This window comes from Myotis nattereri, assembly GCF_964212035.1.
Source record: "Myotis nattereri genome assembly, chromosome: 15".
NCBI classification, from domain to species: domain Eukaryota; kingdom Metazoa; phylum Chordata; class Mammalia; order Chiroptera; family Vespertilionidae; genus Myotis; species Myotis nattereri.
The window spans coordinates 50,261,239-50,371,812 of NC_138090.1; the positions used below are offsets into that span (position 1 = coordinate 50,261,239).

The 110,574-nt window shown below is 59.5% G+C and overlaps 4 protein-coding genes and 1 long non-coding RNA gene across 8 annotated transcripts; 2 read left to right on the forward strand and 3 right to left on the reverse strand.

The window, feature by feature from the left end:
* Window positions 1-11,722: 11,722 nt before the first annotated feature.
* Window positions 11,723-25,289, reverse strand: SYT3 (synaptotagmin 3). Of its 3 annotated transcripts, XM_081108500.1 has the most exons (11): window positions 25,224-25,289; window positions 24,458-24,589; window positions 22,254-22,419; window positions 20,309-20,831; window positions 18,919-19,306; window positions 18,000-18,218; window positions 15,474-15,594; window positions 14,844-15,015; window positions 14,620-14,752; window positions 13,033-13,101; window positions 11,723-12,218 (listed from the first exon to the last, which is right to left on the reverse strand). In XM_081108500.1, the coding sequence occupies exons 3-10, from the start codon at window positions 22,402-22,404 to the stop codon at window positions 13,036-13,038; spliced, it is 1,773 nt and encodes a 590-aa protein (XP_080964626.1). In that variant the 5' UTR covers window positions 22,405-22,419; window positions 24,458-24,589; window positions 25,224-25,289; the 3' UTR covers window positions 11,723-12,218; window positions 13,033-13,035. The 3 variants fall into 3 exon arrangements, with proteins under 3 accessions (XP_080964626.1, XP_080964628.1, XP_080964627.1); XM_081108502.1 differs by lacking the exon at window positions 25,224-25,289 and having other exon boundaries at window positions 22,310-22,419; window positions 24,458-24,743; XM_081108501.1 differs by lacking the exon at window positions 25,224-25,289 and having other exon boundaries at window positions 24,458-24,720.
* A 2,133-nt stretch (window positions 25,290-27,422) lies between these two features.
* On the reverse strand, window positions 27,423-34,541 carry LOC308530234. The gene is made up of 3 exons (XR_013996833.1): window positions 34,364-34,541; window positions 28,373-28,567; window positions 27,423-27,458 (listed from the first exon to the last, which is right to left on the reverse strand). It is a non-coding gene; the product is annotated as an uncharacterized lncRNA (long non-coding RNA).
* Window positions 32,524-44,042, forward strand: LOC308530231 (uncharacterized protein C19orf81). Its single transcript, XM_081106758.1, has 5 exons — window positions 32,524-32,947; window positions 38,388-38,460; window positions 38,566-38,686; window positions 40,352-40,491; window positions 41,399-44,042. Exons 1-5 carry the CDS (start codon window positions 32,728-32,730, stop codon window positions 41,592-41,594), a joined length of 750 nt encoding a protein of 249 aa, XP_080962884.1. The 5' UTR covers window positions 32,524-32,727; the 3' UTR covers window positions 41,595-44,042.
* Window positions 44,043-44,120: 78 nt separating this feature from the next.
* Window positions 44,121-96,324, reverse strand: SHANK1 (SH3 and multiple ankyrin repeat domains 1). Its single transcript, XM_081106761.1, has 24 exons — window positions 96,014-96,324; window positions 93,296-93,593; window positions 92,919-93,122; window positions 92,127-92,198; window positions 89,504-89,612; window positions 89,271-89,422; window positions 86,282-86,449; window positions 85,801-85,917; window positions 79,846-79,923; window positions 79,541-79,607; window positions 78,926-79,256; window positions 77,966-78,156; window positions 73,991-74,104; window positions 73,737-73,812; window positions 65,151-65,233; window positions 64,821-64,945; window positions 64,227-64,362; window positions 63,883-63,963; window positions 63,327-63,350; window positions 63,066-63,134; window positions 62,611-62,729; window positions 52,401-52,497; window positions 47,194-50,278; window positions 44,121-45,056 (listed from the first exon to the last, which is right to left on the reverse strand). The coding sequence occupies exons 2-24, from the start codon at window positions 93,548-93,550 to the stop codon at window positions 44,345-44,347; spliced, it is 6,465 nt and encodes a 2,154-aa protein (XP_080962887.1). The 5' UTR covers window positions 93,551-93,593; window positions 96,014-96,324; the 3' UTR covers window positions 44,121-44,344.
* CLEC11A (C-type lectin domain containing 11A) lies at window positions 94,799-102,521 on the forward strand. 2 transcript variants are annotated; one of them, XM_081106760.1, is made up of 4 exons: window positions 94,799-94,919; window positions 100,711-100,906; window positions 101,227-101,418; window positions 101,843-102,521. In XM_081106760.1, the coding sequence occupies exons 1-4, from the start codon at window positions 94,821-94,823 to the stop codon at window positions 102,286-102,288; spliced, it is 933 nt and encodes a 310-aa protein (XP_080962886.1). In that variant the 5' UTR covers window positions 94,799-94,820; the 3' UTR covers window positions 102,289-102,521. The 2 variants fall into 2 exon arrangements, with proteins under 2 accessions (XP_080962886.1, XP_080962885.1); XM_081106759.1 differs by lacking the exon at window positions 94,799-94,919 and having other exon boundaries at window positions 100,570-100,906.
* The last annotated feature ends 8,053 nt before the right edge of the window (window positions 102,522-110,574 follow it).

The following is a 110,574-nucleotide window of genomic DNA, read 5'->3' on the forward strand; positions in this document are numbered from 1 at the left end:
TGTTTTTGTCTAATAAATTCCAAAAATCACAGGTACTTAGTGCATCTGTTGCTAGTGTCTCTTATTTCGGCTGGTTCTTGTTCCTGGCACTTGGTCTATGTGGTTATATCTGTGTGCTACTCGCTTTCCTTGAAAATATGTTTAAAGGAACGCTTCGAGGCCTTTAGTGAAGTGTCTTTTCACAGAGAACACCTTGTGTGCTGTCAAAAGCGTAAGAACACTGCCAGTCTGAGACTAAATCAAATCCACAACCTGAGGTCTTTGGACCACCCATGTGACGGTCGGAAATCCCCAAATGAGGGTCACGTTTCTTCTGGTTTCCCTTCCTCTTCAGGCATGGCCACTGCTTCCCATCTAGGGTGGGCCCTGCGCTCTTTTTATTACTTTTACCCGAGAAGCCATCAAATGTGCCAGGACTGTGAGATTTCTTCAGGGCTCAAGTCCTCTGATGACTCCTCTGGCCTCTCCATTTCCCTTCAGTTATGGCCTGATAAATCTTGTGAGACCTTGCATGCTGTTAAGACTTGACAATCATTAAAGAGGGAGGGCTGATCTAAATATCCGAGCCTGCCATCATCAACTTCAACTCCTCTGTCCTCGCAGCTTTGCTCACTTTCTCTTCTTAGTACTTGACACGAGTTGACATTACCTACTTGTCCGCCAGCTAGGTGGAAGGCTCCACGCGTGCCTATGCCTCGCCTGGCTCACTGCTGTGTCCCCAGCACCCAGGACAGTGGCTGTGGCACGTAGTGACTACTCAACGCTTGTTGCATGAATGAGTGAAAAAAGGAGCCATTTTGCAACCTCTTTGTGCTGGGGCGACAGTGGGCCAAAGCCAGACGACTGGGGGACGCAGACACTGTGTGAAGACAACTTAGCAAAGTGGCATCAAGAAGTGAAAGCCCTGGCCGGTCTGGCTCAGTGGATAGAGCGTCAGCCTGCGGACTGAGGGGTTCCGGGTTCGATTCCGGTCAAGGGCATGTACCTGGGTTGCGGGCACATCCCCAGTAGGGGATGTGCAAGAGGCAACTGAATGATGTTTCTCTCTCATCGATGTTTCTGACTCTCTATCTCTCTCCCTTCCTCTCTGTAAAAACTCAATAAAATATATTTAAAAAAAAAAAAAAAAAAGAAGTGAAAGCCCTGGCCGGTCTGGCTCAGTGGATGGAGTGTCAGCCTGTGGACCGAAGGGTCCTGGGTTCGATTCCAGTCAAGGGCACATGCCTGGGTGTGTGGGCTTGGTCCAACGTGCAGGAGGCAGCCAATCAATGATTCCCTCTCATCAATGATGTTTCTATCTCTCCCTTCCTCTCTGAAATCAATACAAATATATATTTTTTAAAAATCTGAACTTTAGCCCTAACCAGTTTGGCTCAGTGGATAGAGCATCGGCCTGCGGACTCAAGGGTCCCAGGTTCGATTCTGGTCAAGGGCATGTACCTTGGTTGAGGGCACATCCCCAGTAGGGGGTGTGCAGGAGGCAGCTGATCAATGTTTCTCTCTCATCAATGTTTCTAACTCTCTATCCCTCTCCTTTCCTCTCTGTAAAAAATCAATAAAATATATATATTTTTTAAAACCTGAATTTTAATAAAAAAGAAGAAGAAGGAGTGTGAGCCTCCCTGGTTCTCAGTGCTTCCCAGGATCAGGTGGTGGGCTGGGCTGTGGTCACAGTTGGTACCCGTGGGCTGGTGTGTCCCTTTCTCTCTCTCCGGGACTTGACTCCCTCACCCATCTTTGCTGTCGTCTGTCATCCTTATCTTTCATTGAGTCTCAGGTGATTGTGACCCTACCGTTTCCTTTCTCTCTTGTCTATTCATCGCGATGGCTTGGTCTCTGTTCTGTGTGTCCCTGTCTTTCTCTGTTGTGTCTAGGTCACTTTCTCCTCTTTTTCTTCCTCTGTGACATACAATTGCAGTGGTTCTGACTCTGTCCACATCCCATCTCCCTGGCTTTATCTCCAGGATGTCTGCCAAGCCAGCTTCCATCCTGGCCACCAATCTCTCTATCGCTGCCCTCCCTCCCCTTTCTTGTCTCTGTGCCTTTTCTATTTCTGCCCAATCACCGTGCCATTGTCCTTCTGTCACCAGCTCCTCTGCCTTTCCTTCTTCATCTGTCACTGTGTCACTGAATGTGAACAGCATCACTCCCACTCTGGTACTGTCGGCACCACTGCTGTCCACGCTGAGCTCGTGTTTGCTGCCACTCCCACGGAGTCTGTCTCTCCTCTGTGTCCGTCGCCCCCCTCAACGCTGAACCCTCCATCACGGTCCTCACCTCTGCTTCTGTTTCCTCTCTTTCTGCCACAGTCCCCTCCCCGCCCTTGACCCTTCTAGCTCTGTCTCCACCCCCTCTGCGTCCATCTCCTCTGCAGCTCTGCCTGCCACTTCCCATTGCCCCTCTGTCCCCTCTGTCAATCGGCCCATCCCTCACCTTATATTGTCTTACGCCTCTAACACTGTTACCTTTGCCCCTGCCCCCTCTGCCTGCAGTTGTCACTGTTGCTCCATCTTTGTCTCTGGAACTTTCTCCTTTATTTGTATCACTTCCCCCTATGTCACCTCTATGTTTTATTCCTTTCAGTTTCGTTGTAATGTTGGTGTGTTCCTGGGAGGAGATAGGTACAGCACCCACCTACTCTGCCCCCTTGCCGTCGGCACTTTCAACCTAACGGTGGGACTCGCGGTCTGTTTAGATGATAGGCTCCCAGTGGAATCTTTTTTAGGTGCTTTTAGGTAGAAATGTCTCCTACATCTGTGTTCTGTCACTTGTCACTGTCCTGTCTTTGTCACCTGAGCCTCTGCCTTCTGTCTCTAAGACTGTCACCTTCTCTATCTGCCACTGCTCTGCTTCTTTCCCCTTATCGCTGTCCCCTTGGTCTTTGTCCCTCTGTCACTGTCCTCTTCCTCGCCGTGACACTGTTCTGTTGCTGTCCTTTTGGTCTCTCTCCTTCCTTTCTCGGACCCTTGGACTCCGTCCAAGACGCCTGGGGCCTTTGTCTCAAGTCCGCCTCAGTCTCTGCTCCTTTCCCCGTTGCTTCTGACGCTCCTCTTCGTCAGGGTCGATTCCACGAAGACACGGGCCCCTCCGGTGTCTTCTCTAACCCTGCTGGCCTCGGTCCCCTCTGCCGTCCGTCCCCTCTGCCGTCCGTCCCCTCCATCGCTAAAGCAACCTCTTCGATGACGTAGACGAATAAATCTGAGATTATAGGTGAAATGGATAAATCCCCAGAAAACGATAACCTACCAAAAATAACGAGAAGAAATATAGCATTTGCTTAGTCATAAAACCATTCAAGCAAACTGAACCAGTCATTTAAATTAACCACCAAGAAAATTCTGGGTCCAGACATTGTCTCTGGCAAGTTCTGCTAAACACGAAGGAAGAAACAATTCCCATGCGATGCAAACTCTTCCAGAGACTCGAAGAGCCATGATCCGCTCAGTGTGAGAGGCGAGCCGAACTCTGAGGCTGAAACCTGACAAGGAGCCTAGAAAAGAAAAATCGAGGCCCATATTCACTTAAAATACGAAATAATAAAATGAATGTCAGGGAATCCATGCTGGTTTTTTGCCATAATGGCTTCTTGCAGTATTAAATCCCCCCACCCCCAATCATGGAGGGCCCGTCCTCAGTTGGTCCTTGAACATGTACTTGGTCCGCCTCTTGGCTTTTCCAACATTGGTTCTGGTGGTTCTCCATGGTCCGGTGGTTCTCTCCCTCGGTCTGGTCAGCTTTTCCTTCGCCGCGGGGGTCGCAAAACCGTCTTTCCTGGCCCTTTGGTGCTGTGTGTGCGTGTGCTGGGAGGCAGGGTGTCCTGGCCCTTTGGCGCTGTGTGCTTGTGCGTGTGTGTTCATGTGAGTGTGCGCGCGCATGTGTGTGTGTGTGTGTGTGTGTGTTGGGAGGCAGGGTGTCCCTGGCCCTCTGTGTATGTGTGTGTTCGTGTGTTCGTGTGTATGTGTGAGGCAGGGTGTCCCTGGCCCTCTGGCGCCCTGTGTATGCGAGTGTGTGTGTATGTGTGTGTGTGTGTGTGTGTGAGTGTGAGTGTGTGAGAGTGTGTATGCATGTGTGTGTGTGAGGCGGGGTGTCCCTGGCCTCTGGCGCCCTGTGTTTGTGAGTGTGTGTGTGTGTGTGTGTGTGAGTGTGTGTATGAGTGTGCGTGTGTGTGTGTGTCTATGAGTGTGTGTGCGTGAGGCAGGGTGTCCCTGGCCCTCTGGCGCCCTGTGTATGTGTATATGAGTGTGTGTGTGAGTGTATGTGAGTGTGTGTGTGTGTGTGTGTGAGTGTGTGTGTGTGTGAGTGTGTATGTGTGTGTGTGTATGTGTTTGTGTGTGTGAGAGTGTGTGTGAGTGTGTGTGTGTGTGTGTGAGTGTGTGTGTGTGTGAGTGTGTGTGTGAGTGTATGTGAGTGTGTGTGTGTGTGAGTGTGTGTGTGTGAGTGTGTGTGTGTGAGTGTATGTGAGTGTGTGTGTGTGTGAGTGTGTGTGTGTGTGAGTGTGTATGTGTGTGTGTGTATGTGTTTGTGAGTGTGTGTGTGAGAGTGTGTGTGAGTGTGTGTGTGAGTGTGTGTGTGAGTGTGTGTGTGTGAGTGTGTGTGTGTGTGTGTGTGTGTGAGTGTGTATGTGAGTGTGTGTGTGTGTGTGTGTGTGTGTGTGTGTGTGTGAGGCGGGGTGTCCCTGGCCTCTGGCGCTGTTCCTCCAGGCCGGGCTCTGCGTGTTTCTCTTCAGGGGCCGGTCCCTCGACAAGATCCTCCGGGGCCACAGCCGCTCCCAGGCCTCTTCTGGGAACGAGGAACCACCTCCATCCATCCGTCCGTCCGTCCGCCCGCCCGCCCGCCCGGCTGTCCCCGGGTGCCTCTCGCCTCCAGCTTCTCACCTCACGCCCTTTCCCGCCCCTCGTCGCTCGCTCCAGCGAAAAACGAGGCTTGGGCGCATGCGCACCAACCGCCGCTCGGCGAAACTGCGCGCGACCGGCGGGCGGGCTCGCGCGCTCCCCGGCCACTCGGCAACTGGTGACGTCACGGCGGCTGGATCCCGCCTCCCGGGCGGCCTCGCAGGCTCGCTGGCTGGAGCAGGTAGCCCAGCGTTGCCCAGCGCCAGGTGGCGCTCGGCTCCTGAGCGCACCGACCCTGCAAACCTTACGGAGACTCGTGTCGTCATGGCAACTCTACCCTAATCGAATTGGAGACCCGAGCTATTTGGTTGGACACGCTGAGTTCATTGGCTGCTTGGCGAGTCCGTGCGTATATCTGATTGGACGCCAGAGAATTTTGCTCTCCCCCTCTCGGCCTGTCTCTCCTCCGGCGGGGTGTCTCCCAGGGGCACTGGCAGTGGGAAGTGACCTGAGTGGCCAGGCGGCGTGAGGAGTGTTGAACAGGGCGACGGAATTCTGCCGGCGCCAGCTGACCACACCGGCTCTTTCAAGTCCAGCCGCGAGAGGGCGCTACTGTGTGCGGGGCCCCGGGAAGCCTTGGTGACTGGTGACGTCACTGGCGAGCCACTCGCGATTGGCCACATCTCTCTGCACTAGCAAAACCATCAGGAAGGCCTTAGAGAACTGTCACAGGAGGGACGGGAGAGGCGGTGTGGCCAGAATACTGTATGACCGTGGGCTCAGGTACCTACATTTGCAAAATATATTTTAAAAAACCAACCACCTCGCCGAACCGGTTTGGCTCAGTGGCTAGAGCGTCAGCCTGCGGACTGAAGGGTCCCAGGTTCGATTCTGGTCAAGGGCATGTACCTTGGTTGCGGGCACATCCCCAGTGGGGGTCCTGCAGGAGGCAGCTGACCGATCTCTCTCATCGATGTTTCTGGCTCTCTATCCCTCTCCCTTCTTCTCTGTAAAAAATCAATAAAACGTTGTTGTTTTTTTAAAAAAAGAGGGTTGTTTAAAAAACAAAAACAAAAACAACCCCAAAAAACCCAACCACCTGTATCGTCTCTCTTAGTCTCCATCATCACTCCCACACGTGCAAACTATTATTAGAGAGGCCACCTTCTGCAGCTATGGACCCGAGTAACGGACGCCTGCTGTTTGCCTGACTGACATCTGTTACCCAGGATTTAAAAAAAAACACTCAGACTTTTAGTTTTGGGTGAAGCATAGTAACCTCCCTCTTGTATAAAACTGCTGTTTGAATTCTCTGCCATTGTTAGATAGTCCCTTGTTCTGCAACTCTGTCATGTTTAGACAGTCTCTTATTCTATAAAATAACTGTTTTAGTTTGAATAATAGAAAAAGATAAAAACTTAGCTGCCTGACCTTGTAAACTAGCCATCTCATGTAATGGACTAACACTGATAATAATTCCCATATTCTTATGCCAAATGTTTGTTCTTTATGTATCCAAGATTACAAACTGTCTGTAACAATAACTCACACAGAGCTCTTTGTAAAACCTGCAGACAAAGAAGCTCGAAATGTATAAATACGGGAAACTTCCTGTATGTGTTGCTCAGAGATTTGGAAGAGACACCTCCCTCTGGGCCGCGCGCAGTAAACGACTCCTAATTAATTGGCTCATTAAGGCGTCTTGTATCTCATTCGCTGATTTACGACACAACATTGGGTTTACAGAAAAATCGAATGACCCAATGGGTATAATGGAACCCTGGAACCCGAATCCTTCCTATTATTAACACCTTGCATTCGTGTGGTACATTTGTTACAATTAAAGACAATACTATATGATTCCACTTAGATACCTAGAGCAGTCAAATTCATGGAGACAGAAAGGAGAATGGTGGTTGCCAGGGGCTGGGAGGAGGGGAAAATTGGAAGTTATTGTTTAATGGTGTAAAGTTTCCATTTTGCAAGATGAAAAGAGTTCAAGATTGGCTGCACAACAATGAATGTATTTACCACTACTGAACAGTGCACTTAAAAAGGGTTAAGATGGGCCCTAGCCGGTTTGGTTCAGTGGATAGAGCGTCGGCCTGCAAACTGAAAGGTCCCAGGTTCAATTCTAGCCAAGGGCACATGCCGGGTTGTGGGCTTGATCCCCAGTGTGGGGCCTGCAGGAAGCAGCTGATCCATGATTCTCTCATCATTGATGTTTCTATCTCTCTCTCCCTCTTTCTTCCTCTCTGAAATCAATAAAAATATATTTTAAAAAAACAACCACAAATGTAAAAAAAAAAAAAAAAAAAGGCTAAGACGGTAAATTTATGTTGTGTGTATTGTCCCACCATTCAAAGTTTTAATTGTATCAATCTGAAGTGTGCTTGTCAACGACTTTGGACAATTGTACACAGTGTGTGACCACCTCCACGACCAAGAGATAGAGCAGGCTCACGGTCCCAAAAGTTTCCTTCCTGCCTGTGTGTAATCCCCCCCGCGCCCCCCCCCCCCGCCCCCTGACTCCCTCAGCCCCAGGCAGCCCTCACCTGATTCTGTCCCTCCAGTCTACAATTTCACATACATGGAGTCATATCGTTTGTACTCTTCTGTGTCTGGCTTCTTTCATAAGATGCACTGTTTTTAAGATGTATCCTTGGTGCCACGTGGATCAGTAGGTAGTTCTTTTCGTTGCTGAGTAGTATTCCACCCCATGGACATACCATAATTTGTTTACCCAATCCTGTTGATGGGCATTTCCGGGGTTCCCAGGGTCCCACATTGGGGCTCTTATGAACACGGTTGCTGTAAATATTTGCGTAGACACACATTTTTCTTTCTCAAGGGTAAATCTTAGGAGTAGGATTGTTGACTCCCGTGGTAAATTTATGTTTCATTTTCAATTTACGTTAATACTAGAGGCCCAGTGCACGAAATTTGTGCACTTGGGGAGGTCCCTCAGCCAGGCCTGCACTCTCACAGTCCAGGAGCCTCAGGGGCCTAAGCCAGCAGTCAGATATCCTTAGCGCTGCCACAGAGGTGGGAGAGGCTCCTGCCACCGCCGCTGTGCTTGCCAGCCGTGAGCCCGACTTCTGGCTGAGCAGCACTCCCCTGTGGGAAAGGACTGACCATCAGGGGGCAGCTCCTGCATTGAGCGTCTGCCCCCTGGTGGTCAGTCTGCGTCATAGTGACCTGTCATTCCGCTGTTGGGTCAATTTGCATATTAGTCTTTTATTATATAGGATTAAACCGTTTTTCAAGGTGGATGCAGTTAAGGATCTCCAGATAAGATCAGACTGGATTTAGAATGGTCCCTAAGTCCAATGACTGGTGGCCTTATAAGAGAAAAGTAGAAAAAAATAAGACACGTAGGGATGACTGCAACCAGCATATGCCTCTTCAGAGCAAACTGGTGGTAGAAATATTGTCCTGTTACATTTCCCTGTGTGCAAACATCTTGCTCCCTTCTGGAACAGCTGATACTTATATATTAGGTCAGTCCATAGTAAAGTGATTACAGAGATTCCTAACGAGCAAACATACTCTAATAATAGGATAATCATTAGCAATTATAATCACCATTATTATCAATATTAACAGCTAATTAAAAAACATATGTTTTTCTTGATTTCAGAGAGAGGGAGGGAGAGGGGGAGAGAGAGAGAAACATCAATGATGAGAGAGAATCATGGATCAGCTGCCTCCTGCATGCCCCTTCCTGGGGATCAAGCCCGCAACCCGGACAGGTGCCCTGACCTGGAATCGAACCATGACCTCCTGGTTTTTGGGTCGATGCTCAATCACTGAGCCATACCGGCTGGGCTTAACAGCTAATTTCTGTTACTGTATGCCGAATACTGTGCTAAGCGTCTCATTACATTATTTTATGTCATCTTCACCACATTCTTATGAAGTAGGCATTTTTTCTATGTTACAGCTAAAGAAATTGGAGCATAGCAAGGTTGTAAATTTTGCCCAAAATCACAGCACTAATATATACAGAGGAGGAATTGGAATCTAGGCCTGACTTCAAAGCTCATTTGCATACCAGATAAACTCTTGCTGAGGATGGTGGCACCATCAAAGATTACAAAGAATAAACTAGCGCCCTATGGGTTTGGCTCAGTGGATAGAGCGATGGCCTGCGGACGGAAGGGTCCCTGCTTTGATCCTGGTCAAGGACACATGCCTGGGTTGCGGGCTCAATCCCCAGTTGGGAGCATGTAGGAGGCAACCGATCAATGATTCTCTCTCATCATTGATGTTTCTATCTCTCTCTCTCCTTCTCCGTTCCTCTTTGAAATCAATAAAAATATATTTTTTAAAAAAGTAAACTAGCAAACTGCCCAAGAAACCAGTAGAGTGTGACATTAGACGTTTTGTTGTTGATCGTCACCTGAGGATATTTTTTTCATTGATTTTTAGAGAGAGCGGCGGGAGGGAGAGAGGGAGGGGAGAGAGAGAGAGAGAGAGAGACATTGAGGTGAGAGACACACATCTATTGGTTGCCTTCTGCAAGTGCCCCAACAAGAGATGGGGATCAGACCTGCAACCCAGGCAGGTATCTGCCCTTGACCTGGAATTGAACCCAAGACCCTTCCGTGCAAAGACCGGTGCTCTAACCACTGAACACAACTGGCCAGGCAATATAAATTTTTTGTAATCTTCACCTGAGGATATGTTTAGAGAGAGGAAGTGTGTGTGTGTGTGTGTGTGTGTGTGTGTGTGTGAGAGAGAGAGAGAGAGAGAGAGAGAGAGAGAGAGAGAGAGAGAAACACTGACAGGTTGCCTCTGGTAGGGTGTGTGCCCTGACCAGGAATTGAACCTAAAACCTTTAGGTGAATGGGATGGGACAACACTCCAACCAACTGAACCACCTGGCCAGGGCGAGTATGACATGAATCCAAAGGGCAAGTGTCTTTGGCATGATGCAATGTCTTCTTATGTCTATTTTCAAGATTTTTATTGGGTTAAAATGAACCTGCAATTCTTGCGGATCCTAATCGGCTGCCCTGTTTACCCTTAAGCTACACTTGACAAATGATATTGTACCTTTATAACCTTGACATTTATTCGGGTTTGAAGAGTGCAGCTTGCTCCTTGAGAAAAGAGAGTGCATAGACGCCTAGAGTGCCATGAAAAATTTCGTGTTGCGTGTGCATCAACAGAGCAAGGCCGGGGGAGATGCGAGAGAGAGACACCCGGGAGGCCAGACAGACACAGAGGTTGGAGAGATGCATCCTCAAGCCAGGGCCGCCTGGGAGAGAGGCGGACGGAGTCCCGGAGCCTCGGAAGGAGCCAGCCCTGCTCAGGCCGTGACGGCAGACTCCGGCCTCCAGAGCTCCGAGAGAATCCATCTCTGTTGTCTTCAGCCAGCTGGCATGGCCATTTATTACAGCCGCCCTCGAGGACGAAGTCAGTGGTTGGACCATTTTTCATGGTAGGGCTTTTTGAGATGGTGTTTATTGGGCAAGTGCGTGTGGATTGATGCCAGGCGGCCCAGAGCGGCATGGACTGGGCATTTACCGCTTTGAAGGACTGTCCCTGTCTGCTGCCATCTGATTCTGTTGGGGCTGTCAATCAAGGGACCCTTATGTTCTCTACTAAAGACCATATGACTGCAGGAAATGAATTCCCAGCTGGGCCAGAAAGGGTGAGGTTTCGCTGGCTGGTGTGGCTCAGTGGATAGAGCGTCAGCCTGTGGACTGAAGGGTCCTGGGTTCAATTCCGGTCAAGGGCATATGCCCGGGTTGCGGGCTCGATCCTCAGCAGGGGGCCTGCAGGAGGCAGCCGATCAATGATTCTCTCTCATCATTGATGTTTCTGTCTCTCTCTCCCTCTCCCTTCCTCTCTGAAACCAATAAAAATATATTTAAAAAGAAAAAAGAAAGAGTGAGGTCCTGCAGGGGAGAGGGGGAGGGGGAGCCTGAGCCAATCCCTGGTGGGATGGTCAGGGGAGGAGAAGTCAGTCATGGCAGGGGGTTGGCCCAAGAGCAAGCTTGCTAGCTGGACACAGGATTGGCCAGAAGTGGTCGTCCAAGATCCAAGTGCAACCAATCAGAGGCCCTGACTTTGTTTCCTCTGAAGTTACCTGGCCTGAGGGCGATTACAGCAGGTGTTGTTAATTTCCTACCCAACCATCCTTCCCCTCTCTGTACTTAATCGCTGAAAGGCCCACACGCCCCGATAGAGACTGGAAAGGACAGATGCTCACTTCCCCAGACGGCTTTCCAACTGCGGGTGGCCGTCACACCCAGTTCCGGGGAGTGAGAAGTAGGGAGAACGCTTCTAGGGAGAAAAACAGACCGACACGGAGGGGAGACCCTGTCCACAGTTCCTGTTTTCGCTGCCTCCCTGTGAGAACAGAGTGTGAAGACTGCTTGTACTCAGGAGGGAAGGCAGATCGCATCTCAGAGAAGCCAACCCGGGGACACTGTGTCTTTGAAAGGTTTGTTATTTGGGCAAAAGCAGTCGCTATCATTTCAGCTCTTGCCATTGGAAACGCAGCTGAAGGCGTCATGACGGAGGCAGCAGGATAAGCCTGGGGCTCCAAACGGCCATCTTATTACCATCGCAAAGGCTTGCTTGGGAACAGAGCCAATAGCTAAGCAGAGTCCTTCAGCACCTGGATCCAGCCGTGCCTGAAATCCTCTGTACGCTCAGACTTGCCACAGACAGAGGTCTTCCAGTCCTGCTGGAGGTCATGGTGGTCTGGGTTGCATTTTGTGTCCTAGCTCTTAGCGAACCTGGCCAATGGGACATTTACAAACTAAGGCTCAGAGAGACCCATTCAGGTGCCAAGGGGATGGGACATTTGTCTGCACCCGGAGCCAGGATGTCCGGCCCAGCTGCCGGGTCCCAGAGAGGACAGGAGCCCGGGCGGAGTGAGACCCACGGTGTTTATTCTGGTGTTGATAGCAGCAGCAGTGGGTGGATCGGCCAGACGCGGGGGGTGGCGCACAGAGGGGTAGACCCAGGTGTGTGTGTGTCTGGGGGGACACGGAGGATTGGTCCGTTGACATTCACGGTGAGCACGAGGGTCAGGACACCAAGTCTTGAACAAACAGCAAAAGACAGAGAGACAGACGGAGGGTTTGGGGGGCTGGGGTCCCCCAGACATGCACGGCCCCTTGCCTGGAAGGGGAGCCCCAGGGAAGGACAGACAGACACAGTGGAGACTGAATGCCCCCGCCCTGAAACAGGGAGCTGGGCCCAGGGCCGCCCGCCCTCCCGCCTCCTGGAGGGAGAAGGATGGGCGGGCCCAGGGCCGCCCGCACCACGCAGCTCGGACATTATGGCTTCGAGGAGATGAGTTCATGGTCCGGGCAGGAAGGAATGGGGTCCTGAGGGGCCTGGTCCGATCCCGGGCTTAGGCCAGACCTGCAGGATGGGCAGGAAGATGTCAGTGATGGCAGAGAGCGGCCCTGACCTGCCCGTAGCTCCATCACACCCCAGGGACTAGGAATGCGGGCCCCCACCCCTCCTCCCTCAGACCCAGGAGCCCAGACCCCCAGCCCTCCTCCCTCAGACCCAGGAGCCCAGGCCCCCAGCCCTCCTCCCTCAGACCCAGGAGCCCAGACCCCCAGCCCTCCTCCCTCAGACCCAGGAGCCCAGGCCCCCAGCCCTCCTCCCTCAGACCCAGGAGTCCAGGCCCCCAGCCCTCCTCCCTCAGACCCAGGAGTCCAGGGCCCCACCCCTCCTCCCTCAGACCCAGGGGTCCAGGCCCCCACCCCTCCTCCCTCAGACCCAGGGATCCAGGCCCCCAGTCCCTTCTCCCTCAGACCCAGGAGTCCAGGCCCCCACCCCTCCTCCCTCAGACCCAGGAGTCCAGGCCCCAGCCCCTCCTCCCTCAGACCCAGGGGTCCAGGCCCCCAGCCCCTCCTCCCTCAGACCCAGGAGTCCAGGCCCCCAGCCCCTCCTCCCTCAGACCCAGGGGTCCAGGCCCCCACCCCCTCCTCCCTCAGACCCAGGAGTCCAGGCCCCCAGCCCTCCTCCCTCAGACCCAGGGGTCCAGGCCCCCACCCCTCCTCCCTCAGACCCAGGAGTCCAGGCCCCCAGCCCCTCCTCCCTCAGACCCAGGGGTCCAGGCCCCCAGCCCCTCCTCCCTCGGACCCAGGGGTCCAGGCCCCCACCCCTCCTCCCTCAGACTCAGAAGTGTGGACCCCAAGTCCCCCCTCTCATCTGGATCCCTTACCCCTCACTCTGAATTCTCTTTCTCTGACAATCCTTTGCCACCTTTTGTGAAGCTGGTCAGAGTCTTTTCCTGAAACAGAAAGTTCAGAAGGTTCGGGAGGGCGGGGCAGAGGCAAAGCCGTCACTAAGGATCAGCAGGAGACGGGCCCGCTGTCCTCAGTCAGGGCTCTGCACTCAGCTCGGAAGAGATGGGGCGAGTGGAATGACAGCCCTCTTTGACAGACGGGGAAACTGAGGCACAAAGATAAAGTCACTGGCCTGGCCGGCGTGGCTCAGTGGTTGGGTGCCGACCTATGAACCAGGAGGTCAAGGTTCAATTCCCAGTCAGGGCACAGCCCAGGTTGCGGGCTCAAACCCCAGTGGGGGGCGTGCAGGTGGCGGCCGATAAACGATTCTCTCTCATCCTTGACGTTTCGCTTTCTCCCTCTCTCCCTTCCTCTCTCTGAAATCTATAAAAATATATTTTAAGAAAGAAAAGATAAGGCCCCTGGGAATGTGAGGAGCGATGAGGCCACGGGAGCTTCCGGAGAAGCCAGTGGAATGAATGAGTGAGTGCGTGAGACCAGAGGGTGCCAGCAGGAGGGCGTCGCTGCCATCTGTCGGCCTAAGTAGAGCCCAGTCTTTTGAAAACTCCAATCTGAGCTGCAGGCTCAGCCGCTTACACCCCTCCTCTCCCCGGAAAACAGGCCGGGGGGGCAGGGGGTGGGCTGGGCGGAAGCCGCAGTGAGGGTTCACCCGGAGCCTGAGGGTTCACCCGGCGCCAGTTTAAGGTCCAGGCCTGCAGGGCGCCCTGTGTGAGGGCAGAGAGCGGGCGTGACCTGCCTTCGCCCGTCACCCCAGGGACCAGGAATGCTGTCCCTGCCCCTCCTCCCGCCTCTGGCCTGGTCTCTGCTCCGCCTCTTAGGGTGCCAGGTGCCCGCTCCCTGCAACCTTCTCCTTCAAACCTCCAGGCCCCTCTCACCAACGCCACCCCCTCCTGGGAGCCCTCCCAGACGCCCTAAGGGGCAGCCCCGTTCCCCAGCCGTTCCTTCTACTTTCCAGACGGCCGAACTTTTTGGATCACAGCCCAGAGGACCGGAGACAAGTTCACACCGCGATCCTCACAGCGGGGACTGCCTGCGCCCTTCTGTCCTGTTCCTCGTTGACTTTCTTTTCTTCTTCATTAAAGGAAGTGTCGGTCCCCATCCCGTGGACCTCCATCCACAGATGTTCACACCCGGCTTTGCAAAAACCCCAGGCCTGCCCCGGCCGGTGTGGCTCAGTGGATGGAGCGTCAGCCTGCGGACTGGAGGGTCCGGGTTCGATTCCGGCGGAGGGCACCTGCCGGGGTTGCGGGCTCGGTCCCCAGGGGGGCGTGCGGGAGGCAGCCGATAGGTGGTTCTCTCTCACCATTGACGTTTCTCTCTCTCCCCCGCTCCCTTCCGCTCTGAAATCAATAAAAATATAGTAAAAACTGACGGTGTGCGAACCTCCTGAGAGGCAGGCGGTAGATCCCAGCGGAGGCGGCGGCGCAGAGAGGCTGGGCCCGGCTGGGAGTCACACAGCGAGGGTGCCGGGGAGGCGGGGGGGGGGGGGGGCGCCCACTCACCTCCACCAGCTGGTGCCAGTGCTCCACGGGCTTGCGGGGGTTGGCCAGCATCTCCGCCCAGTGCTCGCGGCCGTGCGGGTCGGCAGCGTCGGGGCCCACGCGGCACACGCCGATGACCTCGTTGTGGCCGATGCTGGGGTTGGGGGGGCGGGGGGGGGCGTGAGCATCGGGGAGGGGGGAGGGAGGGCGAGCCCGCCCCCGCGCCCCGCGCCCCGCGCCCTTACCAATCGTAGTCCACCACTGCGATGCTGAGCCCCACGTTCTCCACGCTCTCGGGGGCCACGTCGAACACCAGCGCCTCGTTGTAGGTGGGGTTCAGCGTGTTCTTCTTGATGGAGGTTTTCCGCTTCTTGAGGCGCCGCCCCTCGCTGATCAGAGAGGCCTTCACGTAGGGGTCTGGGGGTGGGCGTGGAGAGCGCTGAACCCCCACTTCCTCTCTGAGACCCCTCCCTCCCAAGGGTCGGGTCCTCAGCCTTTCCTCCCCCAGCCCTCCTCCCTCAGACCCAGGGGTCCAGGCCCCCGGCCCCTCCTCCCTCAGACCCAGGAGTCCAGGCCCCCGGCCCCTCCTCCCTCAGACCCAGGGGTCCAGGCCCCCGGCCCCTCCTCCCTCAGACCCAGGGGTCCAGGCCCCCGGCCCCTCCTCCCTCAGACCCAGGGGTCCAGGCCCCCAGCCCCTCCTCCCTCAGACCCAGGAGTCCAGGCCCCCGGCCCCTCCTCCCTCAGACCCAGGGGTCCAGGCCCCCGGCCCCTCCTCCCTCAGACCCAGGAGTCCAGGCCCCCGGCCCCTCCTCCCTCAGACCCAGGGGTCCAGGCCCCCGGCCCCTCCTCCCTCAGACCCAGGCCCCAGAACCCACCCGAGAAGCCGGTGAGGTCCATGGCTTTGAGGTTAGAGGCTTTGATGATGGTCACGGTGAGGCGCCCGGCCGTGGGGAGGTAGCAGAGTGAGAAGTTGAGCTCCCCAAGATCCGCCTTTTCCTGCCGTGGGAAACGGGGTCAGCGACCCCCTACCTCAGTCTCCCCAACGCCTGGCCCACCCCAGCCCCCAGGGCTTCCTCCCTGGTGTCCAGCCAGGACTCGGGTTTCCCGTCCGTCCACTGAGTCTGACGCTGGGCCACACCTGGCGACTCCGCACAGCTGCCCGCCACGGCCACGGCCACGGCCACGGTCACGGCCGGTTTGCGGGGCAGATGGGAGGAGGCGGGAGTGGGCAGAGCTCGGGAGGGACACGGAGAGGGAGGCCAGGGAGGAAGAGACCGAGGCAGACGGAGCCCTGAGAGCTGCAGCTAGAAAGACAGACCCATAGCGACCCAGGCAGATGGAGACCCAGCGAGAGGGACAGGGACCCGGACAGCGAGAGAGGCCGAGAAGACACAGGCGGAGAAGCCAGTGGGCACTCCCAAGCCCAGAGGGAGGCTCCAAGGGGACACACCCTCCCACGCGGACACGCAGACACAGGGCAGCGGCCGGAGCTGGCCGGGCCCACGCCCCGCCTGCCTGCGGCTCTTCTGGGCGCCTGGCCTCCCAGCCACACTGACCTGGGCCTCGGCCCCTGGACTCCCCACTCGCCCCCCCCTCCAGGCCCTGCCCTAGGCCCATGGTCAGCAAACCATGGCTCGCAAGCCACATGCGGCTCTTTGGCCCCTTGAGTGTGGCTCTTCCACAAAATACCACGTGCGGGCGCGCACGTACAGTGCAATTGAAACTTCGTGGCCCATGCACAGAAGTCGGTATTTTGTGGAAGAGCCACACTCAAGGGGCCAAAGAGCCGCATGTGGCTCGCGAGCCGCGGTTTGCCGACCACTGCCCTAGGCTGTTCGCTCCTCTCAATTCTCACGCTCAGCTGTCACCGCCTCCCTCGAGCTCCCAGAGCCCAGGCCGCCCTGAGCAGACCCTCCTCCTGTCCCTCGCGCGGGCCCGACAGCGGACTCGGGTGCCCGGCGCCTGGTCCTGCAGGAGGAGCCCAGTTGTTGGCGGAATGAATGAACACATGAATGAGGGCAGACCCTGAGTGACAGAGGGAGCGAGACAACGAGAATGACAGACACAGGAGACAAAGATGGATGCAGGGAGGCCTCCGGGTGGGGTTAGGATGCGGGGGGGCGGGTATGGGCGGGGAGGGACAGATGGGGGCCTTGGGGACAGGGACCCTGGAATTAGGCACTTGGTTCTCAGCGGCTGGGCTTGGGCTGAGCGAACAGACCATGGAGAGCCCCGTGAGGGGGCTGCAGGCAGAGCCACGGGCACCCATTCAACTGTGTCATTGTACATACGGGGAAACTGAGCCCAGAGGAAGCAAGGGCCCCGAGCACGGCCATCGTGTGGGCAGCAGCCCTCCCCTGGTGTGAGGACAAGGCTCACCCCCCCCCCCAATACACACAGCTTCCCGGGTTGGCAGAGTGGAATGTGGGGGTCCCCAGATTGGGGTAGAGAGGGCCGAGGCTGGGAGGAGGAAGGGATCGGGACACCCAAGGACCTAGGAGGGGGCTGGGGAGGGGCGGGCATACCGGAGGATGAGGCTCCAGAAGCTGAGGCTCATGGGAAATGAGGAAGGGGCGGGGGGGGGGGGGCGGTGGGTCCTACAATCTGAATGCTGGGGACCTGGGGGGTGGGTGTCAGGGCGTTAGGATCCCGGCCGTCTAAGGCCTGGGGGATGGGCTATCAGGACTCGGATTAGGTTAAATGAGAGAGTTCGGAGGTCAGGGGCTGCGGGTGTAAAGTGTTCAGAGGTCCGAAGGGCTGGGGGCTCAGGAAGGCTGGGGATGGGAAGGGGAAGGAGGCTGGAAGAACAGAAGCCGGCCGGTGGCGTGGCTCCGTGGCTGAGCATCCACCCAGGAACCAGGGGCTCAGGGTTCGAGTGCCGGTCAGGCCGTGAGCCTGGGTTGTGGCTCGATCCCCGTAGGCGGCATGCAAGAAGCAGCCGATCCGTGATCCTCTCTCACCATGGATGTTTCTCTCTCCCTCTCCCTTCCTCTCTCGCTGAAACCAATAAAAACTTTTTTTTTTTAAGGAAAGGAAAAGGAAAGCCAGAACTCTGGCTTCAGGAAGTTGGCGGGTCAGGAATCTGAGGTCAGAGGGCAGAAGTCATGAGGTCATGGGCTGAAGTTGGGACGAAGCTGCCTGGGGGGTGCCTGGGCATCTGTGACCATTTTCTCAGCTGTTACCATCAGAGGTCAAGCGGGGTCAGAATTTGGGAAACCTGGGCCCAGGCAAGACGTTCCTACTTGACTACGTGTGGCGGGCAGGGGGCCATTCTCTACTCTTTCTCGTGCGCTTGCGACATTTTGCAATAAAATAACATTTAAGAGAAAACTCCGGGGTCCGGAGTTAAAAGGTGATGAAGTCGAGGGCCAGGAGGGGGCAGAGGGGCTGAGGCCACTCACCGAGCCGCCCTCCACGATGTCCCGCCACAGCGGGCGGTCCGGGGGCTGCTCCGCCAGCTCCAGGAGGTTGTCCAGCACCACCTGGCCGATGAGGTCGTGCCGCGAGAAGCGGTCGAAGTCATAGACGCTGAAGTGCAGCTTGCGCTGGGCCAGCTCAGCCAGGGGCACCGCGAACTGAAACGTCTCATTGAACACGGGGTTCAGGGTCTTCCTGTGCACCTGGGGGTGGGGGGGCGGACAGACACCATGCCTACCAGCCTCTCCTCCCTCAGACCCAGTCCAGGCCCCAGCACCTCCTCCCTCAGACCCAGGAGTCCAGGCCCCCGTCCCTCCTCCCTCAGACCCAGGAGTCCAGGCCCCAGCCGCTCCTCCCTCAGACCCAGGGGTCCAGGCCCCAGCCCCTCCTCCCTCAGACCCAGGGGTCCAGGCCCCCGTCCCTCCTCCATCAGACCCAGGAGTCCAGGCCCCCAGCCCCTCCTCCCTCAGACCCAGGAGTCCAGGCCCCCGGTCCCTCCTCCCTCAGACCCAGGGGTCCAGGCCCCCGGTCCCTCCTCCCTCAGACCCAGGAGTCCAGACTCCCAGCCCCTCCTCCCTCAGACCCAGGAGTCCAGGCCCCCGGTCCCTCCTCCATCAGACCCAGGGGTCCAGGCCCCCGTCCCTCCTCCCTCAGACCCAGGAGTCCAGGCCCCCAGCCCCTCCTCCCTCAGACCCAGGGGTCCAGGCCCCCAGCCCCTCCTCCCTCAGACCCAGGCGTCCAGACTCCCAGCCCCTCCTCCCTCAGACCCAGGGGTCCAGGCCCCCAGCCCCTCCTCCCTCAGACCCAGGGGTCCAGGCCCCCAGCCCCTCCTCCCTCAGACCCAGGCGTCCAGACTCCCAGCCCCTCCTCAGGGGGACCCAGTGCCCAGCCCGCCGCCCGGACCTTGGTCTGAAACTTTTTCTTGCGGTCAGGCAGCAGGTAGATCTTGACGTAGGGGTCTGAGAAGCCGTTGGAGTCCTTGGCCGGGAGGTCCAAGGCCTGCAGGATCCGCACCACCAGCTGGTCGGAGCCGTAGAGGTACCGCAGGGCAAAGCTGATCCGGCCGCAGGGTGCGCCCGCGCCGGCCTCCCCAGAGCCCAGGGCCCCGCCGCTGCGCCAGCTGCCGGGGCCAGTCCCCTGGTACAGCTCCGGCTTGATCTGCCCGATGAGCTTGGCCTTTTCTTCACCGCCCGGCAAGGGTAAGGGCAGGGCGGGTGGCCGCTCCTCACTGCCCGGGTCCGGCTGGGTGGTCAGGGTCTGCTGGGTGAGGGGCCGAGGCAGGGCTGGGTACCTGCAGGGGGGTGGGTAGACCACGGGGTGGTGGGTGGCTCTGAATCTTGCATCTGAAGATATGGGACACTCCTCCCTGCCTCCTCCCCGAACCCCAGAGCCAGGGGGGGTCACAAACCCCCACCTTTGCTCACTTGCACTCTCTGGGCCTCAGTTTCCCCATCCGTGCTGGGGACGGGGTTACCCCTTCTCGAAGCTGGCTCCAGCCCAGACCTGCTTGGGCAGCAGCCTCCAGGAGCCTCCTCTGAACCTCCAGCTGGTGACTCAGAATAACTTTCCCATGGACCCCTGGGGCTGCACAGGGCCCAGACCCCTCAACCCTGACCTGCCCTTCTCCCTAACCTGTCTTTCCTTTTTGTCAAAGGAAGACAATTACAGGTCAATATCCTTGATGTTCATAGATGCAAAAGTTAGCAAACCAGATTCAACCTGCATTAATCCCACCACGACCAGGTGGGATTCACCCCCGGAATGCAAGGATGGTTCAACATCCACAATTCAATCAAGGAGCTATATCACAGCCGCAGTTCCCCGAGCTGCCTCACTGCAGCGCTGGCCTGGCTGGCCAGACCGGACCGAGAGCCCACGGGGCCACTTCCCCTGGATTGTGAATGACATGAGGGCAGGGCTTGTCCCACCTCTGTGTTTCCGGCACTCAGGCCTTGCGGACTGCCTTTTGCCTCAGGGTCTTGCGGGGGGCGGGGGGGTCCTAACCCTCATTCTTTCCACCTCCCTGGTGTCCTGCCCCCAGCCTCCTTCTTCCTCTGGCTCCAGGAGCGCAGACCTCCAGCCCCCTTCTCCCTTAGGCCCAAGGACTCCAGGCTCCTCCCCCTCCTCTCCCAGACCCAGGAGTCTGGGCCCCCCGCCTCCTTTATCCCCAGGATCCAGGAGTCCACACCCCAAACCCCCTACTCCCCCAGGGTCAGGAGAGCCAGGATGGGAAACAGACACAGAGGAGGAGCAGGCGTTCAGAGTGCACCCCCAGCCCATCAACCCGTCTCACCTGGTGGTGGGCGCCAGGCTGGTGACCTGCTGATGTGACTGGGCACTGGGCAAACCGCCACCACTAGGGGGCAGCAGGAGCAGCCCAGAGCCTGCCCCTCCCTCTGAGGGCAGCTCAGGAGACGTCTGGCTCGGTTTGACCCCAGCAGCCACTGCAGCGGCGGCGGCCTCTGGGTAGGAGTCCATGTCCAAGTAGGAGGGGTCAGGGGCGTCCGAGGCCCCCAGGCTGCCTGGCTCCAGCAGCTCTGCGAAGGGCGGGTGGTGGGCGGCGTGGGCATGGTGGTGTGGGCCCCCCAGCAGAGGGTGGCCACCCAGGCCAGCCCCCAGGTGGTGCCCACTGCCGCCTACCAGGCCTGCCAGCCCGACCCCAGGGCCTAGCTCTTTGCGCAGGGGGCCACCGCCCACGGCCGAGCCCTTGTCCCGCCAGGGCACCCAGCACAGCTTCCAGGACACGAAGAGGGAGACGCCCAGGAGGACGATGCCACAGAACGTCACGATGACTGACAGCAGGCTCACCGAGATGTCTAGAGAGAGCGGGCACAGAGGTCAGGGGTCAGGGTGCGGGGGTCACAATTTATCTCCCCGAAGATCTAAGCTTCAAAAAATAATTAAAAAGTAATTTTTTTTGTATTTGCCATGCATTGTCCTAAGCAACTTACATATATTATTTATTTTAAACTCCATGACCCTACAAGGTGGGTATTTTATATACCCATTTTAAAGATGAGGAAATGGAGGCACAGAGAGGCTGAGTGACTTGTAGAAGGCTGCACAGGAAGTAAACGACAGGTCTGCGATTTGAACTCAGCAGCCTGTCTCCAGACTTTGTTCTCTTGATTACTAGCACACAGTGCCTCTCTGTAAGAGGGTACACCCCCAGAAACAGGACCAAGGTCCCCCCAAATGCTCAGAGGCAATCAAAGCAAAAAAGAGTGCATGGCACAGGCAGGCAGGTCAGGGGTCACCCCCGCTTGCTGTGTGACCTTGAGAAGCTGCCTTAACCACTCTGAGCCTTGCATCCCCCATTTGCCGGAGAGGAGAGAATCGGTCCTGTGTGGAACCCCTTTTCTGAGTTCTGTGGGTCCTCCTAGGAGGTCACTGAACCTGAGGCTGGTCCTGACTTCCCGGGGTCAGGTTCTGGCTGTTCTGCCTACAGCTGTGGGACACCGAGCAAGTCGCTGCAGCCCTCGGGCCTCGCCCCTCAGCGCTGTGCCCTGGCCGGTCTGCCCCGCGCACAGCAAGCTGCCGCTCAGCCTCCCGGGACCAGACGTGCTTCCGCAGGCCCCTCATCCAGCCCGTCCTTGCTCTGAGAACCCTGCTGCCTTGGAGCTGGGTGACCTGGGGCAAGTCAGTTCACCCTTCTGAGCCTCCGTTTCCCTGGGGATCATATGTACCAGGCAGGGCCACTGATCGTCGTCGATGGAACAGGCCCGGACCTCGAGGGCTGCCTGCCACACAGCTGGTGTTTAATGAGAACCTCCCCACCTTGATGGAATGACCACTGTGTGCCCAGCTTGGCTACCCTCTTCACGTGTGTGGTATCATGTGAGCCTCTCATCTGCCCCACGGGGTAGTCACTTGCACTGTCTCCATTGTCCAGATGGGGAAACTGAGGCACAGACAAGTTACTTGCCCAAAGCCATCCAGTTAGTACTGGGAGAGGCGGGATTTGAACCCGCGCATGCACTATTCGAGATGCACAAAGGTAACTGGAGGGGGTATGGGGCAGCACGGTGGGGGGGGGAGGGGGGGCCTAGGGCAAAACTCCACAAGGTCAGGGGTCAAATGGACCACACAGCTCCTGCTCCTTGTATCAGAGTTTGGGGGACCAGCAGCGGACAGGATGGAGGCAGGACTCCAAGCGGAATCCGCCCCACAGGGAAGAGGAAGCTGAGAGGGCCTGCGGAGGCGGAGGCAGCGGCTGGGGGGACAGCTGGGGTGCTGACCTGCATCGGGGCCCCGGGGGTAGCCCCGGATTCGCAGGTCATTGAACTCCTGGCACCTGTCGCTCGTGTCGGCATCTCGGACCCGGGCACAGAGGTCTGAGACCAGGATGAGTGCCCGTCGGCAGAGGTCATCTTCGTAGTCTCCGGACATGGTGACCGGTGGGTCCTGTGCTTGGGACGGGCCGGCGAGGGTGCAGGTGGGGAACGAGATGGGGAGAGAGTGGGTAAGTGTGGGAAGAGAAAGAGGAAAGGAGAGGGGCAAGGGGCCAGAGATTGGGGCTGGTGGGCGAGGGGCCAGAGATTGGGGCTGGTGGGCGAGGGGCCAGAGATTGGGGCTGATGGACAAGGGGACAGAGATTGGGGCTGATGGACAAGGGGACAGAGATTGGGGCTGATGGACAAGGGGACAGAGATTGGGGCTGATGGACAAGGGGACAGAGATTGGGGCTGGTGGGCAAGGGGACAGAGATTGGGGCTGATGGACAAGGGGACAGAGATTGGGGCTGATGGACAAGGGGACAGAGATCGGGGGCTGATGGACAAGGGGTCAGAGATCGGGGGCTGGTGGGCAAGGGGACAGAGATTGGGGGCTGATGGACAAGGGGTCAGAGATTGGGGCTGGTGGGCAAGGGGACAGAGATCGGGGGTTGATGGACAAGGGGTCAGAGATTGGGGGTTGATGGACAAGGGGTCAGAGATTGGGGGTTGATGGACAAGGGGTCAGAGATTGGGGGTTGATGGACAAGGGGTCAGAGATTGGGGGTTGATGGACAAGGGGTCAGAGATTGGGGGTTGATGGACAAGGGGTCAGAGATTGGGGGTTGGTGGGCAAGGGGTCAGAGATTGGGGCTGGTGGGCAAGGGGACAGAGATTGGGGATGAATGGAGAAGGAAAAGGAAATTAGGGACTGATGGACAGGAGGACTGGAATTAGGGGTGGACAGGCAAGAAGATAGTAACAAGGGTTTGACAAACAAGGGACAGAGATGGATGTGAGTGGCCAAGAAGACAGGATAGGGACAAATGGACCAGGAGGAAGGGACTGGGAAGGCCGCAAGGGGCAGAGGTTAAGGATGCACAAATAAAGGGGTGAGCAAACAAGGAGACAAAGATTAGGGGTGCAGAGGTGAGCAGACAGAATTTAGGGATAGTCATTCATTATTCGTATACTTCCAACCAACATTCATTGAGCACCAACTACATGCCAGGCACTACGCCAACTGCTGCAGATCCAGCCGGAAGGAGCGCACCTCACGCATTCCCTCATTTCCTGGTGTCACAACCCACCGAGAGGTGACAATGAGTAAACAAATCCGTAGACACATAAACAACACACAACTCTCAGAAAAAAAGGGGGAAGGAACCAAGGAACCAGGAACCAGGAGGCGGGTGGTCATCTGGGGAGGGGGCTCTCTGAGACCTGCAGGATGAGATGGAGCGGGCCAGTGGGGCTGGAGTCGGGAAAAGCATTCAAAGTAGCAGGAACAGCATGAGCAACTGTCCAGGGTGGGAAAGGGCTCGGCGTGGCCCGGGGGACGGAGAGGTGGCCAGATCGGAGTAGACAGAGAGACAGGACTAAGAGAGAGGGGTGCACGGAGGTAGGGGGAGACGAGATGGTTATGTGTGGTGGTGGCTGGGGAGGGATGGAGCTGCAGGATGCAGAGACAGGGATCAAGCCGAGGGAGGGAGAAATGAGGGGAAGGGGAAGACATGGGTAGGAGACCATGGGGAAGGCACGCTGGGGCTCAGAAGAGAGGGACAGATGAATAGACAGACAGAAGTCGGGGACGGAGACTTGGGGTGGACAGAGCTGTGCAATGCACGGGAGTGTGGGAGATGGGCAGACAGAGGGCAGTGATGAGGGCCAGGCAGACTGTGGCCAGCAGGACCTCAGAGAGAAACAGCAGGAGAATGGATGGTGTGCAGAAATAAAGGAGAGACAGACAGATAATGGCCAGAGAGCACAGCCGGACAAAAGGATCCCGAGGAGGGCTGGGCAGACAGACATGGGTCCCGAAGGAAGGTTGGAGGCGGGAGCATACAAGAGAGGCGACCCGGGGAAAGAGGGGGACGTGGGGAGAGGGCACATAGCGACACATGGTTGGGAGCCAGACGTCAGAGATGGGCTGGAAGGAGCGTGCAGGGGAGACAGGTGTGGGGATGCTGCACAGGCCGGGGCTCTGAGGCAGGCATGGGCACACTCACCTGCGCTTATCCCTGCCGGCTCCTGGGTGGCAGCCGAGGCGGCGGGCGGCAGCCCATGGGGGTTGGAGGGCGGGCCAGGGGCTGCGGACCCGTCCCCACGCGCGCGCCAGGTGGTGAGAGGAGGTGCCGGATCTGAGGGCCGTGGCCGGGAGAAGAAGCTTAAGTCCGAGCCTCACCTCTTGTCCTACTCAGGCCAGCTGCTGACCCCAGGGCACCCCGGGCAGATCCAGCCACCCCCTCCCACCTCCGGGCCCCCACCTCCCGTTGAGACTACAATTCCCGGCAGGCCTTGGGCTCGCACTGCAGCAACTTTATAGGCCTGGCGCTGCAGGAGCTACTGGGAGTTGAAGTCCCTCATGCCTCTCCCGGCTGCAGAGGCTGGGAATTTTTTTGCAGGTGGGGGGGTAGGAGATGCTGGGGTCCCAAAGCACCGCAGGGGACAGGAATGAAGTCTGGGACCTAGAGCGGCCTCGGAGTCCCAAGTCCTTAGGGGCCGTGGAGTGGATAGACGATCCCCCACGCCCAGGGGGTCGGCCAGAGAGGCTGGGGTACACCCAGGTGTTTCGGGTCCCACCCCCCCACCCCCTTCCAGGGCCACCTGCCCCTCCCCCGGGGCAGCCAGCGAGCGCCGCAGCACTCCCACTCCCCGGTGGGAGATCGGCGCGTCTCTGCACCTACCCCGCCCCCACGAGCCCGGGCGGCCCCCAAAGATGGTGCTGGGGCGGGGGCGGGGGCTGTGGCCCGGGGGAGGGAGGAGCGGACTCACCGGAGCCGCGGCCGCCGCCGCCGCAGCCCGCACGCCCGCCGCCCGCCGCGGTGCCCGCTCGGCTCCTCCCCCCGCTCCTGGCGCAGGTCCGCTCCTCCCCGGCACCCCCCCTCTTCCCCTGAACCTGCGGCTGGAAAGCCGAAATCGCGCGCTGCTGGGAGGAAGGAGGGAGAGGTCCCCGGACCGAAGCGTCAGGGACCCAGTGCGCGTCCAGAGGAGGCAGAGATCGGGCGCCAGGACCTTCTGCTCCCCCAGGATCCAGGGGTGCCAGCCCACAGCCCCTCTTCTCTCAAACAGAGGAGCCGGGGAGCCCAGCCACCTCCTCTCCCAGGACCCAGGGTCCGGAGCTCCCGCCCGCCTCCATTCTGATCTAGGCATCCACGCCTCCCGCCCCTCCGACCCCGTCCCCGCCGCCGCGGCCCCCTCCCCCGCAAGGACCCGGGACCTCAGTCTGAGGAGCCCCGCGGGCCGCGGTGGGAGGGGAGGCGGGGCCTGGGCGCCAGCGGTGGAGTCTCAGCCCGCGTGGAGGTGCCGAGCAGGCACCTGGGTTCGAATCCTGCCTGGGTCGGCTCCCGCCTTTGTCATCTCGCGCTTTGCTCTGAGCCCCAATCTCCTCATCAAAAAAAAATACGGATAGCCTGGCCGGTGTTGCTCAGTGGTTGAGCGTCGACCCATGAACCAGGAGGTCCTGGTTCGATGCCCGGTCAGGGCACGTGTCCATGTTGTAGCTCGATCCCCGGTGGGGGGCGTGCAGGAGGCAGCGCAGCGGATCAACGATTCTCTCTCATCATTGATGTGTCTATCTCTCCCTCTCCCTTCCTCTCTGAAATCAATAAAAATATATTTAAAATTAAAAAAAAGAAAATATGGACAATAAACCTGTTTCCAAAGGGATCCAGAGGTTTTAGAGGGAAAGTCAGTATTGGAAAAGGATGGACACACAGTAGGTGCTTAATGAATATTTATTTCTTTTTTAATCCTCACCCGAGGATATTTCTTTCTATTGATTTTTAGAGAGAGTGGAAGGGAGGAAGGGAAGGGGGGGGGGAGAGAAAAAAACAACATTGATGTGAGAGAGACACATCGATTGGTTGCCTCCCAAACATGCCCCGACTGGGTGGGGGATCAAACCTGCAACCTAGGTAGGAGCCCTTGACTGGAATCGAACCTATGACCTTTCTGTGTGCAGACTGACACTCTAACCATTGAACACACCAGCCAGGGGAATGACTATTTCTTAAAATAAGCAGGAAATAGTCACTGATGTATTAATAGCAGTTAATGGTAATAATCCCCACTGACTCTGATCTGGGCCCTGGGCTAAGTGCTATGAAAATGTTTTCTCATTTAATGTGCAGTTTTGTGTTTTTGTTTAAATATATTTTTATTGATTTTTTACAGAGAGGAAGGGAGAGGGAGAGAGAGTTAGAAACATCGATGAGAGAGAAACATTGATCAGCTGCCTCCTGCACACCCCCTACTGGCCTACTGGCGATGTGCCCGCAACCAAGGTACATGCCCTTGACCAGAATCGAACATGGGACCCTTCAGTCCTCAGGCCAATGCTCTATCCACTGAGCCAAATCAGTTAGGGCTTAATGTGCAGTTTTTTAAAAAAATATGTTCTTACCGATTTGAAGAAGAGAGAGATACATGGATCGGCTGCCTCCTGCACAGCCCCCACCGGGCATGTGCCCTGACCGGGAATTGAACCGTCAACCTCTGGGTGCACAGGAGGACGCTCAACCAACTGAGCCGCAGTGGCCAGGACAACTGTGCAGTTCTGTTATTCCCATTTCACAGAGGAGACAACTGAGGCTCCCAGAGGTTAAACCCCTTGGAGAAGTCCAGAGCTACAGGGTCACCAATGTGGGCACGCAGGTCTAGGCTCCCCAAAGCCCAATCGCCCAGCCTGACCCTCGCACCCAGCACAGAGGGAGCTCAGGCAGCCCCGTTCCACAGGGAGAGACTCGCGGAAGGAAGTGTGCCATGCGCAGCGCTCAGAGATGTGTGCACAGATGGGCTTGCCAGCTTCCCCGGGCGCGTTCCAGACACTCAGGTTCTGAGGCGGCCCAGGCATTGGGAGGCGGCTGTAGGGCTCTGGTCAGTGTGTGTGACTTTGGGTGCCAAGCACCAGAGTTCAAATCCCAGCTCTGCTCTGTGTGATCTTGAGTGAATTATATTCTCGAGGCCTCCGTTTCCCCTTTTGTATGTGAGAAAACATTCTTCTTTTTTCTTTTTTTTATTTGAATTTTTAGAGAGAGGAAGGGAGAGGGACATAGAGAAACATCAATGTGAGAGAGAAACATTGGTCAGTTGCTTCCCATACCCACCCCAGCTGGGGATCGAACCTGCAACCCGGGCATGTGCCCTGACCAGGAATCTAATCGGCATCCTTTCGGTGCACACGATGACACTCAACCGACTGAGCAACTGGCCAGGTGAATGAGGAAAAATTAAAAAACCCAGATTCTATGTCATGAAGTTATTTTGAGGATTACATTAAATTTATGCAAGGTGAAAAATGGTTAGTATCTATATATTTAAAAGGCTAACATGCAAAGTGTCCCCTTGGGAATTCAATCAGGAGACCGGGAGTTGGATTGCTCGCTATGATGTGAGCTGACCACCAGGGGGTGGCACAGAAGATGGTGCTGAGGGAGCGAGGGAAGGAGGAGGCAGGGAGGCGGGGAACCTGATTAGCCCTGATCGCCAGCCAGGCCTAGGGACTTTACCGGTGCATGAATTTTGTGCACCGGGCCTCTAGTTATTGTAATAATTAGTAATTACATGCATTTGCTTATGTATTCTCTTTAAAATATATATTTACTGATTTTTAGAGAGAGGAAGAGAGAAACTTCAATCGGAGGCCTCCTGCACAACCCCTACCGGAGATCCAGCCCACAACCCTGGCATATGCCCTGACAGAGAATTGAACCAGCAACCTTTGGTTGATGGGAATGATGCCCAACCCACTGAGCCACCCCAGCCAGGGCTGTGGATATACTCTGTGACTGCATTTTACAAGTGAGAAAATTAAGGCTCAGAGCAGGGAAGCGCCCTGCCCAAGGTCACACAGCTGGGAAGTGTCAGAGTTGAGATCCAAAGCCACGCAGCTCTGAACCTAGAGCCCACCTTTCCGTCACTACCTTGCTTGCATCCAAGAAGTTTGAGGGCCTTGCCTGTCGCCACCAGGAGTGTAGAATAGCGTAGAGCACTGACCGGGGAGCCAAGAGACAGACAGATTCTCTGCAACCACTCAATTCCATCCATGCAGCCATTTGATGGACACTCACTGAGCACCTTCTGTGTGCCAAGCACTGTTCTAGGCACCAGGGACGCGGCTGGGAACAAAGAAGACAAAAACCCCAGCTTTGGGACAGGGAACAGGATGGGAAGCCCCGGGTGCTGTGAGTGTGTTGACATTTGCACTGAGCTCAGAAGGGTGAGTAGGCATAAAACAGGTGAAGATGTGGCAGGTGGGGTGGGGACAGCTACCGGGAGAAGGAACAGCCTGTGCAAGGCCTGGGGCAGGAGGGAGTTTGGCTCAGGGAAGGGACTGCTGAGCACATAAGCTTCATGGGGGCAGCACTTTGATCTGTTTACTGCTGTGTCCCCACTGCCTGACACAGTGCCTGGCACACAGTAGGCACTCAAAAAATATTGGTTAGTTGAATGAATAAATGAATGAACAAGTAGATAGATAAATAGAGGGATTGGTGGATGGATGAGTGGATGATGGATGGATAGAAGGATGGATGGATAGATGGGTAGATGGATGGACAGATGGATGGATGAGTGGATGATGAATGGATGGGTGGATGAGTGGATGGATGAGTGGATGATGGATGGATAGAAGGGTGGGTGGATGGGTGTGTGGATGGATGGATAGAAGGATGATGTAAGGATAAATGGATGGATGAGTGGATGATGGATGGATGAGTGGATGATGGATGGATAGAAGGGTGGGTGGATGGGTGGGTGGATGGATAGAAGGATGATATAAGGATAAATGGATGGATGAGTGGATGATGGATGGATGAGTGGATGATGGTTGGATAGAAGGGTGGATGGATGGGTAGGTGGATGGATAGCAGGATGATGTAAGGATAAATGGATGGATGCATGGATGGATGCATGAATGCATGAGTGAATGAATGAGCTTGCACAAATACCTACAGATTCACACACAAATGTGACTCGAAATAAATGCAGCCTCACACCCACAGACGCGTTCTTGTGTGTAAACACAGATGCACCTCTTCTCCGGGTGCCCCATGGAGAGAACAAGCACTGGTGAGAGGCAAACCCTCTGACCAGGCTGCAGCCAGCCCCTCCCCCCCTGCGGTGCTGAGATAATTTCCGGAAGAGGAGGAAATGCTGATTCAGGGATTCGTGTCCCAGGCTGCGTGCCAGGCCTGGGAGTGGGAATGATCCGGCCTGGGAGAGGGGGGTGCGTGACAGAGGGAGGCAGGTGGGGCTAAGGCAGAGCAATGGACATGGAGAAACAGAGTCGGAGAAATGGAGCAACGGAGACAAACACACACTGAGAGACAGGCAGACAGACATGCGGAAAGGTATGGGGACAGACACAGAAAGATATAGGCTAGAGATACATGAAACAGAAACTCAAATTCAGACACAGAGCGAGATAAGGCAGGGTTCCAAGGACAGACAGGTAGAGAGAGAGGAAGAAACATAACGACAGAGAAATGGAGACACACAGAGGGAAACAGAGAGATGCAGACTTTAGAAGGAGAGAGAGAGAGAGAGAGAAGGGAGAGAGAGAGAGAGAGAGAGAGAGAGAGAGAGAGAGAGAAGAGAGAGGACCCTTCCATGGAGGAAAGAGAGAGCGCGTCAGAAGACGAGGCGCAGAGAGGGGAAGACATTTGCCTGAGGTTGCACAGCCTGGACCGGGCTCAGTGCCGGCCTGTTTGACTCCAGAGTCCAGGTTCTCGCCTCGCCCCTGTGTAGCCTCAGGAGGACCAAAGGGGACGGGAAGATGGGGCTGGGGCTCTGAGTGTGGGTCACGGCGACAGAGGCTCGTGTATTCACTCAACACACGCATTCTGCGCTTCCCAGAGGGGTGATGCCGGAGGAGGGCCGGAGGAGGGCCGGAGGGGAGTTAGGAGCTGCTGTCCCGGCGGGGGAGACAGACACAGGGTCAAATCCCTGAAAAGACAGACGGAGAGGACAGTGTTCAGAGTCCGGGGAAGGAGCAGAGGAGGCGAGCCGAGTCAGAGGCGGCTCCCAGCGGGAGGGAGCATTTGCACTTCTAGGAAAGGATCAGGGCATTTTTCGGCTCCGGGAAAAGGGGGGTGGAGAGGGGCATTCCAGCAGGCACAGCATGTGGGGTGCGGAGGCAGGAGTGGCCCGGGAGGGATTTGCTAAATGAGAGAATTAATCAAAGGTGACTGGACAATGTTTGAAGGGGTGAGAGGGGAGAGGAGCGCGGGACCAGATCATGTAAATCTCAGACGCCTGGATGAGGGATGGGAATGTGGTCCAGGGATGCTGGGGAGCCACCGGGCGGCTGCACGCAGGGGAGGGACAGGTCAGCTCTGGGCACAGAAAGAACCCGCTGGAGCAGAGGTTCTCAACTTGTGGGTCGCGACCCCTTTGGCGGTCGAACGACCCTTTCACAGGGGTCGCCTAAGACCATCCTGCATATCAGATATTTACATGACGATTCATAACAGTAGCAACATTACAGTTATGAAGTAGCAACGAAAATGATGTTATGGTTGGGTCACAGCAGGAGGAACTGTATTTAAAGGGCCAGAAGGTTGAGAACCGCTGCACTGGAACCCTGTGGGGAAAGGAGTGGGGACGGGAGCACAGAAGGAGGCTGGGGAGCGGGTGTAGGCGGAGAGGATGGAGCTGAGGGGGTGTCCTGGCCCCAGGAATGAGGAGGAGAGGATGCAGGGTCAGGGGGGCAGAAGGGGTAGCGCCTGGGGACTCGTGGGCTCTGCGCCAGGTGTGTCTGGGATGAAGGATGTTCCCTTCCTATAGGGATGGGCTTGGGAACAGAAATGGAGGCCAGCCTGATGGGAGACCCAGACATGAGGAGGTGGAAGGGAGTCAGGGCCACAGAGGAACTGAGTCTGGAAATGAGTCTAATGAAGTCTGGACTGTCTTCATTGCCAATGACAGAAACACAAATGACCTGAGCATAAGGGGGAATTGATTGTGTGGGAGAGGGTTTCAGGCACGGCTGCATCCAGGTACCCCAGTCATCATCAGGAATCTGACTGTTGGCAGATGCAAAGACAGGGGTGCCTAATGGGCACCTATGCGGTTAGACCCTTTCCCTGCTTCACTTGAGGTCCAGGAGCCCCCAGACCCTTCTCCTCCAGATCCAGGACTCCAGGCCCCCGGCTCCTCCTCCCTCAGACCCAGGAGTCCAGGCCCCCAGCCCCTCCTCCCTCAGATCCAGGGGTCCAGGCCCCCGGCTCCTCCTCCCTCAGACCCAGGAGTCCAGGCCCCCAGCCCCTCCTCCCTCAGATCCAGGAGTCCAGGCCCCCAGGCCCTCCTCCCTCAGACCCAGGAGTCCAGGCCCCCAGCCCCTCCTCCCTCAGACCCAGGGGTCCAGGCCCCCAGCCCCTCCTCGCTCAGACCCAGGGGTCCAGGCCCCCAGCCCCTCCTCCCTCAGACTCAGGGGTCCAGGCCCCCAGCCCCTCCTCCCTCAGACCCAGGGGTCCAGGCCCCCAGCCCCTCCTCCCTCAGACCCAGGGGTCCAGGCCCCCAGCCCCTCCTCCCTCAGACCCAGGGGTCCAGGCCCCCAGCCCCTCCTCCCTCAGACCCAGGAGTCCAGGCCCCGCCCCTCCTCACGCAGACCCAGGAGTCTGAGTCCCCAGCCCCACCCCCGCCTTCTGTAGGTACCATGACAACCAAGCCCCCTGCTCACCTTTCCCTCCCCCATCTAGAACCCAGTTTCCGTTTGAATCTTGACCGGGTCTAACCAGTTCCTGCTTGAGACAGGGATGAACGGAGGGCAAGTGGGAACAGAAGGGGGATGACAGAGGGGAGAGGAGCCGAGAGGTGGGGCAGAGGCAGCCCTGAGAGGGGAGGGGTGGGGAGAGATGGGGAGAGGGGCCAGGCGCCAGGGAGCGGGAGAGGGGGTCAGAGAAAAGCAGGCGACTATGAATAGAGGCGGGGACGGGGGTCGGGGGAGATGTTGGGGAAATTGTTAAAGGAAGAGGCTGGGGAGATAGAACCAGGAAGCGGGAGAGAAATGGGGAGGAAGGGGGCAGAGAAACCCAGGGGGAGCCTAGAGGAGAGGCGGAGGGAGAGATTAGGAGATGCCAGGGAAACAAAACAGGGAGAGAGGGAGAGAGGGAGCGGAGCAGAGAGATGGGGAGAGAGGGAGGGAGGCAGAGGGAGGGAGAGGGGGGAGCGAAGGGACTCCAGGAGGCAGGGAGAGAGAGGGGAGGAAGCGGGAAAGTGGGAGAGGAGGTCCTGGGGCCCGCAGGGGCTCCCCGCGGTCCGCGGAACCAGGATCCCCATGTGGGCCCAGCCTGCCCGTGCTTCTCTGTGTGCTCCCCCGGGGGTCAAAAAGGAAGAGGAGGCAGTCAGGACGAGAAGGAGCTGGGGTGGGTGGCCCAGTCAGAGCTCCTCTTCCCACCCTCCTGAGACACCCCCCACCCGCCTTCCCAGGATGCAGCAGGAGGTGGAGCCCCTGAGCTCCTCCGCCCTGGGCACCCCCAGCCTGCACAGGGAAGCAGGTACACCAAGCCGCGTCTGTCTGTGTGTGTGTGGGGGGGGGGGGGGCGGGGGGGGTAGCGTGGGAATTTTCTTCATGTATTGAGTCCTAGACTTGGCCTGTAGCCTCCAGGGAGTCACTGGCCTTCCAAGGAGAGAGCCACCCAGACTCTTAGGTCGACCAGTACCCTTTGAACCTCACACTACACTTCCCACAAGCCTCTGCAGTTCCCTGGCCAATGTGCTGGACACAGAACTACATTTCCCATGAGCCTCTGGGGCCCCAACTACTCCTCTGAGGCCATTATCTCAGAAGCCCTGCCTGATCCCTTACACTCTTCTTTTTATTTTATTTATTTATTTATTTATTTTTTATTTTTTTTTTAAAGATTTTTTTTTAATATATTTTATTGATTTTTTACAGAGAGGAAGGGAGAGAGAGATAGAGAGTTAGAAACATCGATGAGAGAGAAACATCGATCAGCTGCCTCCTGCACATCTCCTAATGGGGATGTGCCCGCAACCCAGGTACATGCCCTTGACTGGAATCGAACCTAGGACCCTTCAGTCCGCAGGCCGACGCCCTATCCACCGAGCCAAACCGGTTTCGGCTCTTCTTTTTAAATTAATTAATTAATTAATCTTAATTGATTTCAGAGAGGAAGGGAGAAGGAGAGAGATAGAAACATCAATGATGAGAGTCATTTATCGGCTGCCTCTTGCATGCCCCCTACTGGGGATTGAGCCCCTATCCCAGGCATGTGCCCTCACGGGGAATCCAAGGTGGCCTCCTGGTTCATAGGTCAGTGTTCAACCACTGAGCCACACCGGCGGGGGCCTCACACTCTTCTTGTCTCCCACACTGAGCTCAGCATCTCCCCCAAAAGTCACTCCTCCTCCCTGCTTCCCATCTTCTAATGACCCCATCGCCAACTGATCACTGGGCTAGATCCCAGGTGCTGCCCCCATCCCCTCCCACAGCCATCAGTCCCCAGCCCCATCTTCCCATCCCACTCTCTCTGCCCCACCCCTGCCTCAGCATCCCCAACAGCCCCAGCTCAGCTCTTGTCCTTTCCGATGGGCCTTTTCTCAGCCTAACTGCCTGGTCTCCAGTTTCTCCCCTCCAGCCATTGCCCACCTGGCTCCAGAGGGCTCTTCCCGACACCAGCGCGGATTCTGTCTCTCCCCTGCTCACAGCGCTCCCTCTTTCCTCATCACGCCAGGGACAGCGCCCCAGACCCTCAGCCTAGTGGTCCAGACCCCTGGGGCCCGACACCAGCCGGTAACATCAGGTTCAGGTTCCAGGGCTCCCTACTTGCGCACTCATTCGTTCTCCCATTCAACATGCATTGAATAATGTATCTGGGTAAAAGTGCATTTGCCTAGCAGGTAATAGAAAATGAGACTTAGTATCAAGAATAAGAAAGTCATTGTCTCACCCAAAATGAAGCCCACAGGTGGGGCGGGGTTTGGTTGAGTCAGGAGCTCAATGATACCGTTGAGAGCTGTTTCCATGTCCATGCTCTTTGGTCTGGGACATAGTCGCTTTGCACGCCAGCTAACCTCATGGTCACAGGATGACTGCCCCAGTTCCAGGCATCGCGTCCAGAGGGCTTCCTCTTCAGATCTCAGATTTCTGAAAACGATTTCATATTTCACTGATCAGCACCTGCTCACTCTTATCTCAATTGCTGGCAGAAGGAATGAAATTATCACAATTTTTTTTAGTCAGTGGTCCTCAGCTCCAGCTACCCACCAGGTGGAAGAGTTTTTTAAAACCTATACCCGATTGCACTTCAGATCCAATTTAACTTGAATCTCTAGGATTGGGGCCTTAGCATCTATCTAGTTTTGTTTTGTTTTTTAAATATATTTTATTGATTTTTTACAGAGAGGAAGGGAGAGAGACAGAGAGCTAGAAACATCGATGAGAGAGAAACATCGATCAGCTGCCTCCTGCACATCTCCCACTGGGGATGTGCCCGCAACCCAGGTACATGCCCCTGACCGGAATCGAACCTGGGACCCTTCAGTCCGCAGGCCGACGCTCTATCCACTGAGCCAAACCGGTTTCGGCAGCATCTATCTAGTTTTTAAATGTTTACCAGGTAAGGATGAGGAACAGTGGGGTCGGAAGGCATGGGTTTAAATGTGATGGGATATCCCCGAGGGGGATCAGTGAGCCTCCCTTGAGTTGCTTGGGCGAGGAATGGACCCTCCCCCTCAAAAGAGGGGAGAGGATAGGAATGGCTGACGAGGTCTCCTTTCTGGGTGTCTGTTATTATAAGCATCTACTCGGTGCCAGGTGCTATACTCGGCATAGCAAATGCCCTGCTTGCAAATCAGACTCGTAGCTGTCCTCTGCTCTTGTGTCTTTGAAGGATTCTATTTTTGGAGACCCCGCCTTCCGTCCTCTCTAACCTGGACTGAGGCCCTTACCTGATCAGTATAATCTGTCTAGCTCCAGAGCAGCTGAGTGGAATTGAGTTGACCAGTTGGCTGGTTTTGACTATCAACACGTGTTCATGTTTAGTTTTGCTGTTCTCTTTGTGGTATTTTGGAACCAGTAATGTTTTCAGCTCACCCGGCTGCAGACTTTGGCCTAGGGCAGTGGTCGGCAAACTCATTAGTCAACAGAACCAAATATCAACAGTACTTCAGAATAGACTCGCCCAGGCCGAAAACCAACTTCTGCGCATGGGCCGCAAAGTTTCAATCGCACTGTACATGCACGCCCACACGTGGTATTTTGTGGAAGAGCCACACTCAAGGGGCCAAAGAGCCACATGTGGCTCTCGAGCCGCAGTTTGCCGACCACGGGCCTAGGGCATCAGAATGCCCTGGGGGGTCCCCAGCATTTTGCTTGTAGAGTCTAATGAATGAAATGACGCAGCCTGTTCTTAGGCAGGGAGGGCAGACAGGACACACAGCATCTCACAAATAATTAATAACCCACCATGGCCGTAAGTGCTCCTGAGTCTTGGGGCTGAAGAGAATTCTGGGAAGTTCCTGCAGATGGCCATATTCTCTTTTGCATAAAGACCAAGGCCCCAAGGCGGGAGGAGACTGGGAGTTCCAGTCCCGGAAGTGCTTCTGGAATGAGGATGGCCTGCCTGGTCGGGCTGAAGACACCAGCAGGGTCAGATGAGGTGTGGTCTTGTGAGCCACAGGGAGAACTTTGGACTTAATTTACCGAGGGTAATGGGGATCTGCCAATTGAGAAGTCTGGGGAGGGAGTGGGCAGGATGATCCGCTCAGCACTTTCAAATGCTAGTCTGCTGGGGTGACGAGAGGTGGATTAGGAGGCTGTTGTCTAGACAAGAGTGGGGTGGGAGGCAGGAGCCTGTGGGGCTGGGAGCACGGACTGCGGATCCAGACACCTAGACTTTTATCCTGATTCTATCGCTGTGGGCTCTGTGAGCTTGGGCAAGCCCCTTAACCTCTCTGTGCTTCCATTTCATCATCTGCTCAACTACACCCTCTCAGAAAGCTGTCGTGCGGATGCAGTGGAAGTGGATGGAGAAGGAGGTTCTTGTGTTGAAGGGATGGGGCGGGGAGAATGATCAGAGAGGTCAACAGGAGCGACCACATACAGGGCAGGTGCTTCTCAAAGGGGATCTTGTTAAAATGCCAGTTCTGATCCAGTTGGTCTGGGGTGGACCCTGAAGGCAAAAGGAAGCTGCTGAGAGTTGTAAGCACGGGACGCTGAGACGTGAAAATCAACTCCGCTGCCCTGTGGGAACATGTGGGAGGTGGGGGGACGGGGAGCAGAGCCCTGAAGTCCCAGAGCACCAGGAGCACAGTGCTGACAGCTCAGTGCTGGAGGCGGCCTGTGCCGGCTCACCGGAGCCCATTGCTGAGTTTTGCAAACTGGTTGTTAAAACCATGGGTAGCATGAAATTGGCCATGGTGGGAGTATTGACACCAGGAAAACTGGCAAATGTTGTGATGTGTGTGTGTGTGTGTGTGTGTGTGTGTGTGAGAGAGAGAGAGAGAGAGAGAGAGAGAGAGAGAGAGAGAGAGACCATTGAATGTATTGACTTGTTATGACGGAGGCCATAACACATGCAACATCTGAGTAAGGGGGTGCCAGAGAAGACTTTCTATAGGAGCTGAGCTGCCTTAGGGGACTTTGGAAGGGTCCAGGGAAGCCGGCTCTGCTCTGGGCCTGATGCTGGCAGGCAGTGGAGGCCAGTCCTGAGGCAGGAGGAATGGATGGAGCTGACACTATGAGGGGAAAAGCAGCCGCATCTGAGCCACGCGGGGGTTGTTTGGGCAGCGCTCACATTTTGTTGTGTTGAGATGTGATCCTGGAGTGGTCTTCATTTTATCTGGGTCCGTCAGGGTCACGGAGTGGCTGATGGTGGTGTTCTGTGAAACTATGTCAACGAGAGAGCAGCGAGGCCTGACGGGATGCCAGGCCACCTCCTGGCTGTCCGGAGAGGCATTCCCCTTGGTTCAGCTGCTGTAACAAAGAGACCCCACACACAGTGACATTAAGAAGACAGTTTAGCCCTAACCGGTTTGGCTCAGTGGATAGAGCGTCAGCCTGCAGACTCAAGGGTCCCAGGTTCAATTTCGGTCAGGGGCATATACCGTGGTTGCGGGCAGTAGAGGGCGTGCAGGAGGCAGCTGATCGATGTTTCTCTCTCATGGATGTTTCTGACTCTCTATCCCTCTCCCTTCCTCTCTGTAAAAAATCAATAAAATATATTTTTTAAAAAAGAAGACAGTTTAGAGCCCAGCTGACATGGCTCAGTGGTTGAGCACTGACCTATGAACCAGGAAGTCATGGTTTGATTCCCGATCAGGGCACATGCCCAGCTTGCAGGCTCAACCTCCAGGAGGGGGTGTGCAGGAGGCAGCCAATTGATGTCTCTCTCTCAGCGATGTTTCTATCTCTGTCCCTCATCTCTCTAAAAAATCAATAAAAATAACGTATTTCAAAGTGAAAGCTATTGTGGATTTCATGGGTGGTGGGAAGGGGAAAAAAAGACAGTTTATTTCTCTCTTGTGTAATGGGAAGGAGGTGTTCCAGATCGGTGGGACATCTCACCCCTAAGATGACTCAGGGACCCAGGTTCCCTCTGTATTGTGGCTCCCCCATCTTTAGTTTGGCTGAAGCTGGCTTCTGGCCACATCCACATCCTGAACAATCTTCTTTTAAACAAACGACTCCAAAGATGCACCCTCACTCCCTCTAACACTGTGGGTGAGATCGTGGTCACATGGCGACACCTAGGTGCCAGGGAGCCTGGTAACTGTCGTCTCTAGCTGGGCGACCGCGTGCAGGTAGAGCTTTAGGACTGTAGAGGAAGAGGAAAATGGGAGGCAGCTAGCAGCTGGCCATAAAGGACCAGTGAGCCGCCTGCGGGGTTGTCTAGAAGGGCCCAGTCAAGTTCCAACCAGGAGGCTTAATCGTATGTGAGGAGCGCTCAGGGCAGCTGGGTTCTCTGTCTCCAGGAGCCCTCCTTGCGGACCTCGAGACCTCAGAAGAGACCCAGGCTTGGAGCCTGTGCAGGCCCAACAAGTCCTCGTGAGTAGCCCCTGGCCCCGTGGTTTCTGACCTCAGGTCCCTGGAGTGCAGTGACAGCGACCCCTGGCCTTGGAGCTCCTCGCTGCCCACTGGCTCTCTCCCCAGGAAGCAGTACCTGCGCCAGGTGGTAGCAGAGTATGAAACGCTGGACCGAGAGCTGCCGTGCATCCGGAAGTTCCTCACGCCACCCGCTGCCCAGCCCCTCTGCCTGTGCCTGGAGATCTCGGTGAGTGGCCCCTCGCCCTTGGGGCCCTGGGTGGGGTGGTGGGAAAGGCACAGGCGCTGAGCCAGGCTCTGGGCTTACCAGCTGTGGGCTTGGCACCAGCACAGGTTGCTGAAAAGTGATTGTGAATTTGTTCAAGAGTCAATTGGCAGATGTATCACTGCTGATCCCAGAGGGGCAGAGAGTGGGGAGACTGAGGACAAAGGGAGTCTGCTAACCCATCTACTCTGAAATTCTGTAAAGTTTACAGATATAGCAAACACCTAAGAAAAAGCTCGTGTTTTTAATAGATTCCGCGAACTGGTAATTCAGTGTACAAATCCTTTGGCAGCCCCTGACCTCAGTCAGAGGAGATAACTGTTAGGGTCTCACTCGGGCAGAAGTCAAGCGAGAAGACTGGGCATGAATGGACATTTACTGTGCGCCAGGCACCGCTCAGAGGCCCTCCCTCAGCGATCTGGGTGACTTCACCCCAATACAAGGACTGCTGTCCTCACTTTAGGAACAAATCTCCATCCCATTGTTTCTCTTCTTTATGGCTTTGAACGTGGGACCCCTTTCCTTCCCACTGCCCCCCAAGACTTGCCTTCCTGGAGGAGACCAATTTCATGACTTTTAGTTCCTCTACAATTTTATATGCCATGACAATGGCATTACCTTCGACATGGTACTCTCATGCTGAAAACGTGATAATGATTAATGTGTGTTTCTGAACATTAAATAGACTCACAGGAAGTTAAAACTCCCTATGACCCTTAGTTTTTGACAACTGAACATCTAATCCAGCGGTCGCCAACCTTTTGGACCTCACGGACCACCAGTGGCCCGTGGACCACCATTGGTGACCGCTGATCTAATCTATATATATAAAAGCCTAAGCAACCGAATGACTGGTCAACTGGTCGCTATGACATGCACTGACCACCAGGGGGCAGACGCTCAGTGCAGGAGTTGCCCCCTGGTAGTGGTCAGTGCACTCCCTCAGTGGGAGCACCGCTCAGCTGACCCATGGGCGCCAGACACAGCCAGGCTCATGGCTGGCAAGCCTAACTGTGGTGGCAGGAGCCTCTCCTGCCTCCTAGGCAGCGCTACTGAGTGGAGCACAGGGCTGGGATGAGCCTGAGCAGGTGGTGCCCCACTGGGCTGGAGCTCCTCCCCAGTGGGTCTCCTGCCACTTCACACATTACTACAGGGATCGGGCCAAAACCGGCCGAGGAGTCCTGGATTGCGACAGGCCGCAGGCCAGGCTGAGCACGAATCCGTGCACAGGGCCTCTAGTATATGAATATAAGAGGGAAAGTGTGTGACTTAAATCTTTGAGAAAATCTTCAAGAGTTGCTGAAAGCTTGCCGTTCAGTGCAGGGTGCTGGAAAGGTTTTCAGTAGATTGGCAAAGTGGGCCCCAATGGTAACTTCGGACAAATCAGTTGGGGAGAATTGATATTTTGGAGAATGACCTTGAATGACAGTAGATGCGTTTCTCCCTGGGAGATGCCTGTCCTCCCTGCTCTGACGAGGGGAACGGGGCCCTCTGCTCAGGTGTGATCCTTGCCCCTCGAATGCCACCTGGGACTCCGGCAAGTTCTGCAAGTGGGGTTCGGGGTGGGGACTTCTGAACCCGGAATGAGCCCGGCGTCGCCGGCTGAGGCTCGCTCTCCGACTCCCCCAGCCTGAGCAGGACCTTACCCACCTAGAGGTGCTGGAGGCGCTGGAGGCCGAACTACCCGGGGCCATGGAGAGCGGTAGCGTGAGCAGCATCCGCTTTGAGAACATGAACGTCATCTGTGGGACCGCGGGGCGCAGGAACCGGTGAGTCCGCGGTGGGGGGTGGGGGGGATGGGGCCTGGAGAGATCGGTCAGGGTCGGGTGGTGAGGCGGCAGGCGGGGCCTAGAGGGACCCGGAGGAGCAGACCCCGGGGGACTTGAGGAGAGGGGCGGGGCCCACTTAGAGGGGGTGGGCGGGGCTTAAGGGGCTGAGGGCGGGGCCTGGGCATATCTAGAGAAGAACACTATGGGCGAGATGATGAAGAGGCCGAGTGGGAACAGGGAAGGGAGCCCAAAGTGATGAGCGAGGTGAAGGGGCAGGGCCAGGTGAGGTGAGAGAGAAGGCGGGAGCTGGAGTGAAGGGACTTTGAATCGCTCAGGTGATGACCAGGACAGGCCAGCCGGAGGCGGGGGGCGGGGCCTGGACTGTGCTCAGTGCGGGGGCGGGGCCTGGACTGAGCGTATTGCAGGGGCGGGGCCTTGACTGAGCGTATTGCAGGGGCGGGGCCTAGACTGAGCGCAGTGAAGGGGCGGGGCCCAGGGTGATTGGCGTGTAGCCGGGGGCGGGCCCAGGGTGGACAGAGAGGGAAGCACCGGCCTGAGAGCCACACGGGAAGGCTGGGCTTGGACGGAGAAGGGGGCGGGGCCTAGAGCTGCGGGGTGAAGGTCTGGCCCGGGAGCGGCGGTTTGAAAGCGAGTAAGCCTCGACAGACCGCGCAGAGAGGACGAAACCAGGCTGAGAGAGGACTGGGCCTAGAATGACCCAGTGCGGGTCGAAGGGCAGGGCTGGGGAGGGGTTTCGGGACGGAGGGACGGGTTGAGGAACCGGAATGGGTACACGAACAGGGACCTGGCAGGAGCATTGCGACAATCAAAGGCGGGGCTGGGAGCACCGGCGATCACCCAGCCGTCTCCACCCCTGCCCTTCTCCTCCCGGCCCGGCCCCTCTCAGGTGGCTCATCACCGTCTCGGACTTCCAGACCCGCTCGCGCCTGCTGCGCACGGGGCTCCGCCTCCGCGGGTCGGCGCGCCCGCTCCAGCGCCACGACGAACTGCTGCTGAGCGATTACCGCCTGCACCTCCGCCGCTCCCTGGTCCGACGGCGCATGCTCGAGGCTCTGGGGGTGGAGCCGACCGAGGAAGACTGACAAGTGTGGGGGGGCGGGGCGGACTCTGGCTGCGCTTGCGCACCGCCTGGCCGGTTCAGGCTATTCACCCGGAACCCCCTCCCCTCTCCGGAAAGGGGGCGTGGCCTCCCCAGGAAGGAGGCGGGGCCGGCTCGAGGGGGTGGATACTGTGAGTTTAATTATAAAGAATGACCTGGTACAAAAGCCATTTCTCTCTGCAAAATCTTGGTGGGTAGTCAGGGGAGATGATGGGGGGAAGGGTCGAACCCCATAATAGAATCCCGCCTTCCCAGTCCTCCCCCGGCCCCTGCAAATGGACGCCTGGGTCCCAGTGCCTCGAGGGATGAACTGAGGCCCGGGTCCAGAACCCAGGCTCGGCGACCAGCAGACGTCCGGACCCGCCCCCCTCTTCTTCCTCTTCCCACCCCCCTTGGAAGACAGTTCTCCGGGCTTTTATTTCAGGTTTTTTTTTTCTGGATTTTTTGTGTGTGTTCTAGGGATTTTTTTTTTGTATTTTCTTTTGTTATTGTAACTTTTTGCTTTGTCTCTCCTCTCTGCCCCGCGCTGCAGCCCCATCCAGTCCCTTCCCCCTCCCACCCCTACCTCTCCTCCCCCCCTCCCCACCCCCTACACCCTCCCCAACCCCGCGGCACCCATCCAGAATGAACAAGCCCTTGATAGACGGGCGCCGCGCAGGCCCCCTGCGGACGGGGGGCAAACGACAAGGGGGAGGGGGCGGGGAGGGGCCCAGCGCGACCTCCACCCCCTCCTTGACACCCCTCCCCCCTCCCAGGACCCTCCCACAAGGTTCCCCGCAGATCCCTGACGTGGTAAGGGGGAGAGGGCTGCAAGCACCCTCCCCCCCCATGGACGGAGCCCCCCCCTCGGGGGTGGGGGCAGCAGAGGGGGAATGGGCTTGGGGGAAGGAGGGGGAGCTCCCTTCTTTGGCAGCTGAACATGGGGGACCTGAGGGCGATGCCCTCCCCCCTTTACCCACAGTAGGGGAGGGGGCTTCCCAGGGGAAGGGGTGGTTTGAAATTCCCAAGCCCTAGGGATGGGGGGGGGGAGCGTGCAGGAAGGAACAGCCATGCTGGGGGGGAGGGGGGGGGGTAACGGGACGGTCTTCGTGCAAAATGGAAAGACAGATGGCCCGGAAGGACTGGGAAGAGCGAGAGGAGGGAGCCTGTGCCGGAGGGCAGAGCCTGGAGCCGGGAGAGGGCGCGCGGTGAGCAGGAAGTGAGTGTGCACAGGGGCTCCTCCTGCCAGAGAGAGAGAAGCGCTGAAGACGGAAGAGAACAGGCAGAGTGACAGCGGCGTGGAGCTGTCACAGGACAGAAAACAGCTGCCAGGAACGGACGCGATCAGACAGGCCGGGAGTGCGGAGGGGGCCCCCCGGAGTGCGGAGGGGGCCCGTGTGCAAAAGGCAATGTTCCCCAAGGGAGATGGAGAAAGTCGCCCAGGAGCGGGCAAGAACAAGTCGAAACTCAGGAAGGCGTGTGCAGCAAGGCCAGTGCGCGGGGACATCCTTAAAGAACAGAAGAGGGCTTCCGCAGCGCAGCGGAAATGCGGGAGAACGCGTGTGCGAGAATGCGTGTGCGAGGATGCGTGTGCGAGGGGGTCCACAAAAGAGCCGATGGGGATGGACAGAGATTTGGAAGAGGAAGGGGCAAGGGAGCGGGAGCCTGGCGGGGAGGAGCGGGATGAGCATGGAGAGAGAAAGAGCTCCTGGGAAGCCAGTGTGCAAGCCACGCGCTAGAAGTGACAGTGCGAGGGGGGGCGGGGCAAGCGGGGGGGGTGTCACGTGACAGGCGGCGGCGGGCAGGGGAAGAAAGTGGGGTTCAAGAATAAGGGGGCAAAGTGCTTAAAGAAAACCCGAGGCGAGCGTGTCGGGAGAGGTGCGCGCGGGGGACGGCGAGTGTGCAAGGGTTCAGCAGAGGACGGTATTCCAGAGAATCCGCGTGTGCACGGAGCCTGTGACGGGGGAGGGGGAGGGTGTCCCAAGTGTGTCTGCAGCAAGGGCCCGGAGGTTGTCGGGAGGGAGGGGGAGGGGGCGGACGCCGAGGGGAGAGCGTGCAAGCGGGAGCTGGGGAGAGCAGGGGGCGTGGCGCCTGGGGGGAGAAATGCGACGGGTGCGAGGGAAGCAGAGATGAGGCCTCGCAGGACAGAAGCCAAGGCGGAGTGTGCAACACAGCGAGGGGGCAACTTTGTGCAAAATTGTAGCCCGGGGAGGGGGGAGAGGCAAGCAGGCGTGCAAAGGAGCGTGCAAGAGGCTGGGGGGGCCGCTGTGTGTGCTAGGGAGAGGGGAGGCAGGGAGAACGGAGGGGCCTGGAGAAAGGGGGGAAAGGGTTGTTAGAGGGGTGGCAGGTGGTGGAATCTGAGGGCACCCCCTTCCCCTGCGGCCTGGGGAACGAACCCCCGACCCAGCCAGGCTCGGGGCTGGCCCTCTATGGCTCTGTCAGTCCCCCCTCCCCAGAATCGACCCTTCCCTCCTCCTCCTCCTCCTCCTCCATCCCCCCCTCTGATTTCTTCCACGCCCACCCCGGCGGCTCCCAGCTGCACACACAATCTCCATTAGCTGCCCCCTCCTGTGAGGTGCAAATGTCTGGCTGGAATCAGGCCACCCCGGTGACCTCCAGCCTCGGGAGATGACGGCAGGGCACAGGTGTAGCGTGGTCCCCGGCCCAGGGAGAGAATAAGGGTCAAGGGTCAGAGGTCCAGAGGCCGGCGAGCCCCAGGGTTCTGTGGACGGGCTGGTCCGTCCAAGCCAGCCATCACCTCTCCAGGAAAAATTTGAGAGCCCGGTCGATATTCATGCGGTGGCCCACCCGGGTCACGCCCAGGTCCACGTAGTCCTCCTTGGTCAGGGCGGGCAGGTGCGAGCCATCGATCTCGTGGTCCAGGAAGCGGGCTCGGTGCTCGGCCAAGCCCAGCCACTCCAGCCAATCAGCCACGTCGAACTTGGTCCAGAACCCCAGAGGCTTGGCGCCGAAAGGCTTGTCCGGGGGCAGCGAAAGCAGGCGGGTCGGTGAGAGGGAGCGGGAGGCCCCGGACAAGGCTCCCCCGAGGCCCCCGGACATCCCCGGGTGCGGCGGCACAAAGACCGGGGCGAAGGGGTCGGCCGAGCCCCCGGCCCCTCCAGTGGGAGAGCTGCGGACGTCAAAGAGGCCCGGGTAGAGGGGTCCAGAAGGCAGGATGGGCAGGGAGGAGGGCCGGGGCGCAGGGCTGACCTTGTGCTCCGAAGTGGGCAGCAGCGAGGGGCTGGGGGCCCGGCGGAGCAGAGGCGGCCGCATCTCGAATTCCACACCCTGGAGGTGGCGGCTGGACGTGGAGGAGGAGGCCGAGGGTGAGGTGGCCCCGGGGGCCGCAGCCGCGGAGGGGACCCCGGTCCCCGTGGGGAGTGGCGGCAGGGGTGTTTTGGGCCAGTTCTGAAACAGGCTGCTCACGGGTTTGGAGAGGAGCGAGGACTGGGAGTCTTCGGAGAGTCTGGAATATGACAGGGGTGGGTGGAGGGCAGGGGGTGGGGGTGGGGTGGGGGGCAAGGGCAGGTGAGAAAGAGGAAGAGGTCAAGAGGTAAGGAGAGAGGAAGAAAGACATAGGGGCGGGGTAAAGAGATGGAGAAGAGAGGTGGGAAGAGATAGAAGGAGGGAGGGGAGATGGATGTCAGGACAGAAATGAAGGGAGAGAAAAATGAGAGGACAGGGAGAGGGTGACAGTCAAGAGAGATGAAAGAAAAAGAGACATTAAGTGATAATAATAATCATCGCCACCACTTACTGATGCTCAGGTGTGCCAGGCATTGTTCTAAGTGCTTTACATATCGCATCTCAATTTAATCCCCACGACAGCCCTGATGCGGGTTACTATTATTGTCAGCAGCACAGAGAGGTTAAGTAACTTGCCTAAGGACACACAGCCAGGAAGTGGCAGAGCCCGGTTAGATGGCACCGAAGTCTGAGCTCTTAACCACTATTCTATACTGCCTTTTAGGGTTATGGCCAGTCACAGCAGAGTGGAAGACAGGGAGACGGTGGGAGAGGAACAAAGAGAGGGTGAGCGTTCAGGGGAGAGAGAGATGGAAGGGGACAGGGAACAGAGAGAGAGAGAGAGATGAGGAGAGGGAGATGAAAGAGAGAAGAAACAAGGGGAGAAAAAGGTTCCCCTCATCCCTTTAACTCCTTCCAGAACAGTCCAGCCTCAAGGTCTTTGAACTGGCTGTTCCCTCTGCCGAGCTTGCTGTTCCCCCAAGTAGCTCTGGGGTTTGCTCCCCCCTCCCTCCTCCAGTCTCTACTCCTCTTGCTCTTGAGGGACCTTCTCTAACCATCCCCGTATTGCATTTTTCCCCCCCTCCCTGGGATGATTCCAATTATTTTGCGGTCTGGCCTCTACCTCTGTCTTTGGGCAACACTTTGCCTGTCCTGTCCACTAGAGGGCACCCTCTCCCCCATAAGGGGGCCCAGCACCCAGTAGGTGGTAAATAATTGGTTCCGCTGTCACCTACACTAAGCATTCTTTTCTGGACCCAGAATCCTTTAGAATACTCAATGGCCCGATAAAGCCACGTTCAAAGGACATCAGACCTTCAAACGATTAGCGTGAGCTCCACAGATGGACAGGGAATTAAAAAACAAAACAAAACACAGCCCTGACTGGTTTGGCTCAGTGGATAGAGCGTCGGCCTGCGGACTGAAGGGTCCTGGGTTCGATCCTGGTCAAGGGCATGTGCCTTGGTTGCGGGCACATCCCCAGTAGGGGGCGTGCAGGAGGCAGCTGATGGAGGTTTCTTTCTCATCGATGTTTCTAACTCTCTATCCCTCTCCCTTCCTCTCTGTAAAAAAAAATCGATAAAATATATATTTTTTCAAAAAACCCAAAAACTTCTCTTCATTCTCTGGGTGTCTGAATCAGGAATGCGACTCCACTTTCCCTAAGACTTGAACGAACTTGAACTTTGTGGCCATCCTGGCTGGCTAGCTGTTTTGGAAACCGTAGGCACCATGGGTATTTCCCCATCTATACTTGCTGGGTTTCTGTAAGAGGCCCCTCCCCTCCTCCATCTCATGTTACAACAAAGGCCTCTAAAGGCCTTTCGGGGGGAGGGCGGAGGGGGGGGGCGAGGGTGCTATGCTGTCCCCGTCCACAGAGGGGTGACTCCTTTGCCTACGGTCACCCAGTTAGAAAAGTGCAGGGCTGGCTCCAGGACCACACACGGAACCACTGTGGCCTCAAGCATCTTGTCTTGAGCCCCGAGGGCTCCAGGGACTTGCAGACTTTCGGGGATCTTCCGCACTGACAACCCGCCAAGGACACATGGCATCTGCAAGTTGTGCTCCCATCTCCCTTGTTACTAACTCTTTGGGTTCGTGAATCAGCCTGGGGGTTGTCATGGTGATGGGAGGAGACCACAGGAGCTACTACAGAGATACAGGGGAGTTTAAAGCACCGGTGACAGCATGCTTCTTTCAGGGCAAACCCCACCGAGCCAGCCAGCCCGCCGGCTTCTGATTTCCTTCTACCACCACCGGGGATCTTAAAGGAACACAGCTGCGGGGAAGGTGGACTCGGGTACCCCCACAGCGTGGGCCCCCTCTGGCTTCCTCGCCCACCACCAGCCCCTGCTCACCTCTGCCGCTGCAGGGACGAGGTCCTCTCGGGGACGTAGCTGGCTCCCCCGTGGTGGCTGTCGCTCCCGCTGCCTCCCCGCGCCCAGGGCAGAGCGCCACCAGCTGCCGAGGAGCCCCCAAACTGCTGGAGCTTGGAGCTGAGTTCACTGATGATGCTGGCTTTCACGGTGGCCAAGGCGGAGGCCTGAGGCGGGGCCAGGGGCCCGGGCAGCGGCGGCGGCGGGGGCCCCGGGCCCTCCTCCCAGGGCAGCAGCTTCCGCGGCAGGGACGATGCAGATGACAAGGGCACCGGCGCGCCTTCTGGCTCCACGGCCCCCGGACCCCCAGTCACGCCTGCCGTCGAGGCTCCCGAACAAGCGCTCAAGGCCAGCAGCCCATCGGTTCCGGCCCCCGTCACGGAGACGGTGGGGCTCGTGGGCGTGACGGGGTCGCGGAGTCCCCCGCCGTGGCCGGGGCGCAGGCCTCCACTGGCCCCCAGAGCCCGGCCGCGGAGCTTCGAGGGAGTCATGAGCTGCGGGGGGTACGGCGGGCCGGGGGCGCCGCTCCCCCCGAAGGCCTGGCCGTCCAGGTAGGCCACGTAGGTGTCCAGCAGCTCCGGCCCACTGGCCGCCCCGGCCCCACCGCCACCCCCGCCCCCTGCGCTGCCGCCGCCGCCGCCGCCGCCCTCGGCCGACAGGCTGCTCAGCGTGGACGCGCTGCTGATGGTCTCCAGCGGGTGGTCGCTGCTGCTCCGGCTGTCCACCTCCTCGATCCCGGAGTCCGTGCCGGGCGGAGGGTCCGGCCCGGGCTGGGGCGCGGGGGCGGCCGGGGCGGCGGGGGCCGGCGGGCCGGGCGCAGGGGCGTCCCCCGGAGCCGCGGGAGCGCCCTGGGTCAGCGTGGCCACCTCGCTGTCGTAGGAGGTCAGGCTGGAGGCGGTGGAGTCCAGGGCGGGCGGGGCGGCAGCGACGGCGGGGGGCGCGGGCGGCAGCGGGGTGGTCGGGGTCGGGGGGTCGGGCAGGGGGTGCGGAGGCCCCGGCGTGAGGGGCGACTCGGGCTTCTCGAAGCTGTTGGAGAACTCCAGGGGCGGGGGCAGCGGCTCCACGAAGAGGAACTCGCCGTCCTCCACGTCCACGGAGGGGGCGGGCGGCGGCAGGACCAGCAGGGGGAGCCCGTTCTCCTCGCTGCCCCGCGGGGAGGTGGGCGAGGCGGGCACCGAGCGGCGCGGGCTGGGCGGCGCGACCCCCGGGCCGTCCTCCGCGGGGGGACCCCTGCCCCCCGCCCCCCCGGCCCGCGGCTGGCAGTTCTCCAGGAACCGCACGTGTAAGGGCAGCCGCTCGGGCTCCTCGGGGGCTCCGGCCCGCCAGGCCTTGCTCACGCCGGGGAGCGGGGCGGGGGGCTCCGGGCCCAGCTGCAGGAGGAGGGGCCCGACCCCGGGCGCCGTGGGCGGCAGGCGGTGCAGCAGGGAGCGCCGCGCGGCGGGCGGGCTGGCCGCCAGGGGCTTCTCCGGGCCGCCCAGCCCCGCCCGGTACCCCAGCTCCCGGCGGGCGGGGTCCGGAGGGGAGGCCCCCCAGAGGCGCAGCACGGGCTCGTGGTGCGCGTGGGGCGCGTGGTGGTGCGGGGTGGGCGGCGGGACCTCGTAGCGGGGCGACGGGGGCCGGGGAGGCGGCTGGGGGGCGCCCCCGCCCTCCGAGGACTCCTTCAGCGCCCTCTCGCGGGCCGCCAGCGCCAGCCCGAGCGGGGAGGCGGGGTCCAGGGCCTTGCCGGTCAGCGGGTGGACCAGGGGCCGCGGCGGCAGGAAGCTGGTGAAGGCGCTGCTGCCCCCGCTGCTCCCGTAGGCGCGGCTGGCGGCGCCGTAGCCCCCGTAGCCGGCGCCCCCGGCCTCCAGGCGCAGGTAGGGCTCGGCGGAGAACATGCCCTCGTCGATGGACTTGGAGTGGCGCAGCCGCGGGCCCGGGGGCGCGCCCGAGCCCAGCGCGCCGTCGCCGCCCTCCTCGTCGCCCGCGTCGGTGGAGAGGAAGAGCGTGGAGCGCCGGCGGGCCTCGCTCTGCCAGCCGCCCTCCCGGCGCGCCGCCCCGACCAGGGCCGCCCCGAACTGGCTGGTGAAGTCGAGGGTGGCCGGGCCGCTGGGCGAGGCGGGGGCGGGCGCGGGCGACGGGGAGGGCGGCGCGGGCGACGGGGACGCCGGCGCGGGGCTGGGCGCGGAGGGGGAGCCGCCGGCGGCGGCGGGCGGCGGCGGGGGCTCGGCCTCGGTGCTGCTGCCCTGGCTGCTGCGGCCGCTGCTGCTGGTGGACGGGGCCTTGATGATGATGGTGGGGATGGGGATGGAGTTCTTCTCCGACGGCGCGGCCGCGGCGGGCGGCGGCTGCGGGGACGCGGGCGACGTGGGCGAGGGCGCGGGCGGGAGGCCGCCCTTCTGCGGCTCGCCCTCCACTTTGGTCTGCTTGACCAGCGGGCCCTTGCGCCCCCGGCCCGAGCGGGCGGGCACGTACATGGCCGCGCTGGCCGCGCGCGGCGGCAGCTGGAAGTAGCGCAGCGCGGGCGCCTGGGAGGGGCCGCCGCCCGCGCCGCCGCCGCCGCCGTGATGCGACGGGGACGGGGCGCCCGGGGTCGGGCTGGGCCCGCCGCCCCGCCAGCCGCGCAGGCTCGGCTGCGGCCCCAGGGCCAGTCGGGGCGGGGGGTCGTCCGGGGAGCCGCCCGTCTCCATCTCGGGAGGGTGAGGCGGGTGCGCGTGGTGGTGGTGGGGCTGGGGCGGCGGCGCGTGGTGGTGGTGGTGGTGGGGCGGGTGGTGGTGCGCGGGGGGCAGCGGCCCGCTGTGGTACAGGCTCTTCTCGCGGCCGCCCAGGCGGGTGTCGGGAGGGGCGGGCCCGTCGAAGGAGGAGGGGGAGGAGGCGGGGAGGGGCCCGCCGGAGCCGGGGTTGAAGTGCCCGCCCCGGGGGGAGGGCGTGAGGCGGCCGGAGATGGAGGGGGCTGGGGGCGTGCTGTAGGGGGGCTCGGGCGGGGACGTGGTGGGAGGCGGGGGGATGTCCTCCGAACCAGGCACGGACAGGCTGCGGCTGAACTTCATGCTCGGGGGCGCTAGGTAAGGCCTGTCGTCTTCGGCGGCCCCTGGGAAGACACAGAGGAGGCAGGAATGGGGCGGGTGGGGGCTCCCTGTTGCCCCATTCCGCGGAGCCACATCATCGGGAAAGTGATAATAGTAACGATGCTGTTGTTGTTGTTGTTGATGATGATGATGACGATAATGGCGCCCATGCATGTAAGACCTTCCCACGGATTAGTCCAGAGCTGCCCCAGCCACGGTACATCCGAACCAGCTGGACACAGTAACACAGCTTGTGCGCGGCCCAACCGCAAACAGCGAAGGGAGCCAAGGGGGCTGGGGTGAGACCCAGCTGAACTTCCACCCCGGGCCAGAAGGGGGCGCCGTCCCTAATTCACACAAACGCACAGTTACAGGCTGGTGGCGGTGGCTTGGGGTGAGCAAAAGTGGCTTGAGCCAGGGAGAGATACCATGTGCATTAGGTATAGATTTCTTTTCATGCAAAGGCAGACAAGAGATGCAATTGGCACATCAAACCTGGGATTTCACAGACAGAACTGCTCACGATGAAGCTGTTTAAGAGGGAGCTGATGTGGACCCTCAGAGGGAAGGCGGGGGTGGGTGGGTGAGTGGGTGAGAAGAGATCAACCAAAGACCTTGTATGCATATATGCATAACCCATGGACACAGACAAGAGGGTGGTGAAGGCCTGGGGTCGGGGTGGGGGGCGGAAGGGGGGCTGGCAGGGGTCAATGGGGGAAAAAGGGGGACATATGTAATACTTTCAACAATAAAGATTTAATTTTAAAAAATACAAAGATGAAAAAATAATGGTGTCTCAGCCATCAAGGACCTCAAATTGCGCACACATAACAGCATGTGGACAAAAATGAAAATTGTAGGAATTGACAAGTGATATGACAAACATAAGATACACACATGAATGAATGAATGAATAAATAAATAAAATAAAGGAGGCTTTGGGTAGGGATGCGATACTGTGTAGATTTGGGGTGGCGTTAGGGAAATGATGAGATGGAGGCAGGTCTCACAGATGAGAGGCACAAGCTGGTAGACTGTGGACACTGGACGTTCAGGAAAAGCTGGCTCCAATTAGCCAGCTGACGGAGCGAAGAGTGGAGGAGCGAAGTCCTTGGCCGACTTATCCACGACCAGGGCTGTCTTTGATCCTCTCCTCCAAGCCTCTGGCTACTCTCTCTCCCTTGACCAGGGTCCCTGCTTCATTCATTACTTCTCTGCCGGAGACTCCCACCTCTGTCTCGGGCCCAATGCTCTCGCCGGAGCTCCCTGCTCCTAGACCTGAATGCCGCATCCGCTTCGGGTCTCACTGGCATCTCGAACTCAGCAGGTCCCTAACTGAGCTCCTGACCTCCTCTTGCCCCTGGTCGCCCCCATCTCAGCAAACGGCAGCTCGGTCCTACCCCAGGGCCTTTGCACTGGCTGTGTCTGCTGCCTGGAGGGCCTCCCCTCTGGATACCTCCATGGCTCCCTGCTTCATCTCCACGTTTCAGCCCAAACCTTCCCCCACCAGCACTTGTGATCTCTCTGATCATACTCTACGTTTTCTGTTTTTCCACAGCACTTAGTACCTTTAACATATGGTATCATTTTCTTGTTTCTTATCCTTATAGTAGGTTGTCTGTCTTTCTATCATGTAAGCTCCAAAACAGATCAATTTAATCTGTTTTCTTCACTGACATCTCTCCCCCTCTCCCCCAGTCTAACCTGGCATGTGATAGGGCTCAATAAGCACATGTAGAATGAATGAATGAATGAATGAATGAATGAATGAATGAATGACTGGAGTCAAGTATGAGAGAGAGGGAACCAGGGTCTGTGGCAGGGGCGACGTTCTACATCTGGGCAGGGGCAGTTGTCTCCCCATTTTCTAGCTGCAGAGCCCTAGGCCCAAAGACGTGAAGTCACCTGCCCCAGGTCACACAGCTGGGATGGACAAGAGCCAGGATCCAAACCCAGGTCTGCCCAGCGGCAAAGCCGGAGCGCTTTGCCCACCTCCACGGACCTGCGGTCACGTGTGGAAGCGGAAGAGAACACTTCCAGGCCCCTTGTTTCTGCCGTGAACGGTCACGCTTGCAGCCTCCCCTTCCCCCGCCCGCATCCCTCACACCCACGCTTCCGGTGACGGGGACGGTGCGGGTGACATACCAATAGATTTCTGCCGGAGCATAAGCCCAGGTCCTGGAGGCAGGTAGGAAGGCCGTTCATAGCTCGGCTGCGAGCGGTGGTGGGGATCGAAGCTCGACTTTGGGGTGGCCGTCAGGGAGGAGAGAGAAAAGATAGCAGAGAAAAAAGAGTCAGGGCAGGAGGATTCAGGCTCCGTACCCGGCCAGCCCCCATCCCGGCTCCCCGGCCTTAGCAGGCAGGGGGCGGGGCCTGCAGACAGGGGGCAGGGCCTGCAGGCAGGGGGCGGGGCCTGCAGGCAGGGGGCGGGGCCTGCAGGCAGGGGGCGGGGCCTGCAGGAGGTGGAAGGGAATTCTTGTGAACAGAAAGGTTTCTGAGTCCGGGCAAAGGGGAGAAAGAAAGGAAAAGAGCGATGTTTAGTCAACCCTGTTCGCTCTGTTTCCCAGACATCCCGTACGCATCTGGGTCCTTTTCTCTGTTCCTGCTGCCGCCGCCCAGGCCCAAGTCACCAGCAGCCTGATGACAGCAGGAGCCTCCTCCCTTGTCCCCCCACCGCCTCTGGCCTGCTTTCCACACAAGGGCCAGAGGGATCTTTTTGTTGTTTTGTTATTAATCCTCACCCGAGGATATTTTTCCTTTGATTTTTAGGGAGAGTGGAAGAGAGAGGGAAAGACAAGAGAGAAACATGGATGTGAGAGAAACACATCGACTGGTTGTCTCTTGCATGAGCCCCGACCAGGGTCCAGGCCTGGGAGGAGCCTGCAACCAGGGTACGGGCCCTTGACCGGAATCGAACCCAGGACCCTTCGGTCTGCAGGCCGACGCTCTACCCACTGAGCCAAACCAACTAGGGCAGAGGGATCTTTTCAAAAAGTAATTCAGGCCCAGCTGATTCAGTGGTTGAGCATCGACCTGTGAACCAAGTGGTGACGGTTTGATTCCCAGACGGGGCCCAGGCCCAGGCTGTGGACTCGATCCCCAGCGTGGGGCGTGCAGGAGGCAGCCAATCAATGATCCCCTCTTGATGTTTCTCTCTCTCTCTTCCTCTCTGAAATCAATTAAAAAATATATTTAAAAACGTAATTCAGGTCATGCTATTGCCCTGCTTAAAATCCTATAGTCACAGCCCACCTCAGCTAGGAAGGGGTCTGAATGCCCAGCCGACCCAGATCCCCTTGGCCGGGATGCCGTGCCCAACCCCAGAAGCTGTGTGTCACTTGCTTTTTGCTCTGGAGAATCACCCTCCCCCAAAGGGGGTGACCTGCCCAAGTGGTTACGTGCCCCCACTTCTGGGAGCCACCTGCAGCCAGTGACAGACTGACACGGAGGTCCAAGGCAGGATCAACGCCCCAGCAAGGCACACTCCAGAGCTGTGTGTGTGTGTGTGGGGGGGGATGGTCAGGCTGAGGTGCACTCCAGTGGGGACCAGGTCTGCTGTCCTTTGCAGCCCCCCTCCGCCCCCCCCCCACCCCTGCTTAGTTGGCATAAGAATCCCCAAGTCAGCCCTAACCGGTTTGGCTCAGTGGATAGAGCGTCAGCCTGCAAACTCAAGGGTCCCAGGTTTGATTCCAGTCGAGGGCATGTACCTTGGTTGTGGGCACATCCCCAGTAGGGAGTGTGCAGGAGGCAGCAGATCGATGTTTCTCTCTCATCGATGTTTCTAACTCTCTATCCCTCTCCCTTCCTCTCTGTAAAAAAATCAATAAAATATATTAAAAAAAAGAATCCCCATGTCAGACTCCAACTATAGGAGACCCAGGCTCAGATGCCCTGTGCGATCTTGTCCCACCTGCATCTCCTCCTTGCTCACTCAGGCCCCACCATGTCCCCCCTCCCTGCTCCCCCAGGGCCCCGAGGCCCAGCTCTGCATTAGACCTGCAGGTCCTGGGTCTCTCCTCTGCAATGACCCCCTCCTAACCCCCACAGGTGCTTCCCACCTTCACGCTCTTCACTCCTCTGTCCCCTCCCAGTCACAGTGTACCGCATGTCCCCCTGTCCTGCTTTCTTCCTGGAGCTTTTCTCCATCCGAACTGGTCTCATCTGCTTGCTTACTGTCTGCCTCCCAGCCTAGAATGTCAGTTCCCTGAGGGCACCATCGATGATCCCAGTTAACAGGGTACAGTGTCCAGAGCCCCTGACACTTTTAGGGGAAATGTTTTAACTTCTTTTAAAATCAGAAGGGGAGCCCTGCCCGCTTTGGCTCAGTGGACAGAGCATCAGCCTGTGGACTGAAGGGTCCCAGGTTCGATTCCGGTCAAGGGCATGTACCTTGGTTGCGGGCACATCCCCAGTAGGGGGTGTGTAGGAGGCAGCTGATCGATGTTTCTCTCTCACCCATGTTTCTAACTCTCTATCCCTCTCCTTTCCTCTCTTTAAAAAATCAATAAAATATATTTAAAAATAAAATAAAATCAGAAGGGGAAAAAAGTAGAATCAACCTGGATAATTTTCATCTTGGTATCAACACAGCAATAAAATACAGATTTTTAAACTTTTTTTTTTTTTTAGGAGGTAGGGACTCATGAAGGCAAAATTGCTAAAGGACCATGAAGGCCGAAACCGGTTTGGCTCAGTGGATAGAGCGTCGGCCTGCGGACTGAGAGGTCCCAGGTTCGATTCCAGTCAAGGGCATGTAACTGGGTTGCGGGCACATCCCCAGTGTGAGATGTGCAGGAGGCAGCTGATCGATGTTTCTCTCTCATCGATGTTTCTAACTCTATCTCTCTCCCTTTCTCTCTGTAAAAAATCAATAAAATATATTAAAAAAAATAAAAATAAAAAAAAAATAAAGGACCATGAAGGTCATGGATAAATCCAGCCGGTGTGGCTCAGTGGTTGAGGGTTGACCTATGAACCACAGTTCAATTCCCGTCAGGAAACATGCCCCAGTTTCAGGCTCAATCAGGCTCACTGGGGGGCGTGCAGGAGGCGGCCAATCAATGATTCTCTCTGATCATTGATGTTTCTATCTCTCTGTCCCTCTCCCTTCCTCTCTGAAATCAATTAAAAAATATATATTTTTCAAATGTCATGGATAACTGCCCGGCCAGTGTGGCTCAGTGGTTGTGAGTTGACCTATGAACCAGGAGCTCAGGGTTCAATTCCCAGTCAGGGCACGTGCCCAGGTTGTGGGAGGGGGTGGGGGGGGCGTGTAGGAGGCAGCCAATCAATGATTCTCTCTCATCATTGATGTTTCTCTCTCTCTCTCCCTCTCCCTTCCTCTCTGAAATTTAAAAAAAAAAAAGTCATGGGTAATTGCTTGAGGATAGTGACTTTGTTGTTCTTGTTCCCTGATGAGTCCCTAAACAGGGCCTGATACTCTACAGCTTCACGTCAAATGAAGAAGTGACTAAGAAAGACCCACATCAGGCACTGTTGGTTGAAAGTTTCACAACCCCTCCCTCTGCCCCTCCCCAAAATGTACATTTTCTAAGAGAACTGACCTTGCTTGACTGGTTCACTCCTACACCCCCAGGGCCCAGCAGCAGGTCTAGCACATAGTAGGTGCTCAAGAAATATTTGTAGCCCTAACTGGTTTGGCTCAATGGATAGAGCATCGGCCTGGGGACTCAAGGGTCCCAGGTTCGATTCTGGTCAAGGGCATGTACCTTGGTTGCAGGCACATACCCAATAGGGAGTGTGCAGGAGGCAGCTGATCGATGTTTCTCTCTCATCAATGCTTCTAACTCTCTATCCCTCTCCCTTCCTCTCTGTCAGAAATCAATAAAATATATTTTTTTAAAAAAAGAAATATTTGTAGAACGAAGGACTGAATGGAAGTGACACAAGCTCACAACAAGACCGGGGGAGCAGCCTTAAGGCCAGATGCCAGTTCTGTGCCCCCGGACATCCACATGGGTACCCGGGCAGCCCCAGAAGGTGCCAGGAAGGGTCTCCTGAAGACATGCCTGTTTTTTTCTTTAATTTAAATATATCTTTATTGATTTCAGAGAGGAAGGGAGAGGGAGAGAGAGAGAGATAGAAGCATGATGAGAGAGAGATTCATTGATCGGCCTCCCCCTGCATGCCCCCCACTGAGGATCGAGCCTGCAACCCAGGCATGTGCCCTTGGCCAGAATAGAACCTGGGGCCCTTCAGTCCGCAGGCTGACGCTCTATCCACTGAGCCAAACTGGCTAGGCAAGGCATATCTGTTTTGACTGGTTCCCCCAGTTCTCATCTTCTCTGAGCAGGGTTCTCAGCCTGCCAACTCTTCCTGACTTTGCTGCATGTTTTTCTCAGACGTTCCCCTTAAGCCCTTTCTCCCTAAGCCTCAGCCCAACACCCTGCTTGCTTTTCCATCCTGTCCTGCAGCTCATAACGATCGGTGTGGCATCAGGGAGCCGAACCCCGCAAAAGAGGAGATTGTGTGGTGGTGGTGGTGGTGGTGGTGGTGTGTGTGTGAGAGAGAGAGGAGCCGTTTCTGGGCAAGCCACTTTGCCGGCTGTTTTATGTGTTGTGTTAAGTCCTCACGGAATCCCCAACCCTATTCTTGGGGTTGGTTCCCCCATTCTGATGGCAGTGAAAGAGGCTATGAGTCAAGGAGAAGGTCATGTCCTACAAGGCCAGCCAGTAAGTAAGGCAGAGGTGACAGGGCCGTTGTAGGAAACAGACGGGAGTGACTAGAAAATGCTGAGGTTAAGTGAGAGGGAAGAAGGGTACAAAGAGTCAAGGAAAGAGAGGTGACTGTCAGAAAGGATGCAGGGACCAGTCGGGGGCAGAAGCAGGCTGGGGAGGGCATGCATGGAGTTCCCAGCTGGGGAGGGCGGGCAAGAGGATGGCTGCGAGGCGGGGAGGGAGGTGCGAGAAGCATCCTGCATGAGGTGTGGGCACGGGAGGGGTGGGAGCCAGCGGGACAGGAGGGGGAGGGATGGGCAGAGAGATAGAAGAGGAGTCACAGTGACAGAGGAAGGGTGCCCCTAACGGAAGAGGGTGCAGAGTGCAGGGAGAGGCATCGAATTTGCAAAACTGACCGGGGACACGTCGAATTGGAAGGGAGGGGTCAAATAATGGGTGAGCTTGAGTCGTGAGGGGTCAGCGTGGCCCAGGAGATGCCGGACAGACAGAGGAGCCATAACAGCCTCTGAGGGGGCGCAGTGACGGCTGGAGGGGCGGACTGACTCCAGGTGGGACAGGCTGACCTCCCCATCAACAAACCAACAACCAGGCAGCACCCTCGCCCACGCGCGGAGGGGACAGCCAATCAGGATGCGCCTGGTGGGCGTGACGTCACCAGCTGCCGGGCAGACTTCTCCCCAGCGAGTGGTCCAGGCGCCCAGCCTCCTCCTGTGCCACCTCGCGGGGCGGGCGGTGCCTCAGGGGCGGGAGGCTGAGGATGGGCTAGCCCAGTGGTTGGCAAACTCATTAGCCAACGGAGCCAAATATCAACAGGACAACGATTGGAATTTCTTTGAGAGCCAAATTTTTTAAACTTAAACTGTATAGGTAGGTACATTGTTATTAACTTCGTTAGGGTGCTCCTAAGCTGGCCTTTGCTAAAGACGTCCTCAATCTGATTGCGGTACGTTCGCTGAGGTCGACCCCTTCCGACTCTCCCATCCACACTCGTCTTGTTTCAGATAGAGGAGTGTGGATGGGAGAGTTGGAAGGGGTCGACCTCAGCGAACGTACCTCAAAACAATGTACCTCCCCCGTGAGGTACCTCCCCCGCCTGAGCCGCATCTCCCCTCCACCCACCCGACCGAACCGGCCGACCTACCGACACCCCCCACTTCTTCTAACGCCACTTCTTCAAAATAGGCTCGCCCAGGCCGAAAACCGACTTCTGCGCATGGGCCACGAAGTTTCAATCGCACTGTAGGAGCGCGCCTGCACGTGGTATTTTGTGGAAGAGCCACACTCAAGGGGCCAAAGAGCCGCATGTGGCTCGCGAGCCGCGGTTTGCCGACCACTGGGCTAGGCCATTCGCGCCATGGAGACAGCCCCTGGAAGGGGTCAGGGGAGAGAGGATGGAGGGGGAGACAGATGGAGAGACAGATAGAGAGATGGGAGAAGAGAGATGGGGGGGACAGAGGCTCAGGTCCAGAGAGGGGAGAGACAGCGATGGGAAGGCAAAGCGACCCGTGAGCAGGGAGAGAAAGTCAGTCCTGAGAGGCCCTGGAATGGAGTGGCTGCAGCGGCCCCGGGGGGGACAGAGGCAGAGCATGCAACCGAGCGGGTGTGATAAAATGACTGGAGGGCCCAGCCAGCGGGGCTCAGTGGCTGAGCGTGAACCTATGGACCAGGGGGTCACGGTTCGATTCCCATGCCCGAGTTTTGGGCTCGATCCCCAGGAGGATCAGGCAGGAGGCAGCTGATTGATGGCTGTCTCTCATCATGGATGTTTCTATCTCTCTCTCCCTCTCCCTTCCTCTCTGAAATCAGTAAAAATGTCTTTTTAAAAAATGATCAGAGGGAATCTGAGTCCAGAGAAAGGCTGAAACCTGCACCCATACAAATACTGGGGGAGAGAGGATGGACAGGTGACCCTGGGTGGGGGAGGGGTCAGTGAGCAGGAAGCAGAAACAGTTGTCCAGAAAGCCAAAGCCACGCAGAGCGGGGGGACAGACAGATGGACGGCAGAGCCCTGGAGGGGAGGAGACAGAGCCCAAGAGGCGCCCTGGCCTGCGGTGGCCCGGCCTGGGGTCTGCACCCTCACTGCCAGCACCCGCGGGCCTCCCTGGGCCCTGTGGGGGCTCTGTCTTTCAGGGAGGCTGACATCTCCCAGTGCTTAAGTTGGTAAACAGTGGCGTCTTGTACAATATTTTGCTCTTGCTCGCGGCTGTGCAGGTCCGAGAAAAGAGGCCTCAGGCCCTCGCTGGTTTGGCTCAGTGGCTAGAGCGTCGGCCTGAGGACTGACGGGCCCCAGGTTGGATTCCAGTCAAGGGCACATGCCCAGGTTGTGGGCTCGATCCCCCGGAGAGGACGTGCAGGAGGCAGCCGATCAATGATGCTCTCACACCATTGATGTCTCTATCTCTCCCTCTCCCTTCCTTTCTGAAATCAATTTTAAAATTTTATATATATATATATATATATATTTAAAGAGGCCACACTGCCCACCTTTCCCCTCTGGTCCAGTGCAGGGGGCGTCCAAGTGGGAAACTGAAGAGTAGACAGAAGCTGAAACGAATGGGAGATGGAGACACAGAGGACAAGACCACAGACCGAGAGAGAGGCCCCGGAGAGGAGACCAGAAATGTTAGGACTCAGGGTGAGAAAGATCAGGGAGGCTGGTGGGAAGGGAAAGAGAGAGCCGCAATGTGAGAGGGAGGGTCCAGGGACAGGCCCCAGGAGGGAGAGAGGAAAAGGGGAGGTCTGGCTGGGAGGGAAGGGAGGCCCCAAGGAAGACTCAGGTGAGGGGCGAGGGGCGGGCAGCTGGTGTTATTACTGGCAGGGGTTTGGTCCTCCCTGGGGGTGTCTTTGGCGCTCAGACGTGAAGTCTTGAGGGCCAGGGTTTTGTCTCTCCTGTAACCACGGTTCGCACAGGGAGGGGGTGGCACCCTGGCTGCCTGGCACTTCGTGAGTCGCTGAGTAAATGCCCTGATCTGTTACTGGAGACTTCACACTGAGCCTGATATGCTACTGTGGGGTCTCTGGGGGTGCACGAGTCAGGGTGGGGTCTCCAGTTTGCTGTTTTGTGGCCTCGGGGGACCCACCATCCGTCGAGCGCCTGCTGTACTCGGAGTTGATCTTATTCAACCCTCGTTAAGAACCAGCGGGACCGGCTTTAGTCCCATTTTACAGAACGGGAGACTGAGGCGCAGAGAAATTACATGGCCTGGTCCAAGTAAGTCAGGGGAGTCAGGATGCGAAGGCAGGTCTGCATGGCTCTACAGCGGCCCATGCTGTGAGTCTTACACTGACCTTGGTGGGGAGTGGGCACGGAAGACGACCCTAACAGCCCACGGATCTCAAATTCCTTGGGCAACCAAGGATGGACGTGCAGTGAGGACCTACTGCACCCAGGGCGGCCTGCCAAGCCCTGAGAAGTGGCCCAGGACCCTCTGGCTCTAAATCTGGGGTGCACGAGTCACAGCGGGGTCCCCATTTCTAAATCTGAGAAATTCTAACAGTCTGGGTACAAAATGTCCCACCTGCACTTGGTTCTTGTAAAAGTACCAGAGCCTCTAGAATAGCAGTCAAACCCTTAGTGGGGGTTGTGGACAGACCTCAGGGGGCCTGTGCACTTGGACGGGAGAAAAACTACATCTTTATTTTTTTCATTATCCTCCCATTAAAATGCTCAGTGGTTGAGCGTTGAACCAGGAACCAAGAGACTTCGCTGGTTCAATTCCCAGTCAGGGCACAGGCCCCGGCTGTGGGCTTGATCCCCAGTAGGGGGTGTGCAGGAGACAGCCAATCGATGATGTTCCTCTCTCATCCCTCTCCCTTCCTCTCTCTCTGAAAAGTCAATAAAAACATATTTTTTAAAAAATGCAACATTTCCTCAATGAGAAATGCAGGCCGCAAACCATGCTAGCGTTAGCAAGACCCAACAGAAATCACGGATATTACCAGATCCCATCGCAGTGGCTACAATTTCTCAAAACAGTGTTTTATGCTCCTCTGTCTTTGAGGGTAGAGCCGTGGTCGGCAAACTGCGGCTCGCGAGCCACATGCGGCTCTTTGGCCCCTTGAGTGTGGCTCTTCCTAAGCCTTAGGAGTACCCTAATTAAGTTAATAACAATGTACCTGCCTATATAGTTTAAGTTTAAAAAAATTGGCCCTAACTGGTTTGGCTCAGTGGATAGAGCATCAGCCTGCGGACTGAAGGGACCCAGGTTCGATTCCGGTCGGGGGGCGTGTGCCTTGGTTGCAGGCACATCCCCAGGAGGGGGTGTGGTGTGCAAGAGGCAGCTGATCGATGTTTCTCTCTCATCGATGTTTCTAGCTCTCTATCCCTCTCCCTTCCTCTCTGTAAAAAATCAATAAAATATATTTAAAAAAAAAATTGGCTCTCAAAAGAAATGTCAGTTGTTGTACTGTTGATATTTGGCTCTGTTGACTCATGAGCTGGCCGACCACTAGGTTAGAGCATAAGGCCCACCACCAGATCCTGCTGGCTAACGTCGTGACAAAAAGGGCACTGATATGATATATCATCAATGTGCTTTTTCAAAATATTTTGATAACTGCACTTCAGGGTAACTGGCTTCTTTTGTTACCTTATGTATTTTATCGTATGTTTCTGTTAACCCTTACCAGAGGATATTTTTTTCCACATCCGGACCAGGGCCAGGGATCGAGCCTGCAACCGAGGCACATGCCCTTGACAGGAATGAAACCTGGGACCCTTCAGTTTAAGGACTAACACTCTAACCACTGAGCAACCAGCTAGGACTCATATGCCTTTATCAGCATCATTCACAGCACTATGTTAAAGGGGCCCATGGCTCCGCCCCCCAGGTGGTGGGTATGGCCTGGGAGAAGAGGGGTTCAGGGGTCAGGGACAGAGCGCAGGGCCTGGGTCCAGAAGAAAAAAGTGCGAAGAGCGAGGCAGGGCGGGGTGTGACCTCCGGCGGGTGGGGGGAGGGTCTGGCGGGGAATGTGCTCCCATGGAGGGGCGCAGCTCAGTGGGGATCACAGCCAGGGAGGGACCAGCAGGGCCCCCCCGAGAAGAAGCAGGGCTGAGGGCGGTGGCTGGACCATGGATCCAGTGGCCTGACTGCCTGGGTTGAAATCGGGCTCCCTCTCTGAGCCTCCGTGTAGGTCCCCTCTGTCAATGGGCTACCCTGCCCTCACAGGATGCTTCTGAGCAGGAATGCATGACACAACCCATGTAAACCGTAGCGTCCCACATACAACCCACACCCGCCCCAGTCGGCCTCCCGTGCAGGGAAAAGCAGGCAGGGCCAAGACCGAGATCGCAATGAATATTTCAGTCACGACCACTTGTTGAGCACCTAGTGCGTGCTGGGCCTGTGCCAGGGGGATCTCCATCATGATCGACTCATCTTCCTGAGACCTTCGAGGTGGGACAGAGTCGGGCAGGAGGGAGTGAGCATGAGGAGCAGGAACGGAGAACGGACAGCGGGGACCAGAGGCGGGTCTGGGGGAGGCGGGCAGAGTAGGAGGAAGAGGGTGGGCAGAGAGGAGAGGAGGCCCCCGAGGGGGGTGGAAGGAGTGGGCCCCAGGACGTGTTTGCAAGGACAGGGATGGCGGCTCCAGGTTGGCGTGTGCGTCCGTCCAGACTCCTTCCCCCAGGACCCCGGTTCCCCACACCCCACGCCTACCTCGGTGGCAAAGAAGCCTTTGGGCCGGTGTTTGCCCAGGGAGGCCAGGCCCCCGGGCCCAGGGCTCTCGCTTGCACTGATGGTCTGCTGAGCTGCCGCCAGAATTTCGTCCAGTTTGTCTGGGGGAGGCAGAGAGGGGCGGGACACGGCGAAATGAAGATGCTTTGGCCCCCGAGCAGAGACCCGGCAGCCTGGAGCCCACGGGGCGGCTCCCGAGAACCCGGAAAGGCCACCTATCTCCACCCTGGGGGGCAGGCAGCCCCAGTGGAGACACAGTCTCCAGCCATGGGGAGGCGTGAGGGCGGCGAACAAGCCGGCCATCCTGGAAGGTGGCAGCTTAGACGTGAGAAGGGGGGCCAGGCTGGGTGTGAGGGTGGTCAGCGGGCGGGTGAGGGACACAGTGGACACGGCGCCGCAGGGGGCACGGGACCCGGGGAGCGGGGTGGGCCACTTACTGAGCGCCATCTGGTACACGGTCCGCTTTTTCTCCATGCTGGGCACGGGCGCCGGCTGCTGCTCATACTCTGTGGGCAAAGGAGGCGGCTGTGGCCCAGGGGCACCCCGGGGGGCGGGGCGGAGCGCTCAGGGGGGCCCGTGGGCGTGGCCCGCGGGTTGGGGGCCCTGTGGGCGTGGCGCAGGCGCGAGTGGGGCAGTGAGGGGCCGGGGCGGGGAGGGGTCGGGATGGGGGCCCTCCCGCCAGTCCTGTGCCCACTCACCACTCTTCTTCTTCCAGGGGGAGACTAGCCCGGGGGAGAGGCAGTAGAGGAGCCAAGAGTTAGGACTTCAGGGGGAGGCGAGGGGCCCCCTGTCTGGATCGCCCGCCTCCCGCGTGGCCCCGGGGCGGGGCTGTCAGCTGCCTGACCGGCCCCTGTCAGTGGAACTCGGACCCCTGCAGGTCCACGCTGCCTGGAGGGCGGGGGCTGCCCTCCTTTCTGTGCGTTGGGGGTGGGGGGTCGGGGGAGGGAGGCAGCTGGTGGCAGGTCGCGGAGGACAGGGGTGGGACCGATGGAGAGGGGCCCGGGCAGGAAACGGACTCGCCGCGTGGGACACACAGACCCCGACAGAGAAACAGATGCAAGAGGACAGAGAAAAGTCGACTCTCAGACGCCCCTTTCCCAGCGACACACACGCAGGCCAGAGAGGCTCTGGCCCGGGGACGGGGACAGGAGGAGGACGAGGAGCCCTGGTCACTAACGACACTAACAGACTCGAGGACGCCCGCCCCCTCTGCCCTCGCCCTCACGCTGGGCCCTGGCAGCCCCGCAGGCTCACCCATCTCCTCCAGCTCTGAGGTCATGGACTTGGAACGCAGGGAGATGGCTGGGGGCGGGAGCCGCTTAGCCTGCTGGGGTGCTAAAAAGGGGACGGTCGGTCGGTCGGGGTCCGGCCTCGGCACCGCGGGGAGAAGCCCCGTGACCCCCCAGCCACCACCGCGGCGCTCCCGGAGCTCGGAGACTCGCCACCAGCAGCGGCGAGGAGACCTCCCTGCCTCAGTTTCTCCCCGGAAGGGCTGTGTGGACAGGCAGCCTCGAGGAAGGGAAGGCCGGGGGCTGGGAGGGCTCCTGAGAGTCGGTCTGGCGGCAGCCGGGCCTGGCCGTGCAGCCCGGGAGGCTCACCTTTCTTGTGGACGGCCTCGTCCATGTCCGGGTGCCGGGTGACCATCACCACCTTCACCATCAGCGTGTTGCCCCCCTGGCGGATCATGTTCACCACCTGGCGGTGGCCCACCTTCACCACATTCTGCCCGTTCACCTGTGGCACAGACACCGCCCCCCCCAAGCGCACCCAGGAGGTGAGGGAGGGGTGCTTTCCGCCTCAGGGTGCCCTGGGGGTGGCCCTGGGGGGCTCTCCTCCCTCCCTCGGACCCTCCTGTCCTAGCGAGGCCCCACCTCCCTGTTCCTGTAACTCCCCTGACCTCTGGGCTGTGGGAGGGACCGAGCCCACCCCATGCACCCCCTCTCTTCCTCTTTGTCCCACTCACATCGAGAGAGAGAGAGAGAGAGAGAGAGAGAGAGAGAGAGAGAGAGAACGTGCCCATGCTGGGGGCACCATTGAGATACTTCAGAGAGGCCTTCGGATTAAATCCATGAAGAGAGCAGAGGCTGGGCCGCCAGGTCCCGTGTGGATCCCAAGGGGGCCCCGAGATTTGTCACCAGGGCCCCGGGAAGAGAGGGGTGTCCGGGGCAGGTGCGCCAGGGGCCGGGACTCACCTCGATGAGGAAGTCGCCCATGCGCAGTCCCGCGCGCCATGCCACGCCGCCCTCGTCCACCGACTCCAGATACTGCAGGGCCGGGAAGGCCGGGGTGGGGGTGAACTCCTCGATGGGGGTCTGCGCTGCAGATGGGAGGAGCCGGCGGGGTCGGAGGGGAGGGGAGGGGGTGGAGAGGCCGAGCAGGGGATGGGGCTCAGACCCAAGTCACGGAGGCGGCTGCGCCGTGGCTGAGGGACCAGCACCCTGGGGCTGGGGTGGGGGGTGTGGGCGGGCTGGGGTCCCTCCCCCTGGCCGTCCCCCAGCCCCTCCCGGCCGGCCGGCACTCACCCTTGGCCCCTCGGAGCACGAACCCAAACCCCTCGCTGTCCTTCTTCTGCAGCAGGACCGTCTTCTCCTTAATGATGTAATCGCTGGGGGGGCGGGCGGGAGGGGCGGGGGCGGGGCGGGTGGAGAAGGGATCGTGAGGCTCGGAGGCCGGCCCCACGGGCACCCCCGTGGCCCAGGCCCCGGCTCCAGGACCATTCATCCCACCTCGGCTCCTCCTCACCCACTCCGAGCGGCAGCGTCTGCTCCTGCGCGCGTGGCGTCGCTCACAGGCCTCCCCCGCAGAGCCCGGGTGCCTGCTCTCCCACTCACTCGTTCCTCATTCATCCACCCGAGATGCAGCCACCCATCCATTCAGCAAGCGGCTCCCAAGCCCACTGTGCGCCAGGGACGGGGAGGTACACCGCCGGGTCCCCAGAGGGCCTGGCTCGAACCCCCCTGCCAGCCACTTCCTGTCTGTGACCTTGAGCCTGGACTTTCACCTTTCGGATCTTCAGTTTCCTCATTTTTTATTTTTTATTTTTTAAAAAATATGTTTTATTGATTTCTTACAGAGAGGAAGGGAAAGGGATAGAGAGTTAGAAACATCGTTGAGAGAGAAACATCGATCAGCTGCCTCCTGCACACTCCCTACTGGGGATGTGCCCGCAACCCAGGTACATGCCCTTGACCGGAATCGAACCCGGGACCTTTCAGTCCGCAGGCCGACGCTCTATCCACTGAGCCAAACCAGTCAGGGCAGTTTCCTCATTTTTTTAAAAAAATATATTTTATTGATTTCTTACAGAAAGGAAGGGAAAGGGATAGAGAGTTAGAAACATCGATGAGAGAAACACCGATCAGCTGCCTCCTGCACACTCCCCACTGAGGATGTGCCTGCAACCAAGATACATGCCCCCGACTGGAATCGAACCCGGGACCCCTCAGTCTGCAAGACTGACGCTCCATCCACTGAGCCAAACCAGTTAGAGCTCCTCATTTTTAAGAAAATAGACATTGACTTCAGCGAGGACGGGAAAGGGAGAGAGAAATAGAAACATCAGTGATAATAGAGAATCATTGATCGGCTGCCTCCTGCAAGCCCCACATTGGGATCCGAGCCCACAACCCGGGCATGTGCCCTTGACTGGGAATTGAACCGTGACCTCCTGGTTATAGGTCGATGCTCAACCACGGAACCACGCCGGCCGGGCATCTGTCACGGCAGGCTCTACCTGCCGTGTTGCCGTGGCAGCAAAGTCCCTATAGTGTTCAGCACAGCGCCCAGCACATCAACACGCTCAGTGGAATGCTTTCGCTTCTCCGGTCCAGTTTTTAAGTCAAGAGGACATGTGTACTTCAGTGAGGCCTCTCCCAACTCCTTGGCTATGTATGTATACGTACACCCTACAGCAACACCTGCCCGGGTCCCCACGCACACTGTGACGTTGCTGATTCGGCACTGCCCAATATGGTGGCCGCTAGCTGCGTGTGGCGATTTATACGCAAATGAATTAAAAGTTAAATCGAACCCTTCAGTCCCTCAGTCTCACTAGCTACATTTCAGCGTGAGGCCGGTGGCTACCACGCTGGACAGATGCAGGCCATTTCCTGGCCGCGGAAGGTTCCGGTGGACAGCGGGGTGTCTCTGTTCCCTGGTATGTCTCCAAGGTACCGCCTGCGCCCAGCCGGTGGGTTCTAGCAAAATGCAAATTCCCCGTGAGTGTGAGGGTGGGTCTCAGCAAGGCCCCAAGGCCTGCTTGCACATTTAGGTAATGCTCACCTGCCCAGGAAACTCAAACTTATTCCGTGTATCTCAGCACCCGCCCGCCCGGGCTCGCTCAGATCCGACCCCCAAACCTCGATGTCACGCGTGCACCTCAACATTACACTCCTGTTCTGTTCCAGGCACCCCGGGATGCCACAGGCACAGCCAAACACCCTGGCTCCAACCCCACTCCGAGAATTCCAAAGCAAGGAGAACGCATGGCCGACTGCACCCCAGCATCCAGCACTCCTGTGTGGGACCCCACCCCCACCCCGCCAGCGCACACGCAGACCCCCCAGCGCCTCCCTGTGATCTCCACCGGCCTCAGCACGTACTAATAATAGCGCGTGTGCTCCCCGCGCACACCAATTACCTACCCACACAGTCGGCTGAACAGCCCTCCATGAATACGCCAGTATATTTCAGTAGCAGCCCCACACATCCCAGTACGCGCCGATCATAACTCCCCCTCGGGGTGCTCTCAGTATATTCCCACAGCACGCCCCCTGAGCACATCCCAGCACACACCAGCAATACCGAACGCGCTCCTCCTGTGTTTTGATACCCACCCGCCCCCCCAACCACACAAGCACCCCTTACACTCTCATGATCCCCAAGACTTCCACCTTCAAATCCCTATGTTTGTACCATAGCGACAGTGCCCTGCGCATGCGCGGCCCCCTCCACCCCTGATTGTAACCCGTGTGCTCCACAGCACGTGTGTGTACAGGTAGACTCGCCCCAGCGACCGCCCTCGCTCAAGTTCACAGGGTCCATCCAGCACCTATGCCCTCACCACACCCACCAGCCTCCCTGACTTCCTGTTCGGGCCTTTTATCAGCCACCTTTGCTGCTGGGAGGAGGGGGTGTGGGAAGAGGAGGGGGGAGGGGTTGAAAGGAGTGAAGGGGGTGGAGGGACGGATGGGAGGGGGGAAAGGAGGCCAAGGAGACTCGAACAGCGAACAGGGAGTGGACAGAAACAACAGGAATTGGTTGAGAGGCCAGAGCTGCCTGCTCCCCACCATGCAGGCACCCTGTGACGCCCTTGTCCCCACCGCACACCCACACACCCTCCTCTGAGCCCTGCTGCCCTGGCTACCCCCCCCCCCCACATCCCTTCCAGGTCTCCAGGGCCCCCCAGTGGCCAGCAGTGCCCTTCGGCTCTCCTTTATGTCTCACAGCCACAAACCCCAACTTCCCCATGTGCTCCCCCTGCCCCTGGAATCTCTCTTTCACCTCCAGGCTATCCTGACCGACCCCCCTCCGTACACAAGCCTTCCCCCACACACCCCAGCCTCCAATATAATGCAAGGAACCCCCCCGCCCCATGCCCAGTGCACGCCAAGAAGCAGCGCTGGCTGTGTGCAAGGCGGTGCGTGGAGCCCTCACAAGCGAAATAACTCACTGTCTCCACAGCCAGCTCCGAGGTGGGAGTGAGTGCTGCTTCCACTCGACAAGTCAGGACACAGGCACAGAAAGGTTAAGCGACTTGCCCGAGGTCACGGAGTGAATGACATTCTTCCACAGCCCCAGGGAAGATGCCTGGGAGCTGCAGTAGTCACAGCCGCCTCTCTCCCCACAGCACCCAGACACACACCTGCCCCAAATCCACTACAAGCGCCCCTCCGGCGGCTGCAATTCACCCCAGGCTACGCCAACAGCACAACAACAACAATGGGTAACAGTTACTGAGCAGCTCCTGAAGGCCCAACCGTGTTCCATGTTGAGCACTGCCCATTGATTTATTCATTTAGTCCTCACAACGCCCCTGGGGGAGAGGGGTTGACTGCGACTGCTCCCATTTTACAGATGAGGAAAGCGAGGCACAGAGAAATCACTTGCTCAAAACCACAGCAGCTGGAATAGCGTCAAAGCCGAGATTGGAATCCCCAACAGGCAACCCATGTACCCCAGTAATGTCCAAACACCCCCCGATCATCGCAGCACCCCTTCTGCCCCTCCCTCTCATGCATCCCCGTCACATACACGCTCCTCGCTCCTCTCTCCTCCCCACTCCTGTGCCTTTCGCACCCAGTCCCCACTAGACGTGGTGTCTCCCTCATCCCACCCCATTCTCCTTGACTTCCCAGCTGCCCTCTTGCCCCTGTGGCTTCCTGAGACTATGCCCCCCCTCCTCACTCCTGTGTGTCCCCCTCTCTACAGCTTGCTCCCTGCTCCTCCAGGTCATCTGCCAGCTCCCCTCCACCCTAACCCACCACATCAGCCCTCACTTCCCAAAGCCCTCATCACACCCTGGGGTCGCCCCTGCGCCCCCACTGTGCTCTTGCAGGGACACCCCACGCCCCCTTTCTCTAGTGTCCTCCTCAGATTCCTATGACCTCTCCCCCCTCCCTTTCCCTCATCCTGCCCACATCCTCCTGCACCTCTGCATGAACCCCACTGTGCCCCCTACGGCACCCTCAGCTCCTCTCATACTCCCTGGTCCCCCCCCCCGCCGCCCCATTATCCGTGGGAGCCTCTTCCTCCTTCTGCATCCTCAGCTCACTCCATCACACACCTCTCCGCCTCCTTCCCTTGCAGCTGCATTTCATTTACATCCCCTGCACCCTCGGTCTACGCTGCCTAAACCCCACCCCACCCCCCTCACTGGTCCTGCATCCCCTCCTTACCCCATTGCTCCGCACACTCCACGCGCCCGCCATGCCCCAGTGTCCCGTACCCCCATTTCAGCGTGCGCCGTTCCACCCTGACACCCTCCCACCCGGACCGCTAACCCCACCCCCTGCTCCAGTCTTGCTACCCACGCAGCACCCCATTCATGATCCGCGCTGCTGACTACCTGCCCGGCAGGAACACACACAATGCTCTCCCCCCCGGCCATCCCGCGGCGACCCCAGGGGCCTCGGAGCCCGGTGGCCGGCCGGCTCTTGTTCCCTGGATCCCACCCCGCGGGGACTGCAGCAGCGTCCACTCCCCCCGCCCCCACCCGCAGGTCCCTCTCACACCCAGGAGCCCACAGCCCAGAGCCCGCTGCTGCACGCGGCGCCCCCTCTGGCCCGCAGCCCCTCCCCGTGTACCCATCTCCACGGGCACCTCCGGGGCGGGCACAGAGGTCCCCATGCAGGCGGGCGGCCCCCTTCCAGGCCGCGGAGTGGCACACACAGCAGATGCAGCTCCCCGTGCAGAAGCTCAGCCATGGCTCGGCACACGTGCCCTTCACAGCACAGCCCCCTGGGGGCAGGGAGAGGGGCGCACAGGCACAGAGACACAGAGGGCTGGGGGGGGGGGAGGGGACAGGCCTGGCACGGGAGGGTGGGTGTGGGGAAAGAGCCGCAGTGCCTGGGACACACACACACACACACACACACACACACAGTCCCCAGACAGCCTCTCTATCGCTCCAAGTCACACACAGAGACAGACGCCGTCACACAGGGACACACAGATGGACACAGCTGGGGGGTGGGCTGGGAGCCCACCATCTCCCATCCTACCCTCTCTCTCTCTCCCTCTCTCTCTCTCCCAGCTGCAGGCCGTCACACACACACACACGCACACACACGCATGCACACTGGCACAGCCACACTGACACACGCAGTCGCACAGTGACACGCAGCGGAAAAAGCAGAGGGGAGAGGAGGCCTGTCGGGATGCGTGTGCGATGGGGGGGCGGGGGGGGGGTGACTGTGAATGGAGGAGAGGGGTATGAATGGGGGGACTTGCCGACTCTGGGAAGGGGTGTGGGGAAACGGGGATCAGAGGAGCAGGGGCCTGGGGTAGAGGCGCCTCCGGGGAGAGCCACTGTGGCTCCCCAAGGGGAGGGCTCCACGGGGTGGGGGCGCTGAGGGCGGCAGAAAGGGCGAATGGGTTCCAAACCCCAAAGTGGGGGGCCCGTTTGGAGGGCCTCGCTGCGGGGAAGGTCTTGGAGGGAGATTGAGGGGGGCCGGGCAGGGCCTGTGACGGGGTAGAGGAGAGACTCCTGGGTTGGGGGGTGCGCGCGCGGCCCCAGGAAAAGGATGAGAGGATGGAGAAGAGGCGCCGAGAAGGTGAGGGGAGACGGGGGAGGAGGGGGCGACCCGGGGGCGAGGAGGAGGCGGGAGGGGGGCACCCGCGGCGGGGGAGGGTCGTCCCCGCGCCGGGCCCAGCCGGCAGGAGGGAGCGCTCGTACCTGTAGATGTACCAGACGCTGCGCCGCCGGGGCCCCAGGGCCGGCCAGCTGGAGGAGAGCGCGGGGGGCGGCTGCGGCAGGGAGCCCCCGCTGGGGCCGCCCCCGAGACCCCCGCCGCCGCCGACCGCAGACAAAGCCATCGCCGCCGCGGCCCTGGCCCGGGTCCGGGTCCGGGTCCGGGTCCCGGCCGCCCCCGCCGCCGCCGCCGCGTCCCCGTCCCCGCTCGGCCGAACCCCCGTGTCCGGGCCCCCAGGCCCCGCCTCATGCTGACCCGCGCCGGGAGGGGGAGGGGGCGCGCACCCTCCCGCGGTGGGGAGGGCAGGGCCGGGGGCTCACATGCCGGGGGGCGCGGGGCGCGGGGCGCGGGTCGGGCCGCCGCGGGAGCGCAGGGGCCGCGGACGCGCCGGCTTCAGCACCGCGGACAGCTCCGGAGGCGGCGGCGGGCGCGAGGCTTAACCCCTTGGCGTCCTGCGCCCGGCGGCGGCGGCGGCGGCGTTGGAGGGGGCCGGGCCGCGGGGGAGGGGGCCAGGAGGGGAACGCGGGGGCCCCCTTGGCGGGAGAAGGGGGAGGGGCGAGGCGCGGGGGGGGGAAGGGGGAGGCACTTCCGGTCTGGGCCCCCCCCAACCCCCTCTCCCTCCAGAGCCCTCCCGCGCAGGTGCAGAGCGAGGGAGAGCGGGAGAGGGACACGCAACGCGCACAAGATGCCTCGAGCCCCGCGTGCAGGGACGCGCTGACCGAGCCCACTTCCAGGGCAGGGACCCGCGGTGAGAGAGGCCCCGGGAGGGGGCACGCAGCCCCCCGCCACAGGCGACATACCGAGCACCCCAATACAGTCTGCAAGGGCCGGGAAGGGAAGGTCAGGACATTCAGACCGGGTCCCAAGGCCGAGAGACAACCCTCCCCCAAGAACCCCAGGCGGAGGGACGCACACACTTCCCCTCCCTGGGACACACGGGGGAGGAGGGAGGGCGCAGAGGCCACAGGCCGAGGGCCCCCGACCCCCAGCTCCTGCGGGATGCAAGACGCACACACGGGACAGGACAGGCCGCCACAGAAAGGGTCGGGCAGGGCAGGGCAGGCAGGAGGCTCGGACACACCACACACACCCCGCAGCGCATTCCAGGGGCACAGGAAGTGGAGAAGGAGGGGAGGGGAAGTTCTGGACAGGACAGTTGAGGGCCAGAGGGACCACCCCCATCGGGCAGGCGGAGCCAGCGGCCCCCGGACCAAGGCCAAGGAGAGGCCCAGGGAGACAGTGATGGAGACAAGAAGCAGAGGCTGATGGGAGCCTCGGGGAGGGGAGGACCGCCATACTCACCGGGTGCCCAGAGCCGGACACGTGCCAGGCGAAGACGCACAACGGTCAAGCGCCTCTGACACTTGGGGCGCAGGGTGGCAACCCAGCCCCACCCTGTCTCCCCACATTGTCATTCCTCCTCCTCCCCACCCCACCCCATCCCCACTGGCAGGACACAGACACGGAGGTTTGGACACATTTAATGGGAGGATGCTACGAACAAGGAGACCCTTCCCTGATGGGGTGGGGGTGGGGGGTGGGGGGGAGGCAGGGGAGGGTGTCATCTTTGATGCCCAATTAGGACCACCCCTCCCCCACAGCCCTGCCCTTCCGCAGGCCCAAGTCCTGGAGTCCTCCCCTCCTAGGCCCCCTCCCCCCACACCCCAGGCCCTGAGCTGCAGATCAGTCGGACGGATGCAAAGGCATGCACACGACTGTATGTGCTGATGCGCCCGAACGGGGACATGCATGGAGAGGGACAGGCGTGTGCAGGGACCCGCCTGCCCGCCCGCCGCCAGCGGACACACTGCCGTCTCTAGAAACACCTGCCCTCACTCTCAGACGTACAGACTCAGGGAAACCCAGATGCGCAGAGCCGGCTGCACCGCTGGCCTCGCCGTGCAGCCATGAGCGACAGCCCCCAACGCACCCCTCTCCACGGGCCAGGCCCTCTGCCCGGCGCGGACACGCACAGGGCTACCCGTCCAGGGGCCTGCAGCCACACATGCGTGCGGACACGTGCCATGCACACCCACAGAGACACACGGGCGAGAACACACTCAGGGAGACCACACAGGGGCGCTGGCCTGTGGGAGATGTTCACGCCCCGGAAACCAGCTCTGGTCGTGCACACGCACACACGGCCACACACCCCCGGGCACCCCTTCCTGCCATTCCTGACCCCGCCCCCCGGCCCCCCCCCTCACCTCACCGGGCCAATCCCATCCATCAAGCTTCAGAAGCAAGTCAGCCAGCAGCCAGGGAGGGGAAAGGTGTCAGTGTGCCCCCCCCCCCGCCCCCACCCGCCTGGCCCGGCTCCGCCCATACCCAGAGTGAGGCATGGGATGCACGGGTTTCCACTGCACATGAATGCACAGAGATGGGGCACATGAAGGGCACATGGGGGGCCTCCAGCCAGCCAGACACACAGACCCAGGGCCCCCAGGCAACGCCCCCACCCCGCCGTGTCCACCCCATTGGTGGTTGGCCACCCGGGGGCTGAGCAGTCTCAGTGGCTGCCAAGCAAGGCAGGTTGGGGGACTGGGCTGTGTGGTCAGAAGCTAACTCGGCCTTGCCCCATCCCTGCATCAAACTTGGGAGGGAGCAGATGAGAAAGGGGGCTTGGAGGTCGTGGAAATATCTTAAAGGCGGGGGGTGAAGGGAGGCAGGGGGCACCGAGGGCATAAGGACATTTACCTGGGGGCATCAAAGCTGTCGTAGGAGCCCACGGTGTAATGCCGGAACAGCCTCTTGGCCTTGTCACTGCGGCTCTCTGCAGGGGGACAAGGGGTGGCCTTGGCCCTCATCCTCGAAACCACAAGCCCGCCCCCAGCCCTCCTGGCCTGAGCCTTCCCCCTCCCCCCAGCACCCTCCCGTCGGGAAGGGGAGGGGAGGGGTGGGCTGAGCAAGCACCCTGGGGTACACCAGAGGCAGCCCGGGCTCCCCCATACCTTGCTTTCCCTCCTGGGAGCGGTTGGCCACCTCTTCCAGGCAGTCGGAGGGGAACCAGCCAACGCGACCTTTGACCTGGCCTTCCCAGAAGCCTCCTTCCCCGATGCTGAGCACTGGGTGGGGAGCAGGAAATAGAAACGTTTCTCAGTGTCCGCGGGGTCCCTGCCCCAGCGCAACGATGCGTAACCTTCCCACGATTCCCGCCCCTGGCACGGGGAGCAGCCCCAGGCCCTGGCCCGGAGCTCGGCTGGGATACACCAAGGTTGTGGGTTCGATCTCCGGTCAGGGCACATGCAACAATCAACCAATGAATGCTTCAGTAAGAGGAGCAACAAACCCTTCTCTCTCTCTCTCCCGTCCTTCCTCTCTCTAAAACCAATAATTAAAAATGCTAAATAAAATAAATGTCCGAGGAAGGGGTGAGGGAAGCACGTCTAGGTTTCCGGACCCAATGGGGATGCCCAGAGGCCCCGGGGAAGAGGGCGTGTCCATGCCACGGCTCCCGGGTAGGGACCCATCCACAAGTGGCCCTCATCCCCCCTGGGAACCAGCCACAGCTCAGCTGTTTCCCTAAACCCCCCCAGGCAGCCCCATTCCCGCCCCACCCCCACCCCCCCACCTCCCACAGTCTCCTTGCCACTTAATCTTGTGTCATTTGCTCCCAGGCCCTGCCCCTGCCTGTCTTTGCCCCCCTCCCCCGCCCCCCTTCACCATCTAGAAGGGAGAAGAGATTAGAATCACCTCTTTTCTTCTCTCTACCCCACAGAACCGGAAGGCCTTTCCTGCCGGTCCTCCCTCTAAGCCCCCGGCACCCGGCACCCGGTGAGCAATAGCCTGTGCCACACCCAGCGGCCGTGCCGGGCACCGGCACTCAGCGATGGACGGGCGCGAGGGGGACGGCGCCTGCTTATCCAGCTCTCACTCTGAACCAGAGCCCTTAGAGGGGGGTTCCTTTTGTGACCCCCATTTTACTGATGGCAACACTGAGGCTTGGGGATCCGAGGTCATGGGCTCAAGGTTAGACGGCTTGTAATGGACAGCTCTGTCCGCTTCCCGAGGGAACGCTTTTAGTCAAGAAGGCTGCTACCTCCCCATCCAAGCACTGGGCTCAACACGCTCCTCACTCCCACCAGCATTTTCCCTGGTTCTGTCCACACGCAGCCCCCCTCCCCCCAACACACACACCTCCCTCGCTCAAGCCGCACGCCCACCCTGACAGGCAACGGCGGGTTTCCCCGGGTCTCCCCGTGTTGTAGATGAAGAAGCTATCGCTGTAGCAGAGAAGCCCCTCGCCCAGAGGAGGCGCCCGTCGTGCTAGGATTTGAGTCGGGCCGTGTGATGCTTTTCCCTGCACAAGCCGCCTGCACAGAGCGTCTGGGAGGTGACACCGAGACGCTCAAGGTCGCGGGAGCACGGGAGATGGGGGGACAGGAGTCTGGGCTCTTGGCTGGCTCCGCCAGGCCTGTGGGTAGCCTTGGCATCAGCCGTGGCTTCACTGAGCTGAGATTTATTTAGGGCCGGTCGTGAGTCAGGCATCGGAGCAGACGCTGGGTGGAGCCAAGGGACACATAAATGTGGTTCTTGCCCTCACGGAGCTTCCACACGGGTGCCCATTGGAGGCGGGAGTCTGCCAGTGACCTCGCGATCGGAAATCGAGGTTAGCAAGCACGGGGGAAAAGACAGGGCGTCCAGAGACAGGCAGAGGGGAGTGCCTGCATTGGACGGTCAAGGGGACCAGGAGGGCGTCCCAGAAGACAGGACCTGTAGGCCTGAGGATCCTAGGAGCGGAGGAGGCCGGGAGAGGGAGGAGGAGCTGTCCAGGCAGAAGGAACAGCATGTGCAAAGGGCTTGGTGTGGAGAAACGTTTCGGGCATTTGAGGGATGGCAAGGAGGACACGGTCCCTGGGATCTTGTGGGTGAAGAAGTGGCAGGACATGAGGGGGGTGGGTGGGCAGGGAGGGCCTTGTAGGCGGGGCTCAGGCGTGGGGCTTGGATCCTGAGCGCAGAGGGAGCCTCGCTACCTCGTCGGGATGAGGCGAGACTCGGGACATCGTGGCTATGGGCACGCCCGGAGGCAGGGAAGTGCCTTTTAATGAAAGGGAAGGAGATTGGAAACAGGGCCGTGAGTCCTCTCCCTGAGCCCTAGGATTGGGCTTGCAGTTCAGAAAGACGCGTGGAGGATACCGCCCAGGGCCCTCTGCCTGCCCGGAAGGCCCCTCACACCTGCCCCCAGTTTCCCTTCTTCTTTCTCACCTCAAATCACAGTCCAAACCACCGCCCCCCCCCCCTCTCTCACACACACACACACACACACACTTCCTGTCTCTCCCTCTCTTCCCCATCCCCTGCACGTTGCCTCTGGAGGCACTGCCTGGCCCCCACCATTAGCTCTTACATTCATTCATTCATTTGTTCATTCATTCATCACTCATTCATTCATTCGGTTGTTCATTTGTTCATTCACTCATTCATTTGTTCATTCATTCATTCATTCATTCATTCATTCATTCAGCAGATGCGCATTCAGGCCTCCGGTGTGCTCCACACATCATGAAGCCGGACCCTTGCGACCCAGAAACCCCTGTGACCTCAGCTTCAGGAACTCAGGCCGTGGGCAGACGGACCACAAAACAGATGCAATCACACAGCCCGCCTGATGCCCTGATCCCTGGCCCACGCACACTCTCACCCGTGGGGGGACCCACCCAGCTTCCCCAGGTGGCCAGGGTCTCTCTCCTCTAAGTGCCAGGAGAGGGGGCCACTTACGACGCCCACGGCTGTACTTGTTACGTGCGAAGCATCGTTCTACACGCTTTACGGGAGGCGATTCCTTTCATCTTCCCAAGGGTCCCATTTTATAGATGAGGAAGCTCAGGTCCAGAGAAATCATGTGCCTGAGGCCACCCAGCCAGGAGGGGGTGGGGCCAGGATTGAATCCCGGCAGCCAGGCCCTCAACCGCTATCCTACTCAGCTCCCCAGCAGCCTGGAGTTGGGCTAAGAGTCGCTCCCCAACCCTGTGTCAACGACACACCTGCAGCTTCCCGTCTCCAAACCCCATGCTGTTCATGATGAGTGGAGCACACCGGAGGCCTCAATGGGCATCTGCTGAATGAATGAATGAACGAACAAATGAACGGACAAACGAATGAATGAATGATCGAATGAATGAACAAATGAATGGATGGATGGGTGGATGAACGAATGAATGAATGAATGAATGGACGAACGAATGAATGAACAAATGAATGAATGAATGAATGAACGAATGAACGGACAAACGAATGAATGAATGATCGAATGAATGAATGAACAAATGAATGAATGAATGGATGGGTGGATGAACGAATGAATGAACGAATGAATGAATGAATGGACGAACGAATGAATGAACAAATGCAGTCAGGGTGCACTTGGGAGGCAGCTGATCCATGCTTCTCTCTCTCAAACAAAAAATCAATAAAAATAATGAAATCGAAACAAAAAACAAAACAGTCCCTGTTCAGGAAGCCCTGGGCCCGGACGGGGCTTCACACACCATCTCATGGGAGCCAGTAGGCACCGCGTTTCTCAGAAGACCTGGCAGAGGCAGGAGGGGAAGGCAGGCGGCTGGCCTCCCGCTCCCCACGAGGTAGCAGAGAGACTGCAGGCGGGCACAGCTGGGGGCCTCGGGCCAGAGGCTCTCCTGCCTGAGGCTCTGGTCCCCCAGCTGTGGGATGCATCCGCCACCCTCCTGCAGGGTCCTGAGTGAGAGACCAGGCCAGGAACCGCTCCCATGCCCGGCGGGGTGCCAGGGCCCGCGGCCTCCTGACGGCATCACCTCAGTTACCCCCTGTGCTCCTCGGGGCAGAAGGGGCGCCTCGGGGCTCTCCGCGGCCTCCAGGGTGCACGGAACAGTTTAGAGCTGTCGGTCCTGCCCGCCCTCCCTGAACGCTCGGCTCACCTGCCCGCGCCCTGGCCGGCGCTGCCCGCTCACCTTTGATCTTCTCGCCCTTGCTCAGGGAGATCTCCCCCTCGGCCTGGGCCTGGTAGGACTTCACCGCCATGAAGGAGCGTCCGGGCACAGCCGAGTAGAGCTTCCTGCGTCGCCCGCGGCTGCCCAGGGAGCCCCCGGGCCCCCCTGAGCCCCCGGTGCCCCCGGCCGGTTCCCGGGGCGTCCCGCTGGAGCTGCATACACAGAGGGCGTGAGAGGCAGGGCGGGGTGGAGGGAGGGTGCCTCTGGGAGACAGGGGGCCTTGGAGGGGCAGGAAGAGATGGGGCATCGGGTGGGGGAGGGGGTGTGAGTGGGTGTCCCAGCGCTGGAGTCCTGGGAGGGGGGCATCTGGGGCCCCCTGGCTCCCGGCGCTGCCCCCTCCCCCAGGCCTGCAGGCCCCCCTGAGCCAGCCTCCGGAAGCTGGGCCCCGACCCCGGCCCCGTCATCGCTGCTCACTAGTGACGCCTCCTCAGGGCTGGGGTCCAGGCCTCCTGCCCGGCATTCCCAGTCCCAGGGTCTCCTCCCTCCGGCCACAGCCCCCCTCTCCCTCCTCAGCCAGCCCACCCTCCCCTCTGCCCCGAGGGGTCTCTCTGCCCCCCTCTCTCCTCTCCTCCTCTGCTTCACCTCTAGGCTCGGACACCTCTCCCCAACTCCCTTGCCAGTCCCCTCACTGCTCAGCCTGCTCTCACCTCACCCTGTCTTTCTATCTGTCCTCAGGGGCTAGAATCAACGTTCCTTTTGGGGGGGGGGGGCAGGGGGGCAGGTGCACTTGGGACTGGCTCCTACACCCTCCCTTCCTCAAGGGTCAGGTGCGAGGCCCGGGGCCTGGGGGGACCAGGCGGTGGGTGGGTGGCTGGGGGACAGAAGGTAGACAGCTGAGCTGGCCTGGGGCGCGGTGGCTCTGAGGAGGGGATCTGGCCGGGTTGGGGTCTGTCCCTGGGACCAGGGCTGAGCCCGCCCTACCTGGGCCGTCCACGGGGCTGCCTCTTGGCCTCCTCGGGGTGCCTCCCCCGGGATGGGGAGCGAGCCCGGGCGCCCCGGGGGCTGCTGGCACTTCGGAGGGTCCCGGTGCTGAGCTTGGTGCTGGGGGCCGAGGGCTGCGACTGGCCCTGGGGCGCGGGGGCGGGGGCGGGGGCGCCCGTGGACGAGGCCCCCGGGGCGGCGAACGCCATCCAGTCGGGCAGGGCCATACTGGTGTCACTGTTCGCCCGCAGCAGCGCGGGCGGCACCGTCAGCCCGGCGCTCGGGGGTCCCCGTCGCCGGGCCGCGTACTTGGGGGACTCCTGGAAGGGCACTGAGAGGCGGACGGTGGGGGGGCAGAGGGGAGGGGAGACAGAGGTGGGTGGGGGGGGACACGCAGGCGAGAGACGGTGAGAGAGGCACCAGGGGAGAAAGACCGAGATGAGAAACAGTGGGGGAACCTCGCATCGCGCCCCCTACCACCGTTGAGACATTCGAGGTCCTCAATCCCATCCTGGCCCCCGAGCCATGTCCTCTGACTCCCCGACCCTGCCTAGACCCTACCACGCACCCCCGGGTACCCCCGGCTCTCCCCTGGGCCCAGCCCCACCCACTCACCCACGTCCTGCTCTCGATGGTTTCGAATCAGCTCCCCCAGTTCAAAATTCCCAGCAATCACTGCCACCTGGAGGGGGGCACAGAGGGGTGGGGTGGCCCAGGCCCAGGGAGGGGGGTCAGGAAGCAGGCAGGTCCCCGGCTGGCTGCTCCCTCTGCCCGTCCCCCCAACACCTTCACCCCAGAGACTGCCTCCCTCTCTCCCAGCTGGCCTCATGGCCCCACCTTCCTGACCCCCCTTCCTGCCCCCTCTGAGTTCTTCACACCAGCCTCCCACCCCCGCAACACCCGATCCCACAGCCCCGGACCTGGAAGGCCGTCTGTCCGTTGTTATTCTTCACGTCCTTGCTGGCCCCGCGATAGAGGAGGATCCTAGCACAGGTCTCCTGAGGGCGGGGGTCAGGGGTCAGGGGCACAGGGTGAAGGGGAAGAAGACAACAAAGATCACATGCGTGGGCACGGCCACACCCTAAGAACTTCAGACCCTGGCCGGGTAGCGCAGTGGTTAGCGTCCCATCCCCATCCGCCAAGGGTGTGGGTTCGATCCCCAGTCAGGGCACAGACAAGAAGCGAGCAATGAACGCATCCATACGTGGAACAACAAATCGATGTTTCTCTCTCGCAAAATCAACCAACCAACAAAAGAACTTGGGGAACAGTGTGATGTCCGCCTGCCCTGCCCAGGACAGCAGCCACATTGCCACGTGCGGCTCCTGAGCCCTTTCATGTGGCCGAGCTGAGAGGGGGCCGCGTGTCAAACACAGGCTGGACAACTCCAGGGCTCGGCATGAAAAAAAATAAAGTGAGTATCTCGAATAATGTTTATGTTGATGGCATGTTAGGGCGATACGATTTTGGCTACAAAGGGTTAAAAAATGCAACTGAAATTCATGACACCTGATCCTTTTTCACTCTTTTTTTTTTTTTTTTTTAATGTGGCTTCTGGGACATTTAAAATTACACCTGAGGCCCTAACCGGTTTGGCTCAGTGGATAGAGCGTCGGCCTGTGGACTGAAGGGTCCCGGGTTTGATTCCAGTCAAGGACACGTGCCCAGGTTGTGGGCTTGATCCCCAGTGTGGGGCAGGCAGGAGGCTGCCGATCCATGATTCTCTCACATTGTTGGTGTTTCTCTCTCTCTCTCTCTCTTCCTCTCTGAAATCAACAAATATATACTTTTTAAAAATTAAAAATAAATAAAATTATACCCGTGACTTGGATGGTGCTAATCCAAACCAGGGCTTCTCTCAAAAAAAAAAAAAATCCTATATAATAAAAGGGTAATATGCAAATTGACCCTAACTGCTGAATGACCAGGAACGAATGGTTGCTATGACATGGTTGCTATGACATGGTTGCTATGACATGCACTGACCACCAGGGAACAGACACTCAATGCAGGAGCTGCCCCCTGGTGGTCAGTGCGCTCCCACAGGGGGAGCTCTGTTCAGCCACAAACCGGGCTGATGACTGTGAGCGCAGTGGCGGTGGCGGGAGTCTCTCCTGCCTCCTCAGCAGCGCTAAGGATGTCCAACGGACGGCCTAGGGAGCTGACCTAAGCTGTCAATTGGACATCCCCGAGGGCTCCTGGGCTGCCAGAGGGCACAGGCTGGGCTGAGGGACCCCCCTCCATCCCAGTGCATGAATTTTCATGCACCAGGTCTCTAGTAAATAAATAAACCAGGGCTTCCCCACCATCCTGTGCATCCCAGGAGGTGGAGCAGCATCCCTGGCCTCTACCACTAGATGGCAGTAGCATCCCCTCCCATCCTGACAACCAGGAGTGTCAGCAGACAATGACAAATGTCGCGGGGTGGGGGTGAGGGGGGCAGAAGCCGCCCACCTAACCCTCACGGAGGGCTTACTACGCCGTATGCCAGGTGCTCAGCACGTCAGAGGCGGGAGCTCACAGAATCGCCCGACAATCGCGGGAGACAGAAAGTATTGTTCCCATTTTTCAGATGAGGAAACGAAGGCTTCACACGGAGGTCAAGGTCACGGGGCTGGAGCATCAGGGTTCAAGCCCAGGTCTATCTGCCCCCAGAGCCCCTGCTCTGAATCACACGCTCTGTGAGAGCCAGAAGGAAGGGGGTGGGCACACGCCTGCCCCAGGGCCTTTGCACCTGCTGATTCCCCTGCTAGGAATTCTCTGCCCTGCCATCTTCGCATAGCGCAAAGATCTCTCACGTCACTCACCCTGTCAAAATGAACTCTGTCCTGTTCCCTGCTTTATTTTCTTTTTTAAAAAAATGTATTTTTATTTATTTCAGAGAGGAAGGGGGTTGAAAGAGAGAGAGAGAGAGACATCAATGATGAGAGAGAATCATTGGTCAGCTGCCTCCTGCACGCCCCACACTGGGGATCGAGCCCGCAACTCAGGCATGTGCCCCGACCGGGAATCGAACCTTGACCTCTTAGTTCACAGGTCGACGCTCAACCTCTGAGCCAGGCCGGCCGGGCCCCTGCTTTATTTTCGTTTAGACGACACCTGCTATGTCCCAGGCATGCTTTTAAGCCCATTTTAGCTCATCTTCTCCCTAACACTGTCTCCCTGAAGTCACATTTCTATTTCATTGGTCTCCTTAGCATCCCTCCCCCGACTACACTGTCCCTTTCCTAGCGGCTTGGTTCTGTCTGTGGTGCTCACTGCCTGGAACAGTGCCTGGCCCCAGGGAGCCGTCCGAAAAGCAGGTGCTGAATGAGGGACGGTCCTCTGCCTTTGCCCGAGCCTGGCCAAACCCAACCTGTCCCCGAACCCCAGCTCAACTCTCCTCCAGCTCCCCGGATACTAACTTGCCGGAAGCCGGTCCATCCTTGTTGCTTGACACAGTCGCTGCAGGGAAGAAACATCTGCACAGCATATGTTTCAAGGGACCTGGCGTATATGGCATACTGTTCTTTATATGTTTGCTCCCCTACTTAGCGCTATGTGTTTTAACCAAGGTCACCTCTCCGAGAAAGGTTTCCCCAGGTGGGGATTTTTCCCCTGAAGTTAGGGAGGTAATAAAACCCCTTAACTAAGTGCCAGGCGGGTAGTTAATCACTTTAACTACAAACACGCTTAAGCTACATAATCTTTACTCCCTGGAATGGAGATAAGAAACGCCCTAACCTTTGGAATAGAGATTGATAGGATTGGAATCAACTGGTATAAATACAGATGTAACAAGACAACAGGACACAGAACCTAGAGACAGAACTAGAGAGAGAACATGGCAAAAGATCCTGGACAGAACCTGGCGACCGAACCTGGCTGGAGAACCTGGAGACCCTGACAAGAGAACCCAGACAGAAATTGGCTGGAGAACCTAGACAGAACATGGCAAGAGAACCTGACTAGAAGAACCTGGTGACTGAACCTGGCTAAAGAACCTAGAAACAGAACCCGGCTACAGAACTTGGCTGGAGATCCTGGCTAGGCTGCTGATCAACTGAACGCTGTCTCCGTGTCATTCCTTCTTCACTGACTCCGTCCATACCTTTGGGGACCCCTGGACCTGCTGGGGTTGGACCCCAGCACTAACTGAACCGGCAGGTTCACTAAGAACCTCCTCGCTCTGACCCTCTCCACTCCACAAATCCACCAGCGATGCTCATAGGAGCCAGTCCTGCAGGACAAGTTCAGGGACGGCAAATCCATGGCCCAAGTCACACAGCCTGTTAGAGGTGTGGCTAGGACTCCAACCTGGCCTTCTAACCCTTCCACTCCTACTGCTTCTCTGTTTCACAACTCCAATGGCCCAGGCCAGTCACAGGTGTGTGTGCGTGTGTACGTGTGTGTGTGCGTGTGTGTCTGTGTGCGCACACGCTGTCCCCCCACCTAGAGTGTCAACCGCTGCCAGGTGTGAGTTCGCGTGCGTCCCTAGCCGACACCTGGCCTGCCTAGCACACGGCCAGAGCATCAACACCAGCTCCACCAGCTCTCCCGTCTTCTCCCGGGGAACCCCGTGTTTACTGGTGTCCTAGCGCGTACCTCTCAGCTCGGAGATTATTTGTTTACGCGTCTGCCTCTTTGCCAGACTGTGGCTCCCCTCCCCCTCCCCAGGGCAGGCGCCACGCTGAGCCTGATTCATCCATCTCCCATCCCGCACACAGTCGATGCTCAAGAAACAGGCATGGCCCTGGCCGGTTTGGCTCAGTGGATAGAGCATGGGTCAGCCTGTGGACTGAAGGGTTCCGGGTTCGATTCTAGTCAAGGGTGCATGCCCGGGTTGTGGGCTCGATCCCCAGTGTGAGGCGTGCAGGAGGCAGCCGATCCATGATTCTCTCTCATCATTGGTGTTTCACGCTCTCTCTCCCTCTCCCTTTCTCTCTGAAATCAATAATACACACACACACACACACACACACACACACACACACACACACACACATATATATGCATACATATATATGAAACAGGCATAGAAAGGATGGGGATGGAGAACATGGCGCTGAGTCATTGATTCATTCCTTGAGTCATTCAATCCAGCCTGAAGCGAACCCCTGGGCTGGGTGCTGCAGGCTTGGGGGAGAAGAAAGTGGCTGACCCATCACTCATTCATTCATTCATTCATTCACTCCCTCAACAAACATGCCTCTAGGCCTACTATGTGCTGGGGATTTGGGACAGCGGATGGGTCGGACTTAGCCGAGCCTTGAGCTCCCGGCCTCGACATGGACCTGACCTTCACCACCAGGGCTAGACGGGCATGCCAGGGGGCCAGGGGAGCAGAGAGTGAGGAAATGCCAGACCCAGCGCTGGGCCCTGGAAACATAAAGTCTGGGAGGGCAGACAAGGGCAGAGAAGTAGAGAAAGACATCACGCGTGCGGAGCGTCTGCTCGTTAAGCACCTGGCCAAGAGCAAGCAAAAACAATTCAGCCGCCTGGTCCTTTGCCGTTGGCCCATTTCACAGACGAGCAGGAGGAGGCCAAGGAGGGGGAGCGGCTGGCCCATCCGACTTGCCAGGAGGAATCGTTCTCCTTATTAATTCCTCATCTTACATTTCCCCTGCTCAAATGAATGGTGCAGTTTCCACCTCCTGACTGGATCCTGACTGATAACGGTTACGATAATGACAATAATTATTATTATTACAGCCGCCTTCCAGGGATGAGCACTTAATATACGGGATCTTTTATCCCCTTCAATCAGCTGATGCCATTCCCAAGTCAGGGAGAGGACGGAGCCTCCCAGAGGGGACAGGGCTTGTTTGGGGGCCCCCCCTGGGCTGCCCCGAGGCCATGCAAAGGGGGGAGGGGGGAGCCAGGGGGCTGGGGCAGAGGCCTTGTCAGGGAGCAGGAGAGACAGAAGCACCGCACACCCCCACCCCGAGTCCCCCCTCTGCAGGCGCCAAGCAGACTGCGTGCTGGGTGGCGTGTGGCTACCTGCCAACCCCAGCTCTGCCAGTGCTGGGGAGGCACAGGGGGCGGGGCTGTTTTGGAGACAGACAGGGGGGAGGGGAGAAGGGGCTACGGACCAGCAGCGGTGGCCACGCCCTGAGCGACCCTGGGGGGACAGGCAGGGAGCCTTTGGAAGTGGGTGGGGAGACTGAGGCTAGGAGGTGCTCCCGCCCAGGACCGCCTGCCACACAAGTAGCAAGGGGCTGGCCATCAGGCCGAAAGCGCCAGCTCCTGCCAACCCAGCTGGCCCAGCAGAACTGAGACCCTCTGCCAGCTCTTTGCAGGTCGCCTCCACGCCTGAGGGAGCCCACCCATTGGTCCTGAATTGCTGCCATTTATAACACACTGTCCCCGGGGGGTGGGGGCAGGGGCGGGGACAGGGGCGGGGTGCCCCCCCTCCAGCGGCTGGGGCTTGGCCTTTCCTCTGCCCCCTGCAGGGCCCTCCCCACGGGCACTGGTGCTCAGCAGGCGCTGTGCTGGCGGCTGAAGGGAGACTGTCCCGTCCGGTGATGGTCCCAACTCTCTCCGCCCTGGCCATGCCCCGGCCCCGAGCGCCCTTTCTCCCCCCTTTCTACTCAGCTGACACCTGCTCACCTGGGCACAGGTGGCACCAGCCGGGAGCCCGAGCCCACCCGTGGGCTCCCACAGGGACCTGGATCCCCGTGAGCTCCCTCTGCGCACGCTGTCCTCCTCGCTCACTACCTGGTCCTCAGCACCCAGTTCCGGGCCTGACACAGGGACCATGCTCAGTAAGTGCTTGTTGGATGGATGATGGATGGATGGATGGATGATGGACAGACGGATGGACGGACGGACGGGTGGAACAGAGAAGGGGCAGAGAGCGCAGGGAGGCCAGGGCCGGGGCCGGGGGCCATGCAGACCTTGTTGTAGAGGGCGCAGATGTGCAGGGCTGTGTTCCCCGAGGCGTTCTGGGCTCCGGGCTCAGCCCCGTAGAAGAGCAGGTGCTCCAGGTGCTGGGAGTGACCCCGCTGGCAGGCCTGGGGGGACAGGAGCCGCGGGGGCCGGTCAGACCCACGGCCCTGCTCCCTTCGGCCCCTGTTCCCTCTTGGCGACCCCGGTCGTCGCCTCACCTGTCATTTCGAGGCCCAGGCGTCCGGCCCGGCCCCTCAGAGGCCCCAGGAGCCGTCCCCGCCCATGTTCCCTCGGGGTTCCGGTGTCGGCACCCCCATCGCTTCCTCTTTGGGGGCCCTGTGCCCTCACCTCCACCCTCCGTGAGGCCCCCCCAGCATCTGATCCCCAGCCCCTCGGACCAGGTTCCCTGATCTGTGCCCCCCTGTGGGCCCAGGCACCCTGCCCCGTGCCCAGCGCCCCCCCCCCCACCCCCGCCCCAGGCGGGAGCACCTGGTGGATCTCTTGCCAGCCGTTCTCATCAGCCACGCCCAGCTGGGCCCGGTTGTACAGCAGCAGCTCGCAGCAGCGGGGGTCGCCCCCCACCATAGCCGTGTGGAACAGAGGGGTCAGCCCCCGGCGGTCCTTGTAGTTGGGGGAGCCCCCGAGATCCAGGAGCGCCTAGGAAGGGAGACAAGACAGACAACAGTCGAGGGAGGACTGGCTTGTCCTGAAGAGCCAGCCGGCGGGGAGTCCGGTGACCTCCACTGGCCAAGGCCAAGCTCAGTGCCCTTGTGCGACCTTGAGCCTGGCCCTTGCTCTCTCTGAGCCTCTCCCATCCCCGGTGAACCATGAGGGGACTGGGAGGAGGCCTGCAGACCAACCTTCCCCTAGGCCAGTGGTCGGCCAACCGCGGCTCGCGAGCCACATGCGGCTCTTTGGCCCCTTGAGTGTGGCTCTTCCACAAAATACCACGTGCGGGTGCACACGTACAGTGTGATTGAAACTTCGTGGCCCATGCGCAGAAGTCGGTATTCTGTGGAAGAGCCACACTCAAGGGGCCAAAGAGCCGCATGTGGCTCGCGAGCCGCGGTTTACCGACCACTGCCCTAGGGCCTAGGGGGACGTGGGATGAGCTGTAGGGGGAACGCGGGGCCTCATGCCCACCTACTCGGTGGGACGGCCGTGGGGACAGATGACAGAGCTGAGTCTGGCTCCAGGAGGCCCCTGGCCAAGTGGAAGGTGTTATTGGGACCAAGATCCCAAGGATGGGGCCCAGGAGGCGGCCTTGGGAAGAGCAAGTTTGGGTCAGGGCCAGCGGGCCAGCCTCGCTGGGGCCAGGAGCCCTGGGGGCAGGGAGGGTCCCATGCAAGGGACCCCTCTGGGCACAGAAGGCTGGAGGCATCGAGTGGTATCTGGACAGGGTTGGCGCGGCCCTGTGGGAGGACGGCCCGCTGGGCGCCATCCAATGGCACGCTCTGCGGCCGCGGCCACGGTCACAGCTGCATCGCCCAACTCGGCAGCCACACGTGGCTAGAGAGCCCAGGAAGCCCAAGGTTTTTGTTTTTAAATATATTTCAGAGAGGAAGGGAGAGGGGGAGAGAGAGAGAGAAACATCCATGATGAGAGAGAGTCTCTGATCAGCTGCCTCCTGCACACCCCACACTGGGGATGGAGCCCGCAACCCAGGCATGTGTCCTGACCGGGAATCAAACGGTGACCTCCCGGTTTAGAGGTCAATGCTCAACCACTGAGCCACACTGGCCGGGCACCAGAAGCCTAAGTTTTGATTTTCGTTCACTTTAGTCCATTTAGATCTAAACAGCCCAGGTGGCTAGTGGCTACTAGAACTGACAGGTCAGGTCTGGATCTGGGGGGAGGGAAGGGCACTGGGGGACATTCGAGGGTCTGTGGGTTTCAGGGTATAAGAGGCTTGTTGGCGGGAGTTTGACTACGTTTGGGGTTCTTTTTCTTTTTAAATATATTTTTATTGATTTCAGAGAGGAAGGGAGAGGGACAGAGAGATAGCAACATCAATGATGAGAGAGAATCATTGATCAGTTGCCTCCTGCATGTCCCCCCCCTACTGGGGATCAAGCCCGCAACCTGGGCATGTGCCCTTGAACAGAATTGAACCCAGGGCCCTTCAGTCCGCAGGCCGACGCTCTATCCACTGAGCAAAACCAGCCAGGGCACGTTTGGGGTTCTTCAAAAAGGGGTTGGAGAAAGGGAGGTGGAGGGGGGCCCGTTAAGCTGGGCTACCTGTGGATCTGGGCGTTTACCCACAGCTACGTATATTTGGGGGTGATCTATCCTCGCCTGTATGTGAAGAGGGCTCAAGCCCCCTCGGGAGGGGGGTGGGAGGAAGGGAATAGCAGCCCTGGCCGGGTAGCTCAGTTGGATAGAGCATCATCCTGATACCCCAAGGTTCTGGGCTCGATCCCCGGTCAGCCACACAGAAGAATCAACCAATGAATGCAGAAACGAGTGCGACAACACGTCGATGTCGCTCTCCAATCGATATATTTAAGGAAAAGGGAAGCCCTAACCGGTTTGGCTCAGTGGATAGAGCGTCAGCCTGCGGACTGAAAGGTCCCAGGTTCGATTCTGGTCAAGGGCATGTACCTTGGCTGCGGGCACATCCCCAGTAGGAGATGTGCAGGAGGCAGCTGATGGATGTTTCTCTCTCATCAATGTTTCTAACTATCTCTCTCCCTTCCTCTCTGTAAAAAAATCAATAAAATATATTTAAAAAAAAAAAAAAGGGAAGAGCATCTTACAATAAGACTGTGCAAGCTGACTCCGTGGATGTACTTGTGGGTAGATGCGGCTCCTCTATTCGGGCGGAGGGGCCGCACTGGCAGGCGAGAGAAGGGGGCGTGTGCTTGGGGAGTGAACTCTGGGCTGGGAAGGGTAGAGGGGGCTGTGTTTGCAGGTGTGTGTGGAGGAGGGCCTCTACCCCTCAGGGACACAGGGGCAGGTGCTGCTGGGTCAGAGGGGGTGGGGGACACCGAGTATCTGGGTGTCGGGAGAGTCAGGTCATCTACCTGGGCGCAGGGGAAGGCCCGTGTGACGACCAGCTGGAGCGGGTCCTGAGCTGGGAGGTGGCTGCACCTGGGGCTTGAGCGGGGATCTCAGACCAGTGGGAGGCGTGACCATGGAGGGGGAGGGGGAGGGAGGGTCTGGAGCAGTGATGGTGAACCTATGACTCGCGAACTCATTTTTTGGGTTGATTTTTCTTTGTTAAATGGCATTTAAATATATAAAATAAATCTCAAAAATATATGCCTTTTGTTTACCCTGGTTGCAAAGATCAAATAATTTCTCTATGTGACACGGCACCAGCGTTAAGTTAGGGTTTTTCAAAATGCTGACACGCCGAGCTCAGAAGGTTCACCATCGCTGGTCTGGAGCCATTTGCCGGGGACAGTCTGTGTGGGAAACACGGCAATTTGGGGGTGTCTCGGATCTGCGGGAGCGTCCTGGGGGGCTGGCGCCTCACCGTGAGAGCCAGGCAGTGCCGGGCACACGCGGCCTTGTGCAGGGCTGTCATGCCATCCCGGGCTCGGAAGTCGATGTGGGCCCCGCCCAGGCACAGGGTTCGAATCACGTCTACGGAGCCTTCCGTCTGGGCAGCCAGCGTCAGGGGGGTCTCTGAGGGTGAGACAGCCAGTCACATGCAGCCCCCAGGCCTGGTGCTGGGCGCCTCCCTGGAGCCCCTGACCCCGTCCTTACCTCCTGAATCCGAGTCGTGGTAATTGGGGTCCAGCCCCTTGTCCAGCAGCCGCGCCACCTTGTCAGACGTCCCGAGCTGCACGTATTCCAGAAACTTCTTCAGTCCGGTCTGGGTCGTGGACAAGAGAGAGTACAGGCCCGTGAGGGAGCCGGGGGTAAAGCTGGGGTCTCCGGTGAAATACACAGCGAGCCACACAAGGCATTGAGAGTCCCTAGTAGCCACTTTTTTAAAAAAAGAAAGGGGTGCCCTGGCCGGTGTGGCTCAGTGGTTGAGCATCGACCTATGAGCCAGGAGGTCACGGTTCGATTCCCGGTCAGGGCACATGCCTGGGTTTCGGGCTCGATCTCCAGTATGGGGGCGTGCAGGAGGCAGCTGATCAATGATTCTCTCTCATCACCCATGTTTCTATCTCTCTCCCTCTCCCTTCCTCTCTAAAGTCAATAAAAAATCAGTATAAATACGTTAAAAATAAATAAATAAAAAGAAAGGGGCCCCTAGCTGGTTTGGCTCAGTGGTTGGAGCATCGGCCCTTGGACCGAAGGGTCTCAGGTTCGATTCCCAGTGAAGGGCACATACTTTGGCTGCAGGTTCCCCAGCCCCGCTGCGAGCATGTGTGGGAGGCAACCAATCGATGTGTCTCTCTCACATCAATGTCTCTCTCTCTCTCTCTCTCTCTCTCTCTCTCTCTCTCTCTCTCTCTCTCCCCCTCCTCCCTCCTTTCCACTCTCTCTAGGAATCAATGGGAAAATATATCCTTGGGTGAGGATAAAAAAAAAAGAATAGAAAAGAAAGGAAAGGAAAACAAAATACAGGGAACAGCATGGCTGGATAGCTCAGTAGGTTAGAACATGGTCCTGATCCACCAAGGTTGTGGGCCTGATCCCCGGTCAGGGCACATACAAGAACCAACCAATGAATGCATCGGTACGTGGAACAAATTGATGCTTCTCTCTCCCTCCCCGCCCCCCCCCCACCTCTTAAATCAACCAATAAATAAATAAAACTTTTTAATTTTAAAAAACGCCTTGGCTGGTGTGGCTCAGTTGGTTGAGGGTCATCCCTTGCACCAAGAGGTCACAGGTTCAGGTCAGGGCACGTGCCCAGGTTTCGAGCTCCATCCCCAGCAGGGGGCGTGCAGGAGGCAGCTGACCAATGTTTCTCTCTCATCCATGTTTCTTTGAAGTCTGGCATGCATTTCACTCTCAGAGCCTGGCTAAGCGCGGGGACCCACCACACTTGCACGTGCTGGGGAGCTGTCTGTGGCCGGTGGCTCCCGCAGTGGAGAGCACACGTGTGGAGGGGTGGAATATTGGGGGGAGGACTAGGCCGAATGCATGCTGGGGGGAGACGAGGAGGAATCCCCAAATGACAAGGATCCTTCACTTCACTGTTTTTTGTTTTTAATATGTTTTATTGATTTTTTTACAGAGAGGAAAGGAGAGGGATAGAGAATTAGAAACATCGATCAGCTGCCTCCTGCACACTTCCTACTGGGGATGTGCCTGCAACCAAGGTACATGCCCTTGACCGGAATCGAACCTGGGACCCTTGAGTCCACAGGCAGATGCTCTACCCACTGAGCCAAACCGGTTAGGGCCACTTCACTGTTTTTTAAAAATATTTTTTTTTTATTGATTTCCAAGAGGAAGGGAGAGGGAGAGAGAGAGAGAAACATCAATGATGAGAGAGAATCATTGATGGACTGCCTCCTGCACACCCCCTACTGGGGATCGAGCATGCAACCTGGGCATGTGCCCTGACCGGGAATCTAACTGCGACCTCCTGGTTCATAGGTCAACGCTCAACCAGTGAGCCACACTGGCCGGGCTTCGCTTCACTGTGGACCAAAGCAGCCCCCTCGCCCTGGCTGGTTTGGCTCAGTGGATAGAGCATCGGTCTGCGGACTGAAGGGTCCCAGGTTCGATTCCGGTCAAGGGCATGTACCTTGGTTGCAGGCACATCCCCAGTAGGGAGTGTGCAGGAGGCAGCTGATCGATGTTTCTCTCTCATCGATGTTTCTAACTCTCTATCTCTCTCCCTTCCTCTCTGTAAAAAATCAATAAAATATATTTTTTAAAAAACACACAAAAAATAACACAAAAAACAAAGCAGCCCCCTGGCTTCCTCCCAGCTTTTCGGGACCAGCAGAGACACATGGTCCGAGCATGGGAAGGCAAGGGGCCTGGAGGACAGAAGTGGCTGGGGACGGGCATCCCTGGACCTGGTAGAGATTAGGCCATGGGATTGGGGGACTCGGGGAATCTACGAATCAACCCCAGGCAGCGGGGCACTGGGCGTCACAGTCCAGGCTGAGGAGGGTGAGGGACCCTGCATGGGTATGAGGGACCCAGGAGGTGGGACAGGGCAGTCCAAGCATGAAGACGGTGGGAGCCAGGCGGACGTGGTGTGGGCCCGGGCACAGGAATGAGGGGCACAAGGGGAGGTTCAGGAGTTACGATACGGGGAGGGGGGCCTGGGGGGCTGTCCTGGCAGAGGAACAGAAGGGTCGAGGGATGTGGAGGGCTGTCAGGAAGAGGTGGGGGAGGCAGGGGCTGGGGAGTGGGCTCCAGGCAGGGCACAGGGAGATGGGGGGGGGGGCAGGTGCCAGCAGGGTCCTCTCACCTTTGTGTGCAGCTTGGCCAGCTGCTTCTCGTCCAGGTTGGTCTGTTTGTAAACGCGGGTCTTGTACCGGAACTGAGGCGAGGGGCGGGGGAAGGGGGGCAGAGGCCAGAGTCAGGGCCTGGGGAGGAGGCCGGACTCCCGCTGAGCTCAGGGCCAGGGTGCAAACAGCTGAGGCCTGGGCTGGGTGGGCAGAGGGGCGCAGGCCAGCTGTGGGGGCGCAGGCCGGCTGTGGGGGCGCAGGCCGGCTGTGGGGGCACAGACCCGCTGTGGGGGCGCAGACCGGCTGTGGGGGCGCAGGCCGGCTGTGGGGGCGCAGACCGGCTGTGGGGGTGCAGGCCCGCTGTGGGGGCGCAGACCCGCTGTGGGGGCACAGGCCGGCTGTGGGGGCGCAGGCTGGCTGTGGGGGTGCAGGCCGGCTGTGGGGGCGCAGACCCGCTGTGGGGGCACAGACCCGCTGTGGGGGTGCAGGCCCGCTGTGGGGGTGCAGGCCTGCTGTGCAGACTATCAGGGAATGATCTCAAACACCTGCTAAAACTAGGAATCCTTCCCCAACGTGACGGGCGAGGAGAAGCCTGGAGCTGGGACGTGACTTCCCCAAGGCCTCTCTGCCGCTCGGAGAACCCACGGTCCCTTGGACTTGGGCCTCTCTGACTCTTAGGTGGTTCTCAGGGGCCCGGAGATCCCGAAGGTTCCTTGCTCAGGTCTTGGCGGGGAGGGAAACGGGGTGGGGGTGGGGGGGCAGCTGTGTGGCGGGACACGCCTCCTCTCACCTGGGAAGGCTGTGGGGCTCACCTCCAGGTAGGGCACCCCCTTCTCGAAGGACTGGGGGTACTCCCGCAGCAGCCGCTCCTCCTCCAGGAAGTTGGCGTCGCGGCCCGAGGTGGCGGGCTGGAACAGGCCGTAGTTGAGCACGTCCTGCAGGCTCTCGCTCAGGGCGCAGAGCACCTGCTGCTTGGCCGTCCAGATGGTGGCGTCAGGGTTGAAGCGCAGGCATTTCTGGGGGGGAGGGGGGGACGACAAGGCCGCAGGGCGGGGCCTGAGCGGGCTGGGGTAGCGGGTGTGTGTGTGTGGGGGGGGATTCTGGAACAGGTGGGGGGCCTGGGGGAGCAGGAGGGGGGTCTGGAATGGAGGGCCAGGCGGCGGGGGGCCTCCGGGGGCAGGTCGCTTACTGTCTGGTGCAGGTCCGGGATGCCGATCCTGAAGACCATCATGCTGAAATGGGCGTCGTCCAGGGCGGACATGGAGCGGCCCTGGAGGCCTCCGGCCGAGGCCAGGCTACCAGGTGCCCCGCTGCCCCGGCCCCGGGTCCCCTGGAGGCCTCTCCCGGGCCCGTCTGGGGAGCTGTCGGACTCCGAGCCGCCCTCGGGACACTCGCTGGCGCTGTGGTGTTCCTCGTCCTCGCTTGAGGCGGGGCTGTGGGTCATCGTGGGGACACGGGGCGATGGGGGACGGCAGCATCACAGGTCGCTGTGGGGGGGGTGGGGGGCCAAGGGCGGCGGTCAGCCTCGGAGCCCCCACCCTCCAAAGGCCACAGGCACACTGGGCGGCCCAGGAGTCAAGGCCAGCGGGCCCCACGCTGCCGGAGGCGGGCAGGCCCGAGGCCAAGGCCGGAGGCTGGACACACCCCCAGACGCTCCGGCCGCCTGTGCACACACCCCCATCCCTGCCACGCTGCCAGCACACGTCTCCTTCCCTGCCCTTGGCCCTGCTCGCAGCCCCCGCCCCGCCTGCGCCCCACTTTGCCGCTGGGTCAGCGTGCTGGTGTCCCAGAAACCGCAGAATCACCGCGGGAGCTACTGGCCCACTTTGCCAGGCCACGGAAAATGCAGCTAAAATTAGCCGAGGACAGACAGGTGGACGGCCCACCGGCACCCTGCCCTCCTGGCCCCAGCCTGGCCCCTCAGCCGAGGCCTCCCACCCTCTCCCTGGCTAAGGAGGCGGGGTGGGGGGAGGGGGCTATGGGGCTGAGATGTAGTAAGGGAAATGGGGAGGTGTCATGAGCCCGGGGCAGCGGGAGCAGGAGGCCACGTGGTGCCCGGAGAGGGTGGAGCCGGTGACTTCATTGAAGTGTGGCTGCAAAGGTGTGCTGGGGGACCAGGGTCCCAGGGGCACCGGGAAGGGGTGCCATGGGGCGGAGCATCATGCATGGGGTGTCCCTGAGGGAAGCACAGCAGGCGGCCTGTGCAGGTTGCTGGGGGCATCTTAGGAGGGAGTGTGGGGGGGCTGGGGAGGCGGCCTGGGAGGGCTGTCCAGGGGGCAGCAGTGTGGTGGCCTGTGTCGGTGGGGGTGGTGGAGGGGGTGACTTGTGGGCATGTTTGAGAACTGGCGATGCAGGGTGGGCGGACCAGCACTGCCTGGCACTGGTGGCCCCACGCTGAGAGAGACTGGGGCTGGGAGCCCTGAGTGGGGTGAGGGTCCGGGGACTGGGGTGCGGTCATCTCCCAATCCCTACTCTTCTCCAATGAGGCAGCCTTAGGGAAGTGGGTCCCCAACGGGGTCCGCCTGGCTCATCTTCTCCCCGCTCCTACCCCAGCACCGGAAACCAGAATGTCTGGTCTGGTCCCTCCCCACCCCCCACCCCCCCACACCAGGCCCAGCTCCTGCACCGTTGCCATGGAGATGGGAAGCAGTGGAGGGTACTGCTGACTTTGGGGGAGTGGGGATGGGCTGGCGGGGTTGGGGAGGGAAGGCAAAATGCGAGGAGACTTCCAAGAGCTGTGGGCGAGCCAGCAGCACCGCCGGCCAACCACTCCCCCACGCGAGCTCGGGCCCGTGCGGCTCCCGCCCCGCCAGGTACCGGGCGGCGCGGCCCCACCTCGCCCCGGCGGAACCCCGCGGAACCCCGCGGAACCCCGGCCTCCCCCCCGGCTCCGCGCGACTCCACCCCGCACCTCCCAACAGGGGGCCGGCGGCCACTCCCCCTCGGCCGGCCCTGGCTGACCGCCAGCCTCACCCCGGCACCAACGGGGTCGCCCCTGGGAGGGAGGCGGAGCTGGCCCGGCCGCCGCGCGCGTGGGGGCGCTGCCCGCCACCCCGGGACCACGCCGGCCCCTCCCCCTGCGGCCCGAAGGAGGCAGCGGGCACACGCCGCCGGGGCGGCATGAATCAAACGCGCGGCGGCTAAGAATAGCTGGCACGCAGCTGGCACCGAGACGGGCTGGCAACCGGCGCGGGGGGGATGGAGCGAGGGGGCGCCCGGGGAGCGGCCGGGGTCGGGGCCGGCGGGGAGGCCGGCGGGGGACCCGGGAGAAGGGAGGGAGGCGGCGGGAGGCGGGAGAGGGAGCGGGCCCGGGGCCGAGGAGCCCGCGGGGGAGAGCCCGGCGGGAGAGGGGGCGGGGGCCCGGCAGCGGGACTCGGGGGCGGCCGCCGAGGGGGCGCGCCGGCCGGCGGAGAAGGGAGAGGCGGCGGCGGGTGGGGAAGGGGCGCTGGGGACGCGGGCGGAGCGGCTCGGAGGAGCCGGAGGGAGAGGCAGGACCTCGAGGGGGGTCGGGGGGGGGGCGAGGGAGGCCGAGGCCAGACCCCCGCTGCGGGGGGTGGGCGCGGGGTGGCCGGGGGAGGGGCCCGCGCGGCGGCCGGAGAGCCCCGGGGCGCAGGCGGCGGGTGGGGAGGCGGGGGAGTGGCCGGGCCGGGGGTTCCGCTGGCGGGGGTGGGGGCGCATCCTCCCATCCAGTCGGCGATCTGGGACGGGGCACGGGGGACCCCGGCGTAACCCAATTTGGCGTCGCCCGGGGCAACGGTCCCCTCCCGGCCCCCCACCCCCCACCCCGCACCGCACGCCCGGGGCCGGGAGCCCGACGCGCGGCCAAGGACGTCCGGGCGCCCCCGCCCCCTCCGGCCTCCCCAGCCCCGCGGCGCCCCCCGAACCCCCGGCTCCTCGGGCCTCTTACCTGCCTGGCGGGGCTGCTGAGTCCCGGTCGGCGGCGCCCGCAGCCCCTCCCCCCTCCCCCCACCCCCCACCCCCCCGGAGGCGGAGGACCCTCAGGCCATGCCCCACCGCCCCGGAGGGCGAGCGGGCCGGGGCGGGGGCGGGCGGGGGCCGGGGGGAGGGCGGGGGGGCCGCGGACCTCACCCCCCCCCGCGGACCGGGCCTGGCCGGCCGCAGAGCGTCCCCTTTCAGCCGCGGCCGCCGCGCCCCTCCCGGCTTCGCCCGCCCCCGGCTCCGTCCGGCCGCTCCGGGCGCCGCGGCTCCGCCGGCTCTTCCTCCTCCTCTTCCTCCGGCCGCCGCCGCCGCCCGCTCCGTGCCTCCTCGGTCTCCCTTCTCGCTCTCTCGCTCTCGCTGTCTCTCCCTCACCCGGTCTCTCTCTCGGTCTCCCTCCCTCTTTCCCTCCCTCCGCCCTCTCCCCTCCCTCCGGGAGCCGGCAGAGGAGACATCGCCCCTCCCCGCGCCCCCAAACCTCGCCCATCCCCCCCCCCACCGCCGGCTCCGCCCCCTGCCCCTCCCCTCCCCCACTCCTCCTCCTCCTCGCCACCAGATCCCGAACCCGGACTCCACCCCTGCTTGCCCCCAAACCCCGACCAGGGGGCCCCGCCCCCCTAACGGTACCCCCTCAACACCCCAGGACCACCCCTTCCCAGAGCCCCTCCCTCCCTCTCTACACACAGTAGGGCGCAAGAAATCTTGGTGGCTGAGCTCTGCGCCCTCAAATTGGATGCCGAGAGCTACAGACTTCCGTGCTGTCCCCCTAAACGCGCACACACCCCTTCTCCCCGGACGCAGGTGCAGGGAGTCGCTAGCTGGCCCTGCAGGTGCAGCGTCCCCACATGCACATACTCTGCAGGGCGTGCGCGGGGACCTACCTGAGGGCACGCTTCCACACACGCACTCAGCACGTGTGACGTGTACGCAGCACACCTGTGCGCCAGGGCACACAGGCGGCACCGCATGGGTTAGCGCCCCACGCAGGCGCCCCACGCAGGACAGGCACCCCGTGTGCACCCTCGGGTCTCCAACTCACACGCACCCCCTAAGCAGACACACAGGGTAGGGAGCCGTGTGCCTGCGTCCCCCATCACACCCACCCACCCACCCACCTCACCCTCCACCACCCAGGTGTGCACACGCCTGTTTGGATGCGGGCACCGGGCCACAGCTGCCCTGCCTGATGAATGCTGGCATTTCGGGAGCACTTCCTGTGTGCTGGGCTCCGGTCTGGATTTACTCCCGGGTTGGACTTCTCCCACCAATCCATGGGCCAGGTAGGGACAGTCAGTCGCCATCCCCGTTTTTCCAGAGAGGGAAACAGGTTCAGAGAGGCCAGGCAACCTACCCAAGGCCACCCAGGTGGTGCCAGGGATCAGGGACAGGTAGGCGCGGGCTCAGAGGCTCAAAGTCTTCACACACACCCCTATTGTTCACCATGGCTGCACATTCTCACAGCTCAGCTGGCTCGTGCCCCCCCCCCCCACCCCCATTGCACCCACAGAGTCAGGGCTTCCATGAAATCGCCTCCAGAGCCCAGCCTTCTCCCCTTCTCCCAGCTCCAACAGCACCCCCAGGGCCACCAGCCAGGGCACAGGCGCTGGTGCTGGGCATCTCCAGCTGCGGGCTCCGGGTGCCTCTGCTGGAGCTGCAGCAGGTGCCGGCCCAGCTCTGGGAGGCCCCCCTCTGGTGCACCCCCAGCCAGCGACCCAGGTGGTGAGCAGCTGGGCCCTGGGAGAGAACAGCTGCCCGGGCGGGTGCCAGCAGCGAGAGAGGCTGTGCGCCCGTCTACAGTTTACAAGGCCTGTCCCGGTCTGTGCGTCAGGTCTGGAGGCCTGTAGCTGCTGGGGAAGGGGTCCTCGGAACCCTCAGGGGCACCGGGGAGGTACCAGCTCTGATGTGGCAGCAGCCTGCCCAAGGTCACGCCGCCCTCGGCTTCTTTGGAAGAGGGCAGTCTGGGCGCCTTGCTTTCCGAGGCCCCTCCTGGGGCTCCCAGCAGCCGCGGGCAGGGGCCCCGCTCTTGCGTAGAGCCAGAAGCCTTGGCCAGCTGCCTGCATGCCGGTGACCTCCGGCGGGCTGCTGGCCCCTCTCTGAGCCTTGGTTTCCTCCCTTGAAGAGTGGGCCCTGGCATCTCTGGCCGGTGAGCTCCATGCTTGCTGGCACCACTAGCCAGGCCAAATGGAGGAAAGCCCTGCATGAGTCACAAGTCTGGCACAGAGTGGGCATGGCCTGGCCTCTTGCTTCTCTTGCCTGTGCATCCATCCTCTCTCCCTCTGCCCTCACCACCTCGTCCACCCTGGCCGCCCCGACCCTTTCCCGTGCCCCTCTGCCTGGGCCTCTGGGTGCCATCTGAGCACAACAGTTGAGCTTCCCATCGAGGGGCTGTTACTGTGGTGCCATGAGTGGCTACTTCCTTTCTCACTCAGCACCTGAGTGAGCACCTACTATGCGCTAGGTTGGCCCTGTTCTAGCTCTGGGGATCCAGTGATAAACAAGAACCCCTGCCTTCATTGGCAGGAGACAGGCGACAACCAACCAACCAACCAAACAAACAAACAAACCAGACAACGCCAGTCTTGAGTATACTGAAAAGATCAAAGGGGGTGTTTTAATAAAATAATTTGCAGAAGTGAAGCTTCTTTTTTTTTAAAAAAAATATGTTATTGATTTTAGAGAGGAAAGAAGAGGGAGAGATAGAAACATCAACGATGAGAGAGAGCCATTGTTCTGCTGCCTCCTGCACACCCCCTACTGGGGATCAAGCCCAAAACTCAGGCATGTGCCCCTGACTGGAATTGAACCCGGGACCCTTCAGTCCACAGGCCGACGCTCTATCCACTGAGCCACACCAGCTGGGGCAGGAGCAGAGCTTCTTTAGATAAAACAGTCAGGAAAGGCCTCTCTGGGCTGAGATGTGGGGAATGAGAAGGGGCTGAGCCACAGAGCCTTGTTCTAGAAGGCTGAAAAGACTAGTGCGGAAGCTAGGAGGTGGGAAGAAGCTCAGCATTCAGGAAATAGCCAAGAGGCTACCCACACTCCAGTGTGGCTGGATCCTAGGGGGCAGGGGCGTGGGGGTGATGAGCTTGCAGGATTGCAAAGGACCCGCCCTCCCCGGCCCCCCTGCGGGGCTGGCCAGACCCTGGCCAAGGGCAGGGTTTGGCTTCTCCTCTGCCTGTGATGGGAAGCTGGGGGAGCAGGGGAGTGGGGAGTGACAGGCTCTGATTTACAGTTTGGAAGCATTGCTCTGGCTGCGGCAAGCAGCGTGGATTGGAGGGGCTAGGGAGGAAGGAGGGGGCGAGCGGGAGGAGGCGACTGCAGTGGTCCAGGCTGGAGAGGAACCTCGCTGACTGCTCAGAGCTCTGTAGGCACCCAGCCCAGCACCTGTCCGCTCCACCTCCTGGAGAAAGCATCCTTGACCACCCCCACGCCCCCTCACCTCACCCATCCTCCTCCCTCCCCTCTGCCCTAGCCCCTCACCCAGGGGGACGGTCTGTCTGCTTGTCTGGAGTCCCCAGTCACCAAGGAAGGGCCTGGTCTGCAGGCTTCCAGAAAAACGTATGGGAAATGAATTCCAGAGGCCGACCTCCTGGGGCTGCACACACAACCACACGCATGCTCCTCGTAGGTGTCCCATACACTCAACTTGCATCTTGGGGCAAGAGTGTGAAGGGTGGGATGGGAGATCTGGGGGAGACGGTGCCCTAAAGCCTGAGAATGGTGGGAAAGCCTCGTCCAGCAGGGTAATAACCTTGGAGAGACCCCGCAGTCCCCCCTCTGTGAGGAGTGGCCAGGGACACGGGGGTGGGGGTGGGGGAGTAGGGGAGAGGGGCGGGGTGCAGGGTCCCAGCCCAACAACCCCCCAGAGGGGGTTCCTGGTAGAGGCTGTGTCCGCAGGATCCCTTGGAGAGCTAGCTCCGTGCTCCTCCTGCCCATCAGGGCGTTTGGCCCGGGCAGAAGGAAAGAATGGGGCGGAGTGAGCTCTGGAAAGTGGGAAGAGGAGGGAGTGAGGGGAGACCCAGGGCAGGATCCAGGCTTTGGAACGTTGGAGGTTTCCGGCCACAGAGGCAGGGAGGGCCTCAGGGGAGCCAAGAGAGGCGGGGAGAGACACACATCGAGGAACTGAGACCAAGAACGGAGACAGGCGTTGGGAGGAGAGGGACCAGGGAGGAGCTGGGAGAGGTGGGGACCGGGGGGCAAGTGATCTGGATACACTCCAGTCCCCAGAGACACCCCCTCCTCAGAGACATTTGTTCGCAGCCTTGGGTGCTGCGAGCCCGCCCTGATGCAGGCAGCCTGGCTCCTTGGGGCCCTGGTGGTCCCCCAGCTCCTGGGCTTCAGCCATGGTGCTCGGGGAGCCGAGAGGGAGTGGGAGGGGGGCTGGGGAGGCGCCCAGGAGGAGGAGCGGGAGAGGGAGGCCCTGATGATGAAGGTGAGTGGCTGGGGGGATGGTGGCCGCGACCAGAATGGCCTTGGGAGGGGCTGTTGCAGGATCAGGGAACTGGGCCAGCGGGAGGGATGGGAGAGGCCCGGAGGATGGGGGTGATGGGCTCCCAGGAGGGACTCAGGGCAGTGAGCCAGATTGCAGCTGGAGAGGGGGTGGTTGGAGCATCTGGGGAGTCAGAATGGGGCGACGGGCTGTCCCTGGCCATCCCTTCCCGGCCTCAGCATTTACAGGAGGCCCTGGGGCTGCCCGCTTTGAGGGGGGACGACAATCTTGAGGGAACCCCTGAAGACAAAGGGGCCTCCGAGACTGAGGAGGGCCAGCAGGAGGAGGAAGAAGAGGAGGAAGCAACGCCGATCCCCTCCTCCAGCCCCAGCCCCAGCCCCTCTCCCACCCCGGAGGACGCCATCACTTACATCCGTGAGTTATCATTAGGTCTGCCCTGCCCGCCAGGCCTCCGCCATCATTTGCACCAAAATGAACCGTCCTGTCGCTACCGGGGGAAGCTTTCAATTGCTCACGGCCCAGCCCGTCTCGCCCACAACCCTATGAGCTCTGGGTCCCGGCCTTGCCTCCCAAAAAGGCCGGGGGCCACCGACCTTCCAGGACTCCCAAGTCCCCCAACTCCCATCCCACAAACTCGGCCCCCAGAGGCCATAGGTCCCTGTCCCCCCAGGTCCTCCGCTCCCCTGATGCCGCCCCCAGGGTCCCCATCCAACGTGCGCCCTGTCCGTCTGCAGTGGGCCGCCTGGCCGGCCTAGACACAGCCCTGCACCAGCTGCACGTCCGTCTGCACGTGTTGGACACCCGCGTGGTCGAGCTGACCAAGGGGCTGCGGCAGCTGCGGGAGGCGGTGGGCGACACCCGCGACGCCGTGCAAGTCCTGCAGGAGGCGCAGAGCCGCGCGGAGCGCGAGCACGGCCGCTTGGAGGGTGAGTCCGCACGGTGCGGGGCGGGGCAAGCACGGCGATCCGGGCCTGGCGGGGAACCGGTGGGAGGAGGGGGCCCGGAGAGGTCGGGGGCGAGGGGGTTCCTTGAAACTTGGGGCTGTTGGCTGATGGGGAGGCTAGAGTCGCGGGGAGGGCGGGTAGTGCCGGGAGCAGGCGGTGGAGCCGACCCCACTCTGCCCGCGCCACGCCCCCTGCAGTCCGGTCCCTACAGTATAGCCCCGCCCCCGGCGGCCTTGACTCCGCCCCCTTGCTGGGTTCTTGACCCCGCCTCCTCCCTGACCGTCCGCGGAGTCTCTGACCCCGCCCCTCCACGCCCCTGGAGCATATGACTCCGCCCCTACGCCCCCGGAGGGCCTGACCCCGCCCCTCCACGCCCACCGAGGGCCTGACCCCGCCCCTCCCACAGGCTGCCTGAAAGGGCTGCGCCTGGGCCACAAGTGCTTCCTGCTCTCGCGCGACTTCGAGGCGCAGGCGGCGGCGCAGGCGCGGTGCGTGGCGCGGGGCGGGAGCCTCGCGCAGCCGGCGGACCGCCAGCAGATGGAGGCGCTCGCTCGCTACCTGCGCACGGCGCTGGCTCCCTACAACTGGCCCGTGTGGCTGGGCGTGCACGACCGGCGCGCCGAGGGCCTTTACCTCTTCGAGAACGGCCAGCGCGTGACCTTCTTCGCCTGGCACCGCGCGCCCGACCCCGAGCCCGGCCGCGAGCCCAGCGCCGCGCTGCACCCGCTCAGCCCCAACCAGCCCAACGGCGGCGCGCTCGAGAACTGCGTGGCGCAGGCGTCGGACGACGGCTCCTGGTGGGACCACGACTGCGAGCGGCGCCTCTACTACGTCTGCGAGTTCCCCTTCTAGCGGGGCCGGCCCCCGCCTCCACTCCATCCCGCACCCGCCCTTGGCCAGGGCCGCGCACCCAGCGAGAACGTCCTTCCCTCCCTCCCTCCCTGCCACCCACCCTGCCTGGCTGGGCGATCCCGGAGGCGGGGTTCCCACGGGGCCGGGACCCCTTCCTTGCCTGTGTTTCTCCTGGGAGCGGCGAGGTCCGGCGACAATAAAGCCTCTGGAATCCGACCGGAGCGGGCAGTGGGAGCACTTTGGGCCGTTCTCTCGCCGCGTGGCAGGCCGGGAAAGGCGAGCACCTGGCCTTGGGGGCGCCTGTCCCATTCCTCTTTTTTAAAAAAATATATTTTATTGATTTTTTACAGAGAGGAAGGGAGAGGGATAGAGAGTTAGAAACATCGATCAGCTGCCTCCTGCACACCTCCCACTGGGGATGTGCCTGCAACCAAGGTACATGCCCTTGACCGGAATCGAATCGGGGACCCTTCAGTCCGCAGGCCGACGCCCTATCCGCTGAGCCAAACCGGTCGGGGCTGGCCCGTTCCTCTTGTGCGGGTGTTATTTGAACCCAGAACCATCAGCTGAGAACCCCGATGCATCTGTGACACACGGCCCTCCACGCCTGCACACAGATGTCGGGAGCACCTAAGTGCACACACGAACACCTTCACCCCCATGGTGCCCCGCTGCTCAGGGCCTTTGGGACCCCCGGGCCTGTCAGTCATTGTCCCAGGTCTTGGTCCTGATCAGAGAAATCTGGGGAATCGCAAAGGAGCTAAAGGCTCTGACAAGTCCTGCAAGAAAGACCGTTTAATTTTTTTAAAATACATTTTATTGATTTTCTACAGAGTGGAAGAGGGATAGAGAGAAATATCGATAAGAGAGAAACATTGATCAGCTGCCTCCTGCACACCCCCTACGGGGGGATGTGCCCGCAACCAAGGTACATGCCCTTGACCAGAATCCAACGGTGACCCTCCAGTCTACAGGCCGAGGCGCTATCCACTGAGTCAAACCGGTTAGGGCGAGACCTTGTTTAATTTTGTTTCGTGTGCCTCCAGCTCCTTTCAGCAGATGGCCCATGGGGCACCGCCCCACCCCCAGGGCCCTGTGTCGAGACAAACTTGAAGGCCTACCCAGCCTGGAAGTGTGGCTCCCTCCCAGTGTTCCCTCCTCTGCTCCCTGCCTGTGAGGCCAGGAGCCAGGCCCTTCCCTGCTCTGAGCCTCAGTTTCCTCATCTGAACACAGGCACACTCACCCCTGCCTTGTGTGGTTCTTGGGGTGTTCAGATGAGCCCAGGAAGTGAGTGAGCACTTGGGAAATGGTGGAGCCTGAGCCACGGGAGACCTCCCCTTCCCCACCGCTTTTCATACCTTTATTCCCTGGGGCCATGGGGACACCCCGAAATCACCCCGGTGTCTCCCCCCAATACTGGCATCAGGGTCCTGACTCTGACATGATCCTAGAAACCAAGAGATCACGACGTTTCTTCTTCCCTTCCCTCAGCTGTGGCACCAACCAGCCTAAAGTGTCACCATTGGGCCAACCAGTGACAGTCACCCCTGTCATTTCCAAAAAGGGGGAGCACCACGCCCCCTCCAGCTGAAGAGTGAGAGGGGGTGGCCTCTGGTCAGGAAGACCTTGCTCAGAGTTCTTGCCCTTAAGCTCGTTTTCCAGGCTGGAGGCGGGGCAGCAGAATGTCAGAGGCAACCACAGGGCAGATGAGGCAGATGAGTTCCTGCCATGGCCCAGGAGGGGTTCACCCTCACAGACTTGACATTCTGGGCAGTTCAATGGCTATCCTTGCCTGGACTCGAGCCAGAAGGCCCAAGTTCTAGTCCTGCCTAGGACACTTCCTACTGGGCCGATGTGAGTGAGACGTCTCTCCTGACCCTGCACTGGTCAGCCAGACTGGGGGACACTGTGGGGCAGGGCAGGGCTGGGTATAAGCAACTCCGTGTACCCAGCATACCCTGGCTGGCACATGGGAGCCCCTTGAATGAAGCCTCGAGGATGGCTGTGTGGGGCCAGGTCAGGGACCCTGAGATGAGTTGGGTCTCGAACTGCTGCTCTCTCTTCTTGGCAAATCCCTGGGCGTGCACAGGTCCGAGACTTTCCCCATCACACCCTCCATCACGCTGGATGCCTAGGAACAAAGAGCTGGGGCACGCAGAGAGGTCCGAGGTGGTGAGTGGAAGGCATTTGCAAGGGGTTTCTACATCAGCTCGGCTCGCCTACATACAGCGTTCCGGGTTTATTCCTGACTCGGGTCTGCCTATGGGACCCCTTACCCTCCCAGGCCTGCCAAGGGCCAGCTTTTGCCAGTGCCCCCTCCCTGGCTCTCGGGGCGGAGCACCTGCTCTGAGAGCCCGGCGCCGCGGACCAGAGGAAGCCTCAGCAGCTATTAGGGTAGAAACATTCATGGACCCAGGGAAGTGGTGGAGGAAGAGCCCAAGGCGGGAGATGACCCAGCCTGGAGCAGAACTAGCACTGGTAGCCGCAGGGGCTTGTCAGGACTACAAATCCCAGGCGGCTGAGCGACAGGCCTACCGCCACATTTCCCGGCAGCCATTGGGTGCCTCACGCAGGTCCTTCCGCAAGCCCCGCCCTCTACTCCCACGTGGGGTTCACCTACATTTCCCAGCAAGCTTAGGACCCCGCCCTTCGCAATGAAGACAGAGCTCAGCAGTCTCCAATCAGAGCTCAGAACCCATCGGGGCTGGGCCCGAGGTACTATGGGAAATGTAGTCCGGTCACGCATTAACCCGTAGAAAAACCCAAAGCCTCAAGAGTCTAACTTTTGTTTAGACTGTAACTAGCGCTCAGATCTTTCCTACAAGCTTTTTTTTTTTTTTTTTTTTATGACCCATGGGTGGGTCATAACCATTTTTAAAATAAGTGAAATAGGTTCATGGAAAATGGTTAGAAATAGTTATTGAGCCCCCGCCAGCATGGCTCAGTGGTTGAGCATCACCTATGAACCAGGAGGTCATGGTTCGATTCCCTCAGGGCATGTGCCTGGGTTGCAGGCTCCATGCCAGTAGGAGGCCTGCAGGAGGCAGCCAATTAATGATTCTCTCTCGCCCTGACCGGTTTGGCTCAGTGGGTAGAGCCTCGGCCTGTGGACTGCAGGGTCCCAGGTTTGATTCCCGTCAAGGGCATGTACCTTGGTTGCGGGCACATCCCCAGCAGGGGGTGTGCAGGAGGCAGCTGATCGATGTTTCTCTCTCATCCATATTTCTAGCTATCTCTCTCCCCTCCTCTCTGTAAAAAAATCAATAATATATATATATTTTAAAAAATGATTCTCTCTCATCACTGATGTTTCCAGCTCCCTCTCTCCCTCTCTGAAATCAATAAAAATATAAAATAATAAAAATAAAGGCAAACGTATTACAAATATTCGCTCCTGTCGCTCTGTTCCTGCGTTGTTGCCATGGTGTGGTGTTCTCTGGGGCAAACACTACAGCGAATTCGATTTGTTCTGGCTGACGTTTGTGCATTTCACAAATGAGCATCTGTGTTTCCATGTTCTGCTATTTTTTTCAAATATATTTTTATTGATTTCAGAGAGGAAGGGGAAAAGAGAGAGAGAGAGAGAGAGAGAGAGAGAGAGAGAGAGAGAAACATCAATGATGAGATAGAGTCATGGATCAGCTGCCTCCTTCATGCCCCCTAGTGGGGATCAAACCCACAACCCGGGCATGTGCCCTGACCAGGAATCGAACCGTGACCTCCTGGTTCACAGGTCACCGCTCAGCCACGCTGGCCGGACACCTGAGGACATTTTTTTCATTGATTTTTAGAGAGAGTGGAAGGGATGACGCTCTAACCAGCTGAGCCACTGGGCCAGGGCAGAAGTTTCTTAATTTGAATGTAGTCAGTTTTCCAATTATTTATGCTGGGTACTTTTGGGGACTCTTTTAAGAAGTCCTCCCCTGCCCCAAGGTGATAAACACATTGTCCTTCATTATCTTCTAAAAGATTTGACTTCCACATTGAAGTCTTTAATCATCTGAAGTTTGTGTGTGTGTGTGTGTGTGTGTGTGTGTGTGAGGTGTGATGTAGAGATCCAACTTTATTTTTTCCCATAAGGATGACCAATTATTTTTATTTATTTATTTATTTATTTATTTATTTTTAAATAATAAATTTTTCAGTCTTTTTAATTTCTTAAAGATTTTTTGATGTAACTTATTTTTATTTTTAAATATATTTTATTGATTTTTTTACAGAAAGGAAGGGAGAAGGATAGAGAGCTAGAAACATCGGTGAGAGAGAAACATCGACCAGCTGCCTCCTGCACACCCCCCACTGGGGATGTGCCTGCAACCAAGGTACATGCCCCTGACCAGAATCGAACCTGGGACCTTTCAGTCCGCAGGCCAACGCTCTATCCACTGAGCCAAACCGGTTAGTGCAGATGTAATTTCTTTTTAAAAGTACTTTTATTGATTTCAGAGAGGAAGGGAGGGGGAGAGAGAGAAACATCAATGATGAGAGAGAATCATTGATCGGCTGCCTCCTGCACGGCCCCCACTGGGGATCGAGCCTGCAACCTGTTGCATGTGCCCTTGACCAGAATCGAACCCAGCACCCTTCAGTCCGCAGGCCGATGCTCTATCCATTGAGCCAAACCAGTTAGGGCGACTTTCAACATTTTTGCTAGGATGTGTCTGACTGTGGGTCTGTTTATGCTGATGCTACTGGAGTTCACTGAGCCTCCTAGATGTGTCCGTTGGTGCGATTTGGAAAGTTTCAGCCATTACTTCTTCAATTTCTTCCCCGTTCCTTTCTCTCCCTCCTCTCCTGGCACGTCCATGATGCCTATGCTGGTCTGCGTGATGGTGTCAACCACAGCCACGGTCTCTGCCAGGGACTTTCTATATTTGGGTTCAACATTTAAAAACATAGAACGGCTCCGGGGGAAAGAACTGCTTATTCATCATGCCAAGCCAGGGCCGCAGTGAGGGGGGGTTCCTCAGTCACCCCGTTTCCCAGCTGAAGTGCCCAGGGGATGATGGGAACCTTAGAGTTTGCAGCCTCTCCCCTGGGAGGCTGCAGGGCCCTGCACAACCCCGCCTCTTCCTCCAGGAGGCCTTCCTGGCGTGGCCTCATCTCAATCACTCCGTGCGAGACACCTGGTTATCTCCCCGTATTCCTTCCACCCTTCCTTTCCAGGAAGACTTCTGCTTTATTATTATTATTATTATTATTATTATTATTATTTTAAATATAGTTTTATTGATTTCAGAGAGGAATGGAGAAGGAGAGAGAGATAGCAACATCAATGATGAGAGAGAATCATGGATCCGCTGCCTCCTGCACGCCCCCCACTGGGGATCGAGCCGGCAACCCGGGCATGTGCCCTGACCGGGAATCAAACCGCGACCTCCTGGTTCACAGGCCGAAGCTCAACCACTGAGCCACGCGGGCCCTGCCTACCTCGGATTCCGACTGGGCCAGATGAGGACTGAAGACCCTCTCTGATGAGATTTCTCTAAGAACCCAAGTGGGCGACTCACTCCTCCCGTCATCAGACAGGGACCCTCACAGGCATGGATCGCATCCCGTGCCCCCGGTCCCGTGCGGAGCCTTATCAACGCACGGGCTCCCCAAAGAGGCCTCGCACAATGACGCCCATTGTACAGATGAGGCCACTGAGGCTCAGAGAGGGAAAGCCACTTCCCAGTGGTCGTCGGGACTTGAATGGTCTGACCCCGCTAGCCTGTTCAGTCCTGGTTCGTGAAGGCCTGTCAGGTGAGCCGCACGGTTCGAGGCACTGGCATCAGAAAGACGGAGGGGAGGGGAACCTACATTGGGGGGGGGGGAAAAGGGGGCCGACATTTCCAAAGCTGGGGTGACTTTCCAGGGCGAGGGGCTGGGTTGCCAGGGGGCGGGGAGGGGCAGACAGTCCCCATTCTTCAGATCCCACAGCTCCCACCTCCACGCGCACTCTGTGCCCAGCGGTGTGCACGGAGCACACGGTCCCTACAGATGCCCACCAGCCCTGGCACCCACGGGGCCTGCCAGGAGCACAGCCGTGCCCCCGAACTCGCAGCCCCAGCCCCGACCTGCCTGCCGATCCCACAGACACTTGCCTCCCAGGCGGGAGGGCGGCCTCACGCTCTCAATCACAACCCAGTTTCTGTCAACAAGGAGAGAGGGAGGCGGAGCCGCAGCCGCGGGCGGGAGACAGACAGACTGTCACCCCAGTGGGAAAACAGCTGTCAGGAGACAGCGCATCCCCCGACACCCGACACCTTCCCGGGGCTCCCACCCCGCCCTGCTGGCTGCAGACTGGGTTCCTGGGTTCTGAGCTGCCCGCGGGGTAGGACCTACCTGCCCCGGTCACGGTCGGTCCCACGGTTCCAGCCGGTCCGATCTGATCCGATGTCAGGAGCTCGGCTCATCTGGGTCCCAGGCTTGTTTGGGGTGAAAGGGCAGCCTAACAGCCTCGCCTGTCTCTTTGGCCCTGTGCCCGCCCCCCGCCTCGTGGGACACGTCCTGTGGCGAGTGGGTGCTGTCCGCCCCCCACGCCCCCAGTCTCAGGCTGACCTGACCGAGGGCTGGGTGAGGCTCCTGTGGTGAATGATGCTGGGGACCCCAGGGGACCCCGACCCAGACTCTCATCTGCAAGAGGCCCCAGCCATGGACGCGGACGGGGAGCCGCCGAGGGGGTCGCTCTGTGACAGGAGCAGGTGGCGGCCCAGAGCTTCCCGGTGGGAGGTCGAGTTAAGGGCTCTGATGGGCCTCAGGGCAAGGCCAGGCGGAGGGGCTGAGACTTTGTCCAGGGGCCCTGGGGAGCCATGGCAGGTGCGTGAGCAGGGGAGGGGCAGGATCAATGCCAAGGGCAGAAAGATGCACCTGGGGCCCAGGCACGGAGAGGGAGAAGGGGGGGCAGGCCAGGCCAGAAGGGGCCAGAGGGAGTGACAGGAGGGAGAGGGGGGAGTGAGCGTCTCTAAACCAGGACCCCCCTCCTCCTCCCTCACCTTGCCCCCTCCCTGTTGGACACCTTGAGGCCCTCAGGAGCCTCAGAGCCCGGCACCCACTTCCCCCCAGGGCTCCCATTCCTTCCTCTTCCAGGAGGCCCGCCCCACCCCTCCCACCGCAGCCTGGCCGCGGCCTCCAGGCCTCCCCTTTGGCCCTCCTGGGTCCAGACCCTTCTTTCTGGGGCCTGTCCCCGACTTCCAACCCCCTGTCATTCCAGAGGCAAAGCCAGCAATGCAGTGTCTGCGTGACCTTCACAGAGCCTCCATTTGCTGGCCTATAAAATGGGCGTATTCGTTGTCTAAGGCTGCGGTAACCAATTCCCACAAACTTAGCTCCTCAAAACAACACAAACTTGCCCTAGCCGGTTTGGCTCAGTGGATAGAGCGTCGGCCTGTGGCCTGAAGGGTCCCGGGTTCGATTCTGAGTCAGGGCACATGCCCGGGTTGCAGGCTCGATCCCCAGTAGGGGGCGTGCAGGAGGCAGCTGATCAATGGTTCTCTCTCATCATTGATGTTTCTCTCTCTCTCTCCCTCTCCCTTCCTCTCTGAAATCAATAAAAAAATAAAAACAGAAGGATACATCTCTTTTAAAAAATAACAAAACCGCCCCCCACACACTTATCTCATGATGCGGGGGCCAGAGGTGCTAACTGGGTCATGGGCGCTAGAGAATGCATTTCCTTTTCCTGGTTCTGGTTGTGCCCAGCTCATGGCTCATGGCCCCTTCCTCCAGCTTCGAGGCCCGTGGGCAGCATCTCCGTCTCTCTCTGCCGCCCTCTCTCTAACTACACTGGGCCCACCCGGGTGATCCAGGGCCCTGTCCCTAATTTAGGGCCACCCGCTTAGCACCCTTAATTCCTGTTTTCCAGCTAATGCAACAGACAGGATCTGAGGAGTAGGACATGGACATGTTTAAAATTTATTTTAAATAGCTTTTAAATGGATTTTTTTTTAGAGGGAGAGGGTGAGAGAGAAACATTGATGTGAGAGTGACACATCAAGGAGCTGCCTTCCGCACGCCCCCTACCGAGGATATAGCCCCAAACCCCGGCCATGTGCCCTGACCGGGAATCGAACCGGCAACCTTTCAGTGCACAGGTCGATGCCCAACCCACTGAGCAACCCTGGCCAGGGACATCTTTGGGACTGTTACTCTGCCTGCCACATGGATATGGGGGTCCTGACTCACACCCACTCATCCCTTTATTCAACAGTATTTCCTGAGCACCTGCGATGCGCCAGGCACTGCTCTGGGATGAAAATCTATGGTACAGTGTTGGGGGGGGGGGGGCGGGCAAGGAGGGTGCAG

Bases quoted from the DNA above. Each gene is read 5' to 3' on its own strand.
- SYT3 (XM_081108500.1), bottom strand. From the start codon at position 22,404: ATGTCCGGAGACTACGAAGATGACCTCTGCCGACGGGCACTCATCCTG. The intron at 18,219-18,918 runs GTCCGGGCGGCG...CCCCACCCCCAG, and splicing joins AGAAAAAGTTTCAGACCAAG to GTGCACAGGAAGACCCTGAA. The intron at 15,595-17,999 runs GTGAGTGGCCTC...TTCCCACGGCAG, and splicing joins ACATCGTGGAGGGCGGCTCG to GAAAAGGCGGATCTTGGGGA.
- LOC308530231 (XM_081106758.1), top strand. From the start codon at position 32,728: ATGTGGGCCCAGCCTGCCCGTGCTTCTCTGTGTGCTCCCCCGGGGGTC. The intron at 38,461-38,565 runs GTGAGTAGCCCC...CTCTCTCCCCAG, and splicing joins TGCAGGCCCAACAAGTCCTC to GAAGCAGTACCTGCGCCAGG. The intron at 40,492-41,398 runs GTGAGTCCGCGG...GGCCCCTCTCAG, and splicing joins ACCGCGGGGCGCAGGAACCG to GTGGCTCATCACCGTCTCGG.
- SHANK1 (XM_081106761.1), bottom strand. From the start codon at position 93,550: ATGACCCACAGCCCCGCCTCAAGCGAGGACGAGGAACACCACAGCGCC. The intron at 79,257-79,540 runs GTGAGTGGGTGG...TCCGCCTCTCAG, and splicing joins CCATCGAGAGCAGGACGTGG to TGCCCTTCCAGGAGTCCCCC. The intron at 78,157-78,925 runs GTAGGGCGGGCT...CTGTGTATGCAG, and splicing joins CAGCCCCGTGGACGGCCCAG to CTCCAGCGGGACGCCCCGGG.
- CLEC11A (XM_081106759.1), top strand. From the start codon at position 100,579: ATGGGGGTGATGGGCTCCCAGGAGGGACTCAGGGCAGTGAGCCAGATT. The intron at 100,907-101,226 runs GTGAGTTATCAT...GTCCGTCTGCAG, and splicing joins GGACGCCATCACTTACATCC to TGGGCCGCCTGGCCGGCCTA. The intron at 101,419-101,842 runs GTGAGTCCGCAC...CCCCTCCCACAG, and splicing joins CGAGCACGGCCGCTTGGAGG to GCTGCCTGAAAGGGCTGCGC.